General features: G+C 39.1%; 1 long non-coding RNA gene across 1 annotated transcript; it reads right to left on the bottom strand.

Annotated features, from left to right (window-relative positions):
- Positions 1–16,429: 16,429 nt before the first annotated feature.
- LOC116965696 lies at positions 16,430–102,389 on the bottom strand. Its single transcript, XR_004409570.2, has 4 exons — positions 102,155–102,389; positions 82,460–82,569; positions 26,317–26,443; positions 16,430–16,809 (listed from the first exon to the last, which is right to left on the bottom strand). It is a non-coding gene; the product is annotated as an uncharacterized LOC116965696 (long non-coding RNA).
- Between the last annotated feature and the right edge of the window lie 8,565 nt (positions 102,390–110,954).

The raw sequence follows: 110,954 nt of genomic DNA, 5'->3' as shown, positions 1-110,954 counted from the left end.
ATTTGGGTGATCCAGATTAACAGTTCAACGTAGAAGCACCAGCACACTAAAGTTACATTAAGGTTAAGGCATTTTCCTTCTGTATGAGGTTTGAGTTATAAATGGAGCTAAAATCACAGAGAAAATAAGCCCTGGGCCATTTTCCTATGGAACAATGAAAAATGTGAAAAACAATTTCAAATAATGGTAATTTTAATCTAGCACCTGTGTAGCTATGCTATGCACTGGATTTTGCTGATTAATTAATGAAGTCCATCTGATGATGTCTCCCTGTGAAGGACATACAATCTATATTTCAAATTACTTTTGAAAATTTAATCATCAGAAACTAGAATTCACTCATTAGCTGCTAATAATATAGCAAGTTCCTCTGTCTGTCCCCAAATAGGATGGCTAAAGACTAATTAATTAAAGGCATGCAGCTGAATATGTGGAGTCCCACTGGTGGCATAAGGAAGCTATAAATCCTGAATATGTTAGATGTGCAGCAATGTATTATTGATGGACAGCCCATCACTAACACAGATACTTTATACAGAATAATAAGAAATTGCTTCAAAATATACAGTCTAAATACAGATGTTCCTCATTCTAGCTCCAACATAAAATTTATTTTTGACATGTTTTTTCTAGAACAATATAGCAGTTGAGTCTTTAAAACCTCTGAAAGAGATATTTCTGTTCTCACCCTGCAACAAGTTACGGCAATTTTTACTGGGTAATAGAAATATCTCATGAAAAGTACAACATATTTTGCATTGCTCACAAACATCTGTGGAAATATCCTAACTGGAATCATCACTCTAACTGTAGCAGTCACCATCTGCCGGGCAAATGTGCAGAGCCCTTTTTCAGGAATGTACTGTGCTATTTAGCCACAAACTACAATAAGCATCATAGTCAGTGTCCTGCAGGAGGGAGTAGAAGCGCTCTTCCGTCTCACCTGACTTCCCAGTCGTCCTGGAGGTGATGTCTATGTCCTTGACTCTTGAAGGAGGAGGAAGTCAAGGCTGCCCTGTACAAATTCCCATCTTGTTGAAAACAGGGCGCTGCCATCTCAGTGACTTGCTGCTAGGAAGGTGCAAAGCCCTTGCAACCCTGAGCATAAGGACTGTCCCATCACAGAACATATGAGTCTCTGATCCACTCTGCAGAAGGATAAAGCCTAACTATCATCCAAATTAACCTTAATTAACCTATACTGAGCACTGATGCTTTATGTAATTCATTTATGACATCATAAACGACATTTACATATATTTGCTTAAAGTTCCTCAACATAAATCCAGTTAGAAGCACAGAAAAAATATAATTTCTAACATTTCTACTTTTTGAGATATTTGAAAGCCCTCAAACTCAGCTTGACTTTACAGCTATTCATATTTGGCAAATTTACAGGGCACCATAATAAATTCAAATCACCATAGGAAATATATCTAAATTCTAATAAGAACCAAAAGCATTTATGTGAATAGTTACAGTACATAGACCAGAAAATTAAAAGGTAATTTTTTTCCACTGTGACTTATTCTGTCACTTGAATACTGATATCTATAGAATATAATGAGGCTACAGATACTTTATACTAAACTTATTTTATTCACAGACCTATCTCATGTATCTCAGTCCAAAGGCAACAATTTTTACATTTTTCTTTTTATATTCATACCATGCCTCATTCCTCTTCAAAAAACACAGCATACACATTTCTTCTTCATTTGTGCTCTTTACACATTTTCTGTCAGCCATACCTATTATAGAGAGCAGAATACCTCTCCTTCCCAGCCATAGCATGGGAGTTTTAATCATCATTGATTTTCATTGTCATTCTTCTCTCCTGACACTAAACACGTGTACCTTAATTCGCATATTAAAATCAACGTCACAGTCAATCATTAGGTGTTTAATAAACTCACAATAGTTGACATGGGTATTTTTCTGTCTCCTGACTGCTGTGTAACACAAATGATCTTATAAACTTCCCATTTGCTCCTCATAGCATATGCCCTTCCTGCGGAGCAATTTAACTGCATTTTAAGGAAGTAGACCCCCATAAAGATTGATTTCCAAAGGAAGACAGAATGTGCATCTAAAACGCATCTACAAGAGTAGGTGGATGTCAGTCAAGTCATGATAGAGTTCTCCCTGACTCCCACACAGTCCTGCATCTCCTCTGCATTTCAAGGTCAAAGACAGATGCATGCTGACTAATCTTCTCCCAGAGTTCAGTAATGAGTAGTCATTTCTGATTCTCCATAATAATAATCTTTAACAAACAGGTTTTTCCCCCAGCCCTTGGCTCTGAATGCCAAAATAGATTTTCTGAACACAGCAAGACTACAATGAAGTCCAGAAGCAGGTTTAAATCCACAGGTCTCAAAAATCTTCAGCCACAGTCATGCTCACTTCACTATTGTGCTCCTTCATTAAAATTCCTCTTTTGGGAAATACACTGCGATTTTGAAACATCTCTCTTTGACTGAGTTCTGTTACGGTAATTTTCTATTTTTTTGTGAAAATTCATGTCCGTTTTTTTTATTTTTCATCACTAAATAATTGTCAGTTTTTTATTTATGTGAGCGTACATCCTCACATTAGTATTTCTTTCTAAAATCCTTATAAAACCTGTTATGATAAAAATGTTGATATCCAAAATTATGAGACATCAATTTTGACCTTTTTTAGTGATTAGCCTAATATACTGTCAGGTAAGGGGCATACAGCTTCAATCTCATGCTCAGAACTGCCTACATAAAAATCTTTTTAAGAACCACACACATTTTCTATTAAGGTGCATTGATTTTAAATATAAGATAAAGATGATACCTGCAGGTATTCATTAGCTGACACTGTCTGATTCATCACTTTGGTACTGCTACTTACAGTGCCGACATTTTCTAATGGACTAGTGCTTACTAACCAAGTGCCTGCTTTTCTCTCCAATACCCAGTGCCCCAAAAAGTTACTTCTCTCTTTTGTGATTTTGTTGTTTCAATCTCAAATGATGTCTCTTTTTCACTTTCTAGTTGATTAACAGAGATGGTCCTAAGTAACACTACGTTCCTTCTAATAAATGTTTTGTTGTCACTTCTTTTGCTGATTTTCTGGGCTGGAAAACCTGGTATTTTAAGCTGCCCTTGTAACAGGACTGCTGCACACACCTTTCCTGACTCCTTTATGAACTCATCGGTGTACTGCTAGGCCAAATACAGCAGGTGTCAACTCACCCTCTAACAACATGCATGCACTACTTCAAATGGAAAGACTTTTTACTCGCAAAACTGGGCTGTGCGAGAACAGGTTCCACTTGCCAGGATAAGCTCTGTAGCTTGGCTTGATCCCCTCTGTAAGTACTGCTTCCAGTGAACGAGCTTTCCTCCTCTCACTTCTACCATAGCATGATCTACTTCCACTCTCTAGCCTGCCCATTAAAAACAGAAAGGTAAATAATTGCTTTGACAAAAAGAGGAATATGCCACACAACAGAAAATTAATTATGAGATAAAATTCTTTTAATAAAATTACTCTCAAAAACACTTACCACAATCACCCCATCTTATCTAGCATGACCTATTGTCAGTATCCATACTGTTACTGGTCTAATTTAAATAGTAAATTTTGTAGAGCAGAAATTTTTCCTCTTGTGCATCTATGTGAATAAATATCACATACCTCTGCTGCTCCTACAAACAACTGAAGAGAGGGGGATAAAAGACCAGTCTGCTATCATGCATCTCCAAATTCTGTGTGAAATGCTTTGCTTTGGAGTTTTCCTGACATAGTAAAAGCTCCTAAGTAAAAGAAGAGACCTGGCCAGTTATCATATGGCTGAGGGGAATCCTTGATGCCACATAATGAGATATCACAGTTTCTAGTGTTTCTTCGTGTAATCTAATGATTTTGTGAGGCATCAGCTGAAGTGATGCTACCACAGAATCTGACTAAGTATAAGTTCCTTCATTCTCACAAAGACCAAACTATTTTTCAGCATTTTCAAAATGCTAACGATCACAAAACTATTATATTTGCACAATGTTTTCATAAAAATAAGAACTAAATAAAGAATACAGCCACCATTTAAAATAACAAAATGAAACTGCAGAGAAACTGGTTTATCTCACATGCAACATGGGCCATATGCTTATCAGTGCATGTTATCTTACTGCTTTCACTGTAAATGTGCTGACTATTGTGCTGGGGATTTGGTGTGAGCAGGCTAACTCGTAAGGGTTTTATCAAGCAGCCACAGAGTCATGCTTGGCTGCACAGAAGACACAGATATTGAAGATTCCAAAAGGTACTTAAATCCCCATTTCCCAAGATTGAGTAGAAGAATTGTCTCACCTATCTCAGAGGTCACAGTCCCAGTCTCAGGTGGCAGACTGAAGAGCTTGGCTGACCAAGCAGGTATGACACCATTCCTGCTGGCCTCAGCATTTTGATGGGTACCTGACTCTCCAAGGCCCTGGAAGGCAGGAAATACAGGAAAACAGCCTTCTACAACTTCTCTGTCAATTCTTCCTATGCAGAGGTGTCAAGAATTTGCCTTGCAATGAACAATGTCAATCTTCTGGAAGTAGCATGGGAGAGGGTTGTGAGTTTTCAGTTTGGGTTTTTTTTTCAGTCTTCTTGATGTTTTCCAAGGTAAACAATCAATCAATACTTCTCTTGGAACTGAAAATCCTTTTTCAGTCAGTTCTATTTTTAAATTTTTATATGACTTTCAAAAATGTGGTGTATCTTCCTACGGCAGTAATTTGCTTTTGAAAACTACCTGAAATCAAGAGAATCCAACCAGCTAGCCACTTCTCTGATACTGACAAATTAAAATACCAGAACACATGAAAGAAGAAAACGTGGTAGAGCAATACTAATTTCCTCCCATTTCTGTGCTTGCTAAAGCACTTGAAGTAAAACATCTATTAATCTTTAAAAAACATTGAATTTAATTATCCTGACTAATGTTAGCTTGTACCAAATGTTACAGATATGTTTTCCTTCACACAGTACAGAATGTTCTTCTAGTTTTAAGTTTGTGTAACTAAACTGCAGTCCTTTGAGCAATTTCCTAGTTCATTTCCACTGTCAACTGGCATGAAAGGAGTTTTTCTGCAGCCATCTGATCACCTGGCTCACTTTTCTTCACCCAAACAAGTGTATGAAATGCAGTAGTTTGATGTTTCTCTTTTAAAGTCCAACAAAAGTCCAGAGTAATTTCTGTCAGCTTCCATGAGATTACATTTTTTACTAGAAACTTGACAAAATGTGCTCTTCCTTACTAACAATCCTAGATCTGACTTGCCTTATATTTTCAGGTGATCTAGATCAGCTGGGGATGGGCTGCAGAATACAATACTTGTATTCTGATAAGGTGTTGCAGGGTTGAGCCATAGGCTACTTGAGATCTCACATAGAGTAACAGGTTGCAGAAGGTGAAAATGGATCATCATTGGTCCTATGTTGCCTCCAACAGAGCTCCAGAAAGCCAGACTGACTGCTGCTTCTGCCACCAAGTGTTGACTGGTAAATACTGGGTGGCAACTAGTCCTGAAGAGGTGCTTCGTGCAAGGACATCATCATTTAGAAACAGCGGTCTCCATTCTGACCCTTCCTATTCCTCTGTCAGCAGTGGCAAAATGAGCCTAGTCACCCAGGCCTCTCCTGGGACTCCTCCATTCCCTCAAGTCCCCACTGCACACCAGTGTAAATCAGGCTGGACTGCAAAACAAAAACAACAGCTGTTTCCTGACAGAAGTAGAACAAAATGTTTTCTACTATTTAAGCTCTCAAGCAAAAAGAAAAGGACACACATACACACAGATATATATATCCACACACATATGTATGTGTATATATATACACACATACCTATAACCCTTTAATATTATTATTGTAATGGTGTAAGAGAAAGAAAATTCAAAGCACATTCAGACTCAGCAGTTATAGAGTACAGGGGGAAAAAGGGGGATAAAAACATAAATCAGTTTGCACAGCTAAGCACGAATATGTGACTCATTAAACTTTTTTGAAGTGGAGATGCAGGCAACATGGAAGGGATAAAGATCGTTGTTGCTTTGTATAAACTTGGCCCTATGGTACCAAGTCCAGCTGGGATTTTGAAGCTGTCCTATTGAGGGCCGACACATTTTCTTCTTAAAGAACATGAAAGTCCTTTTAATCCAGTGGTGAAATATGGAATGCAAAATGTTAATGAAGTCCCTGGTTCATTAGACTTATCTTTGATCCAGTCAGAATTATGATTATTCTGTAACAACCATTGCAAAACACAAAACAGAAACGAAGACAAAAATTTCTGCTAGCTCCCTCTCCATACTAAGAAGTGATCACTACCACTCATTACAAAGAAAATCCACATTGCCAAGTCTAAAATTCCTTATTCATTATCTCCTGGGCACTTACTTGTTTGCTAATGTACCTCTGTTAGCTTTTTTCAGCAATAAGATTCCTTGCCCGTTCAGTGAAGCAATGTAATTTTATAGTATTTCTATCTTCCATTTTGCATTTGTTTCTTTTTAATGGACTCAATGGATCATTCTTAATTGCAGCTCAAAATTGTTGATTATGATTCACACACACTCTGAAAGTAATACTAAACTCTACCTCAACATTGGTGGATTCAGACACACAAACAGCTTGAAAAAGACTCACAGGAAAGGAGAAGAATCCCTTTCTCAGAAATGCCACGTTAATCTGCCAAGAACTATTATAGGTACAAATAAATCCAATAGAAATAAAAACAGTTATAAATGGTAGGAAAGATTAAGATTCAAACTTATTCAAGCAAAATGCAAGACAGCCACAAAGCAGGATGGAAAAGCACTCATTAGAATGAAGAGGAATCACTTCATTTATGAATGAGAAATCTTTCTTCAAACAGCAATCACTCATCAAAACTATATGCTGTTTCTAGGAGGATAAAGTAGAACCAAGTACATTGAAAGATTTAAAGAAGAGCAACATCACTCAAGGCAGAAACAACATCTGGACAAGAAGACTATATAGACCAGAAGTCTTCAGCCTGGAAGGACAAAATCAAAGAAGAACATGATAGAAGTCTACAAAATCACAGTTTAAAAAGCATGAGGATCAAATAAAAGGTCCAGAGGACAGGTCCAAGAAAAAGGAGGAAGTTTTTTGAATGATATATCATTCAACTTCAGAACTCATTGTGTCTCGGTATTGTGTACAGGAAAGTTTACATGAATTCAATAAACTTTTAGACACATTTTTGGATGGAAAAAAATCCACAGAGGGTTGCTAGGCATGAAAAGACACTCTTGCTCACGAAGTGTCTAAGCCATGGGTGTCTGGAAGCTCAGCAGGCATACCCAGGAGAATATGCATGGGTTTTGCTCTGTCTCTGTTTTCTATCGGCTGCTATTAAAGACAGAGTACTTGGCTAGGTGGACCTCTGGTCTGAATCAGTAAGGTCATTCTCACACTCAAATTACTTCATTCACTTCATGCTTCAAAGAACTAAATGCTTACCTTCTTGCTTGTTGTTCAGATATGAATACTCAGTTGTTATTTTCTACAAGTTTTATCATTGTATAACTGTCAAAATATTGGATTAACACTATTTCCACACTATATTGATAAAAAATTAATATTCAGTATTGTGTTTTATGAAGAGGAAGACCTATTTGCACAATTCAATATAGACATCAGCTAGCTTTTAAAAATTTAAATCCACTGGTGGAACAAGTAAGATTCTGGAATTTCTAAAAATACACTTAGCTTCTTTGGTGGATTAGCAACTGAAGGATTTTCACATGTTGAGGAGACAGATTTCAGGGATGAATTAATTGGCATGCAAGAAAGAGAGAAGATGGTAAGTGCCAACCATAGTTAGGATATGGGACACATAGACACGAGTCAGAAATGCTACACCATTACCACAGCGATGGTAAGGATTTTGGAGGTAACAAGCACACTTCCATGTAGAGGCATCCCCCAACCACACAGCAGGAAACTCTATCGAAAAAAAGGCTTCACATCCCTTGTTCAGTGAGAGAAGCCAGTCAGATACATGGCAATGTCACAGAAAAACACTGCACAACAGTAAACCAACTGTGCAGGTATGATACCTTAACGTAATCAGTGTTTTTCCAACATTCAGGCAGCCTGAGCAGCTCAGCATCCAAGCAGTAGATGATCAAAGTTGGGCTTGGGGGGAAAAAATGTGATGTTCCATACACTTTCCACATAGGAAAATGTCATATAATGGTCATACTGCATATGACATTTGGCAATGCTTTCACTGGATGTTACTGGGGGTACTCTCAACCTGGAGGACTGAAGCCCCTGCCTTAAGAGTGTAGTACTGTATACCCACATCCATACACACACAAGCACAATGTACTATCAGTACAATGTCTCTGACAACATACTGTCAAGTGACTGTGATGGAAAGTCCAATTGCAGACTGCACAAATAATCAAGGAGGAAAATAATGTAAAAAACCTTCTGACCCTGCACATGGACCTGTTAGCTTATGAAAGTTCAGTTCTCTTCTGAAAGTATTAGCAGAGGAGGAAAAAGAAGATAAAATCTAAAATAACTAGAAGAATCTGAAGTAACAGAGCAGGATTAGAGAAAATCTGAAATCTAGCACTTACGTAAGTTAGAAGAATGAATAATAACAACATAATATGGAAAAATAAAATTAAAAATGGAGAGCAAAGTGGGTGGGTGTTAAAAATATGCAACAGAAAAGAAGAATGAAGACGATCCATCACTCCTTCCTGGCCCAAAAGACAGCACAAAAATATTATACCAGACATCTTGAAATATTTAGCTTCTCACTGTTACATCTTTGCTTCTTTTCACATTTACATGGAAATATAAATATATTTCAGCATAAAGTCATGGCTTAAATAACCACAGTAACTTGCTTGCCATTAACATTTTCCACTGCTGGTATCAATTGGTTACAGATCGCCTGTTACTAGCTGCTTAGATGAAATGTAATGCCTCAGTACTGCCAGGTACACATTGTGCTATAGGATAATAACTGATTAGACCTTAAAATGTACATTAGAAAGGCCCAGCACAATTTTCAGAAGAAACTATCAGTCTCTAATGTGTGAAAGGACCCAGTTAACAACTTGAGAGATACACTCCGATGTAACATTTTCTGTCTCTCTAGGAAGTTCTTTTGATAATTTTGCTAGGGGCATTTTCTAAACTGCCGAAACCTTGCTGAGATTTTACTTCCCATTACTTGCCACAAACTAGCCAAACTTTTTTTCCTGTCAATGAAAATGAGGTTGGAGATGACCACATTCCCATTTCTTGGGCAAATTCCTGATGGTAGCAAATGTGCCATAAGGGGTCACTGGGTTTCATCTCATGGCTTTGTCCCAAACCTCAGGCATCCTTAGGCTGCCGCCACGCTGCGGGACCAGTGTGAGCTCTGGGGAGACCCTGCCCGCACCTCACCGCGAGCCTTGCCTGAGCTCACGCCTGCCCTTCCCCGTGTGTCAGATGGATGCTCCTGCCTCCGAGCTCAGGGACCCTGGCAGGCATGTGTGTGCACAGCCGCACGCATCCCCGCACACACACACAGGCAGCATCACTGTTATAGGACCTGACAGCATCACACAGGTAGCTTGCAACAATTATGTGGACAGCATGCAAAGTGGCCTTTTCAGATAGGGGAATAAGCTGAAGCCAACAGGCAACTGGTTTATTCAGTGATTAAATTAACTAAATAAAAGCAAGTCCCATGTTGTGATAAGGATAATCCCAGAGACAGTGAGCTAAAAACCACTGATGACAGCTTGTTGTTAACCAACTCACCTGACCTCTCCCACATTGTCTGTAAAAATTTCCTTTGTTCTCCAGTTTAGGCTTCACACTATGGGCTTCATCATGACAATGTGTTTCTTATTTTTCAAACAAAACATTGAAGCTGAAAGAAAAACCCAAGAAAGCTTTTAAAGAACTTAGAAGCATTCAGCAGTGCTGTCTTTATTCTTAAAGTGCCTACACTGAACAAAAATAATGTGCTTTAAATTATCACATGAATGAAAGAAGTGCCTCCACTTACAAAAATAAATAGCTCTTGCAATACTTTTGGCTTTTAAGCTTGGGGAAATCAGATGGTTTTTATTTTTAAAGAAATCAACCTTTCTCTTCATTGCTAGGCACAATCATCCAAACTTATGCCCACAGCACAGGGCCAACATAAAATAAGACCTCACTCTAATTTATTAATGCAGCCTGTCAAGCTGTTGGGGTGGGGTACACTGTCCAAAACAAATCTTTCCAGTAGTCGCGTACAAACAAAAGTTGGTTATGGTATGGACATGCTCCTTTTCTCATAGGAACATCCCTGACATGTAAACTGGCAATAGGGTCATATAAAACCGCTCGATTACTTTTGACACCAAGAGACTACTCTTTGGAAAGGGAATCACTGGTGGTCAGTTGAAGGTGGTCATGTAGGTGCTTTGCACGACTGGGATGGTCACTGTAGAAAGAGTATTAAGGAAACCCAGTCACTAAAAGCTAACAGGGCTTTAAATTGCTGCAGGACATCAACCTGCTCTGGCCTAACTGTGACTCCGCCTTGTCCAGGTACAACTTAACTAGGTGGGCTGAAGGGGCTGTAGCCCTCTCCCTGTGAGCATGGTTTAGAGAAAATGATAAAAAGCTGTCATTGCCCACAACTGCTCCCCTTCATCCCAACTGTAGCTCTCCACATCCATCCTCCTCCCATCCACCCAGCTGCTGACAGTAATGCAATTTCAGTTATTGATAGCAGTTGCTCTTGGAAGTCTATGATCCAAGGGTGAAGTTTAATGCAGGCAAGGATTAGCAATCTTACAACCTCCCACAAGCAAATAATGAGTCCCTGCACTAATTTTTATATTTTGCAAAATGAGGGGGGTGTTGTTTAACATACCAAAGGATCTGTGTTCCCATTTCTTCTGTAGGAAAGAATTTGACTAGCATGCAATGGAACAGACAGGGAACTCGAGGTATGTCATGCAAATTTATTCAGAGGCAACTTAAAAGAATAGAAACAGAATTTCTATATATATGCATGCCAATTACACTGTATGATTCCATTTTTATTTCCTCTTCTGTGTCGCTCTCCCTTCAGTTGCCTGCTTATCATTTCACACAAGCACATATGGGGAACCACACCTTCCACTTGCACAACCAAAACAAAAAGAAATTATCTATTTTTAAGAATCCACCAGCAACTATTCATTCAAAAACTGTTCAGAGCAATCATCTGAGGTTGTTAAGTGACAAACTAGGTATTCACCTATCTCCTTATTAGCAAAAGCAGAGAATTTAGCAAGCAGTTAGAGTAAAGCACATTACTGATTTAAGTACTGTCCACACAAAACATGTCAAGGCTGCAGGAACACAGGCTGTTAACTTGCTCATACTTATGTGAAACTTTATCCTTCTCAGCTGCTGGGAAGTACAAGTGTCAATTAGACAGAAGCTCCATCACACTTCTGAAAATGTTTTTTCATTATCCTGATTTAGAGTCTAAATATTTGGTTGTAAGTGACACTGCTTAAATGAGAAGTGTCAGTTAATAACTTGCAGTTGCAAATGCTTTTTTTCTTTCTTTTTTTTTTTTTTTTTTTCCTTCTTTCTTTCAGCAAAATCATTGTTGTTGCCAATATCCTGATCATGAAAACATGAATGAATGTGAATGACTGTATGACTGGTAACCTGCAGCAGGGCTGCGTGTCATGGATCTATACATAATGCACTCAGATCACTGCTAGGGAGACCCATTAAAAGAGCATACCACTATATAACAGATCTTATAGACACAGTCACCTTAAATTCTGTGATAGGTGTCCTACACATTTCATGGCCCTGTAGTAGCCACACAGTTTGGTGTTTAATGTCCTAAAATACCTTGATAGCTAGCAAACAACCACAGGTGCTCTATTACGCTTTTATGAGGCTCACATTCAAGGCTGCAAGGTGTTGCTACAAAAACACAGATGAAGTGATGGCTTACTAAATAAGTAGAAAGCAGAGGTGAGATAATGAGTAAAAGGCAATGGATTTGTACAGCAGAACAGTCATCAGTCATCCAAAACTCTCATTGTGTCCAGTGCAGAGTGAAATCACACAGTTAACTCCTCAGCATTGACCCTATCACCTGAGCTGCTTTCCTTTTTCACAGGGAAACATGCACCAAGGTGTTCTATAAAGTACATTGTTGTATTCATGTACCTTTCTTTCTTCTAGGCCTGTGAGATGTTAACATTTTTACTGAAATACAAGAGAACACAATGTGCAGTACATGATACTGTACTCAGGCAAGCTGGGTACACTCAGATGACAGACATTTGTTGCTGGAATAAAAAGAGCTTGAAAAAGAACAACCCACATACCACCCAAGCCATTGATTTCCATGTGAGGGTCCTGCAAAGATCACACAAATTCAAGGACAGATTTGATGTGTTTGTTTCCAAACAACTGCAGGTCAGATGATGTGGGTGACCAGGCAGGAAAGGAGAAAAGAGCGAACAGATAGTTTAGTGCTCTCTGAACTGTGGGTAATGGTTGCCTCTACTTTTGGGGTTAACTGGCAATGTAAGGACAGTGGGAAGAAGAAGATATTGGCTTCCATCCCATTTGCCCAGCAGGGCCCCACTACATCAACACTGGGTTGTAATTAAGTGTGTGCTTCCATGCACCTCAGGGGTACATTTAGAGACTTTCTTCAAGTGTAGGTATTGGAAAGTGACTCATCAGAATCAACATATAAGATTAAAATCTAAGTATTGTTCACCCTTTTCTCTTACCTCACCCCCTTCCTAAAAGTAGGATTTTAAAACCATGTACACAGTTACTCTATGGATTGTGCTTCCACGCCTTCCACCCACTCTATGTAGTTTTATTTGAGTTCTTTTACAAGCTCTGGTTTAATAAATATATTCATAAAATAATTCATCTTACTCCCGGCTCTGCTCCTCCTCTTCCATGCAGATTTCTGTGATGGCACTCCTTCATTTCTCTGGGTTTGGTTCGGTTTGATTTGCTTGTTTTGTTTCCAGAAACCTTCCAGATTCCATGTCTCCTAGTAGAGAATATTATTGGTCTCAGTGCATAGCCTGGCTGAATCAGAAAACTCAGCACAGAAAACCAAGGAAGTAAGATGTCAAAATGCTTAGCCTGAAAGAAAAACAGCAGCATCAACCATCGATTTTCATGTGTCACTTCTTCCTGCTCACTGACATATTCTGATTAAAGGCTTACGAGTATAAACCCAGAAAGACATCATCGACTCTGACAGAATGGCTCAAAACTTACAGAGTAGAAATCAAGACCTCAGTCCAATCTTCATTTGTAGAAAATAGCTCAATATATAGCTTTCCCTAGATAGAAGTAGAATTTATGAGCATATCAAAAAAAAAACAAACAAAAATAACCCCAGGAAGTAATACACTTTGGGGCCTGTATCTACCCCTGTACAGTTCTTTTTCACAGCATCAGGGATGAATTTGTCCCTTCATGTTGGCTGCAATAACTCACAGTATTATTTTATATCATTACTTTTTTTTTTGTTGTTTTCGTTCATGCCAACAAGACCATGAGTGGGTGTCATATAAGATAAATCTCACTAATTTTAAAAAAGAAAAGCTAGTGAACAGGAGGTGATAAATGCTGTGCTGCCTACTCAGGTTCTGTCACATAAGATGTCACTTCTTTATTTTAATTATATTTTCTGCCAACTCACAAAAGCAAGCAATTTGTACTGCATGTGATCCTACCTTTGCTATGGAATGTTTCTGCTTAGCCAATCGCAAAATGCATCTACTTGTTTCTGTCCCAGTTTTTTCCCATATTCATTTTCATGGCTGCTTCCTGATGTTCTATAGAAAGTGTCTCTTCAGGAAATGTTAATACATAAATAACAGCTTGCTCATTGCAAAATGACTCAGACTATTTGCACACGGAATTCATTTTTTTTCAAGGATTAATAAAATACATAGGGAACATAAAAAATCATCTACACTTTAGATACAGTTTAATGCACAATCACAGCTAGCTAGTTTTGATAAAAACTTCTACCAGATTAAAAAATTCAAAGCTAAAAAACTCTGGGATTTAGAACACACTAACAGCAAATCCTTGTCTATTTGCATGGCACACAAGAGTTCTTGTCATCCTAGAGGGTGAACTAAAATGATCTTCTAGCAACACCAGATGTTTGATCAACTGCTAACATCACTGGCAGACAGTCTGAGCACAAGGGCTACCTGTAGCAGAACTGGGCCAATCGACGCATGTCACTGAAACAGCATCATCTGTAAACAGGCCACAGACACAGTGATAAAATCCCACATTTCACCAAAATAAAATTCACTTTGTAAATGGGAAGGTTTAAAAAACAAAACAAAACAAAACTTGCTAATATTAATGAAACCAAAACCTGAGGAACATGAACCAGAACTCAAGCATAACAACTACATGCTGGAAGAGTTTTTAACACAAGGTTCACACCAAATTTAGTGTTCCTGTGAGTGAGGGAGAAGAAACAGTGGCTTTGATCGATTTTATTTGAAGTAACACATCTCAATAATTATTTTCAGTTACAGAATGAGAAGCAATGAAAGAAAATGTTATTATTACCCTACTAAACTGGAAATCATAAACATGAATGAGAGAATGAATTGTAGGATGGAACCTATTCTGATTTAGTGTAGAAAAAGAAGGAACACCACAAGAAGATTGGGTAGCTTAACCACACACACGGAGGGCAATCAGATAGCTGAATTATGCTGCAGACAACTTCAGATGCAAGCTTGGGTAGTTCAACTAAATCAAAACAAGTCAGATCACAGTCTGAATGCAAAATTACATCTCTAAAGTTGTCAGTGTTGTGATTTTTTACTATAACTGTCCAGTCATATTCATAGTATTTCTGATCATGTTCAGCCTTGAACAAAGGAAGAACATACTGCCTTTTCATTTAACCATTTATTTTTCATTAATCACAATAGCCTTATTATGCAAAAAAAATAGATTGAATTAGAGATTGAACATTAAATTGAATTACGTCTCAAGTAAAAATATAGATTCCCTAATAGTTTATCCTTGTCAAATGAAACAACCACCAATTCAGTGATCTCTTCTCTGTGATGGGCTTTCTAGGGACCCTCTGCTCAAGGATAAGTGAAGTTCTCCACTTCTTAAGTGCCTGGAGCATTCCTCTGTAGAAAGAGAAATTTCTGCAATGGCACTCCATTTATCTGTTAAAGTCATGTCATTCAGAATTCCAAAGTTCAACTCAAACTTGACCTCTGCATAGCAGGGAAGCTTAGCGTTTTCAAAACCACAGCTTGACTTGTTTTCCTGGATCCATCTCTGCTGCCAGATCCAGCAGATTACTACTTGTACACCTGCTGAGACAAGTCTAATTTAGGAAAGAATTACTAAGGAACCTCAGCATTTGCTTTCTTGACACCTTAAGGCTCTTCATGGGGAGGGAGCATCTACTTCACATGACTATAAAGCCAGCCCTTTCTCCTTCCATTAGAAAATTTGAATGTCACTTACTTCACAGAACTCTTTAAATACAGTTTACATATATTTATATCAGTCATTCTTATGTCCTTGTTTACATTTACACAATTAAAAATAATGAATATATCACCCATATTAGCTATGTAAAATCTACATTTGCTGTTTACAGTATAGCGTGTAAGCACTAAGTTAACAATATTTTCACATATCATTTGTATTTCCCTGAAGAAAACTTACTTTTTACTGTGGAGTTATTCTCAGTCTTTTCTAAGTATAAATAAATCTTCTTGGGCTGTAAATTCTCTGTTTGCATGAGGCAAACATTGGGACTATGCATAACTGTGAGCTGCTTTGCAGATATACCTTCTCACCAGAGGGGATGTGGTTTCTTTGTCTCCCAAGAATATTGCGTTTAGTAACATACAGAGCTTTTATTTTCCCCTTCTCTGTTTGGATTTGGAGGCCCTTTCTTGCCATTTGGCTCACAGTGTGGCAAGCAGGGGGTTTTCTGGGGGGATTTTTCTGACTTTACAGCTCTTTTGATCACACTTCTATACTATTATTCTTCACTTTAAATAGCCTTCATGCAGTTCACACAGCCACAATATTCTGCAAAGCTGTATATCACAGAGAATATTCTGTATTAACATCTTACCCAACATGCAACCTCCATTTCCTTTTGGATCTCTGTAGGAATTCCTCTTGAAGCAATGCCATGGATGACAGGCTTGCTATCAGAAACCTTTGAGTACCCTTCATCAGTGTAAGAGGTTTATACATAGCTTAATTGTACATAGCTCTCTGCTGCAGTAAGTACTTGTTACATGAACATGTCGGCATTGTGTGCAACGTGAAGGTGATCTTTATTTCAGGATCTGTAGAAGCTTCAGGAAGTCAGTGTGAAGTAGAAACATATTTACTTTTATGTGCGAGGAAAACACCCCAATGTTTGTCATGAACCAAGAGTTTCATGGTATGTCAGAAAGTCTCTATGAAGTACATATTCTCCAGGCTTCTACCAGTTACTCAGTACATGACTCTGAAATGGCTCACTCCTCCCAGAAGCATTTGTAGGGTATAAAAACTAATTATCTATACTTTCTGTGAGTTAGAGTCTTCATCAGGGCAAGTCCTTTCAGACAGAAGTAGTAATTTATTTTCACCTTGGAAAGCCGGTGAAAGGCCTCGTGAAACAGCTCTTCTGCAAGTCAGATACCGGTTACGTTGTGGCTCACACAAGTCAAACACGGGAGGTCGGGCACTTCCAGCAGCCTGTTGACAGTAACATAGAGTGCAGTGCAGTTAGGAACCCTTCCTGAGCATGTACTCCAGCTCCTGTCTTGGTCTGGGCTCCAAGCTTCCTCAGCTCCACTGCTAATGAGACACCAGCCAAGTTAACAGATCTGATTTGACAGCCGGAAAGACTTCGAGCTCATAAACTGTCTGTAATGCCATTACTGCATGATCAGAAATTACAGCCTAGTATATTACAGAGCACCAAAATGGTGCCTTTTACCTCAGGCTCTCAATAGCAGCAATTCAGCAAGTGATTAATGAGCATCTCAATCATCTCACCAGAGACCTCTGGGGGGAAGGTAGTGAAGGAAAGCACGCAGTTGGACTAGGTAGTATTATTGCTTTCTAAAGACAAACCTGTTCTACTCATTAATTAGAAACCTGGGGTTCCTTCAACTCCTCGTCTACATGCATGGAACCATACACAGGATTAAAACGGTCTCACATATTGAGGTGATGCGAGTCTCTCTCTGTTTTTGGTTTGTTTGGGTTTTTTTTAAGTTCTCAATCAAACAAATGATGACAGTCATATTATATGTTCTGAAGAGAGGTGCCCCAGAAAAAGGGAAAACAGTCAAAGTTCAGAACCTGGAACAACCATGCCCTTCCTCTTCAATGGCAAAAATACCAAAATGAAAGGAGGCAAAGGAAAGATCTGACCCAGCACCCAAAATGAAAACATATTTTTGCCACGTATACAACTACATGCATACTATAGGCCAGATCTTTTCCTAAACAGAGCTGTGATGGGAATGAGACAGACGGCCTCATGACACTTTCTGTGAAATCCATTCTAGCACAGATGAAGCCTAGTAGAGAAGCCACCACACTTCATGGTATGGAGGATTTTACTGTCACCATGAGGAGAATGTCCATTTCCTGCTCAGCAGTAGTCAGGAGGACCACTGTAAGATATACAGTGTGTACCCTGAGGAAACACAGCTTGGGGCCAGTGTATTATCCTAGTTTATTCTCTTCTACAGTCCTACAGGTCAATGAGGACTCTAACTGGGCAAGTGAAAAAAAAATTCTCACATAGAATAAATATTCCCCCACCTTTGTATATGAAGACTTCGTTATCATTCTTCTCTGCTACCTGCCTATCTTGTTTGTCTGAACTAAAATTAGAGGAGCAAATGGAAGTGGGGTTCTGCGGAACTGTAGCATCTTCAGGACAGAATAGGCAAGGCAGTAAAGTGCCTAGCACAAGAACTGGTCAGAGGCCAGCACTGCTATATGGTAGGAAATTATCTAATTTTTACATCCTGAATAAGAAAAATTAAATCAAAATGTTAATATTGCCCCAGAAAGACATATATTTTCAAGCAACCCATTTCATTTCAAAGGCATGGTCCTATTTTTTCAAAAGATATACATTTATTTGTGATTTCGCTTTCTCTGTTCTGTAAAGTAAACATTCTTACCACACAACTTCTAAAATGAATTTTCAATAATATAGCAATATTGAATGAGAACAAGAATATTGAATAAAAACATTGAATATGTTGATATCCTAACTGGTAATCATTACAGAAAGGGGTCATTCTCAGTGATGTGGCAACTGCTACTTGGACTACTTATTCAGTTGATATAGCAGCCAGTGGAATACATTTTTAGAACTCAAAACCCATAGCTGGCCGTTTTCTGTTAAATTTTCTTAGACTTGTATTGATAAAAATACAATATAATTCTAAAAAAAAAAAAAAAAAAGCAGCTGGTAAGGCCTTTTAGTTTTAGTTTAAATTACTTAGGCAATCAACACACTCCAGTGAAGCATTCTGAGCCTGTAAGATTCATTTTTTTCAACAGAAATTATGTACAACATGATTACATATCATATCTATCTTACATAATGTATAAGCTACATGTAAAGTATGAGGAACAATGGATTTACTCAAATCCAACAGAATTTCTCTAAAATTTAGTGGTCTAAACCAGGGCCCAATGTCTGTACCAGAATATCTCAAAAAGGCACTACCTGCAAATGAGTCAAATACCTGCTCTTTTTTAAGATAACAAGCAGGTCCTTTGAGCTGTTTCTTGAGGCAGGCTTCCCAGCTGTTCTGGAAGACCTAGTTAGGGAACAAATCAGATGACTGGGAATGTATATAGATATTTGGACATTCATTCACACCAGAGCTTGGAGTCAATAAAGACTTACTTGAGACTCATTCACATTGTTCACCATTTCACTGTTCTCATTCATCTGTCTGTTCTCTTCGCTGTCTTGTCTATTTAACATCATTACAAGCTGTGAACTTGTAGCACATACCTAAAAGAGTTTTACAAGACTGCTTCTTGTGTTTCTTTCTCTTTCTGTTTTACCAATCTTCTAATAATTTCTCATATTGATAAGGGAAGTTAACAGAGTGAAATTTTCTATATGGGGTCAGATGCTCTTTGAGGTAAATTAATGCATTTCCCAGCCCAACTGAAAACACTGTTTCTAATAAAAATACTGATATTTTATTAAAAAAAAAGTCACTGAGAGTGCAAATTTTAACTATACCTTATTTAGGAGCAGGGTATCAGTCTAAAGCTGGGTTTGTTAAGTTAGCTAAACGTAGGGAAAGGACGGGGAACTTCCACCGAATCTTCTGATAAATGAGAGAAAGTCAGTAAAAGTGGTCCAAGCCCTATTTCCAAGCAGTTTCAGGGAAATTTATACCTAATCCTTCTTCAAATTTTATGATTTCTCAGGTTCCTTTTCTATCTGGCATTTCTAAAGGTCCTTTAGCAATAAAATTTCCAAAAATCACATTTTCTAATGAGAATCTTCCTTTAAAAAGAAACATCTGTCAATAGTTTTGCAGGGGAATTGGGATTTGGAGACTATGGTCCTATTTCTGCTCCTTCCTGCTGCTCACTGGATGACTTTACATAAGTCACAGCACGTCTATTACCTCAGATACCCCTTTTTGTCTTCCCATACTAAACTGTGCTGTCATTGTGGCAAGGACTGTGACATACAACCCATTTCTATGGTGCCTCACACAATGAGAACTTGATCACAGCTGGGGTCCACAGAGACAACGTGGCAACACACAGAACAAAAGAGACCCTAAGTATGGGGGAAGAGCAGCAGAGCGAACTGTGCCTATGTTCTTGGGTATCTTATTCTAATTTTCCACTAGAAATACAATAGAAACAGACTTAGAAAAGTGTCAGTGTCTTTATCTCAACTCCAAGCAGTACTTTCTAAGCACAAGTCTCTGCCAGATGTACTAAGACATTTCTGGCTGGATCTGCAATGAGTTCACTGTGAAGGAAAATAAGAGCAAGCTCTTAATTTGCATGAAAGAATCAGGTTCCTCAAGATCACTGTTTCACTTATGCCAAGGACACAAGGAGGGATATCTGAAAAAAAACCTCTTAGAGATGGAAAATATTTCACCCGACTCGCCAAAGTCACCTGCTAACAGGAACAGACTTATTGACAGATGTTAGTGGGGCCTCATCCACAGGGCTTCAGCTGTCTAAGTGATCTCAAGAAGAGGAGATGTACAAAAACACACATGCAACAAGTTGGCAGCAAGGCAAATGGAACCATAGAACCATGCTATCAGTAGCAGGAAGGAAGGAACTTCCCATGATTACTGCTTTTCTAAGAAATATTAGATAATACCAATTAGATCATGTGAAACATTGCAAGATACAGGAGGTGTCTTTGCGTACATCTAGTCCTGTTTATGGAACAAAGTCTCATGGCCTCATTTCTAGCTCCCAGCATACCTGAAATATCATGAATGCAAAGTGTTTTCCTTCTAACTTGTATTTAAACAATTGTATAAACACATCAGAATTTGTTCAGTCTTCTCAGATAAAAAGGTCAGCTTTGACTGACGTGAGATGCCTGATGTGACAAGTAGAGCCCATGGTTATAACACCACCAATAATATGCACCTTTATATTACTTGAATTGTCTTTTGACAGACTTAGTTAATTTATATACTAGATGTCACATACCTCAACTAAGTGACCCCTCTATTGCAATTATCTTGCTCCAGCACATTAAAAAATACCTTTAGGAGCAGTGCAATGAAACAGATTTGGAGATAATACTTCTCTTGTGTCACTATTTCCATTATTAGAAACACTTAAAGTCCCATATGGGTTGTTTTCTGCCAGTGAATCACCTCAGCCATCTTCAAGTGCTGTCAAGTATCAGGAGAGGAATAACAATACCACAATACAGACACGTGTTACAAAAAAAGTTAACCAGCTTTTCTGACATGAACCCAAGATTCACATGCAGAAATGTACATGTGCTTAAGTACTTTTATTTCTGGCCAAAACTACCACAGTTCTGCACCCACAAGTATTTTAGTTTCATGAACCACAGGAGGCTTACTTTTTTAATTATAGATTCACATGTCCTAACATGAATGCGTTTTCCACCAAAGCCAGATCTATTTCTTTATAATTTGACTGCATAAACCACAATAACATTTTTCCGAGATAAAAGTAAAGGCATTTCTCAGAAATCCACAGTTGTTTCTCAAAATTTCCTACATTATACACTGGTATATTGTATAAAGTAATTGCTAAAAAGCATAGAACAATGCATCGGTGTTTCACATACCAGTGTTTCCTAGCTGAAAGAATTACTTACAAAAAAAACATAAACATCTTTGCCTAGAGATAAGACTTCTAATTTTATTGGCCATATATATAGAAAAGCAGCCCAGCAACCTTGATAGTCATTGAATGTAAGGCCTTGATTGAGAAGCAGTGAGCACAGGCAACTTTATTTCACACCTATAGTTAATTGCAGCATACTTAAAATATTTTTAAAACACTTCCGTATGTGTAACTGTTGGTAAACATATTTTTATTGAGAAGTCCCCCTTAAATTACAAAGTAACAGCAATTTGTTTTCATTTAATTGACAGCAAGATATCAGAGGCTTAAAATACACAATGGAAGATGTCCAATAATGAGACCTTTGAAAATAAGCTTTAGCAATCTGGAAAGAACAAGCTGGATCTGTCAGTGTGCAAGCCTGTATTGTTCCAGCCACATGAAATCCTACCTTACCATTCAGCTAGAACTAGGATTCCAAAGAGGGGATGTACATCCCATCTGTGGAAAAAAAAAAAAAAAAAAAAAAAAAAACAACAACAAACCACAAAACAAAACAAAACCAACAAACTTCCCAGATACTTTGCCTTTCTTCTTCACCCCATGGTGGAAAGGAAGACTCATCTATTTGCATTGAGGCCTGCATGCAGTTCAGCAGAGGAACTGCATTTCCTCATGAGAAGATATAAGGGTTGGAAGACCATTTCTTCCCGAGGTCAAGCACACCACAGCTTCCTCACAGGAGGTCTCTCTGTGATCCAGTGTAATTCTCTCTCTGGAGATGGTGCCTAAGTAAGTGAAGCTAATCTTGAGGTCTTTTTCTATAGAGAAAAAATATATCCTTTTTTAATGGTGGAGATAATTTTAATGGTTCTCCAGACAGGAGAATGGCGTTCAGCCTACCAATGCCAAAGATCAGAGCTTCCACCTCTTGCACACCTCTTTCCCTCACCACTTCTATAAAATACACACCCATTACCACAAAGAAGGTGAGAGACAATTAAGAGGAAAAGACCAAACAGGCACCTGCTTCTCCCCAGAGATGGTTCTGGCTGTTTGTCAACCAAGGAGTCCTTCCGTTTCACAAAGCTTGGAGTTGTTTCCTGACCACAGCCCTACTGCATCTTGGGGCAAAGCCCCCGAGCACATCAGCTTCTCCTCCTCTGACCCGCGCTTCCACACAACCCTCCTGCTCAGGTTTCCCTGCCAAAGAGAAACAAGGACCCAGCTCACCCAGACAGGCTGCTGGCTGAGGACAGCAGAAACCCCAGCACTGCACACCTCATACCAGCACAGGCCCCACTGACCCACTGCTGCCTGCTGTTGTCCTCTGCGCTGTGCTATGTTCCCCTTTTCCTCTTCAACATAATTTGGTTTTAAGATTATCTGTTCTATGCTAGCCATTGAATCCTGATGGGATAAGCTGCAAACCAGTTAGAACAGCTGGTTTGACTTGCAGGGACTACTTACAAGGAGTGAAAATTACGCAGTCTTATGCACAACAGGTAAAGGCACAAGAATTATAATCTAAAAAGAGGTACTGGAGGAGACCTGAAAGGGAACAGAGATATCCATAGGTAGCAATCTCAGTTAGGATATTCCAATTTTGCATTTTTGACAGATTAAATAAATTTGGCAGTTCCTTGCTGAAATCAGAAGAAACTAATTAAAATGTAATGGGAGCAATGACAGGAAGTTAGTTAATATATATCTGAGTATCTGCTTTGGAAACGCGATCTTTGAATACATCACCTAAAATATCTCTCATGAATTCGAGTAACTGTGCAAAAACAGCTAAAAAACAAAGCCTAACTTAGTCATCAAACCACAGCTTTTCAGCAGCCAGGAAAAAGCTTCTCTAAATTGGTATTTTGTGTATATTTCAATGAAAGTTAGACACCCACGTGCCAGTATATGTGCAAGATGAGATGACAGTTTTAAAGGTAACATCAAATCATCAATACTGTGAATCTTCCTAAACCTTACTAGTAGTTCTGTCACTATCGTACCAGGTGGAATAGGACTAATCCAGCCTCTGTCTGAATAATACTGGGGGTCCTGCAGGTAACAGAATGAAGAAGTACTCCCAGACATGCAGAGGCAGAGGTGAATGTGGAGGTGAGAGCTGTTCGTCTGTGAGGGGCACTGTGGTGGTTGATAAATTCAGCTGACCCAGAGACATTCACCCAGGCAGACCCCAAACCATTCTGTTCCTTTCCTTCTTTGACACTGGGAAGACAGGTGGCCCCATTCACTTTTAGGACATTTTTCCAGCAATGTTCAATGTCAAGGTGGCAATGACTTGACTTTACTCAGGTACGTGACTCCTTCCTAAAATATCAACATCAGAAAGAGGGGATAGAAAGCAGAGACAGCAACAGGGTTGCAGGTGAGCACACAGATATGCAGCTTTAAAAAAGCTCAGGAAAAAAAAAAAAAAGACCAGCTTTATCTCCCTAGAACAACATTACACACATACAAGCATTGCTTTAAACTCCTTCTGTCTCTACTTACTGTCTCTCACACCACTAGTGCTATCCAGTATCTTGCACCTGAAATAAATTGTGGTAGTTTTACACCTCAAGAAAGAAGCTAAGAAAGGGAATTCCATATGTACACCATGTTGTTATAGAAACAAACTTTCCTTACAGTGCCCCTTCCACTCTCCAGATCCAACTGCTTTTTCGATCAACAGAATAAAAATAATAACAAAAATCCCCAAAAGTTTACTGATCAACAGCCAACTCATTATCACATCTTGTTTTTACCATTTCCATCAGACCGTGAGGTGAAAGCACTAAGCACTGGAGTTTTAAAATATCCTTAAGTTGTTTCTGTACCAGTAACAAAGGTTTGCTATTGATTCAATTTTGTTATGGATTGCTAATTTACAGGCTAGTTTAATAGAAACAATAGAACGTAATACACAGTGGTGACAGGACCTTGTTTGTCCAAGATAGCTTGCACTGCTGCAACCTTAAGTGGTGTATTATGGTGTTATTTATGTTCTCTTAAGTGGAAATTAGTCTGCCTAGAAATGTGGAACATTCACACTAGCATGTTACCAATGCTTCCTCTCAGAGAGGTGATAAAGGCAATCTACAAGATAATGAAGATGCTATACTAAAACATGGGATGGTCAGATCTGAGAAGTTGTTCAGTAAGTTCAAATGTCAGCAGGGAAAGATAAGAGGTTGCAACAAAGCAAGATGGGTAAATGAGATGTGTAATTTGGACAGTAATAAAGGGACAACAGGGACTGTAGCGCTATGAACAGAGCTTCAGCACCAATATTAAAGAAACACTCTCTGGGCCACAGGAAACAAAAATGAGATGAAATTGAAGACAGCAGAAGCAGCAGAGCATGGGACATCATATAATTGCAAGATCTTCTAGGTGTCTTTCTCCTTCAAAGAAAAGGTAATTTTATTCTGCTGCCCTGTGTTCGGAACTTCTATACTGTGTAATAGCGATTTTGTCATGGTGACCAATTAAATGCATCAAATTGGATCTCAATTACCCATTCATTCCCTTACTCTCCTGATGCAAGATGAATACATCAGGTACAGAGAAAATGGCTACCCCAAAAAATGGGCTCACTGAGGAAGCTCTTCACCAGGCAACATTCACTACTGGGATGCCAAACAATACATCTTCCACTGATTCAGATCCTCCTTACCCACTATCACTGATGGCAGATGAAAGAGCAAGTAGGGAGGAAGCTCTACTGCTAGCCAAAGACACAAAGTTGCAGCAAAACATACTAAAAAGTATACCAAAGACCCTTCAAGCAAACAATCAAACAAAACCACCCTGATGATATCACCAGATTAGATTACATCAGTGCTGTAGTCCCTTTTGGTATCTCACTTGTTTAGGTTATGAACAGATGTCTGCCATCCCACATCTACATACACATCTAAGACCTGATTCTTTCTGTGGGGCTGCCCCTCTCTCTTCCCACAGTAATTACAGAGGGAGATTGAAGCATCTCAGCTCTGAATGGAAGTGTCTCAGTCAAGTTTCATGGTTTAGGAGGGATGAACTGTATATTCTTTGGGCTATAAACTTCCCCCCCACACACACACACACACACAGGCACAATCCTCACACAATCAATGGCTGACTTTTAGGGTCTACCACAGTATGAACAAAAGGTGACACAATTAGAATCAGCTCTCATATAGCTGGAACACAATTGACAATGTAGATTATATGATACCTGGGCAGAGATTATGGAAATTGGTGCTATTTTGTTATGATTTTTCTGGACTCAAGCCAACATTAAAGAAATCAAGACATGCACATAAACCAAGAAGCTTAGTCCCAGTTGCCATTCTCTGCATGAATTTAATCCACTACCACATGATAAAACAGTGTCCACAGTAATCCCACATAGAAACAAAATCTCATTTCAAAATTTTAAAAAACCACAACTTTTTCATAACTCTTCTAAATGTAAAATCTTTTTGTTATTTCTTTCAAAATTCAATCTCAGTATTGGATCTTTACATTTTTTGAGGTTCTAATGTTTTATTGACAGGTCATATCAGTCAGGAAAATTTTTACCCTGGGAATACGTCCACCAGTTCTCTGAGTCATTGCAGTTTTCCTCATACACTGTAGTGGTATGTAACCATTTCCAATCACCAGTGTTCTTCTGAACTGACATATTATCTGAAGAACATATTCTTGTCATCATCTATGTATGTGTGCATTGGCCTGGGAATAATAATGCAGATGCAAAAGCAGTTGTACATGTATTCCCACTAATCCATGACTTGACATTACAGTATTAATTCTGCTTTTAGTAAAGGGGAAGTTCCTAAATCCTGACCCTGAATGGGAGGAATCTCATATGAGGAAAATAGAATTATTTGCAGGAAACGCATATTTACTTACCAATACCAATAAATGTGCTTTCTTGCACTATCCTATATTGTGCCTTCCCATTAGAATCAAGGAAACACATATGTAGAATATCCACTATATTCAAGAATCAGTAGTCAGTTGGTATCTTTATCCAAACCTAAAGAAAAACAAAAGGATTTGATAGCATCCATGGAAATAATTGAAATGCTTCTAAAAAGGCAAGATCTACTGCTGTTCTACTGAATGCATTCATGCACCTTAAAATACATATGACAGTTTTAGTTGGTGTCCGTATCTCCCAGTCATTAGATAGTGCTGTGAGAAGTCTGCATTATTTGTAGATATAGGGAGAGTTTCAAATGCCAGTCCTAAAAGATCACAGAGGATGTGAGAATATGAACAGAAGCAACAAGAGATATCATCAAGTCTCCTTATGTCCTCTTTCTACCAGGCATTTGGCAAACAATGGCAAGACATTCACAAGGAGAGGTCATTAGATTGTGTTTGTCCTATAGCAGTATCCTGTAGTGAGTTGAGACAACTGCTGACATCATTCATATGACATGCAAATCCCTCACTGGACATTGATTTTTCCCCTATTCTGATTCTCTACCAAATACAGAATTAATTTCTAATATTTTACATAGGAAGAAAAGAGAGAATGAAAGAGAAAAAGATATGCTCAGCTGAGTGGTAGATGCAATATATTGAAGCTTTGCCAAAATCAGGGCATGCTAGCACAAAACATTTGGCATAGCCAATAAAACTGAGTGCAGGGATCCCAGGAAAGTAAAACTTCAAATTTCGTATTTTATTAAGGGAAGCCTTTATTGAAAAAAATAAAAACTACTTACAGAGGTAGTCCAAAACATTATTAGTTACAGCTTATAGAATGTTCTCTTTACTGATAAACATCTGCAAGAGCAGAATTACCCTGAGCTATACAACAGAGCACACAGGCATGGTGTGTCCACCTAGTGTTCTAATACATCTGGGGGCTGATTAATCTCACCAGGTACAAAAAGGTTGTGAAGTTGCATCTATATTGTTCACAATTCTCTAGGTGCTGCCAGGGCCCTCATCACAGCAGTTTCCCATGGCCGAAACATGTTTTCCCAACCAATCAAACTAGAGGAACAGACACAGCACTTCTGGTTTTCAGTATTAACATACAAAATAAACAATGTTGGTTTGTTCACTATTTGCACAGATGGTGAACCTGTTCCTTTGAACTCAGTAGCAGTTTTACTATAATCCTGAGAAGAAGCAAATACAGAACAAAGAAGAAACAGGCCAGTATGAATATTTGCTGGTCTCATCACTTGTTAGGAAAAGAAGAAACATATTTAAAGAAGAAAAAAAAAAGAGTTTGTGAATGTGGAGCATAAAAAATGCAAGATGTTTTGCTCATTGATACTGCATTCTGTCTTTAGAGTTAGCTACCACAGCTAGTTGACTCTATTTGTTATCAACAGTTAGTTTTTTAGAACTTAGCAAAATCCTAAGGAAAAAAGCAAAAAACAATCAGACATCATGATATGTCTAATGATAGGAAGCCAGATGGAAAAGAGTTATGATAACAAGCATCTTATAATTTCATTACAAAGAACAAACTCTCTGTTGAATGCTCGTTCTCCTTAATCAAACAGACTCTCATGAATCAAACAGGCTCAGGAACAGCAATTGAATGTCATCAAACCTTTCCTTTCTAATTCTCATAGACAGTCAGATCATTTTTCAAAGTCTCTTAAAATAAAGCTTTTGGTTCTCAGGAAAGTTCTTGGCAGTAATTTGGGCTGATGATAAACAAGCCTCCACTAACTACATTTAAAGACAGAAGAAAAGTCTTCACATCCTAAATTAGATGTGCTTAAATGGGATGAAGGAACATAGTAATAAAAACACAACCACTACGCTATTTCTTTCTTACAAATGGGTTCCCAACACAGTTTCTTTGTATGCAGAAGCTTGTTGACCTTCTACGTAGAAACTAGTAGGTGAGTCAGTTTTTAATTATCTATGAAAGTCTCATCAACAGTTTTGTTTCATTCCAGAAAAAGCTATGCTTGAACTGAATACATCCAACTTGAGAAGAAACACCACAAAAACTTACTTTTTGCATTGACATCTCATTACACTCACATCCAGAATAAGAATAACCAGCACTCTGACTTCTCATTCCACCTGGAAAGAATTAATTTATCTGCTCTCTGTGGAGTTATGACTGGCAAAAGAAACACCACTGACAAAACAGTCTTTAAGAGCCCTTCAATACACAAGGGCCTCCTGTAGCAGAAGGAAAATAGTAATGGACCATATGAAGAAATTCAGTTCACCTTTGGGCTTGTCTGAAATCTTACCAGTGTGAAGTATTCATAGTCATAAAAATAGATTTTACTGAGACATTTGACTTTCTGTGATCTTCCTAAATATCTAAAAAGAAGGGAAGCTGACACTACATATGGCAAATTAAACTGTCAGTGCAGTATAGTCTTGTTTTCATAGCTAAAGAAAACAAAAAGCTAATCTTTTTTACACCTGAGCAAACCACTATGAGAACAAGACAGGCAAGTTTTATGATAAGGTAAATCAACAAAGGGTAGCCCCAGGTAGAATACAAGTTGTGAGACCTATTTGCTTCCTGTGCACAGGAATTTGGAGAAGGTGAAAGAACAGTCAGAGGGGACTCAGTGAAAGCACTATTGCCCCCTTCAGACCAATAGCATATAAATTTATACCATGTTTTATTTTAGTCCTGTCAAAATCCATAAACTAACAAAGTTCAGTCAGCTTTGGCTTCTAGGCTTTAAAGCCTATCACAAATCAAGCCTAGATGAAATCTTGCAGCCAGGTTTCAAATGCTGCATTCCATGAGGCAACACATTACCCAGCCCCTGGAGACAAAGCCATCATGGCCATATATTGGCAGAATTGATCAGTCTCAGCCTCATGTATAACAAACTTCAGTATCATTCTAGGAAACATGATGATACAGCTTAGCTTACAGCCCATACTAATGTTGGCAAAATTTTAATGGAAAAGGAAGAATTAATTAGCACTAGCTTCTGCCTCACAGTTATACATGGTTATACAAATGCCTCACAGTTATACATGGTTATACAAAGTCCACCTGTATTCTATAACATGACTAGGATAACATAATGATGTAGGAGTCTCATTCCCAACTTAACCTAGGACAGTCATGCAAGGCCTTTGTTTATTTAGCAAATGCCCAGGCTAAGATGAAAATGTATAACCAGAAAGAGGAAACTTTTTCTACAGGATTCAGAGGATGATATTTAGAGGATAAATAGGTAGGGACATCTACTTATCTACTTAACTGTCAGTTTTAACACAGACTGAACATGAACAATGACCAAGACCCTCAGAGAAGCCATGGGAGGTAAAAGAAGTCATGCTCATCTCTTGGTCAGTATACTTCTTTTTCACATTTACTGTTGACCTATTCTGCAGCAACTACCTTGCACTTGCACCAGTGCTCTGATAACTAAGTTGACACAGCAAAGCAAAAAGTTCACAGATTTCTGACATTTATTTTGTACCTGCTCTTTGAATACAGTAGCTGAAATTCTGCATGCCTGAAACTAAGATTCAAATATCCCATGCAGTTTATAGGTACACAAAATCCAAGTCATAATCTGGCCCTCAAAAAGCATTAAGTAGTCTCCAAAGCAGAACTCCTTTATATAACCCATTTAAATTGAATGAGACATATTACTGGAGAACATAACATAGAACAAACTTGTGTCCTGACTGGGTTGGGGAGGAAGGAAGGAAGAAAAGCGAATGTCCCAGTTAGCAAGAATGCAAAATGTTTTGCAGTTACAAATAAATTTGGCATTTTGTGAACAAAAATAAGAAATGCCCAGGGGAATGAAGGGGAGGCACAGATTCAAACAGTGCCCCAGTAGAGAGAAGGCAGTGGCTGTCACACAACTTGCATGAAGGGCACACCATACCCCAGTGAATTACAGCATAATGTGTTTTGTTTCTGCTCAGCACACTTCACTTGCCCTTCATGAAAACAAAAAAAGCACTGCTCAGTCCATCACTGGAAGCCAATGAAAACAGGCAAAAGTTGAATCCTGTCATCCGTGTGAAGATGCATTACATGACAAACATCCACAAGTAATAAATTTGTAATGCAAAAAGGAATCATAATTCAAGGCCTGCCCCAGCATATTTCAGGTTAGAGTTTGAAACTGTCAGAAAGCCAATGGTTCAAAATTTTTCAATGCAGACAAAACCAATTTTGAAATGGGGTCATATGTATAGACAAGGCTGAGATGATGTGCTGCTCAGCTGTAAGTAGCACCTTTCACCTTTGTTTCAGAGATTTAATGGGAGTGGAAGATGAAGAGCAAATGCATGAAGAGGGATCTGTGAATGAAACTAGAAAGAATGAATAAAGGTTAGCTGTGACATTCTTCTCAGGTTAAGACCTTATTCAAAGGCAAAGTAGTGTGGTGTCGAACAAAATGTTCTGGGCTGAAAGACAGGCAAAATACTGGCTGTGGCTTGCTGTGCAAGCATCATGCACTAACCTGCAGCGTCTTTTGATCAACAGAGGGATCATCTCAAGTGAAATGACTTTCAAAAGAAAATCACAAAACATACAGAACACTTCCATAATTGCCCTTCTTATCCATATGAAAACACTATGATCAGGAAGAGCATAAAGCACAAAATAAAAAGTTTTTCAGCATTTTGCAAAACCATTAATATTTATTCTGATCAGAAATTAGTACAAGAAAAACTAGAAGGTGTAATGGCAACTTATATAAAAAGGATAGATGCAAGCTCCTCTAATCTCCCATTAAACACTGCCCTAACAGCAAGGTCGCTGAGACATCTCCAATTGAATTGAAATTGGAGATTCATAAAAAGTGCCTTCTCTAGAGTGATTACTAGTTTTAGAAAGTTTTCTATTTTTAGTGCAGATAATATTTCATAATATTGATTATATTTTATTATGCATTATTATATAGTATATATTATATAATATTGTATATATTCAGAATATAATGATTCTGTAAAGAGTTCTTGAAGAGAACCCAATGATCTGATGACTTTTACTCTTCATGACTAGAAAATGTTCATTGCTTACAGATCTTTTGAGCAACAGAAAAAGGAGATAAACACATAGGACTGCAGTGAAGCTGTGATCCCTAAAGTTCTGTTTTTCTGAAGAAGAGATTCTAAGAACATATTTGTGGGTTTCTGATCCTGATTTAGGACCCTGCTGACTACACCAATTTGCCACAGATGGGCAATTTAGACCACTTAAAAAATGACTGCCAAAGGTATTGGCAGAAGTGGTTTTACGGAAATACAATGTTTTAAAAGTTTGACTTAATAAGGTTCGATGGCAAGGTTCACTCTATTACTGTACTTCACAAAGGATATAACAGTGATTCAAAACTACCAAGACCAAAATCAAAGTTACCAAGGCAAAATCTTAGTTCACTATAATACAAGGTTATGCATGAGTTCATTCACCAAAGATCTACAGTTAGTAAGAGGTGTCTCTGCCTCAATGATCGACCTTGAAGAGCATCCCAGCTCAAGGGGAGATCATCACCATGCAGCTAGGCTGCTTAGCAGAGAGAGATCAAAGAAGGCTCACTTAGGCTGTCATATTTATGGAATAAAGCGCTTGGCCTGTAGTCCAACTACATGCAATGGGAAAGGTATGCTTGAGATCTTTGTACCCACAACTTTCTTTGTTCCTTGATAAATGAGTCTTGGAAAAGCCACCTGCTATTCATGTGTTAACTGCGTGGTCAGTGTTTCAAGTTCATGTGCATTGATGCTCAACGTGTCACTGTGCTCCTTTATGGGTTTTCAGAGAACAGGTTGGAACTAGAGAGATTTCTTGGCCCGGTTATGGCTTAGGCCTCTACCTCTTTTGGAGACTGAACCAAACTACCACTAGTTCAGTTAAAGGGGCCGAGTGCATCCATCACAGTTTCTATTCTTCCAATACATTTCAGACCATGTACAAGTCTCTCCCTACTGAAGTCATTAGAAGTTTCATTACTAAATTCAGTCATGCAAGAACTTTAATGAAATTATATAGGAAGTAACATTTCCTAATTTTTGCATTTGATTTCTCGATTATTCAACCTGTCATCTGAAGTAAGTTATTCCTCACATTTAATAAAAAGGAAGGTTCTATAAGACATATTTCATCACCATTCTGCTAACAATGGAAGAAACAAAAAAGAGCCCAGTTAATTCTCACAGAGACTGGAGTGCTACAGAGTATAAAGTACTAAAAACCTGGGAGTGTGTGTGTGTGGGCAGGCAAGAGTGGGTCACGCTAGGGAGGTTCAATTTTGAATGCCCATAAAAGTAATTTTGGGGGGTAAAAAAAGCAGCTGAATTTTCACAAATACCTTTTCTAGTAGATTATAAAACAACTTTTATTCCCAGAACTCATGTAAAGTACATCTGTATCTGAGCATGGAAAAATATATTACATCTGTTAATAACAATTCTAATAGCTACATTCAGAAAGAATAATGCTCCTGTCCACTGGTATAAGAGGATGCTCTGATGTTAGCTCCAGAGCTACTGGTGAACATGTAATTACTGAAGCACTGTATATTTTAATATATATATTAATAACTCCCTACTACAAATCTTTTTACCCACAGCTAGCAAAGTGTTTTGTCCATGCTAGGTAAGACCACCTTACATTCCCTTTGCCCCAACCCACTGTTTCCTTATCTGTAGAGAGCAGTGACAGAGTGCTGTACTGGCACAAGAATCCTCTCCTTTCTTTTCTGATTTTCCTTTCACTAGCCTCCTTTCTCCCTAGTGCCTCTCTCCTTTGTTTTGTTTTCTAAGGGTTCACAGATCTTAAGGAAGATCCAAGAGTGTAGCTGGTGATATACAAATGTGAAACAACCCTCTGTCCCTTTCCCTGATCCCAGAGAGCTCGCAATACAGCAGAGGAGGGACAGCCATCACAAAGGAGTAAGTCTGCTGCCTCCTGCCTAGAGGAGAAGATTGAGACCAAGCAGGAAATGACATGGCAAAGCCACAAACCTGAGAGGGGACAAGAAACTGTGATCCTACACCATGTTCCTGGCCAAGGGAGCTCCAGCCCTCTTGACCCTGGTAAAACTGTACCCACAGGATGATAGCAGCATATACAGTTGTTCAGCCAGTGGTACTGAGAAACCAAAATAGCAATGCAAGACAGCTGGGAAGGTTGTCTCCTTCCAAAAATGACTCCTTTTAAAGGATATTCTTGGGTGGTGAAGAATGTTTTCCCCTACAGATTTCTGGCAGCCTTCAAAGCAGGACTATATAAGTAGGGCATGGACTGAAGCCCTCCTGAGTCCCAGTAATTCTCAACTGCTAGAAAAGGCCCATCGACAATGGGCAGCTGGACCTAACTTTCAACTTTCAGATTGAGCCTTTACTCTTCCCTCATACTCACAAGAAACTAAACCACCATTATCCTTTCATCCATTAGACTATCTATTATTGTCCCCATAAAGGCATATCCCTTTTTTCCTTTAAAATTCCGGCTTATGCCACAATTTGCCCTGCTTTTTTGGACAATTTTCTTCAACCAAAATCCAAAGAAATAAATTTTATTAAATCAGTGCTATCTCAGAAAAATATTGACAAAACTTCCCTGGAAAAAGCCCATTTAACCAATAATAACAATATGAAAGTACATGCCTTATAAGCTATTAATGCACACTGTGAATTGACTGAAGCCTCCAAGCTAAAATATGAATGTGCTTAACTGCTGGAGGTAGGTATCAGCTGCATTATAAAGCAAGGCAAAATGTCTCATATAAATTTTATTATCTTGTTTTAAACCTTAATTTGTTTAAGCCTTTTGAAAAACATAATTTCTGCTTCACTGAATCTTTCTATTTCTTTACCTTGTCATGGGAGAAAATATCAGGAAGAGCTGTGTCTTATTTAAATCAACATGGACCAGCTCCTCTTCAAGGTGGAAATTACCCAACTTACAAATCTTTAAAGTCCCTGAGGTTCCCTTTCCACTTTGGCACAGGTGGCAAATTTGCCCTCTTTCTTTTCCCCTGAGATATGTATCATACCAAATACCTGAGGTTTCCAAGGCAAGGTCATACAGAGGGAACAGCAGACTTCCTGGTGTGTCCTGGATTCACTGTACCTCTGAAACTGCCTTGGGGTGCCCTACGAAGAAAAAGCATTGCCACTGTTACCACCTTGAATCATTCCCACTTTGAGAATCCTTCCTTCTTATGAAACATTCCTTAGAGAAATGGTGACAATTTACAATGAAACAGACCCTACAGCCACCTAGATGCAAAGCTGCTGGAGTAAAAGAGGCCTTCCAGAAGAATAAACTCTAGAACTTGCACTGAGTCAGTGATACATCACCTGTCCATCAGCCAAAAATGTAAAAGCAAATTGTCGAGGGAAGTCTTCTGCAAACTGCCATCCTCTGCTCCTCCTGCAGAGACTTTTCCCTGCTGTGCTGTCTTCCTGTGGCATGGGTTTTTTTGGTAGCGGAAGAAGGGGCTACAGCCTTGGCCCCTGTAAGGAGCTTCTCAAAGCTCCCCCAGCAACAAGTCAGACCCATCTCTGGCCAGGGCCAAGACAATCAGCGATGGTGGTTGCGCCTCTGCAATAACATATTTATGAAGGGGAACCTGAGAGGGGCTGGGGAGACTTGTGAGGAGGACTTGGGAGGAGGACAAACACTGAGGTCAGCAGAAGGAAGGAGAAGGATGTGGGGGAGGTGTGCCAGAGCAGAGACCCCTGTATCCTGTGGTGAGATGGCAGGGCTGCCCCCCCTGCCACCCATGGGGGTCCTCGGTGGAGTAGAGGCCCACTTGAAGTCTGAGGAAAAAGCCACACCAGGACAGGCATCTGCGCTTAAAGTAAGCCGAGACTCTGAGGGGAGAAGCAACCACTGGTGTTGTGGTTCTGCACTGGGAGGACTGCAACACATGGGGGTGACCCACGCCAGAGCAGCCTGGGAATGGCTGCATCCTGGGGGGGGAGTCACACTGGAGAAGGTTCGTGGAGGACTGTCTGCAGTGAGAGGGGAGCCGCATGGCGCAGGGGAGGAGTGTGCAGTGTTCACCCCACCTCCTGAGAAGGAAGGAGCAGAGAACTGACTGCACCCCCTCATCCCCTGCACCGCTGGGGGAGGTGGTAGGGAGATCAGGAGCAGAGCTGAGCCCAGGAAGAAGGGAGGGGTGAGGTGAGGTGTTTTTGGATGTGGTGGCACTTCTCACTGTCCAACCTTGTCTGTAAAGTGTTGTCTTTGTTAGCATTTGAAATAAAGCGATGTTTTCTTTTCTTCCCCTAACCAGTCTGTCTTTTGCCCCTGACCGTAATGGGTGAGCCACTCCTCCCTGTCCCTAGATGGATTCCTTGGGTCATTTCTGCCTCACATTCTCCTTTCCATTCCTGATGAGGGAAGGGGGTGAGTGAACGACTGCGTAGTGCTCAGTTGCCCTCTAGGCCTAAACCACAACACCCCAAGAATGGGAAACATGATATGGTGGCATCACAGGCCTTCATGCAGTACCTCAGGTCAGCCAGATGAATGAAACCACTTTCTTCTCTGATCTTGAAGACAAACTTATGCTATGCCTATGGAACTAAAAGTGTGCAAGAACACTAAAATACAATGAGGTCACTGTTAATGTTACACAAATAAATTCAAATATTCCTGCTCTGTTATAGTATAAAGCACAAATCATTACATTACATGAAACAGAAAATCAGTTGTAAACAGATAAGGAACACAGTAGTAAGAGAAGGAAAACCATTCAACAACAATTAAGCCACACGTATGGATAAATTTGGTTTGCATCAGTGATCCAGCTGGCTAAGATCTTTAACGTTTGAGAATTTGACCCAGGACTTGTGACCTAGTCTAGGACATAAAGAGAGTTCCATGAGGCTCCATAAGGTTCCTGAGGGCTCCATCTGGTCCATAACATGCTACTGTTCACATTTAAGTTGCTTTAGAAAGGCAGAGTGTCTTTTAAATACGTGAACATAATTTACCACAGGTTGATCTTTGTAAATAGTTAATTGTTCTGCTGCATAAACTGAGTTGTAATTTCTTCCCATTCACATATCTTTGGTTGAATGGATACAGTGTCACTCTCACAGAGCAAGGGAGTTATAGACCCTCTCTCTGCCTCACTGAATGTTTACTCACGTATTTCACGCAAAATGCAATGAAGCAAACTCTAGAGAGGGAGTGGGATCCATGTCAATATATCTTATACCATGATAATTATGGAGAGGAAGAACATTGCTTTCCACGTCAGTTTTGACAAAAACAGCACCTTAAGACTAGATCTAAGAAGCAGGGAAGGGAAGAGAAGGGGCAAAGGCGGGGAGCAAAAAGAGAAAGATAGGAGGGTGTATGAGGATGGAGTAAAACAAAGAATTCAGTGAAATCTGTATTTGATGTTATGATACTGCAATTGAAGCTTGGAACACAGAAGAGTCAAGAAGTTAGTGAACCATTATTAAAAAAACTGTTTGGGTTTCCAAAAGTGCTTAGACCTAACTGGCTTTTCCATACCTATTTTTCCCTTCTCCAGTTACCAACTGAAAAGTTACACTGTGAAGGACAACAAGGTTCTTGCTATAGTAATGTTCAAACCAGGTTTCTTAAAAATACAAATAACACAGCTACCTAAAGGAACTCAGAAACACTATAATGACCCTAAGCTGGGACTGCTTCACACTTCTGCTGGCAGTCTTGTACTTGGCTAAAAAAGGATGAGGAGAAAGAAATACATTCAAACGCACATCTCTATTTTTAGCATGTATTTTCACTATCTGCTTGCAATATCCATGTGTTGTCTCCCATTTTGTACTTTGATTATAAGTTCTCCATGGCAGGAGCTATTTTCATTCCCTGCCTAGCACAATGGAGTACTCTACAGATTCAAGGGCTACAGTATATGTAAATATAAAACAGGTATTTAGGATTGGTCATTGTAATCACATTCATGCTCAGAACTGTCATTATGTGTTTGCAGATACTACTTCCTCCGTGCTACTTGATATAAAGCCTTCACTGCAGAGTTTCATGCAAGCCCTGGTATTGCATAGCAAGACACCACTTCTGAGAAAGACTTATGAGGCAAATGAAAGAACAAAGAGGTGATTAACTTTCCAGCAGGTAGACATTAACCCACAGAGAGCCTACTCCCACCAATACTTCTGCACATGGCAGCCTGGAAATGCTAAAGAGCTTCGAGTCTCAGCCTAGTCTTAGGTTGCAACTTGGCAGCTCCAGAGGGAAATCAGGACATGGCCAGATGGGAAGAGAAGTGAGACAGGGCCAAGAGTCCAGAAAGAGGGGAGCTGGCAGTCAGGAAACAAAACCCTGGTTTAACTAAATAAAAAGCATCCTGTAATGATTCCATCTGTCTTCCTCACTATTTTGTAATTTTTTCACATTAATCATTTCACCCAGAACAGGGCAACACTGTACCTCAGAGCTGAAGTCTGGTGTTCAGTGTTCCAGTGGAGAACCAAATGAAAAGAGCCAGGGGGGTTGGTGACTTGGGCATGTCTTAGCAACAGTAGAAAGAGCACAGCTTAATTCTGTTGTTATCCTCTGGAGAAAAACAAAACAAAACAAAACAAAACAAAACAAAACAAAACAAACACAAAACCAAACAAACACAAAACCAAACAAACAAACAAAAAATCCACTTCTGGTGTTTACCTCTGCACCCTTCTTTTCCTTCTTATTTCATGTATTTCAGTATTTCGGTTTGCTCCCAGGTTTGCTCTGGAGTGAGCTTACTAGACCTCTCCAAGTTGCAGTCCAGTGTTAGTTCACTCTAGCTAGGGGCCACTCTGTCTGGACGGTATGCACAATATTTTATAATACTTTGGTTCACCACTAAACATTCATTAAATGCTACATGCTCATGATAGCACCAGTATGGGAGTCAGTCACAGCCTATCAGAGTACTTAAGGCAATTTGACCTGGGGGGGGAAATTCTTATGTCTTAAGACTATCTAGCCATTGTATGCTGGCCAGAAGAAAATCCACCCATGCCCAGTGGTATGAAAAGAGGCCTAGTTGGTCCTAGAAAAAGTCTGCCATAAGCAATGTGGGTGCAATCTATTCTACCTCCCCCTTTTTATCAGTACAGATAAAGCTACAGACACATTAATTAAGCTCCTGATATCAACTGTCATCTGGAGGAACCTCCCACTCCACCAATTGATTATACAGGGAGTTTAAGGAGACCAGTCTCCTAACTTAATCATCTGAATGAATTGCCTGAAGAAGAACACTGTGAATACTTCCTCTGTGTGACTAAACTCGTGGCATTTATTCTAATTGAAATGAACACGAGAAATCCAGATAGGATTTTGCACTGGGATGAAACCAGGACATTACCCTCAAGAACAGCTGAAAAAAACATGATATATAATTACAGTATCTTTTCTTTATGATGGACATCAGTAACCATAAGATTCATGCAGGACCTTCCACTGTAGAATCTACAAGTGTTTAGAAAACAAACCGTTGAACACTTGATGGCTGAAGACAGTATTATTGTTGTACCTAGTGCATGGCAAGCCAAAGACCACAAAGCACATTTCAGGCTACACTGAGAGTGAGCCTTAATTCTCCCAGTTTCTAAACATGCTGTTGGGGTATGAAACCTAGTTTCTCTCTGACAGGCAAAACTAATGTGAAATGTGAAACAGATAATATATGCTTTTCTCTCTATCAAACAATTCACAGGTAAATGAAGAGCCTTTAACAGATGACTTTTAGCATGAAAAACATACTTCATGGTAAATTAAAATTTTTTAAGCACCATATCTTGACTTAATCAAGGTTATATTAGGAGAATATGTCTAGCAAACTTCAACAGTCACTTAGGCAGTCCTGAAAATATTTCTGAAAAACAGATTTTTTTTTATTTTTTTTTTTCAGAAGGCCTCTGCATCCTGTAGAATGGCATTAATTCTTTTAGTAGTGATTAGACAAAGATGTATTTAGTTTAAGATAAGAAAGCTGGAAAAAAGAAACAAAACAACACTGTAGTTCACTGAATATAGCAGCAAATATAGTTTATGCTTTACACTGGGGAGATCCGTCAGCATACAGACTTTAAAAGTGTCACTGTTAGACCAAAACATTGTGATCAGTTATCACAAGAACAGTGTTGAACAGAGTTTCTGGAAGCAGAGAGAGTAAGAAAGACTAAGCAGAGGCAAGGCACTGAAAGAGAATTAAGGCACAATAGAACCATGAGAACATGATGCTTTGGAAAGATCCAAATCTGGTAGACAACCATCAGAACCGGAATAACATATAGCTTTAAAGAGCCTGATGGAAAGACAGGAATAAAACTCTGATACAAAAACTAAAAGGAAAAGGGCCATTTCAGAAGAGTGCAAGTATTCTGAAACAGATGGTCCTTGGAAAGAGAGACAAGACTAGGAAAAAAGAGGATGAGCAGATGTTATCAATGCTTCATCTGAATGATTGCTAGTACTAAATTCTACACCAAAACTAGGACTGATGGGAAAAATTACATCACCAGGGAAAGGTATGCGTCATTACCGGAGCACATTCAAATGTCTAGACATGCGCGTGGATAGTCACAGCCACAGACAAAATTGGAAGTCAGAAGGAATGCAGAGGAGTCAAAATAAATGAAGCAGAACCAGCCATATGAAAGCAGATGGTTTGAGATGCTGCTGGACAGACCTGACTCCTCCCTCAATGTCATTGCAAGAGTAGTGCTGTGAGGATGCAGAAAGTGACTAATTAGAATACTTCTCTGCAAGCAGATTTTTTGACCTTCCCTGATGCTTCATTTCCAGTGAGAACTAACGGTAAGTCTTAAGCACATGGTTGGGATTCACTGTAAGGAGTTTTCAAGAAAAGGAGCCATTTTAGTTCTCTTTGTTTCAGACGGTCACACACACATGGAAATTTTAATTCTGCCAGGGACTAGACACTGAGAATTCCCTCCTCCTTTATTTTATTGTTCAGTGTCCTTCTCTCTTCAGCCTCTTCATTTTCAAAGGCCCAACTGCTCTGAAAGCTTTAGTGACCAATTCAGCACCAAATTATCTACTATTGAAAGTTCAACTGCAAACACACCCAGTGCTCTTGAAGTGACAAACACAAGTGGGACTGTCAGAAACTGTCATGCCTGGAACTCCCCTACTCTTTTTAAGTTTAATGAGTTGTGTTATCCCAAAGGAATTACTGACTGAACATTCTGATATCCATCCACCACCCTCCTTCTGGCCATGAAGAACAGCATGTGAAGCATACTCAGAGTTTCAGTCCAACAAAATTCCATAAGAAGAAAACCCATATTAGTAGAATCAGCCTCCTTTGTCTGGTTTGAGTTCCAGTTACAGCTATAAGCATGGCAACATGCATGCCCTTTAATTCCAGTTCTCTGCAACAAGCCTGCTACTCTGCACCGAGTATTCAGTTGGTTAAAGCAGAAAGTATATTTCATTCTTTCAGAAAATCTCTCAACTAGTTAGACCCTGAAACCAACACACTTCTCATATTAATCTTTTGTTAATTAAGGAAATATGTCAATATGACTCCAAAAGGTACACAACAATAGTTTCCAGCGACACTAGAATTTTTTCACAACCTGTGTTCATTCTTTTTTAATTTGAATCCTGCTCACAGAGGGATAGAATTGCGAGGGCCCTTGGGAAATAACAGCTACAGAGGCACTGGCTGCATTTTTTAGGCTCTAACATGATGCACAGTAAGGTAGAGAGCAGCAAAATCCCTATTTTAAATTCCTGCCAATCACTTCTTTTTTTCCCAGAACCTGATCTCAAGGATCTGTCACCCACAGCAGCTATCTTTACTTGCCAAGAATCTTTGCTGCAGGACCAGGACATCACCTTGTGACTGCACACTAGTCAGACCTTCCCTCCAAGTCCCCACTGCTCTACAGCAAAAGGATCTTCAAAGAACAAGGCAGTAGCCCTGTTACAAAAGAAAACTATATGAAACCTCAAGTCACATCACATGACTGGTCCTAATCTCATCATCTTGTGACAGAGGAAAGCAGATACAAATGACTGGTGGTTAGAGCAGATGAGTATAGCAGAGGACCACATACACCTCTGTGTGTGTTGTCAGCAGTCATATCACAGTTTCAATTGAACTAACATTTTTTTACGAGACAAATTACCATTTGATTAGCTATTACTCACAACAGGCTGAAAGGTTGGCCAGTGCTCAACACTCACCGTGTGTAAAAGTGGGTTAAAACACCCTCATAGACTCTGCCTGTAGTAGGGCTGGAACATCAACACTTAACCTCTCCAGGATCAAATTGGTACCAGACCATTTCCTAGTCTTGTGGTGCATTTTTAAGGACTGTTATGTTTTCCTGCTTGAAAACGTCAGAAAAAGAGTAAATGATTAAAAATTCTTGGAGAGGTATCTTAGCATAGCTAAAGGCAATGGGAGCTTCACAGCGGCCTTCAAATAAGGGCAGGATTTCATCTTGGAAATCTTTTAATTCTTTATTTTGACTAGGGGAAGAGGAAAATAACAGTTAGCTGAGAAACCTGCAATATCCAAATGTATGAAGGTATGAAGTTGTCTGTGCCATAGGGAATCTTGGCTCTTGTAGTCTGCTTACAGGGATACTTTTACTGCTTTAAATGAAAGTCAGGGAACAGAAAAAAGAAACCAGCCTCTCAATCAAATACAGAGGCTTTCGGGGTTGGTTTCCTCAGGTGTGTTATCTAAGCTGCAGGAGAGTAGAAATTATGTTAAACTTCTAAACAATTCTTCAGGACCTTTACTTTAGAAAAAAATGATTTGGATGAAATTTACTTTGGATGATAAACACACAGTAAGAAAGAGCAGCCCGAGCAAACAGTTTTAAGAAAAAGAAATGCAGAAATGGAGAGAAAACAAGTTATGCATCCTCCCAGATGATCTCCCTTCCTTTCCACACATGCACAGAGAGAGAACATAACTCACAAAAATGTAGCACTTCCATGACAGTACAAATCACAGTCTCTTCAAAAAAAGTAGGAGGGTGTAGTAGGAGGCAGACAATAATTATTTAGACTTTCTGAATCCAGCAGTGAAAAGAAAAGAAAAGAAAAGAAAAGAAAAGAAAAGAAAAGAAAAGAAAAGAAAAGAAAAGAAAAGAAAAGAAAAGAAAAGAAAAGAAAAGAAAAGAAAAGAAAAGAAAAGAAAAGAAAAGAAAAGAAAAGAAAAGAAAAGAAAAGAAAAGAAAAGAAAAGAAAAGAAAAGAAAAGAAAAGAAAAGAAAAGAAAAGAAAAGAAAAGAAAAGAAAAGAAAAGAAAAGAAAAGAAAAGAAAAGAAAAGAAAAGAAAAGAAAAGAAGACTTAAAGCTGGGCTTTTCAGAAGAGCTTAAAAAAATTGGTGCTGTCAGTTCACAGTGAATTTCAGTGAGAGGTGGCTCCTTAACTCTCTTACACTCTACTGCAAGTCCAATCGGAGAAAAAGAAACTCCCAAACACTACCTAGTGGTTTCTACTTTTATCTAAGTCTAAGAATGAGTCTTTAAATTCTGTAAGGGCAGGCACAGGACTCTTCTCTCTTCCTCATCTCTCCCCAGCTGTGTCACTCTGACAATTTGCATATTAATGTTTACAAGACTGTTTCACTCACAGTTTGAGAAGGTAGCATGAAAAATAGCAGTATGTCTATTTTAAAACAGTTTCTTAATGTTGAAATGTTAAGATTTTGAAAAATTGTAATGTTTGGGAAGACCTTTATCTGTTATATCAGATCAAGACAGCCTTCTTCTGTGTTATCCTGTAGATCAGCAGCACTATCCGAGAACAAACTAAACAGCTCTTCCAAAAAAAATATTAGTTTTTAAGTGTCTTTGTACGACTGTAAATTAAATCCCTCAATTATGTCTAGCCTTCTCTGAATTCAGAGCCACAATAAAGGTTTATAGTCCTGATAGCAGAGTAGTCAGTACAAGGACCTTTGTAAACAAATGAGCACGCTAGACAACAAATAAAATGGCATTTTGCTCTGATGTGTAAAACTCTTCCATCTCTGGTCTTATATGGGAAGCATTAAAATTGTATTGGTTTGAGGCACCAGACCTAAAGACCTGACATAACTACAGCTCTGGAAACTCTCCCTGGAAGGCCACAAAGGGATAAAAGGCAAAACAAAATTTTAAACTGGATGAGAAAAGTCTGAGTACAGGCACAAATCTAGAGATTTAAAAATATATAGATATTATATGGCACACTGCCTGAATGACAAACATATTTATCATAACACTGCCAGAAGTACATGCATTAAAGCAGTTGAATTTTATAAAGTAAATGGTATTAAGGTGGCATGACTTGTAGTATGGAGTGGCATAAATTCAAAAAAAAAGGTTTAACCTTTCAGCATAGATCACTTCATGTGTAAAAAAAACATGGGGAGAGACAACTCTAACTGAAGAATTATCAGTTGAAGAGTCTGATGACTCATTAAGGAGCTAGCTACATAGACCTTCATCAGGAAAGAGGAATAAATTTCATTAGGGTTTTTTTGTTTGGCTTTTATTAAATGAGAGAAGAAAGTCATGCAAGGACAGGACTTTGGTTATGAGTTTCAGCTTGCTTAATATGTACTGGGAAAGCTTTCAAGGATGAAGCAGAAATAATCCCAAGTGTCAGAATACTGAGTAGGAGGCAAGTGGCAATTTGGAGCTAAAATAACCCATTTCTTTAGACACAGTAGGAATATTTCATTGTGGTCTGAAAAAGAGCTATTGTTGAATACTGACTTTTACTGAGTTGAAAGAAGTCTTGCTCTTTATCTGAAAGTACAGCATTTGAATGCCATACTGGAGGCCACTGAGTCTCCCTGGCTTAGGCAAAATTGACTTAAAATGAGTGGGACTTGTAAGTTTCTGAGAAGAGACAAAGAATACAGACATCTTTTTCCTTTACAACTGAAAAGTAAGCATTTCAGAAATACAACGACATACGAAATCATGGTAAAAACTGAAGTGGTTTTCCACCTAAGTTTTTACAGAAGCTGTTAACATCCCATGTAAGTATGGGCATATTTACTTGTACTTAGAGTCTCCAAGGTGGCCAGACCCAGATCATTTTGCATTTCTACCAGATCTGAATGGCAGATTTCCGATTGTCAAATTTTATCACAATAAATGTCAGACACAGTCCAAGTTTTTGGCCAGTTAGACCTGTTCTCCCTGTCTGTCAGGAAAGCTGGGTAAGCAGATAGAAAGGAAATGGTGTTGTATCAACATTTATTAAACAACAGAATTGACCATCATGATTGAGGGGCAGACTGTAAACAGGGGCTTATTAAGGTGTCTTGAAATTATAGTATTACAGCATTGAATGTCTAAGACTTAGACGCTGGTTCACAATTCAGGTATCTTGACCTGTTAAAAGTTAGAAAAGGTTGATCATTATTGTTATCTGGACTGGAAAAGCGTCTGAACCAGAAAAACAGACATGAACACAGGACACAGGTTAGGAATTCAGACCCTGCCTCAGAGCCCGATCCTTTGCAAATCCAATTGTTAGCACCCTTCAGTAACACCCCACTCAGAACCACTGACATCCCCCTTCTTCCTCCTCAGTGCCTTTCCTTGACAGTTGTTCCAGAATCTGACACCACTATTTATTAGAACCCTTTTCCATTTCAATTTGTTCAGAGCCAGTTTTGCACCCATTTGTTATTGTGCCAATCCATCCTCTAGATTAAATCTTCTATTATCTTTGGCGCTATGACATTGCCAGCTGCAGCCATAAGTATAACCATCTTGCAGGAAATCTCAGCTGCCAACCTCCAACTCAATCACCTCAGCAAGAAAGCAGTAGATACAAATCCAGCATCTGCTGTGAACTTCCTATTTCCTACAACATTCGATGCTGCCTGCCCTGAGCATCACTAGACTGCAATACCACTTCTCCATGCTATGCAATTTTTGGTGTTCTTTCAAACACTGGACTTTTGGGCTGGCTTGCTTACTTCCTTTTCAGTAAGTACAGAAATACAATGCTGTCATGCCATTGGATCCATCACCTCCTCCAGTGTCCATTTATTTTTTGCTATCTCTTTATTCCAAACTGACATTCTGTCCTGGGTATCAGAGGACATGGGAATTCAGGGCAAAGTAGGGTAAGAGGAGCTTTTGAGTCAAGGCACAGAATCTTATGGGATTCATTAAGCTGAAATTATGTAGCATAGGCTCCTCAGTTTAAGGCAGGAAAATTGGCAATGTTAATTGATTAGGAAATGATTGGACAGTTTTGCACAGTACACTAAAAATTTTACATATGAACTAAAAAGTGATGCAAGTAGTAATAAATTGTATCGATTTTGCAAAAACAACACAGTACTCTCCTAGGGTTAGGAGACCACTAGGGACTTCATGGGGATGGAGCAGCTGTTTCAAGCATGTAATAGCAGTAAAGAGCTTAAAAGATGGAAAGTGAAGCTTATACAAAGAGGTAGCTGCTCTGCTGAGGTCCTGTGCCCTGCAGAACCTCTTCTGTCACTTATCCTTCCCATCACTCATCCACAGTCATGTCTACCCCTCCAGTGAAAACCGTGAACACAGTACTGCTGGCCACTCGTGACTTTTTCATTGCCGTGATCTTTCTCAGGGCCTCTCACTCTGGACTTCTAAAGCTAACAAGATTGTGTGGAGGAAACCCACTGAACCTCCTCTTGAGGAATATGCAGAAAAAGGAAGACAAAAGAAAACAGGAATAACCCCATACCTGTGGTTTTACATGGTCCAGACGCTACATACTGCAATCAGGTTGTGCAGGACTTTTCAGACAGCTCCTTCCTATTGCTGGTACACCAGGGAGAGAATGGAAAGCCTGAACACAGCAAGGGCAGAGACCATTCACCAGAACTATAACATATGGGCTGCATTAACCCTATCTTCACATCATAAAAGGATACATGCCAGTTATCAGGTACCATGTGTTGCGAGTGGCTTAGTTGTGTGCTATATGTAGGAGTCTTCAAGCCTAGCGCCATTTATGTGCTTTCACTTTCTCATAACCTCTACCTAAACACATAGACAATAACATTACACCAATACATCCAGAGTAACAGTAAGATTAATGGCATGGATGGGGATGAAGGGGAAAGTTTTTATATATCTGAATTTTACAGAATGAAAAGAAAAATCATATTATCTTTAAAAGTTATTATTATTATAATATCTGGAAGCTCCAGGCATGAGCCAAGATTGCTTTGTATAGATCACCATAAAGTTACTTCAAGAAGTTACTATAAAATAAGTCATGTTTTCTCTTTTCTAGTTTACCTTTCTGCTACTGGTCACTGACAGTCTTATGATACTACAGACAATGGCAAAACAGTCTGATCCACCATGGAAAATCTTAGGTTTCAGTCTTCCAGAGTTCATTACTTAAAGTTTACATTTAGAGGAAAAGCTCTCTGTCTTTAAAATTTGACAATGGATAAACAACAAATAGAAATGCCATTTGCTGTCTCAAAATTAAACACTAAGCTTCTTAGACCTCTTATCCTTTTGCAGGATCTGCGCAAGTGTGCCTAAATATCACTGTGTTCTGGATTTAATGTGTGACATATTCTGCAGTGGGCTGCACTAACCCACATGATACGGCACCAGAAGACATATTCAGGTTAAAGCTGAGAGAAGGTGCAAAGAGAGAGTAATACAACAAAAAGCCTTGCAAGTAACCTCCTCAACAGGCAAATTTCCATAATGCTGTCAGTGAATCAGGAAGCTAGATCTTTCATTTTCACCTGTGCAACCTTTGCACTGGCAATGCTGTAAACTTGCTTCAGTTTTCTCTTGACTAATCGCAGGGAAAAATCTAAAATCATAAAGACCTGAGGGAGGTAAATAATATTAGTTTAGTTTACTAGATGAGCAAAGGGAAACAGACAAGCAGAAAATTCTAAAGGAGGATTAATGGCAGAAGAAATGCAAGCCACTCAGAAAAGCCTGCTGTTTCACCAAGGGCAGTGCCAGAGCCTTGGGGATTCCTGGTATTCAGCAGAGACAATGCAATCTGTAAATGTAAGTCAACTTTGTTTCTCTTCTAATCACACACACCATTAAAAAACAGCTAGGGAAAAAAGCCCTGGCAGCAAAGTAAATTGATGTAGACAGCGATTTTATGTGGTCCTTTCTGAGCTGTTGGCGAAAATCCTACTCTTCTTCAAAGGAATGGCTACCCTTCCACCAAATCAGAAATCCTGGATATGATATTTCAATGCTGCAGGAGCTGACAGCTCAGTGGAGAATGATAAGAAGGCTAAGGACAGCCAGAAATGACTCACAAAGTGTCACTGTTCCCACTCCAACCTGCCATTCTGCATTTAGATTTCTATGGTCCTTAACACAAAAGTAAAGCCTCTGAAAAGTTTTCTGCGTAGTGCTCTTCCTTGTTATAAACTGTACAAAGAGGTCTTTTCTATTATCCAGTCACTCCTCTCTCACAGCTAGGTTTAAAAATACATTTTCTTTCTGGGAGGATATATGATACAAGCCATTTGCAAGAGCATGGAGCTGAACAGTGTCTCTCATCCTCTTTTAACCTGAGAAATCACTGTCCATTTTGTGCCACAGCAACTCACTGTATCATTGCAATTGTTCCTTTACAAGCAAGGAAAAATTAGAGCAAAACATGAGTGTTCATTTATTCCTTTTATTTTCTCTCACTGCTCTATAGAGAAATGCAAATTTATGTTAAGAGAAGAAAAAAAATATCAATTCCAGTCATCTCATGGACCACAGTCTATGTCTCAAGGAGCATCTTTGGATCACAAGGTAGGAAGCATTGGTGGAGCAAAGCATAAAAGCTATTTCTAAACCAGCAGGACGGCCTGATGGAAGCACTAGTCCCACAAACACATGGAGGAGTTTCTTTATGACCACAGCTAGACTGCTTTTGCTGCTCTATCTTAATTACAGCTAGCTTGGATGTCTCTCCAGTGCAAACACACTGACATACCATTAGCAGTGCTTCTTCCCACTAACACGAGCAGGAAATGCCCAATCATAAAGTCAGGTCAGGTAAAGGTCAGAGCACACAAACCATCTAGCATGCTAGCTGAAAGGAAAATGTTATGCTTGAGTTGGAACTGTTACCTGTAAAAATCAGAGACTATCTCTGCCCATCTTCAACTACACACACATACACATTTACATATTTATTGAGAGGGGACTTTCCTCATCAATACACTTGCTCAGCCTGGCTTCAATAACTCTGACTGAAGTCATAAGTAACACTTTGTCATCTCAGCTCACACATACTCAGTTCAGATGAAATACCCTCTTGAATCAAGCCTTAAACACAGCTCTACTCCATCAGTTTATTTGAAAACTAAATATATTTGACACTGTCTTTACTCATTCCTGCATAAAATCAAGATAAGGAATGAAAACTCATTGTAAGTAAGGATATGGCTAACTTTGCTACAGTTTGCTCTATGATGCTTAACACTTCAGAACTTTGGATCATCTTTGGATGGAAGGAAGCTGTCTAGTTCATAGGTCTGTTTTGCATGGAGATACAAAGGATATTTTCTGTGAGGAATTTTTTAGCATGGAAAAGAAATATCAGAGATTAGTTTAATATTTTCAGGTATAACAGTAGGTTGCTGCAGAAAAACTACTGGGCTGGAAGTCTCACCAGAACATGGTCAGATTCTGTTCAAACTAGAAAACACTGGATAGCTCATCTTCAAACAATACTAGAAAGAAACATTGATCCCTTCTCTACCTAGTTTTTGAGTTAAAAAAATCTGCACTAACTACTTGGGGACTAATCTGAGTTTAAAAGTCTGCATTTATTTGGGAACTATGTAAAGCTACTAGAATATGAAGAAGGTTATTCTTGGAGTTATTGAAAAAAAACTTGAGAGACAACACAGTCATTGGTCATAGCCAGCATGGGTTCATGAAGGAAAAGTCCTGTTCAACAAACTTAATTTCCTTTTATGACAAGGTCACCAATCTAGTCAACCAAGGGAAGCCAGTAGATGTGGTGGTTTTGGATCTTAGCAAAGTTTTGATACCGTCTCTCACAGTATCCTTCTGAATAAAATGTGCAGCACACAGCTAGACAAGTTCATAATATGTTGGGTAAGCAATCAGCTGACATGTTGGGCTCAAAGTGTAAATGAGGTTACATCAGGCTGGTGGCCAGTCCCCAGTGAGGTTCCCCAGGGCTCAATTTCAGGGCCAGTCCTCAATTTCAGGGTCAGTCCTCTTCAATGTTTTTATAGATGATCTGGATGGAGGAATCAAATGTACATTAAGTTTGCTGACAATACTAAACTAGGAGGAGCTATGGACTCCCTCAAGGGTAGAGGCCTTACAGAGAGATCTGGGTAGACTAGAGAGCTGGGCAATCACCAACCATGATTTGCTGTTAACCGAAATTTAACAAGAGCAAGTGCCAGATTCTCCACCTGGGACAAGGCAATCCTGGTTATACATACAAACTGGGAGATGTAAGGCTGGAGAGCAGCTCCACGGAAAGAGATCCTGTGGGTTGGGTTGATGGCAAGTTGAATATGAGTCAACAGTGTGCTCTGGCAGACAAAAGGGCCAACTGTGTCCTGGGATGCATCAAGCACAGCATAGCTAGCTGGTCAAGGGAGGTGATTGCCTCATTCTACACTGCACTGGTGTGGCCCCACCTTGAGTACTGTGCGCAGTTTTGGGCACCTCAATATAAGGAAGACATCAAACTATTCCTGTGTCCAGAGGAGGATGGCAACCAAGATGGTGAAAGGTCTCAAGGGCAAGACTTCCAAGAAGCAACTGAGGTCACTTGGTTTATTCAGTCTGGAGAAGAGAAGGCTGGGGGGTGATCCCATCACAGTCTACAGTTTCCTCAAGGGGGGCAGCAGAGGGGGACATGCTGATCTTCTCTCTGCTCACCAGTTATAGGACACGAGGAAATGCAATGAAGCTGTGTCAGGGGAAGTTCAGATTGGACATTAGGAAAATGTTCTTCACTAAGAGGGTGGTCAGCCACTGGAACAGGCTCCCCAGGGAAGAGGTAATGGCACCAAGGCTGTCAGAGCTCAAGGAGTGTCTGAATGATGTTCTTAGTAATATGGTTTAGTAGTAACAGCCAAACACTTGCAATCATGACAACAGTTGCTAAATGACATTGAATTTTAGATATATTGTTAATGTAACATCTTCTGCATTTTGCCTTGCTCACAAAGCTCTGCCTAAGACAGTCAATACTGGGGCTGGTGTACCACATGTTACACAAGAAAGCAGCTCTCTGAAGGCATCCATTACACTCAGCAGCTCACCCGATGAAAGATAATAAATCATATCTATTCTTCCAAGCTAGAAATAAGTCTGACAACACCTTAAGATGTTGCATGTGAAACCAAGTTGTAGTTTGCCTTGCTAACATTGTTTTTGATACAGTGGTCTTTGGAGTTTCATACTTGTGGGCATGGCAAGACACAGAATTACATTTTGTGTGAACGCCTGCTTTCCAGGCACTACATTCTGGTCAGAAATGTCCTGCTTCCCCCATGTCGGAACAGAACCCTTTCATACACCAGGCAAAAGTGTTGCATGGAATACAGTATTTCTATCTCCTCTCAATGCATCATGTTAGGCATGATGACCATACCCATCTGTCTGACCCTGAACATGTCTTATCAAATACTTGGGCTTAATTTCTCACTTGAGCTGCACTGGTATTAATGCTAAAAAGATTGTTCATTTAGAGAGAGCTCCAGCAGCTCCTATTGTTTTCCTCTTCATCCTCTTAGCTAAATTAGAAAAAATAAATGAATGTGAATATAGTTGAACATTCAACATAAAAAGACGGTAGACAAACCCAAATTCACTCTGCCCACAGACCATGTTGTCTACAGGCCAGTCAACATTTGTTTGAGCACATCCTATGCTCATAAAAATATGTAGGTCCTGGTCCACAGCAGTAAGAAAATGCTTAAGCTTGTTTCCCTCTGCACACGGAGATATGTCACTGGTGATGAAGAGGGGTCAGGATGCAGCCTATTCCCAGAGTTCTGAATGCATCTGTAAATTCCTTTCTGCAAGGCGGCTTACTATGACAGGCTAGGCAATAAAGCTGTGAGTGCAAGAGAGGCCTTGTAGCCTGTATTTGTTTCTTGACAAAAGGATGAAGCTGTAGTCATGGCAAGAGGTCCCTCTACCTCAGGAGGAGGGTTTCTTCACCACAGTGGAGAACCACTGCAAAAGCACCTTCTGCTGCCTTCACTACCACAGCCATCTGCCTCCTCCCTACTTCATGGCTCTTGCAGCTTTCTCCAACCACTTATAACCCCTATCACCAACATCCAGCAGCCAGAGGAGTCTGCAAGGAAGGGAAAAGGGAGGTCATGACTGAAGCAACTGGAAGAGAAGGGTAGAGGTAAAGGGCAGAAAAGAAAGACACTACCTTCATTGAGTAATAAAGGCTGTAGAGAGGCAACGGAGAAGAGTGGGGTAAAGAAGAACTGGTGATGGGGGTATACCCTCCTCACCCAAGTCTATCACAGCAGTTCTGGAAGCAAACATTTAAAATCTTTTAAAGCCATCAATGTCAAACAGCAAATGTAACATTTTGACAGTTTCACCACCACCTGCAAAAACTAAGAATGTGATAACGGAGTAAATAAGCAGTTGCCACACGTGTATGGGATCTTCAGCCCCTGTATTCTCCTGCCACATGAACTACTCCCAGTCACAGAGCTGGGAAACTCCAGTTCTCCAGTTCTTTAAGATCCAGGCAGATCCACCAAGAACCTCAGAGCTGTCTAGAATTCCCCTCTATATTCAGGAAAAGTTCACTAAACTGAAGTTGCTCTGAAACATATTCTTCTTTGTAAAGAAAGAATTTTTATTTTTGATTCAACTTCTCCATCTTTAGTAATTTTCTTACATGGTACTGTCCTTAGACAAACAATTGAGAGCAGCAAGCAGTAGTCTTTCTCTGAGAAACACGTGTTGTAGTCCATGCTCATTTCTGTTCTCTTCCACATCCCTGATGAGGTTTTTTCTCAAGAATTGCTTTAAAACTGTTAACACAGATGACAGGTCCTGAAGTTGCCTGAGTGACCTCTTCTGTTGTGTAATAAACAAGGGCAAGGTAGCAGAAAATCAGCTGTGCATTTTTTTACTTCCCTAACTGTGAATCAGCTGGGGATATTGCTATCTGTATTGTAATTTCAGCATTAAAGGCTAATCCTCTATAAGAGAAATAAGTCTCGTTGGTAGTAGTTTTCCTGACAATTTTTATTTTAGACATTATTAAAGCTTAAGGCAACGCAATTACTATTTAATAATTACGGTTAGTACTAACTTCACATCTGTTTCATTTGAAAATGTTGGCTCTGCTTCAGAAAGGCTAGACAGCCATTTTATAAACATCTTTGACACCACATAAAACATCAGATGACTAAAAAAGAAACCATAATGTTGTGTGTTCACAGTTTAGCAGTATCCCAGCTCACTCTTTATGGCTACCAGGAAGAATGTATGAAACATCAACCAAGCGTGCAGGGTGTAAAACACTTCAAAAAAATAAGAAAACTAGGTAATATTTCTCATTTACAATTGCTTTGATTTTTCCAATTCACCGAACAGATTAATGAAGGGTAAGTTTACCACTTTAGTGATTTTCCTCCTGTGTATCCAATAAGGACTTTCTGTTTTTAAGGCATTGGCAAAGCAGTTTAGGAATCCTCTGGGTTTTTGATGTCAGATCCTCCTCTGACATAAAGAGGAGCTAATGGTTGCAATCACCTTGCCTGCAGCACCATCAATGATTTTAAAATACAAGCCTCTGGATTTTCTAAGGATCACTGAGATTTTATTCAGAAGGAAGCAACTTATTAACAAGGATGGGGGCCTCCGGAGTGGATTGATCTTTCCTATAGCTGAAACATTCTTTGCAGTACATTTCATTTCAAATTCATATTAGGAAAAACAATTACTGACACTCACATGCTAGAATTGATTAATTTCCTGTCCCCTCTGGCTAAAACCTTACATCACAAAAGATTGCAGAGCAGCACACCACCAGCAAGTTCGAATAGTATTTATTTATTTAGTCACTGGAAAATACAATTTATATGCAATTTCAATGAAGACTGCATCTGTTTCCCTTTTTCCCTTCTGTTCAAAAACTAATGACTGAACCATTCCTCCTAATTTTCACGTATGATGAGATCTTTCCCAGGATCTAGGCTTTCTGCATAACTTTAAGTCTTCAGACTCCTGAAAACGTCAAAGGACAGAGGACTTGTTCAAGCCCTACTGAAGGACTTTCTGGATTTAGATCATCCTACCTAACTTTGGTAGCTACAATGAGAGTTCAGTTGTCCAAACTCCTTTTAAGTCCAGTGAAAGAGATGGGAACCTCCAAAAGAGTAGTTCAGATGAGCTCCTCAAACCTGCCTATTTCTCAACATTAATTACAAAGGAAACCAAAGGAGTCTGTAGCTATGTTCTATACCACTAACCTAGTCTATATTACTAGACAGAGGTCTGCTTCACAGTTTTCAGGAGCAAGTCATATGCCTTGGTTGTCTCATGGTGGGACTAGGGTAGACCACACAGTGGCCCAATTCTGTTCTTCATCTCATAATTTATTTTCCATACAAAGGGAGGCCAGGCAAAAGTGGGAAGTAGTGGGCCACTGTGCTATATTACAGGAGATCCTCAGAACAATCTTTGGGGACCACTTGCCTCATTAAAAGAAAAGCCTTTGGTGCCATCCACACAACAGATTCACTCAGCTCCTTCTTTTAATTTTCTTTCTGTTGTGGCATGACATATTCCTGTTACAGTTTGCTTCTGTACTGGAATAGGGAGAATGGACTGGCTGTATTCACCTGCTTGAAGATACAAGCAGTGCAGGTTTCAGCAAGGGTTGAAGACAGCTTTGGACCTACATCCTGAAGCTTCATTTAAACCCACAACACAAAGTGTGAATGGCATCTTGTGTGGTCACAGCTGTGACAGCAGCTCCTGGGGACAATCTGGAGTTCTACCCCAGAGAGCTCAGTGAGATGTGGGCACTATATCATGGAGGTCAGCACAGTATTAACTCTCAGCCTCCCCCTCTTGGGAATTTGCAGCCAACACTCAATGGTATTCTGGCAGCATTGGGGCTGCTTAGGATAATGTTAGCTCAGGTGTGTCTTCACAAACTGTGTAGACGGTGAAGACTCCAGTGCACACAGTTCCTAAGCACAACAGCCTTCATTCTCTTTGCTCGGAGGACACAAAACCAGCTAGCTCCTTGAAGCAGACTGTGATTTAATTCTGCTCCAGTCTGAAGAAAACAAACCAGAGTATTACTCAACTTGTTCATTATAAGTGTTGAGATGCTTTTAACAAAATGAGCTCCTTAAAACTGTATAAAAAGTAGGGGGGGGGAAATGCCCTGGAAAATGGTTAAAGATCATGTTATCTTCCCATAGGCAGAGGTTTAGGAACAACAAACTGATCTTTTCAAGCATGGAATCCTTTCCAAGATACTCTGAGGACATTTCTGAAAAACAATTTTCAAGACAACATATTTAAGTTTAAATGGAGCTCAATTAAACTAAATGGGACTTATATAGATAACGATCTGCACACACTATTCCAGGGGCTCCAAAGCTAATTTCTAGACTGTTCCCATAAGGAAAAAAAGAATGCATATTCACAGCTATTGAGAAGCGTAATTGCAAATAACACAGAGGGAGAAAAAAATGGCACTTGGCAGAAATTTTTTATCCAGAAGTCAAAAATATTTCTCAGTTAACAGGACTGGGCCAGGGGAAGAAGCAAAGGCTGTATAGAATGTGCAGGGGCAGAGATATTCAATGACCCTATAACCTATCTGGCATTTTCAGCAAACATCAGGTTTTTGGGGTCTTTACACCATTTTATCCTCCATCTTATTTTCAAATCTTTGTTCACTTTCAATACTGGATTTTAATGGGTTTGGAAAGATGTATAATTTATAAATTCCATGGTGGGCAAAACCACAAACATAACTTCATTTCTAAATACAGCCACATAAAACACTTCTCAAATAATTAAGCCCAAACTATACATCAAATCAGTCAATCAATATTCTGCAGCAGAGCCTGCATAATTACTTTTTTCTCTGCTGCAATAGGGCCACATTGTGCTTTCTGGCCATCATTAATTATTAAAATAGTTTCCTGCACTATCATGCATCCATACATAGCACCTGCTATCAGTCTTCTGAGGCCAGAGTCTGTCCCCCTGACCTGTGTCTGTCTTGTGGCTATCCACCTAGGCCCTCCAGCATTCCCTTGATAGTGCAGTCAAATACTGTGCAGTGTTTCTCTAGCTCATTGTTCAACTTATCTCCAAATCATTGAGTCTTTTGCAATCAAAAACAACCTATGTACACTTTATTATAAATAAATACCAGGGATTTTTAGCCCTGTTTATGAATGGATACAGCTTTGCGTTCCTTCAGTTATACAAGGATAGCTGCTGGCACAGAAGTATTAATACAACAAAAGGACAAGATACACACAAGTTATCACCAGTGGGACCCCAAAACAGTCTGTAGCAGTCAGTGCTTCACAAACATGTATTTGTAAGCATGTTTTAGCTGGTTAGCAGGAATATTGTTGAGTAGTTGAGACCACTAGTTTCTTGAGTTCTTAACACCCAAGACACACAAAAATCAAATTGGAAAACTCACCCAAGATGAGCAATCAGTGCTTATAAGTTATCAATTCATTTTCCAAAATATAGTAGAAGTATTTTGGTGTATGGTTTTGCTTAATTTTTTAAAGATAAATTCACATCTATCATTCTCGTTTCTTGTAACTGTTATACAAATTACCTTTCTGTTTGATTTTCTCCTTTTAAGTGTTTTTTTCTCTTTTCAGCTACAGTCTGGCCTCCTCTTATCTACAATAAGAGGAACAGTCTCCATCTTTAACATCTGGTTTTTTATCTTATCTAGCTGGCTACTTCTTATTCATATTAACTTGGTTATGATTCTTTGTATCAGTAAATGCAAGAGGTGATCTACAGCATTTTTTGTATGGTTAATAAACAGCATCCAGATAGTGACTTGTATACAGAAGTTGCAGACACACATATGAAGCATTTAATTTTGTACTTATGATTTTCTCAGTGCTTAATGCTACCTATCTTTAAGTGTCAAACTCGTGTGAGAATTTCTGAAGATTCTGCAATAATTAAAAAAAAAAAAAAAGACACTTTTACTTTTAGCAGGTATTATTTTTGTTATTTCACATTATTATTGCCAGGGGCATCTGTCCACATTAGATCCTAACTCTCCTCCTCTGCAGCTGTGCACCTCATTCCAGCTAAAGAAAAAAGACAGGCAGGATATCCTGGTAAGACACAAACTAGGGAGAGAATAACTTCTTTTGTAGGTGACATCACTTGAACATACTCAGTATCTAAGCCTCCATCACTTGTCCCTGTCCGTTTCTGACTCAATATTTTTTTTATCCCAAGAGAAGAATTTCTGAAAAAGTAATAAGCTAGCAAAAGCAGGGCTCATTTTAGAATCACAGTTTTATTAGCCATCACCACTGTTCTGCAGTTACCACTTCCACAGTTCCCTACAGGGGTGAAACATAACAAGCACTTAAGAGAACCTAGCAACAGAATACAACAGGTTAGGACAGAGAGTGAAGAACAACTGCAAGAGGCATTAAAGTAGGTGGTAAATAATTATCTCATTGATATTTGGGTACAATGCAGGGTTTAGCACTTCCATTCCTATGCACAGCTCCACAATCTTTCAGCACCCTAATAAGCCTGTCGTTAGGTTTTACACCCTGTCATCTCTGACTGCCACATTGCTCAGGATGAACCCACTAATCCACTCACGGTTGACAGGTTTACTTGAGGTCTCTCATCACGAAGAAGTTAGTCACAATTCTGCTTCACAAGATCCTAGTTAGATCTCACTGTGAAGACCATGAAGCAGACTGACCACTGTTGAAAAAATTACATTAATTCTTTCACTAGGCCTGTCAAAAAGAAAAATCAAAGTTCCTTTTTCAGTCTAAAACCCATATGGATTTAAAGTTCAGTTGCACTGTGACACTGCAGGACACAAACTGATTCTTCACTGCATCACCCCTCATGTGAAGTGGTTCACAGCTGCTCAAAAGTGAGTGAAGAATGTCTGTGCATATTGGTCACTGTGCTCTGGGCACATTTTGTACTCCCTAATGGACATCCTGAACTTTGTGAGAGCTGAAACCACTCCAAACAAGGAGCAAGATGACATAACAACATATTCTCTCTCTCTCTTCTTTATTTTTTTTTTTTTTTGGTGTTTTAATTTAATTAGACCTTGTGATTTCTAGGCTTCCACTTAGGTTACAACAGCTTCAGCAATCTAAACTCCCCAAAGCCCCAGTAAATGTGCTGCCTGAAATAGTTACGGGAAAGACCTCCTAAATATTACCCCTTTCCTCTGGGCATGCTAAAGGCTCGGAGATATTTGCATGGAGAAAATTCCTATATATAGCCAGGTAATTAAAGACCAAACATTGGAAAAGATGAACCACTTGTGTAACAATTTAAATAAGGGTGTAGTATGAACCACAGCCTGCAGTAAAGCACAGTGTATCAACTGCCTTCATGTGTTGTTTTGTAAGACAACTCACCTTGACTTTCCTATTACCTAACAGGCACTAAGAAAAATAATACCTAGTTTACTATAATCGTCAGAGATTTTTAAAAATCTACTTATTATTCTAATTATCCTGTTGATACTAATCAGTTTAGACTTTCCAACAAACTTTTAATAAAATAACATAAAGATACATAAAAAACTCTGTGGAATATATTTCTTAAATAATTTGTAGTCCCTGCTCAGGAAAAGTCACCACCTAAAAATTCAGTCTAGGTCTGTGGTTTTCAGTGGTCAGGAGTGTGCATATTTCAAAAGCTCAGAACAGTCAGAGTCTATGAAATTAAGGGCTGTAATACAAAACTGATCAGCTCAAATCCCATCATGCTGCAATCAAAGGGAGGAAGTATTTATAGGGTCAAATCTGCAAAACAGCCTTCAGGTTAGCATACCTAACTTACAGTGACAAAATTCCGCAAGTAAATGCATTTAGGATATGGCAAAGATACTGCATGCTTGATTTTTTTTTTTTTTTCAGTTGCCATTAATTTGCTTTGTATAGCAAACTCAACATATCAGTTTAAAGCTACAGGAAGTGCTATTTTATACAGAGATTCATACCAGGAAAGTTTCTTCCATTCTAAAACACGCTACAGTTTGCAAAATACTCCCCATACTGAAAACAGGGTATATAAACTTCTCAAGCACAGCCACTTATTTTTGTATATGAGCATATTGTGACACTAATTTCTGTTTCCAACCAGCAGCTGCTACACTCTCAGCATGTGAAAGGATAAGAAAATGGCTGGCTTTTTCGTCTGCAAACTTGCTGGTTATGTTATCAGAGTAATGCAACTGTTTCTCTGGGTCTCAGGTTCTGTTTCCTTGCTGGGTGCCACAGTCTCTCTGTGAAGAGCAATACAACAGCATGTGCGAAATCAAAGGACACCAGAATTGAATTATTCAGACTGAAATACTGGCCACAATTCAGAAGGGAAAAATGAGATTCTGGGAAACGCTCCTATTTGTACTCTTTCATTACTGAGTGAGCAGAGTAGTGATGGCAAAAAGTTAGAGCTTTTGACTTTGCCTACAGAAACTCAGCAGTATTGTAGGTGCCCAAAGATGATCTATGCACAGACTGTGTAATTTGGTGATTAGAGTGCATTGGGAAACATTACATTGCAAAACAATAATTATTTCCTCTTTTGCAAAATAAAAGCTTCTGACAAAACCTGCAAACTTCTTCCAATCATTCCCAGAGTACTAGAGTGTATGACACTGGTACAGAGTGGTCATGAAGCTCAAAACATTTTCAGGTATACTAATCCTACCTAATAGACCACATTCCCATCGTATTCCCAGGTTCCTCACAATGTTCAGTGTACTGATCATGACAGTGTCTCTGGGAAAAGGGGAAGAATGAGTAACCCTTGTGCACATACATGTGCAACTTCAACCCAACAAGGCAAGGTCACATTTTCCTTAACTGATTATCAGTTTTGAATTCCTTGAGTTTTTTGTTTACCCACTTGAGAGATCAAAAAATATTCCAGCTTTGAGAGCGTGCCAAGCACCATCCTCTTGAAAGCTGGTATAGCCCAAATCAGCTCATGACTTCAGAAAAAATCTGGCATAAGTGAAATTATCCAAAATAACACAAGTCTGTGGGAAAGCAAATCTCCTATATCTCAGGCAAGACATCCACCTACCATATTCTCATTGCCCTCTACCCTGCCTTATGATTTCCTTTGAGTGGCTACACTGCCTGGAACTCAAGAATACACCTCAGTTTATAGATAAGTGAAAACATGGATTCTGAAGATGTTTACAGTGTATGTAGCTGTAAATCATATTTGGACATAGTTTCCATAGTCCTCCCTCTCTCTCTTCCTTTCAATCATTTTTACTACCATTTTACTAGCATAAGTCAAGGTCATACTGAAATTACAGCTGGTTGTCTAACATTTTGTCTGTGTATAATCCTTATAAATTCCAAATATGCCAACACACAATAGCACAACAGGAATTTATTAATAAATAAAATTAGTCAGAGAAAGGGCATCACCTGTTTTCTTTGTTATAAAATGCCATCAGCTGTATATGTTAAGCCCCTTGTATAAGATAATTTCTTCAGACATTTAAAGGCCATGTATTACTTACTTTACACAGTTACTGCACCGTCCTCACATATTTGGACTTTTTTTAGTAAGAGGCTAAGGAAAAAAAAATCTTTCTTCAGTCAGCATCATTTTTTTTAAAGATGCTGAAGTTAGCTGTGTTTTTTCTGCTCTTATCAAATGAATAGTTATGAGCTACACAGGAGGTAACAAAAGCCAGGTGGCTTATCTAAAGTGCAGCTCTCTGGAGGTGAACTATCACCTCGACTGTGGCTTGAGGAACTTGAAACTTCTAGAAGGGGATATTTAGAAGTTCAGTATTCCCTCCTGATCACTGTATCATCCATGAAATCTCTTGAATGTAACCTCCTGAGACTGACGATGCTAAATATCATTCTGACCTAAAAACAGTACCACGTAACTACAGGGAAATGTGGATTTGTCATAATTTGACTTAAAGTTGGAAAAAGTATTAAATATAATTCGTCTGACTTGTCGTGCCACTGATGAATGCTGATGCTTTGAATTAAGTCAGTCATTTTCTTCATGTTTTTCAGAGTCTTCTTTCTGGTGAAAAATCACAAAGACAGTACTCTGTGAAGCTCTAACTTTTGCCATCTAAACTCTGTTTGCATGGTTCAAAGTATGTCTGGAAAGAGTTTGGTTAAAAACTACAGTTTTTACATCAATAAAAATATTTTGCTTTGGCTCAGCTAAGAACACCTTCACTATATATTTCCTTCTACGGGTCTTACCAGGACAGCAACACAGCAATCTGTGTTAACAATCCCCACTCCCTGAAACCAACTTCAAATGGATTTCTCAAAGGTCACAGATTACTAGTGTGAAACTCTTATCTGCCTTCTCTCTGGCTGCCACAAACAACTGTGCCATATAATCTCAGCTGTAAATTAATCAAGTTCCATTTTAAGACAGGGCAAGTCACTGCTACCCTAGCATCAGTGGCACCTGTTCCTCTGGTCTTTAAAAGGAGATTTCAAAGTACAGACAGATTCTTAAGTGTACAGCTATATAGTCCACTGTACTGGCCTAAGATACCTGTTGCATTACTGGAAGAGATTGCATCTGAATTGTGAAGGAAAGAGATGAAAAGGTGTTCAGCTGGTGTGGCAGAAAATGTTGAAAAATGTTGAGTTTCCTGTTGAGATTTTTCTCCTTTTTTTAGTGCTATAGTAGAAGGAATCTGCCTCATTCTCCTTGTTCTGCACCACCTTGGACATTAGATGTTACCTAAATTTAGTAGGACAGCTCCAAGGCAAGGGACTATTTGCATTGGCCCTCAAAGAAAGCATCTCAGAAGCAAGATTACTGAACAGTTGTTGATGTGTTGACTATAAGAAGTAAGGACTTAAACCTGGAGAGAATGTACAACATGCTCCCTTCTTCCCCTGCAATTTTTCACGTCTCCAGCTTGACAACCACAATCCCATTAACAATTTAATTTAATTAATGTAGTTTACCATCTTTTAGAGAAGAATGTGCTTTTAGAGAAGAGTGGGATTGCTTTCTAAAATACAGTAGGAGGTTTCTGAAAAACAGTTTATAAGATAAATACTTGTGGTTGTCTTTAAAAGGTATGTTTGCAACTTATAGACAAGGCCAGCAATTTTGCAAGAGGACTGTGGTGATTGACACCCATTAGGAAAATTAGTTCTTTTTAACACAAATTACCTTTAAAAATAGGATAAAGCACACTGTTTTCAATAATGGCAAAGAGCAGAGCACATAGCACCCATGACTCTCCTTCTTATTTCAAAACTCAGGACTGTGTAAGATTTATTCAGGTCTTCTGAAAAAAGGCTGTGACCTGCTGAGATAAAAAGTCTTCTTTGTAAAACTACAGATATTTGAAAGATGGTCCTCTCATTTTTGCAGCACAAATAAACTCACTCTCTTCCCTACCCAGCATTGTTAAAATGAAAAATGCGCTTGACTAAATCAGTTAAGGTGTCATGAGAAGATGAAACTGACTATGTCAAAGTGCTTCTATAAAAGTCAGACCATTTTTACTTATATGTATCTTCACGTATATTAAGAATAAAACCATGCCTCTCTAAACTATAACATTTAAACTCTGACACTGAAAACTAATTGGAGAAAATATTTGCTTTTCAAAGATGGATTTTTGAAGCTGAATGTATTCTCTGAAATTCATCAAATGTAAATGTAGGACAGTGGTAAACATTGCTTATCATAGATTCCTAACGCTGTAATCCAACAATACACAGAGTTACATTATTTAGATAAATTTTGGTACTATTTGAAAAGTATAAATCTAAAAGTTAATACTGGAATTGAGTGAAATACAACTATGTTTGAAAAGGAACATTAGATTAATAAACTTGATTGTAGTTTCAGTCTGTAACATCGTGAAGACAACTGATTCACCTCTAATAAATACAGAAATTTGGAACTATTAACTCTTGCCATTAGACTCCACCACTTCGCTTATCCCAGTGAAAATGCACTGTCATCATTCCATCTAACACAACACCTCCTGGGGTTCTTAGCTCAGCTTCACTTTTTAAACTTCATTTAAAAGACCATGGACTATTGGAACACTGGTGGAGGGCAGTTCAGAACTCAGGATATTAAACAAATTGTCATTAAAGCACAGGCTTTTTTTTTTTAGAAATTTTTTTTCTCATTAAGTGTGACACTCTCCCTTCTCTAGCCTTCTGTTGCATATTCCAGTGGGGTTTTAGGACTTCATCTACCCATGGCAAACAAAATTTTGCTACTTGAAGTTACAGCAGGACACTACTCTGCCAATCACAAATGATAAACTGCAGGGATCTGGGGAAGAACCAACCATGGTCAGTGGGACTGAGCACACCCTCAGCAAGTTTGCCAACGACACCCAGCTGTGTGGTGTGATCGACACGCTGGAGGGCAGGGATGCCATCCAGAGGGACCTGGACAGGCTTGAGAGGTGGGCCCGGGCAAACCTCAGGAAGTTCAACACGGCGAAGTGCAAGGTCCTGCACATGGGTCAGGGCAATCCCAATCGCAAATACAGGCTGGGCGATGAGTGGATTGAGAGCAGCCCTGTGGAGAAGGACTTGGAAGTAGTAGTAGTTGATAAACTGACTGTGAGCCAGAAATGTGCACTCGCAGCCCAGAAAGCCAACCGTATTCTGTGCTGCATCAAGAAAAGTGTGGCCGTTCTCGTGAGATCCCACCTGGGGTGCTGTGTCCAGCTTTGGGTCCCCCAACATAAGAAGGACAGGGACCTCCTCAAGGGCCATGAAGATGATCGAGAGGCTGGAGCACCTCACCTATGAGGACAGGCTGAAAGAGTTGGGGTTGTTCAGCCTGGAGAAGAGGAGGCGCCGGAGAGACCTGATAGAGGCCTTCCAGTACTTAAAGGGGGCTACAGGAAAGGTGGGGAGGGACTCTTTACCAGGGAGTGGAGTGATAGGACGAAGGGTAACAGTTTTAAACTGAAAAAGGATGGATTTAGATTAGATATAAGGAAGAAATTATTTGCTGTGGGGGTGGTGATGCACTGGCACAGGTTGCCCAGAGAAGCTGTGGCTGCCCCCTCCCTGGAAGTGCTCAAGGCCAGGCTGGACGGGGCTTTGGGCAACCTGGTCTAGTGGAAGGTGTCCCTGCCCGTGGCAGGGGGGTTGGAACTAGATGATTTTTAAGGTCCCTTCCAACCCAAACTGTTCTATGTTTGTCATTCAAGCAACAGAGTACATTCTCTGTAGTTCACAATCTACATATTTTGTTTACATTCCCCCACCTAAATATCAAGTCAGATCTATGAATAATCATAGTAACTACCTAGACAATGCTTAAAAAAATATTCTAGTAGAACATGAGAACATGAACAAGACATGTCCCAGGGCTTCTGGTAAATGAGAGACTGATGAAACCAAGGGTCACCATTAAGGAATTCCTTCAGTGACCTACATTGCTACTAAGTACCACTGTCAGTCCAGCAATACAAAAACCACTGAGTGTCACAAATGGAAGAATACAGGACAGTCCTGGTGGGCCTTCGAGTATGGGACCCTTTATATTTTAAAGATGAAAAGCATGGAACAAATCAGTCCTATGATCATGTCACCTTACAGTCTCTGTCCCGTAAGAAAAATGTTGCAAAGAATGTAAAAAGCATGATGTAGCAATTCTCACACATTCTAACTTAAGCCTACAATGCTTCCTCTCCCCTTAGCTGCTACATAGTGTGGAAGGACAGCTCCCCCAAAATTTTAGTAGGATTCGTGCACATTCCACCAGTGCACAAAACCCCCACTGCAGAAATTGTCTTTTTAATACAGATGCAAATTAGTTTCAGTCTGTTTCTGAAGATGCTGAAAAAGGTCTTTAAACGAAAGTAAATCTATCAAAATTCACAGACAATCACAAGCAGCATTTAGCCTTCTGCCTTTTCACCAAAGAGGTTATGCTATTCCTTCTCCAGCTTGACACCTACAAAATTCCATGTTGTACGTAACATAGTTTTAAGGCTAAATTTGATCTGGTCTCTTAGAAATCAGAGCTTTCCTAGGCAACTTCAGCATACTTGCCAGAGTCTGTATAAATGAATGGAACAAAACTGATATAACCATCAGCATACTAGTGAATCCAAATCACCAGGAGACTTGAGCAACTCTAGATAGTGACTGGGGGGCTGGCTATAGACAACAGCGAATAAGACAAAATTGAACTCATTAAGACTGAGTCAAGACCCAAGTTACTTTCTCCTCCGTCTTGCAATTTTATCAATACCATAAAATATAATTTTAAATTGGGACTTCAGCAATCCAGACCTCAGCTGTAATTCAATTTTAATTGTTTTGTTTAAAGCTTTAAAGGAAGAAAATTAACTCTATCCCAGTCAAAACCAGGACACCTTCCATGAGCTGTTAGTGTCTTGTGCTAAAGAATAAAAACATACTCTGAACAAAGTTTTAAGAAATTGTTGATTCATTGCAAAAAAAAGCTATTCCTCTTCAAGATTCAACTTCCAATAAATGAAGACTTCTTTAAATTCTGTGCAACTGATTTTCAAAGACAGGGCAAAAACTGATGACATAAGGAGCATACTGAATGCTTCCTTTTAATATGGAGGGGTTTGATCAGGCTTATAAATATACACCGATCTGTAGCAATGCTTACTGTAAGAGGAGTAGATCAGAGCTATGGCTAAAGAAATATGCAGAACAAGTTGGTACATTGCATTAGCTGCAATCTGTCATTTATTATTATGCCATTTTTAATTACTTCCTTATCAGGTATGAACTCTTTTCCATATATTTCTCAATCTGGATGGGAAATAATATGTCCGGCTAGTCTTGCTTTATATTTATCACAGAAAAATCTATTATCTAGAAAATTATCAGTTTGAAGAGCTATTGTGGTTTTTAAATCTTTACATACATTTAGTCACGTTTAAATATGGACCATCCAAACTTTTAATTAAAAATGTACCTGAAGTAAGGTGTATCGATTTACTTAGGTGCAGGCTGTACATTATTAAGGTGTAAGTAAAAAGATGACGAAATGGCTCAATAGGTTCTCTCCCACTTGGAGACAGGAGAAACCCAGAAAATGTTTCTATCTCTTTTCTGCTGACTTCTGTAGTTTACTATTCAGAAAGCATTAACTAAGGCAGTAGTTTTTGTGCTAGTTATGGCACACAGAAAAGTTCTGATTTTATGTAAAATTAGCTTTCGTAATAATAGTAAATTTAAGTTAATATAGCCTATATGCGAAGAATTATTGACAGCCACTAGGCAGCCAGCATGTAGTACTTTGAAGCTCTCTGGTGGAAATTTTTTATAAATATGACAGACTTTAAACAATTCCTTATCCATTTGAAGTCTCATTTTAAGTTTCATTTCTTATTAAGAGCCAGATGGTGTACAATCTTAATGCCAGTATACAAATAGAAGCAAAAAGCTTGGTGCAAATCTGAGAAAAGAACCTAATATGTGTTATATGAAGCAGTGGGAGAACTCAACACTGATTTGAACTGTTCTGATAACCCTCAAAGCTTTTTGTACGTGCAACATCAAAACAAATACTTCAGCTCATACCTCTCCCAATCTCTGTCAACTCATTGTCCTCCACCACCATCATTCTCAGATGGTATTAGTATCAAGAAAGACAAGCAGAATTGCCAGACTACCACTGGAAACTCCACGGCATCTCCTGTAACTTTGCCTCCTTTGAAGAACATAAACTAAGACAAGAGTCCCAAGAAAGGGACATGGCTTTGCATGCCTATCCATGCAGACAAAACAGTCTCTGTGTCTATGGGGTCAAGAAGGAAAATGACTCCTGGAGTTACCTGTTGATCCTTTCCATGCAAAGCATTTCTCACCCTTTTTTGACCTCCTATCACACAATATAGCTCTGATTATCCATAGGAAATTAGCTCTTTGGCACCTGCCCTCCAGATACTTTAACTTACTAGGCCACCTGCTACTCCAGCTCAACAGCATCTTTTCCCAATACAAAAAATTGCTTTTTGATCATTACCAAGGATGTCTGGTTGTGAAGGTGCTGTTAATGAATTCTTATTGAGCAGTGACATCTATTAGTTATATCACCAAAACTGATGTGGGCTCTACAGCAGGAACTGACCTCAGCAGTCAGATCATATTCATCTCTGATTCCTGAAAATGCAATAGAAAATTCCTTTTGCTCTTCCTCTTATCTGTTGGGGGTTTGCGGTGGTGCATTTTTTTTTATATTTCTTTTCTTGGTTTTTGGCTGGGCTTATTGTGTTCTTAATTTAAAAACTGTTATTGGTTTTATTACAGCACGTATGCTAATAGATTTGCTTTTGCATTACACTACTTTTTGCACACAAACTAAGCACAGCAGTTGTATCATGGCATGTTACACATACACAACAGTTAAAGTATGTTGCTTTTGTTATACTTTGCTATCTGGTATAAATTCTTACAGGTATTTTCATATAGCCAGTAGACAGTATCAATATGGATGGAATAAGAGCTAATGTATCTTGGGTTTATGTGGCAAAGTTCTGGTAGTGGAGGGGCTTCTACTATGAGAAGAAACCAGAACCTGTCCCCATGTCAAAAAGAACCTGTTCCAGGTATCTCTGAGACAGACCCACCACTGGCCAAAGCTGACACAGTCAGCGATGTTGATAGAGCCTCTGTGATAATATATTTAAGAAAGGGTAAAAATGCTGCGCAACAGCAGCTGGGAGAGAGGATTGAGAATATGCGAGAGAAACAACTCTACAGACACCAAGGTCACTGAAGAATGAGGGGCAGGAGATGCTCCAGGTGCCAGAGCAGAGGTTCCCCTGAAGCCCTTGGAGAAGACCATGGTGAAACAGGCTGTCCCCCTGCGGCCTGTGGAGAACCATGCTGGAGCAGATATCTACCTGCAGCCCATGGATGACCCCACACCAGAGTAGGTGGGTGCCTGAAGGAGGCTGTGGCCTTGGGGAGAGCCTGTGCTGGCACAGGTTTTCCGGCAGGACCTGTGACCCTGTGGGTGACCTATGCTGGAGCAGTCTGTTCCTGAAGGACTGCATCCTGTGGAAAGGATCCATGCTGGAGCAGTTCATGAAGGACGGTATCCCATGGGTGGGACCCCGTGCCAAAGCAGGGGAAGAGCATGAGGAGGAAGGAGCAGAAGAGACAAAGTATTATGAACTGACTGCAACTTCCATTCCCCATGCCCCTGAGCTGCTCAGGGGGGAGGAGATAGAAGAGTCAGCAATAAAGTGGAGCCTGGGAAGAGGGCAAGAGTGGGGGGAAAGTGTTTTTATATTTGTTCTTCTTTCTCATTATCCTACTCTGTTATTAATTGGCAATAAATTAAATTAATTTCTCCAAGTCAAGTCTGTTTTGCTCATGATGGTAACTGTTGAGTGATCTCCCTGTCCTTATCTTGACCCATGAGCTTTCCATAATTTCTGTCCCTGTCCTGTTGAGGAAGGGGAGTGATAGAGTGGCTTGGTGGGCACCTGGCAGCCAGTGAAGGTCTACCCACCACATAAGGTTAACCATGACAAAAAAAATAATTTTCTAGAGTGTTCCTATGTCCTGGGTTGTTCAGGTAGATGACTGGTACAGACATATGATCAAATATCAGATATATAAGATAACAACCACTGGTCAGTGGCTCTTTGAAGGTGAACTTCTCAACCAGTTGCTCTGTTCTTCAGGTCAGATGAAGAGAACTGTAGGTATGATATGTGTATTCTATTTCATGTTAATTGAAATGAAGAAAAGGGAAATCTTTATATTCAGCTCGACCTCGAGCAGTTCAAGAAAATTTCAGCCAGTTGACAAAAAAAATAAAGGAAATGCAGCATGAAGTTTTTCATTTTCCAAAAACAAATATACTGGGCATGTAATCTCCAATAATCTCCCACCCCCATTCACATGCACTCCAAGTTAAGGTTTGTTTTTTTTTTCTCTGGATGACATTTTAAGGACAGGCTGCCAAGCCCATCTGTCCCCTCATTTGCAGTTAATTCTTGTTTGCATGAGCTTTCCACATGCTGTTCAATTTTCTGGTAGAGAACAGTTCGTTTTCTTTGTGCAGTGGGTTTCCTTGCTGAGAATATGTTGCCCTCCCACCACCTGGGGAGCTGCAAACTTCATGTAAAATTATGGGTGATCAGTATTTCTGAAAAATAAATGAAATGAGTACTCAATACACTCAAACACTCAACATCTCAAAAAGTCATGTCTAGCATAATCCAAGTAGACATCTTAAAATAGAAGCACCCAAACTCAGAGGGCAGTTTTGGCCTATAATCTTCCATGACATTAACAGAGTTTTGTCAATTGCCTAATGAATTCCACCACCACATTTGCTAACACCTCCACTATCTATGATCTGAAAACAATGCTTCAATCTCTAAATAGCTATGTAACAGATATGGCCGCTCAAATAGTTCTGGTGACACTACCAACCACAAGAGCTGGAGACCTCAGCCCTCCAAATACTGTCTTGAGTCATGCTGCTGCATAATTGCAACTTTAATAACTTTGTTTTTAAGATCTACTACTACAACAAAATTGGGATTTTTTTTAACTGCACAAAAATTTAAAAAAAAAAAAAATGGAGACTAATTTTGCTGTTCCGCTATCAGAAGAGCTAAGCCATAACTTTTTAAGGAAACCGCAGGAGCAAAAAATCAGACATTAGCATATTAGAAAGCCACTCTAACTCCCATAGAGGAAAATGAATCACTCTCTCTTAGAAATAGCAACAGCTTAAAAACATCCTTTAGAATAACAACTAGAATTAATCTTTGACATCAGATTTTGTAATATCTTCTAATTGTCTTCAGTGCAGTGGAATATGCTGCTGTCTTCTTAGTACATGAAATATCATCTAATCATTATAGATTCTCACAATGCATTTCCTTTAATCAGATTTATTAATAACGTATTCTGTATGTGGGACAACTCATTGACAGAATTTTAGGCAATAATTCAGGTTTATTATTTTCTGTCCTTCCCCTTCTCTCCTTTTCTTATGATTTTTTTCTTCATTTTTTTTTCCCATTTATCTATTTGTATTACACAATAGAAGACAAAGTAGAGTTTTATTATATGTAGATTGCGTATGTCAAGTTTCAACCCAGAAGGAATTCCTATAGGCAAGCTATCTGCATATTCAAGCTTTTAATCTCTAGCATGCTTACAGTAGAGTTTTTGGAGGCAGAGAAGGGTGACTGAGTAACAAGAATATTTATTGATATAAAAGGGAATTAGTTTTGGAAACCAATAAAGTGCATTACGTAGATTTTACCATAGTAGAATCTGAAGATACTTCATGTTCATGTACTAACATTGACTAATGCACTTGTGGATTAGAGTGTAATTTTCTCCATTATCAGATACATTTCTACTTCACTAATTACCAAAGAATGCACAGTACTCTACCCACTTAATGGCATTCTTTGTATAGCACACTAAAGATACGTCTTTACAACCTATGCATTTGTGTCTGTTTTACAGAGTACCCAATGCACTTTGTCCATCTTCAAACTGATAGTTTCTTGGCAGAACCTTCCACATCTCTCTTTCTCTGTCCCCCTCTCATCCAGCTGTTAATGATGTTGTTTCCTTGTCGGTATACACAAAAGGACAAATTATATTGGCTGTTGTTTAAGGTTTGCTTGATACTCTAAAAGTTAGGTTATTATCTGTCAGAGCTGAAACATCTGCCTTTTGGGAAACAGTTACTTTCAAGTTTGCAGCCTTCAGCCTTTTACACTAAGCACCATAATACCTGAAATAAATGTCATTTTCTTAACTAGAAACTATTTTCTTTTGTCTTCTTAAAAGATGCAAATGACACCCGCTTTCCCATATCCCAACCACTGAACACATGGAGAGGACTAAGAGGATTAAATTACGTCAAACGAGATTTAGGTTAGACCTCTAGAAGAAAGCTTTTCTGATTCTACAAAGTGTGAAACACTGGAAGACACCACTGAGAGAAAATGAAGTTGTTGGCACTAGGTGGTAACAAGCACATTTAATGGAAGATTTTCAGGGAGAGGTTATGTTTCTTTAGTAGACTAAGTGATACAATTGCAAAAAAATTGTCATCTCTTGGGGTTCATTAAACCCTTCTTTAGACACAATAACAGCACAAAAAACATCAAAATAAGCGCAGGCTGAGACTAAACTAATTGATTAGATAAATTGTGGGAGTAGATTGCATCAACAAAGGAGTGAAGGTGTAGCAAAGATAGTATATGATAAAAATTATACATGATCATGAAAACAATATCTTGATTGAGTTTTCAATTATATTAATACATATTACAAATTTTAGTCTTCATTTTTAAGGTTATATTCTGCAAATCTTCATCAAGGATCAGGATAGAGCCGTCAGAAATGGAGAGGCTGTGTGTCAAAAACATGCATGTTTATAGTTACTCATTTCTGTTCTTTATCAGCTGCCCCTGTGAATGTATTTTGCCGCAGAAAGGTTGTTCATTTTCACTCACACTTTCCAAGAATGTGGTGAGAGAAATACACCACAAAAAAACACTCTTGTACATGACTCGTACAAGTGTCCTTACAACAGAAATTTCACTGCAATTGAAATGTGTTTGTCACTCTTACATGGTCTGGTTTCATTTAATGTTTGTTTCATCTACAGGAAGTTCATTTCTGGTGATGTGTTTGGCCAGGTCAGGAGGCTGGAAGGTGGGAGATGGAACCCAGGAAAATGTATTTTTTTCAGTCTCATTTTCTTCTACGTGAATTGCTGATAACTTCCTAAAAGAGATTTCAGTATCAAACACCATGCAACTCTTGCTTATATAAGACTTTTTTCCTTGCACCCTAGTGACATATTCAAAAATATGAATATTTGCCCAGAGGAATGGCTTTGATGCAAGTCCTTTTTGAGTTTCTAAGATGGGTGATAAGATCATTTGTTCATGGGCAGGTATGATAAATGTTCAGTCTGTCATATACAATCAGGTCTTTGGGGTGTTTTATAGGGTTTCTGATTTTGTAAAGAAAGGTGTTCGAGTCAAGAGGTTTTCTGCATATATTAGATTCTAAGTTGCAATTTTTATGATGCTTATGTAACTGAAGAAGTTGATGTTGTGCACTGGTACTCCCGAGGCAGTTTCATATCAGTTGTTATTAATGAGATACTACGAAAACACTTAAAGTTCCCTATCCAGGTAAGCAAGGTGGTGGAGGTGACCTGTGTTAGGTACATTAGTGGTTTAGTGATTCAAGAATCTAGAAAAACCTTCTTAGAATTATTCCCAAAGCATGCCAATTAGTTCAAGAACTATCTTGATACCCCTAACTATGACTTGAACTAAAGAAAATGGTGACTTTAAACTGGACTTAACAGACAAGATGATCTGCAAGGTCCCCTCCCTGAATCATGCTTCATAGTTCATTGTTTCATACGTATAGTAAGAATGTAAAGAGAAATTCTCCAGTGTTGAGAAATAACTGAATTCACAAGGGGGGATAAATAATCCAGCAATTCATGTGGCAAGCATACAAAAAGAGATGATACTCTTCACTACTGAGGGGAGTACAGGATGGCTTCTTTCTGAAACTGGGAAAGTGTTTACCCAAATACATCTTTCAAAGTGCAATAAAATGACCAGTACAATGAGGATACAGTGATAAATAAGGTGGTCAAAACCAGAACTTGTTTGCATTGTTATTTAAATTTTGTTCTGGAAGAGGTATGAATTATTCTTTCTAAATAGAGGGTTATTTATATTTGACTTAATTAGAAGAGGAGCTGAGTATCTTCAGGTGCTTCAGACTTCAACTAAAGATGAAAATATTCACTATTTTCAGTATCTATAAACAGCAGCTGTACCAATGTTCTAGCAAATTTACTGAAAATAAAACAACTTTAATCAAATTCTGCTTCCTTATAGCACCACCTTTTTCAATGGAAAGTGGATGAGACTGTAAAAACAAGACTGAAAATCACATACCTTGAGGAACAAGCAATCTGAAGCTTATATGATTAGAACTTTTAACAAGATTTTAAAATAGTAAATATCATTAATTGTGTTTTCCAAACTAGCAAAGCTAACATGGAAAAAGAAATAAGTGTTGACACTGCACAGTATTTAACCTTAGACTCCAGGTAACAATAAAGTTTGTCTATCTCTAAAATAGTTTTTTACTTAGTCATCTTTCCCCCTTCAGGTTCTGGAGTTTGAATTTAGAGATTATCCTTACTATCTCCAAATGAAAACTATTTATCCTTCATTGCAAAAAAGGGGACACTTTGTGCTGATGAGGATCTGTGCTTCCTTGACAGATTTTATTTAGAAATCAAAACCTTTTTTAAGCCTTTTTTTTTTTTTTCTTTTAAAGACATCATTTAACTTGCTCACTATTTAATGACAAAAATGCATGCTAAAGGTCTTGTCTAGTTTTAGGATAAAAGCTCTCTGTTCATCCTACAAGATCTGGCTGCTTGGAAAGAAGGAGCACAGCAACTCTCACTAAAAAAACAACAGTGCCACTCCACACAGAGCAATCAAGGAGTGTGGAGGAGGAGCAGTACACTGTACAGCAGTGAGGGGAAATTATTCAGGTTTTAGCTATGAAGCTTTACAGCTGTTGTCATATGGTTTGTCTGTGTGCTGTAAGGATATTGTACAGCATGAGGTTCAGGGTACATTCATCCTCATTCTAGGGCACAACTGGCATCTGTGGAAATGTCTCCTCATCTTGAAAGCACATAATAATCTTCAGCTAAATAAACATGGAAAACACCAAGTGAATTTAAGTTCTACTGTGTGAGGTGGACTGCTATCTCAGACAATGTTACTGGGCCAAACTTACTGTTCACAAGTTAGCTAAATATATCTTCAACCCATAACATGGGCATAAATCCAGTATCAGACACAAAACTAGCTATTGGCAAATTAGTAGACATTTACAGGAAAGGTGTGGGTCCACAGAGACCATGTGACCAGAATTAAATGTCTGAGGGAGTAACCTAATCTCCTTTGGTCCTATAAAGAGAGGAATTTCTGGAACACAATTCACATCAGCCCAAGATGGATATCTAATGTACATCAACATGAACCCTGCCTTGTTCATTTGCACTGACCATGAAGAGAGCTCAGAGTGATCTCGCTCAGGGTAAAAGTTTAATGTTATAGATGTCTAAGGTTAGGTGAAATTAATCCCACACCACATGACTTCTGGAAGACGATCTAAAACATGAACGTGTCTTCGTTTATTTATAAAAATACAAAGTGAAAGAAGAAATTCAAGCGCAAACCTCACGCTTAGGAGAATTTTATCCACCTTAATGAACTCAGATTACATTCCATTTATGGTAGTACTTAAGTACATAAGTACTTATGATACTAAATATTCATAACTTAGTAGAAAACATGTGCATGGATCACACTGGCACTTTCTGTGGTAATATGATATAACTGTAATTGCATACAAGGCTGATGTCAGTAGAGAAGAGCTGTTCAAACATAATTTGAAGAGACACCATTCAACAAAATTTTTAAAAGCTTTGTATGGAACTTTCTGACACACATCTTAGGCTAAATCTGAGGACCTGTGGCACGGTTTAACTCCAGCCAGTAACTAAGGACCACACAGTGGCTCTGACAAATAGAGCTACCATTTCAACTTTACCTTTAGCAATACTACAATGCTGTTGGGTTTTTTTCTTCACAGTAGGGTGCAAAGCAAAGACATCTATCAGGAGCCAGGGATCTTCAGCTAAGCTCTCTCATTAGCATGAATGCCGAGCTCTTCAGGGAGCAGCTAACTGATACCTGCTGATTCATTCTGACAGATGCTATCAATTCACTGCACATTTTCAAGGAAAGTGATGCAGGAGTAGCTTTAGGCAAGCAGGAGTCATAAAGAGTCCTATGTTCAATGGGAGCCAGGATGAGTTGCTTTCTCTTAAGTAACCCACTCTCGAATACTCCCCTCTCGTAGTTCCCTAGCTTATGTATGTATACATCCATCTCACCAGACTGTCCTGACAAATACTACTCTGCTCTTCATGTGACCCAGTGACCCCATCCCAGTATGTGCTGTAGAAAGTCAGTCATGCTCTTTGATAATAGATCAAGTATTAAGTAAATAAAACAATATTACTTCTGTCTAAAGGCTGCAGCACGGGGAATGTCCCTCCAGAGATAGAACTAAGACTCCAAGGAAAGCCTAGGGGAACTTGAAGCTTTAAGAACAAAACTGGATATAGCTATTAGATTTTAGAAGAAAGCTGTAGCTTTCTTGAATATTAAGAATAGACAGACATTTTCTTCAGACCAGCACAGAAAGAGAACACAACTCCTCTGCCAATGACTGTGGAATGATATAGGAAGCAACAACTTAACAGTTGCATTCCATACTTTGTGAATTAAGCAAAAATTATAAAAATATTATTAAAATAAACATAAATATATAGCTCTGGTTAGTGATGTGTAATGAGTTTTAGCCACCACATCTGATTTTCCTCTAATTTCCTCATGGCACACATTTCCTCCTTCTCTTTCCTTGACTATGGAAGAAAAATGTCTGTACCCATACTCAGGACTGATTCAGAGGTCCTGCTCAATCCCCTGCTTCACAGACAATAATCTTGCAAAAAAACCTCACCACAGTTTCTCATGTACTTGAAGAATACACTGAATTCCCAAGAGCTGGGCACAACATGGATAAAACTGGTGTGTTCAAAGGATTGCAGTGTATGGAAGAAGGATAATGTAAATGATTCAGTCTAGTTTAGTCAAAGCTTAGTCCAAAACATCAGTTCATAAACCATAGGAATAAACTGTAGTCCCTGCTGTGACAGCCAAGAAATGTAGACAGACCCGGGTAGCTACTATATCTTGTACTTAGCACTGAAGTAGCTCTACAGTAGCTTTCCAGCTGTGGCAACACAAGGCACAGCCTGGCTCACCTAGCAGCTCTCTGGCACATATCCTGCTCTAAACTAAAGTTAGACAGCCACCAGTGCCTGAGCCACTGTGTTCAAACCTAGCACAAGTGTGTTTATACTAGATTTCCACTCACAGCTCTGCCTGCAATACATCTGTAGGATTAAAGCTTTGTCACACCAAAGGAGTGGGGGAATCCTATGACATTTAAAAGCTGAGCAAAACCATGAAGAATATATAGTAAGTAATAATCCTACACCAGCTGGGGAGATGCTCTCAGGTACACATTATGATACAACATCATTGATTATGGTCCAATGATTTTTATGGCTGATTCATATATATTTGTTCATATATTCACGAACAAATAATAATTCTGTGATACCCTTGTCCATAACTGAATTACCACTACATGGGTATTCTGTGAAATATGGAAACATACTTTAAACTTTTTTTTTTAATACTTATAAAACTACTAAAATACTGTAGTTTCCAGTCCAAATATCTTATTCTGTAATTCAGCCCTGGACCTGCATAGCAGAACACTGAAGTATTTTCTTGCTAATCTGACAGGTAATATATTTTAACTAAATGATCTACCTATACATATTACAAATTATTAGTTGTCAATTAGATATACTGGCAATACAGATAATTATATGTTTCAAGTAACAGACCTGTACTTTGACATGCATTTACAGACTAATTAACACTTCTAGCAAGCTTCTAGAAATAGAGCATTCAAAGTAGCAGTTAAAAAGTAGTTTTGATACAGTTCTTTCTCTCACTCTCCTCCTACCCCATGACTTTTTTATTCTCCACACATATGTTTCACCTTAATGGGGAGTATTTAGCGTCTCATAAATACATATATTGTTCCTTATGGAGATTTCTGCACATAGTTTCCTTTGCATCTTAAGAATAAAGCAAAACAATCCAAAATTTTCTCATCACCATGAATTTGTTTTTAAAACTTAACAATTCATCCTGTTCCAAGGGCCTGGACCGTAACTAGCAGAACTATTTGGTGGGCTTGTTGAAGATTAAATGTTTCATAGACATATGGAAGTGTCATCAGGAAAGGGTTCTGAAGCCAGTGCTGACCAAGAGAAATCAACCAGCAGAATATAAGAAACCCTCCTCCATTAAGTGGTCCTGGATGCAAACCAAAATGCAAAATCATAATTCTGTTTCCAAACAGTACTTGGAAGGTTTTGATCATGCACTAATAACAACATGCATTGGAAAGAAAACAAAATCTAAAACCTTGAAAGTCACTAAGAATGAATTCTTGCCCTCTGAACAGCTCTATGATTAAGATCAGCTTTTTTCTATGAGGCCAGTGACAAAGGACAGAACTTTTACCCATGATTGAGCACATATAAGAAAACATTTTTCTGCCTGTTTCCATAAATTCTAGAGAAAGTCTTTTAGAGGTGCCCATGGAGAGATGAGCAGAAGGAATGCTGTTCTCTGAAATCCTAAATGAAAGAGTTTGTTATGGCTTTTGCTAGTGAAGAAAACTAACACTCAATGGTCTCTTAAGACTTACAACCACAGAGAGAACAGAGGAACTGGGGTTGATGATGCATGGGAATTTATGGATGTCTGTGGTGTCTGATTTTTTGTATAATGTGTAAGGGGGTGGGAATGATCGGATTTCTAAAAAATTAGAAAATCATTAATATGAAATCACTTCTTACCGTTTTCAGCCTTGACCCCAATAATGCAGTCTTCACCAACAGCTTCTGGTTTTGAGGTTTATGAATGAAGTTACCTGCACAAATCTTAATTTAATAATTTATGGTTTCCATATTTAATTTGACATCATCTATCTACTTGACAGACTATTAAATCAGTGTTGGAATGAAACACAAACCTTTCAAAAACTTCAAAGCTTACTAGCAGAACTCCCTTCAACAATGTAAGGCATTGTAACTGCTTAATATTCTATGTTCTTTATTAAGACCATACAGAGTTTTATAGTGAAATACAAGATAGATAAAGACTCATAATATACACCCAAGTCATATAAGAGAGGGGTGGTTTTTTTCCCTCAGAGGACTTTTCTAGCTGGGATGTATAGAACTTAAAAAAGACTAGCTGTTTTGTGCTCCTTTCTACAATGGATGCCCTCCTTCTGCACTGAAATGCCCTTCAGTGGGATAACAAATCTAACCAAAACATGCAATTTGATTTAAATAACATGTTTGTCACAAAGGCATGCCCAGTGTCCAATAAGGGCACCCCAGCATGGGTTAGCCCAGAGAATCAATCTGATTCCTTATCATTCACCCTTATCTTACTATGTCCTGAGTCAATATTCTCTGAAGACAAGCCAATAATTTTGCTGACCAGAAATTGCAAAGGAAATCATAGCATTGTGCAAGTTAAAATTTCCATAGAAATATCAGTGTTTGCTAAGTTTTTGTGTAGTTTTTGCGATGCCTTTTAGAGGGCTGATAAGGGAGAAAACGGGAAAAAGATATGTTGGAATCCACTATGCTTCATACAAAACTCCTTTAGGAATTCAGCTGACTGTTCAAGAACACACTGTGACAGAAAGAGTGAGCAGAAATTCCAACTTAAGTTCACTCTTAGGTTTCTGCTGTCATTATCAGCAGCATCACTGTTACTGCAGCGGTGCCTATGATCAAGACATTTGCTGTGCTGTGCACCACTTCAATAGAAGGTAATAAAAAGAGTCCCACAAAGCTTCCAACTGTAACTTCAAAGTGTCCTTTTACTGTCAGTTCCCAGAAGATATTTTCTCTTCTGTTATCAGAATGGTATTGTGGAACATTTCTCACTTAGAGCATACCCTGCATATTTCACATGAAGCTGCAGTTTCACAAGATTACAGACAAAAGCTATCCAATGGTACTCAAAAATCAGGAGCTGCCAGAGCACCCAGGTGAACACCTTCTATCCTTTCCTTCACACTCACTGAGAGACAGCACTCTGGACTCTGATGAGGAGAAAGAATTACATGTCTTCAGCTCAAATAAGAGCAAGCTTCATGTCTAAAATACAGTCAACACAGCAACCTCTCTATGTCAAAAGCTGCTATGCATTTTGATACTATGTTAGATTCCTTTACATGATATTAAATGGGGATTTTGTGATCCCTTATCTAATATAATGAAACTTCCATTTAAGACCATCCCAAAACAAACTATGACTCCCCATTATATTTATCACCCTTCCCAACACAATTCAGTTCTCAATTACCCTTCCTATAGTCTCTAATCCCCTAAATAAGAACGCTCCCAGAGGGAAACCTGCACAATGGATAAGTGAATTCTACAAAATTATTCACTTTACACATATTTTAATTAATAAACTTGTTAGTCCAGCAAATAATCTGTTACTAATTATCACAGAAGTGCATACATCACTAACTAAAAACAGGAAAACTGCACTCCTTTGCAAGTTCATCACTTCATATTACTTTTGTAGCATATCATTATCTCTTGTATTTTAATTTGGGAATTCAGGTCTGCCTTTTGTGACCACAGCACATACAATGCAAGTCTTAACATTATTTTTTTTTGCAAGGCACTGTAAATATATATGTTCCAAGAAGCTTAAAGTTGTTGAACTGCAAAACAGTGTTATTTTATACAATTAAAAAACAAATGCTGTCCCATGGGTCGACCCGTTCTCAGTGCACAGTTTGATGCATCATAAATATGGCATTTCCTAACTGTCTACTGCTAGAGTTTGCAAACTTGATATTCCTTTAGCAGTATGTGTTTGTGTGTGTATTTGTTAGTTTATCATCTTCATGGTGTTTGTTGTATACTATTTATGCTGCAATATTCATGTATTTTCTCTAGCTACTAATCTTTTCTGAGAGAAGCAAAAAACCAATGAGTTTTAAAACAAAAAATGTCTCTGATGATCATCAAAGATGAACTATAAACAGCCATCTTTGAGACCTCTCAAATAAAAGATTGCTTTTATAGTGGAAAGCACAAGCTGACCTAAATACAAGGGAGACCATAGAATTTCCCTATAACTTACATTGGTAACACATAAGCATTAAGACACGCTCACAAGGGAGTTCTGAAAATCTTGCATAAATGTTCCCCAGAATAGAAGTCCATATGTTTTCAGCCATAGTCCCTTCTTTTCACCTACTGCTAGGATACACAACTGTGCATGCTAGCTGAGCATGCTGGTCAGGATCTGGGTTACAAAAGCTAAGAATCACTGAAATTGCTTAAAAGACAGTTACAGAATTGTTCATATGTCCATTCCAAGTCTTGGTCTGCTGCTAGTAGCAGGCTGTACCTTAAAGATATAGTCAAACGTTAAGATTCTCATTTTAACATCTATTACAAATAGAATGGTTAGGAAAATAAAAGTACAATAATACTACACTTAAGGTTTCTCCAACCAACAGCACAGCAGCACTCTACTTCTAATCCAATCCTGTTGATTTTAGCAAAGATTTAGTCAAGTCACAAAGGAGCAAAATTTTTGCAAAATCAGGCCCTGACATGTTTTATAATTTTGAATAGAATCATGACATTGTATAAATTTGCATTTGTCAAGAGGTGCTAGCAGCAGGACTTACTGGAAAATTGGAAAGCTAGAACCCCAGTGCCCGAGGGAAAAAAAAGTTTATTAGTTATGGAAAGGACAGGTTGAGGATACACAGAACAAGAATTGACAGGCATAATCTTAACTTCAGTAAAGGGTCTTGACTAATTCTACCTGACTACCTACTTCCATTCATTTACTTAAAACTTCCCCTGGCACCTGATCCAGTCTCTAACCATCTCACATCCTGAAATTCACATTTAAAATCTTCAATAATTCAGCTGTTCAATTAGGCAGCCAATCAATTATTCAGCTATTGATCTGCCCCACAAGGAAAATAAAACTTTAATGGATGGACAGTTTACCTTTCACAAACAGAAGAACCTGAGTTACTGATTACACCTTAGATTTGGCCTCTGCCCAGGCACATTTCTTTGGAAAAAAAAAAAAATGTCAGGTTTTTTTTCTTTTTGTGGCTCTCAGATTAGCCCTGTTATAGTTCCAGAAAATGAGAAATATCTGAAAGTTTCCAACTCTTTGCCACCACTAATAACATTACAGGTGATGCTTATCTACCTCATTTGCTTCTTGCTTAGGAACTGATTAGGACTGAAATGCTGCTTTGTGCTGGAGATAATTAAACACTGTCCTCTAAAAGCTATAATGGAATTTTTTAAACTCAGTTGCATTATTTTGCTTCTTGCTTTTTCTGTGCTATATGTAATTTCTTCATAAGGGAACCTCCCAAAAGCTTTTTCTTTCCTCTTATAGGCTCCTTACTTCTGATTTACACCTTTCTTTTTAAACCTGCTACCCACCAGTTCCTCCTACTGCCTTTCTCAGTGACCATTAGGCTGAAAGATCATCTCTTTCAATCTCCTCTCACAAGACCAATGCTAAAGCCTGTAGATTTCTACAGGGACCATGCTTGTTTCGTAACAGCTCCTACAGTTAGACACTGTTAAACAACTTGGCCAGCTAAGTTCGTCCTAGAGCACAGAACTTATTCCTGCAGATATGCCAACTGCTGTGCTGCTTAAACGCTACCACCACCAGTTTCATATCCTCCTGTCAGCTCAAAAAGGGAAAGCAGAGCCAGCCAGTTACTGACACACCAGCATAGTCCTACATGGTATTTTTTAAATCAAACCTGTTTTCTACTGTCACAGTCTCTAGCTTTTTATTCTATTCCATTTCTGGAAGGCAGGAAGAAGTAGAAACCAGAAGTTAAAACAAACAAGAATACCTAACATGCTTTCCAGAAATGAAGAAAGCTATTTTCAAAATATTTTCTGATGAACCACGGGTATCACAGGGTTGGTATTTTTATGAGAGTAAGACTAGCGGAGAAAAGTGAGAGGAAAGTGAGTCACAGACTGCCCTCAACAAGCCCTTTCCCTGCACAGGGATAGTCACCAGGTGTTAAGCTAACCCAAAAGAAAAGTGACATAATCTCCTAGAGCTCTCAGCAAAGTTATGTGGTTCTTACCATACTTAGGAATGTCCATCAGTTGAGCCCACACAACTTCGACCATTAATAGTTTTGTCATAGGCTGATGAAAGGCCTGAGAAAGACCTACTTCAGGGAAGGAGGAGGAGGGAAGAGCTCATGCAACACATGTAATGTACAGTACACAAACACATACACCTGTAAGGGATTTCAGCTTCATCATAAGGTATTTTTCTCAACTGCAGTTATATGAAACATCGCACCAGTTGCTTTGCATGATTGTAGCAAAGTACTACTTCCTCAACAATACAGACATGCCATTAAATGTATCCATCTTGAAAATGAGCTTTCAATGCAGTGAAACATTTCTACTCAATAATTTGTAGCTTGTGATCATTTTAAATTGCAATAGTGCCTAGCCCTACCACAAGAATCCAAACAATGGCAGTTAAAAGAAAAAAGCACAACTTGCTTGATTTTTGGTTTACTGTATACCAAATTTATGTAAGCTTGTGAAGATAAATATTGTTTTCAAGTCAAGTACAAATATACAAATAACAAACCAACTTCATAATGAAAAAATTGTTTTGATTTATTTCATCAAATTATTAGGAAATATTCACTGAAGAGGAAAAAAATCAGCAGCTTTACATTAATGCTGATAGAACCTGAATCACAAAACTGTCAAAGATAGCATATTAGTTACTTTAAATAGGCATTCAATAATTGAAGGACCATGAGGGATAATTACAGGTTATAAGATGACAGGAGTTTAAATTCACAAAGCTAAGAGTGTATGCCATAATGTGCCAGACACATTGAATGAGTCCCAATTTCCTTTGCATCTATTCCTACCTCTACATTTCTCCTCCCTCTTATCTATGTACAAAGAATGATTAAGTACTTTCAATTTAAATCAGATTTTTTTCTAATCTTTGAAAAAATGCAAACACACATACCTGACCTGAGAAAGAAGAATCAGTGAAGCCTCCCTGAGAAACACAATACACTTGTACCAAGCATCAACTGGAAAGTGCCTTCATCCAAGTGAAACTGCTCAGAAATGCACCTGTGTGGCAAACAGAAAACACAAACGGAAGAAAATGCTCCTTACACAGTTTATCCTTACATGTCAGTCATACCATACTATTCATGCTACATTTCTGGAATGCTAGGGTTTCCTACAGCCCATAAAGTTTTGAGCACCATCTCTGAAAAATAGGTATCCCATCAGCAGACCACCTCACTTGAAGACAGGCAGTTGTCTTCTCCTTCCTTGCCAACAGCTTAAACAAGGAAAAGGCATCAAAAGACATCAAAATCTCTTTAGAATAATGGAAAAGAACCACACACAACACAGAGTGCTTGTTCTTTTCTCTCTGCAGTGAAACAGCCCGAATTGTACAGCAGTTACAATTGAAGTATATAATAGCAAGTGGAGAATATAATGGGGAAAAAAGCACACAAGAACATAGAAATTACTTTAATTTACATAAAAACTACCTACCACTTTACATGGATAAACATTAGCACTAACACAAATGAAAATAATATTATGTCAGCAGAGGCTACTCTTCCTGTATTTAGTGTTCTAAATAAGTAGCTTGAATTCCACAAGGGAGGAGAGTCTTTAAGTCCGCATAACCTTTATGCTAATTTCAGGTGAATCTGAAAATCAGATTACTTCTATTTAGGATCTCACATGCATATTTTTAGGCAGAAATGCAAGCCACCCACACTGAACGTTTTGGTCTATGGATAAATTTGCCAGTAAAATGCACCTAAAAAGGATCCACAGGACAGGGGAATAGCAGTGTTTTCCAGATCAATGTGACTGTAGTTGCTTTGATTTATCTGGCTTGAAAGAAGGCAGTGCATCTTTTCAGAGTTACGTATCTTCTTTTCTCTGGCATTCTTTATTTTATTCTCTCCAAAGATCCATGTTCCAGCTTATGCTGGAAGTTATGTTTTCAGTCTAATAATTAGTTGTTGTATTGGGTTTGCATGGCAAGGTTTTGGTAGTGGGAGGGCTACTGGGTTGGCTTCTGTGAGAAGCTGCCAGCAGCTTCCCCCATGTCTGACAGAGCCAGTGCCAGCCGGCACCAAGTCGGATCTGCCCCTGGCCAAGGCCAAGCCCATCGGTGACAGTGGTAGTGCCTCTGGGATAACATAGTTAAGAAAGGGGGAAGTTTCTGCACAAGAGCAGCCAGGAGAGAGGGGTGAGAATATGTGAGAGCAACAACTCTGCAGACACCAAGGTCAGTGAAGAAGTAGGGGAAGGAGGTGCTCCAGGTGTCGGAGCAGAGGTTCCCCTGCAGCCCCTGGTGAAGGCCATGGTGAGGCAGGCTGTGCCCTTGCAGCCCGTGGAGGTTAACGGTGGAGCAGATACCTACCTGCAGCCCGTGGAGGACCCCACACCAGAGCAGGTGGGTGCCCAAAGGAGGCTGTGACCCCAAGGGAAGCCCATGCTGGAGCAGGCTCCTGGCAGGAGCTGTGGCCCCATGGAGAGAGGAGCCCACACTGGAGCAGGCTTGCTGGCAGGACTTGTGACCCCATGGGGGACCCACGCTGCAGCCCATGGGAAGGACTCATGTTGGAGAAGTTCATGGTGGACTTTCTCCCATGAGAGCTACCCCATACTGGAGCAGGAGAAGAGTGTGAGGAGTCCTCCCGCTGAGGAGGAAGCAGTGGCAGAGACAACGTGTGATGAACTGATGACAACCCTCATTCCCCATCTCCTTGTGCAGCTCTAGGAGAGGAGGTAGAGAAATCAGGAGTAAAGTTAAGTCCAGGAGGAAGGGCAGTGTAGTGGGAAGGTGTTTTAAGATTTGGTTTTATGTTCTCATTACCCTACTTTGATTTGATTGGTAATAAATTAAATTAAATTTTCCTCAAGTTGAGTCTGTTTAGCCCATGACAGTAACTAATGAGTGATCTCTCCCTGTCCTTATCTTGACCCATAAGCTTTTTGTTGTATTTTCTCTCCCTTGTCCAGCTGAGGAGGGAGTGGTAGAGCAGCTTTGGTGGGCACCTGGTGTCCAGCCAGGGTCAGCTCACCACAATTGTATTAAATAGTTTAAGTTAGTTCCCACTAAAGAGAAACTTCTTGTTTACATGCTATTTTCCATTTGAGATAGAAAAGACAAAGTGTAAGTACAGCATTATTTAAGTAACTACGGGAAAATATATTTTATCTGATGTGAAATTTACTTCTTTTTTTAGCTTTTTCTTCTTTCCTTGTCCTTTTGAGGAAGACCAAGGTATGCATTTAAAATCAAACATTCCAATCAGTTCTAAGTACTGTAGTACAATACTGTACTCAGAGTACACTACATAGCTCAGCAACTACTTGAAATACTAGACATTTTCATCTCTATAAGTGGGACTGACACATACCTTTATTCAGCCTTACACTTTAGAGACATACTTAGCCTTGAAATATATTGATCTGCAAATAAAGCAAGATTTTTTTCCTCAGAAGTTCAACAGACTGATTATATTGTAACCATACTGTGATTATACTTTTAATAATCACAATTTGTCATGCTATGGGATACAACTGTAGTTTGCAAACACTGTTACTGTTTCAGGGTAGGAAATACTTCAACCAAAAGCTAGTATGATTGGATTATTTTTCCCACTACTGAAAAACTAAAATCTTTGTATACAGATTTCTGTATACAGAGTTCTCTACAAATGATGATTTCTGTAATTTCACATCACTGGGATCCCTGAGCTACTTTGACTAATATACATCAGAAAACAGCCTGAATGGAGAGTGCTTTGGGTCAGAGAAGCTCTCCTTATGGCAACTTTGGCTTCTGAGAAGTTTGAAACAAGGAAGTTATTTCCTCAAGCCTCCTCAAGTGAACCAGACATCAGAGATAGTAGCCCTCCCGGGAAGCTGCTAGTAAGCTCAGACGTTAGTACATCTGTAATTACTAAATTCAAAGAGCAATGTTCTACATGTTATCTTTGACATTCATCTCAAGGCCCGGTGGTTATAAAGATAAGCAATCCTTATAACTTCTCCCCCCAAAATTCCACCATAATTACCCCAGGCAACCAACATTTGTGCACACAGGGACTCTCAAAATATCTTATTCATGTCTAAGTATACATGTAAACTGTAAGAAGTGTGTACATGCAAACTTTAAAAAGTATACACTGACAAGCAAAGAAAGAGATAACCCTGCAGACCTTGGAAGGGAAAAAAGGCTGTTTTCTTTGGATGGAGACTTAAGCCACTACTTCCTCAGTGAGTTTAATATTTTCCTCCCACACTAGGTTTATTTTTATTTTAATTCTTTCCTGTGGCACACTCTGAAGTGCCTTCTACTGTGTGCTTGGCAGCCACTCTTTCACTGTCCAGCTGCTTTCTCTTGCCATTGATGCTGGGTTGCCTTTTCTATCAATGCATAAAATTTACAAGCACATTACAAGCAAAATTACAGGCAGCCTTCCTGTTTGACAGGAACCGTATTGAATAATGACTTCCAGAGGAGTATCTTCCACAAACAATATATGCAGTTTCTCATTTCCTCTTGGCAAGAATGGTATATCCAATTTCTGCTAATTGCTTCCTTTAGACACACCAAAAAAAAAAAAAAAAAAAAATACGCTGATTATTTTAGGCAAATCCTTCTAAGTTTAAACTATCCACAGGGAAATAACCTGAGATGCAGCACAGCAGCAGAACCTTAATGTTATCTTCCATTGCATGCAGCTGAATTTTGCAGGTGTTTCATTCATCTCTCTATGATGCCAGGCATAGGTAAAAGGGCTCAGAACAATTTCTTGTTAGATCAACTTTGAAAATTACACCTAAGCTCTCTTTCAAAAACAATTGATTTCTTGACTTTTAAGTAAGTTAAATGTCCTGACAAGACTTAGAGCTGTCCCATGTCAGCAGTACTAATATGAGAGACTTTTCTCAAGTACATATTTCACCAATATCGAACTTGGTCTCAAGCTGCAAAATTCAGACTCAGAGTAAACATGAGTAGATGTGCCAGACACTAAAGGACCACAGAAAAAGCTGATAAATCAGTCCATATTACATGTGTCCATATTACCTAAGTATCTAGTGGATTAGGTACCTGATAAAAGTCAGGATACTTAAGATCTATTACTGGCTCTGGCTATAACCTGTTAGATGATACCTAGAGAGTATTGCCTTCTCATGTTTCCTGTTCCTCCATTTATATCCCCCAGACTTTCTAGAGTGCTTCCAGCTTGAGGTTCTGTTTTAAAATATCACATTTTCACATGCATATCCCACAAGCTACCTGTGAAAAACTAAAAATTTACCAGCATGGATTGTAAGTGCATATAATTGACATAAAGGTTACTCAAGAGACCACCTTTTCTCCTATCTTCTCACTCCTAAGTCCCCATAGCCTTCTTTCTCTTCCCAATACATCCACTGTCTCTCATTATCTGAGGGAGCATTTCCAATCACTACTTCTTTGTAAGGGTGCAAACTGAACACATGAAATTACGTGTGATTAACCAAACACTTCCCTGCTGCCGTTGTATTTCTGTTTGTCATGAAGACATGAAGAATGCAACATGTGCAGCCAACAGGGATCTATTCTGTTTTAAGTGCAGTAACATATGAAATATGGTCCAAGTGACTAATGCTTCTCAATACACAGTGAGACAAAGAGGTTATCCCAGTGGTGCATTCCTGCACAGGGTCTGTACACTGCAACATGCCTTCCAGGGCTGCTTCAGCTTAAACCAGTGGTGACACCACACTGACTTCCAGCTGTTTTACAGCTAAGATATGTATCTTCCATATTTGCCACCTGATTCCCGTGACACAAAGTAAAAGAGGAGTGAATTTAGTCCAAGAAAAAAATCTTCTTTTTAGTGACTGATCTGTATACAAATGACAAGACTTTGCCAATGTGTGAGCTTGGGCAGTTTTGCCTCTACAAATGGACACAGAGTATTAGGCCCAAGTTTAATATTAAATTAATATTACATTGGTTGTATAACTAGAAGCTGATGGCATGAGTCAGAAAAATTACTTTTTGATGGGAGGGGTTCTCTTACAAAAAAGATCACTGCAGAAACCTATGTGGTGACAGGTGTCAGAAACAAGATTAAAAAATTAGAGAAGATGAAGACAAAAAGGCCAGATACAAAGAGAGAGCTTTTTTTACACCTGAAAGGCACTTAAACTGAAATATTGTCAATTTAGAGACAACCTCTGGGAGGTTAACTTCTTTAATTCAATTATGCTTTAGGATTATGAGCCCCAGATAAATGCATGGCTGACTATGTTGACTGTATAGTGAATTTCACCTCTTGCTTTCTGAGTGCCACTCAGTTAGCTCTGATTTTGATTCCTTAGTTTGCTGTTTCTGTGGTGGCAGGAATTTTTTAGTTATTGTTGTTTGCTTGAATTCTTTATTCCTCTATCACTTGACAACAGCTATACATTCCATTTTTTTCAGTGGAAAACACCAGAGATGTTTAAGACCTCATTTTTGACAGGCATCTTTTTGAAAACTAGTATTCATGAATAAGTGGGTTGTTACATACCAATTACTTACTTTTATGACAATAATTTGCACTTGCTTTTTGTAAGAGGAAAAAAAAAATCACAGTTCATTTAATACTTGCAAATCCAATAAATTTGTGTATTTCTATTAACTCTAGACCCAGTGTATTTTAAACAACACTTTCACCTCCAAACTCTTGCAGATGTTTCATATGGGCCTTCTAGAACAACATACATCAAGAGTTAAACAAATATTACATATAATAATAGCCAAAAATTTCACAGAAGTATTATTAAATGGCAAAATCCCAAATCTCCTACTTACTTAGCAATAACTTTCTATATTGTTTAACAATGGCCGAGGACAATAAATGTCTGATCTTACTCCTATCAGACACTAAAGGAACCTTGGCACTTATTTTAGTGAAATTACAAGCAAGCCTTTAATTCTTTCTATATTTAGATTCTCATGTTGTAAGCCAGCGGATATAACACAATGCCATGTTCAGTGACTTCAGCTCCATTTGGCGTCCATATACTTGAAATCATGTCTTTTTTTTTTCTTTACGGACTCATTCAAATGCAGCGATCACTAAGACACTGGATGGACAGACCACATACTACACATTAATCAAGGTGCTGTAAACAGAAGCAACCCTCATTCCAGAAGATCTATGGTTAATACCATCTAAAGCACTCTAAACACTCAGTTTTATGAATTAATTTAATAGGAGTGTCACTACAATACACAGAGTGGCTACCTCTGATTCATTGTAACCATATGAAAGTCACGCACTTTGCTCTCACATGTGGTTAGCAGCCTACAGTAATTGTTCCAACCATCAGTGATGAGTTTATTTTATACTTTATTTTGCATATGAACACATAAATCCATTAGAACAATTCCAGACCACCAAATTTTGGGATATTATAAAACCACACTGCTGATGACCGGAGGCAGGATGTGATCAAGTCAACACAGCAAACATTCAAAAATTGACAATTAGGGAAACAGTCCCCTGGAAGAGTAATACCATTTTGTCTTGCCTTTTTCTGCTTTGCATTCCCAGTCTTCTTAGTGTCCAACTATCTTCAAACACCAACATAACAACATGAACTCTCATCCTGCACGGCCTTTCAGAGTTGGTACATACCAACAAGTTTTGCAGACAGGGAAATCTATTACAGAGGTTTGTACCTCCAGTTTTAGGAAAAGACAGACTTAGATTATTATCTGCATAGGCTTCTAGCTGACTGGCTTTTATTAAAAAGCAGAATTATTTAATCCAAGAAGAAGTGGTTTCTTCTTGGGAAGAAGCAGAGTGGTGTTTTCTAGTTTTACATTGATGCAAGCATCTCCTGACTGTTCCAAGTTACCGAAGATATTAGCATCTAAAATAATTAACATTTTTAAAGTCAGTGAGATTAGATACATGGCAGTTAAAAATTTTGAGGAAAAAATGGCTGGGACACTGTCTCATAGAAGATTCTCCAATAGAACAAACCACAAACTAAGAGGGAGCCAGTACAGAGCACGTCTTTGGGTTCCAGAGTTCACAAAATGACAGACCAGCTGAGGCTGGAGGGCACCTCTGGAAACCATCCAGTGCAACATCTTGCTCAAAGCAGGGTCAGCTACAGAAGGTTGTTCAGGGCTGTCTTCAGTCAGGTTTTGAGTACCTTCAAGAATGGAGACTCTACAACCTCTCAGGACAATCTATGCCAGTGTTCAACCACTCTCACAGTAAAAATGTTTTTTCTTATGTTTACAAGCAATTCCGTATATTTCAATTTGTGCCTATTGCCTCTCACTCTGCTGCTGGGAAGAGTCTGGCTCCACCTTCTTTACTCACCCCCACCAGGTATGAAGACACATTGGTGATGTTTTCCCCAAACCTTCTCTTCTCAAGGCTGAAGAGTCTTACAACTTGTAATAAAAACAGTTCAAGGTGGTTCAAATTACTTGGGAGAAAGCTAGAGGTGGGCTAGCAATATAAAAATTATAATGACAATGACCTGGCTGACTCTTTGTCAATTAGTGCATTATCATCACAGGCAAAAGCAGTAAAGAGACTGATTCAGAATACAGCTACAATATGATGATAATCAGTGTTTTATGGAAAATAGGTCTTAAATTTTGATGAGATGATGTATTTAGTTAATTTGTGTTCCAGTTAATGATGTGTTAATAGAACTTCTTAGAAACATTGTGATAAACTATTTAGTTGTGTCACATGATAAAGGAATAATAGCACAATTACAATAACTGTACTAAACAGAGTGAGGATTGGTTGATGGATGGGTCTCAACAATAACTATAAATGTCAGACCATTGTTCTATGAGAATCTTTTTGTCAAGACTGCCAGGAACTGACCATGAGTCCTTATGTGAACCCAGGTCTTTATAAATAACCCAGGAAAAAAGGTCCAACATTTGCAGATGACAAAAAGGCAACAGAGTGCAAATGAATTGTGGCGACAGATCAGATTGATCTGAACAGCTTTGGTGAAATAGGTTCATTTAAATAACATTAATTTTAATACAGCCAAATACAAATCAGTTAAAAAGAACATATGCCAAAGCACATAATAGATGGAGAATTCTAATCTCAAATTTAGAAGGATGCTGGAGATCATGGTAGATTACTGGCTGAACTGAAACTCCAAATGCAATGCTGTGACAAATGTAGGTGTCCACACTACAAGTGAAGAATTGGAAGTGACTTAGGAAAAACTGCAAGAAAGACACAAGTTCAGAAAATATGCTACTATGACTAAGAGACTTAATCTACCCAAAAGAATGCTGAATGAGCCCCCTTCATCAGAGTAGAAAAGCAACACCAACAGGAAGACACTTCTGATAGAAATCTCAGCATAATGAATATCAGAGAGAAATATGGACTAGAAACAAGGCATGCTATTGCACCTGTAAGGGCAGGTAACTTCTGAGGAGAGCTTACTAGAAATGTGTACTACTATCCACTCTGTGTAGATCAAGACAAGTATTTTTCTATACGTCATGGCAAAAAAAAAAAAAAATATTACAGGCTTGATGCAGGATTTGAGTGAGGTTTTGCATCCTGGATCATAGAGGAGGCCAAGGTATATCATCCTTTCTGCCCTTAAAAATCTGTGAATCTAAAGTCACATGAGGTCTCTGGCAGAATGAGCATTTTACCACAGTCCAAAAATTTATCCTCAGACCAATCTTTCTTCTGAGTCAAGAAGCTGTGTGATGTCTTCTGTTCACAGGAGGTGAACCATTTTGACAGAGGTCATGTTTTCACGTTTGTTTTCTTCTATTTAATATTTAGCCAACACTGAAACATCCAGCACAGTCATTAACCTCACATGTACCCTGATTTTGCCTGGCTGTTGTAAGCAGTTCAGATCAGTCACACTCAGGTGTGACTGGCATTAGTATAATTGCCTTTAGACTCAAAACTTGATACTATATTTATCTCAGCTCTTGGTCTATTTTACTTTTTTCTAAAGTGACACCTAACTGTGAAACATTAACAGCCCATAAAGTATTAATCAGTCAATTGACATTTCTAGTTCTAGCTCTCTTTACCCTTACTACTGAAAACAGATTCTAATACACTATGTTCTGGGCCAATACTCCACCCAGCTTCTTCTTTATAACTGGCAATGCCAGGTACCCATAACAATTCTATGGGTACTGATACAAATCACTTGTTATATACATATTACTTCTTATATATCCTTTCAGCATTCAAGTTTATGCAATTATTTTCCTTTTGCATCCATAAGTATCATGAATATATTGCATCCATAAGTATCATGAGTATCATGACATGCCAGGCAGTCGTTTCTCATGTGCTCTGTGGAAATTGTGGAATTTTGCATTCCACAATGCATAACCATTATTCTGATATAAAAGTAACAGCTCCTTGGGATTCCTGGTTAATACTTTCTGTATGAAGACAGAGAGGTTGCACAGCCATCAGTCTGAAAGAGTCTTCATAATGACAAGTGTAGCATCTACCTCCTTGCTTTATTCTCTAGCCTGCCCACTGGTAGATTAGAACAGCTGAGATTGACTAGCAACCATCATCATTCACTTGTAAAATTACTTGAAGTAAAATGGCATGGCTTGTGGAACTGGCAAATACTGACCATCCAGCAGGGCTGAACATTGAAACTGCTTGTCTAGTGAGCATTTTTTCCCACTATGTGTGGGTAATTTTTGTTCAAACAATTTTTTAAGTCTTACATAGGAAACTGCAGGTTATGAAGTGCAATTGGAACCACTAGGCTGTATCCTTCTACTTTATCCTGATGTTTTCTTCCTGTCTCAATGCACATGTACTGTACTACCTACCTTACCCTAATACCCTAACATCATGTCTTAGTATTTGTTGTTCTCCCTGTGTTCTGTGCCAAGGGTTGGAATTGGAATCAACGTTGGAAGCTGCATGTAACAGCATTAAGTTCTCCGAACACAGATAATTAGGAAATTATTGTCCAATAGCACTTTGCATCCAGAAAGTGATCTGGAGTCTCATTTATTATCATGATAAATAGACTTTCAGCTGCAGGGCTGAGTACTGTCTCTTACTGTTTGTTTCAGTCATTTAATAGGGGATAGAGTGTTTTTAGTTGATCATCCAACAAGAAATCAAGACAGCATAGGCTTCATGTAGCGTATGACCAGTCATTTAAGATCCTACTATATGCTCCGTTCTATACCAATGGAGGACAAATCCTTGTCTCTGGTATAAGAAATTGTGAGCAGTTGGGGAAGAGTGTAATTCCAGCCATAAGAAATAAATAGTTCTTAAACTGTCTGAATCTGGATAATTCCAGGCAAATAACCGGACAGAACTCTGATGAACATGTCATCTCACGTTAAGACTCCATGTACCACTAATGTAAAAATAATCATTATAGACTTACTTGTCACACCAAGACTATTTTAGGCAGCTCTACGAAAAGTCCGCTACCACCAAAATTCCTCCCAGTAAGTCCAGTTTCACTGCAACCTGGGTAAACTCTGAGCAACCAGATTTGCTTCCTTAGCAGAAATTTTATATATCCATAGCATGAGTAAGTGCAAACTTCTATCGAAATGCATGCCCATCATCCACGATTATGTCCTTGAGTCAGAGAACTGCAAGTACAGTACATTCTGCTGTTTCTTTTGCTGCATCCATGCTGCTGATTCTCCCACCAGAAAAGTTTTCAAGAGCACCAAGCTGTTGTTATGACTCATAGTAAACACCAACGCAAATCAAGCAGCCCAATGTTCTTCTTCCTTCATTTCACTCACACACATTCAGTTAGCAAGGGAAAAGAAAAAAAAAAAAAAAAAAAAAAAAAGAGAGAAAGGAGAAAATAACAAAGATTCAGTTCTTATAAGCTTGTAAGTCCATGGTGAGAAAAGAGAAGGCTGGAGAGGACTAGACAAGAGACGAACAAAAATACCACAGCAATTCAACACATGGTGAGGAGGTGGAGTGGGATAACACTACAGAAACGAATGCTTATGACTCTCGCATCATCGCCCCCAAAATAATCAGCCAGTGGAGATAATTACCAGGTTTAGCTTAAGTATATATACATGTATTTGTAGAAAGGAATGGAATGAAAGGACCTGATCAAAACCTCCATCTCAAATGAGAGATGGATTCAATCTATTAATTAGTAGTCAAACATAAGCTCTAGGTGAGATCAAACTCTAAATTTGAGTCACAAGATTTCTGACAGCAGTGTCTGTCTTAACAACATGAATTGAGTGGGTTATGGCACAGTGCTAAGATCAAAGCCCACAACTCTAAAACGGTTTATAAAAATCCTCAAATAGCACTTCTGAATGTAAAGGTTCAAGAAGTTAATCAAAACCCAAACTTCACCCAATTTATGAGCTTGGTAAGAGAAAGCCACAACCCTGGTACCAAGGGGTTTAGTTGGAGAACGCTGATGGCTTCAACCTGAGAATTGAGGACAAAGACCCAGGGCTCTCTGTAAGGCTAATCCATATCTGCTACTGCAGCTACTCCTTCATGGTTCTTAAACCATATGGATAACAAAATCTGTGGCAATAGCAGGTGCTCATCACCTTTGACAGTCAAGACCACCTTTTTTTCTGAAACCGTATTTAGGAACATACTTTGAGATTCCTGTATTTGGCTTAAACTTTGAACCATTTTGTGAAACTGAACACTTTTGCATTTTCAACGTGCAAGCAGGTGAAAAATAAAATTCAAAATAAATTAAATAGCCTTCCTACATATAAAAAATAGTTTGTTTTATGATTTAATATCATAAACTATTTTGAAAAAAAGACAGAGATGTAAGTAAAGGAAAGCTGGTTAGTGTGCTCTATGAACAAAACAAAACAAAAAAATTCTCTTAAAAGGTTTATCTGTTTCAGAGTGATCTTTGCTAATTTTAAATAAAGCAATGAGAGGATACAGCTACCCAAACATTACGTTTTGTTATATGTGAAACAATATCTAAATCATTATTCTCTCTATTGTTCAGTTAAAGATCAACATTCAGGTAATGCTGTAATATTCATCATCACATTTGTCCTTAAGCAAATTCAACTTGGAGATTATTTTTAGAATTAAAGTTCCCTTAAAAAATATGAAGAAAATGTGGGTCATTTTTGGTTTTTTTTTTAATTAAATGCAGAAGTCTATATCATGGTCTGCTTTTATAAGTTTGCATTTGGGCATTTTTTTTTTTAAAAAAAAAAAAAAGGAGAGTCATTCAAATTAACACTTGCTGTTAAATCTCCAAGTTGACATGATGATTCACTCCATAAGTGGGCCACCACCCTTTACAAAGCCAACAAGATCCCCAAGTGTACATCAATTCCATGATAGCTTTTAGACAGGTCAGCCACCTCTTCTCTATAAGGAATGGGAAAATAAGAAGCAATCTTGTCTATACTGCCACAAAAGTGCTGAGGTGCTGAATAAAGAATTCACCTGCTAGTCCAGTCAGGTAATTACTGATCAGCTGGTAAATTTCCATTCTGGTTTTCTAGTGCTCAAATTCAACCTCAATATTCCCTTTCTAGAATCGAAATTTAAATCTGGGAGAATACAGAAACCATATTTATCAATGCAAATTATTCCTCCAAAGGACAAGATACAAGTCTGAATTTACTGCCCCAGAAAAGCATTTGAAAATTTCTGTGTTCAGAATATCCAGATTAAATAATAAATTATATTTAATTGTGTTTACAATTACATATTTGAAATGCATCCCCTTTCTGTAAAGAATTTTGGTTTTACCATTTTCTTCTCTGGCAAAACCCATTAAAAAAAAATCCCCACTGCAAATGTTCCCATCAGCAATAAGTTCCTCCTCAGTATAGCTGCAATCAATATCAAGGCTTTTCTGCACACTCAGCAACAGATTTAGGGACTCAAAACAGCAGTAGGAGGGCCACATGCAACTACTAAAAATGTCACTCTGTTAGTTAATGTTTGATAGCAAGCATTGAACTACGCAGCAGGAGTAACTATAACCACAGAGGACAATGGAAAAATGATTGACAACTTCCTCTAGTTTAAGGAAAGCATCAGAAGTTTCACACAGAGAGGAAATGAGAATAGAAGAATCAAAAAAAAAACTACTCATAAAATAGTCCTACTCAGAAAAACTAATGTTAAAAAAAACTTGCCATGGGGCTTAGGGGAGCCATCTACAACAGATTCTGGGATCATGGCCTGGAAAAATGCTAAGAGTTTCTACATAGAATGAAGAAGATTTAATGTAGACATGGGAGTTATCACCAGTCAAGAATGATCTCACTTCATTCCAAAGTGGGTGTTCTTGTAGGATTTAGACAATTCTGATCCAGGATTAATCAGTTTTATGGAAAAGTTTTAAGCAAATATACCTCAAAGTTCTGGAGAACTGGTCAACTTACCAGTTACACGAGACATGGCATTACCAAAAGTCTAGAAGAATTTTAGTTCCTTCACTAGCACTGGCTGTTGTTCTGCACAACCACATGGGTGTATCAGCAGCTCCACCAGCCATTTCGCTTAAATGGAGCCTGGTTATATCAGTCAGGAAATACGAGTGGGAGGACAAAGCTTAAACTGTATAGGATTTCTATTAGGGCAAAATGTGCTAGGCAGATATTCTTTCCTGTCATATCACTCCAACTACAAAAAAAAACACTATTTCTGTCACTTTCACAGTAAGCAATGCTGAGTAGCTGTAGCAGCATCTTCTGGAAGGAAGGAAATTAGATAAAAGGGAGCCAGCAAGAAGAAAATTTTAGAATCATACAGTAGTTAACTTGATTTAATCGATGGCCTTACCAGGCTAAGAAAGAGATCTGGCGTATGGCCTGCGCTGCAGACACTGCAGTGGCATGCATCCAATTATATATATCTGGCATCTAAGTTTTTCTCCTCTCTGTTCCTCATCATGCAGCTAAATTTGTAATAGAGGATCATCCCTTTCCTTCTCATCTCATATACAAGCACAAGTGAGGGATGGGGTCTAACACACAGCTGAATGAGCTGGTAATGCTTTGAGAGTACAGGATGGCATGCCTTTTGAAAATACTTGGCCATTAGTCAAAGGTTAACAGTCAGTGGCATTTCAGAGAAGAAAACCTAAATAAACATCTCCAAATACTCTTTTAACAAGTAAATTATGACTGAAGAAAAAGAAAAATCAATCAAACAAAGAAAAAACGCATACAAACCCCAAACAAACAAAAAAATGTAAGGAATCTGGAAAGAAAACAGGTGTAACTAGTGCTAACTATGAAAATTAACTCCTGTGACTGTAAAATAGGTAGAAACCAAACAGGCTGACGGTCTTGCATACCCTCAGTTTTTCTCAATGCCTTCTTCTGTTACTGTTTCAGCAGCTTTTGACATACACACATATTAGCCGCTTAACTAAAAGAAGGCACAGAAGGGCTTTATTCTCTAATTTCTGACACCTTAGATGGCTGTGTCATTTGCTCTTCACACAAGAAACAGTTTGACAAAATCCCACATGCAGTCAAGTCCCACGTACTTCTTTACTCAGTGTCACAAATGTGCAGGCCTAGCATCAGCTCTGGCTGGCTCCTGGTGGCATCTAAACAAAGCAGCACATTAATGCTATTAAAAGACACATGTATTATTCAGTGGGACACTGCCCAAACTTCATCCACTAAACTGAGCAAAAGGAGTGCAAAAAACGCACAGGTCAGGCAAGAGCAGTCTTATGGGTGTTCATATACAGAGAGAACCAAGCACCACAGTTTATCGTTTAAATAACCTTGCACATAAAGTGAAAAAGAGACCATGTAACATACCATGCATTTATGACACTTTTGTAATCAGTGGCCCACTTAAAAAGGCTCCTGTGAACTGTCTGATCTTTCATCCTCATTTCTTTCCTCTCGAACAGTTATTTTTTACTTTCTTTCTCTGAGCCTTAGAGTCACAGACACCATTAAGAGAAACAACAGGAAGTTCAAACAAATCAGCCAGCTGAGATCTGATGGGAAGCTAAAGGGTCTCGATATCCATTTTTAGTAAATGGCCCTGCAAATACCAGCTGGGGGCTTTCAGTGTCCTCTTACAGCACAGTACATAACCATGTCAAGAGAAAAAGAACACTGTTCTCTGCCCATAGGCTTCCACATGTACAACTCCAAGGGGGCCCTCTGAGCAGGCTCTCACCATGCTTTGCACTGTAGAACTGAGTAGAGCTGAGCACCTTTGCACAGACTATCGTCTACACTGGCAACTGTGCAGGCCACAACACGGAGCAAGCAAACTGCAGGAAGATCTAGCTGCACTCTCCTCCTCAGCCTCAGTTTTAGTATTTGTGGGAAAATAAGGGAAGATTGGTGAGGAGATTTGTAAACACGCTCAAGTGACTTGCAGCTGGGGGTGTCAAAAAGCACATATACCATAGTAATTGTTGTTTGGCCTTGTGTTTTGGACAAGTAGAATACCTGTGTTTAGATAATACAGGCCTATGATAAGACTTAAAGGCACCCTATTGAACATGCCTGAGATTCCTGCCCTGCCATGGGCAAGATCAAAGCACAGTGGTAAACTATGCCTGCACAAATATCTGAAATACAGGTGAAAACAGTGGGTTCAGTGATCCTCTAGCATGGACCAAGCTTTGCAGTGCCTGCATCCCTACCTGCGTGCCTCTGCCCAGCTGCTGCTTCAGAGATCCCCTGTATGGTGAGGTAAAAAAAATAAATTTACTCTTTGCATTTCATCCATGGTTTTGTGGTTGTTCCTGTGCCCGCTCACAGAGTATTTCAATTTGCCGTGGGTTTGAGCAGTTTCACAAGTTTTGAAGCTAACACATCCTTCACAAGTCAGATGTTGGGGACTGCTACTCTACAGGCCCCCTACAAGGGAACTGGAAAGGAAAAGGGCACAGAAACTAGCCAGTGCTGTGTCTGAAGAAGGAACTGCAAACCTCATCTTGGCACTCCATCTCACTCAGCAAATAATTAACCCATACTGCTTTCCAAGAAAATCAGTGCTTGTGCACAGCCACTTCCAAAAATTTGTTGAATATACAGCATATATTTTTAAACTACCAAAATATATGCAAAGTGATTCATCTTTTTACTGAAAGCCAGACTACTCAAAAATACATTTGGTTAAAAGTGGCTTGCAAGATGATTTTCAAAGCATAGGTCTGTGCAGTTCTCCATAGTTCTTTGATCCATGACTTCTCCAGTGTCAATCAGTTGAACTCAGAATCAGCATTCATAAACATTGCTCTCAATTATCCAGGTTTCAGCTGGGATAGAGATAATTTTCTTCCTAGTAGCTGGTATAGTGCTGTGTTTTAGATTTAGGATGAGAATAACATTGATAATACACTGATGTTTTAGTTGTCAGTGAGCAGGGTTTACACTAAGTCAAGGCCTTTTCAGCTTCTCATGTTGCCCTGCCAGCAGAGACTGGGGGTGCACAAGGAGCTGGGAGGGGACACAGCCAGGACAGCTGACCCCAACAGGCCAAAGGGATACCTCATACCATACGACATCATCCTGAACAACAAAACTGGGGGGAGTTGGCCAGGGGGCGATGGCACACTGCTGGGGGACAGGCTGGGTATCAGTCAGCGGGTGGTGAGCAATTGCATTGTGCATCGCTTGTTTTGTATATTATCTTATTATTTTCCCTTCCTTTTCTGTCCTATTAAACTGTCTTTATCTCAACCCACAAGTTTTACCTTTTTTCTAATTCTCTCTCTCATCCCACTGGGGGAGTGTGAGCAAACAGCTGTGTGGTGTTTAGCTACCCGATGGGTTAAACCACAACACCACTCTATATATTTTCCTCATTTATTTGCTTTCTATGACGCTGCTGAGTGTTGGCTATCAGCCACATATTATAATCTTACTGTGTTCAGAACAAAACTGGTAAGATGGTTTCATTATTGCATTTCCTGAAGCAGTTGCTTTTGCTTCTGGTGTTCCACACACTTAGTTATATTAACACTGTGTTATGAAAGACACCAGATGGACAGTGCTGGAAAAACCACATCCTTGTTTTCAACAATACATGCCTTGGGTCATCACCTTTCTTCCTCCCTGCATCTGGAAACATTATTACATTTCTTATAAAAAGTCTAAGGGGTGTAGTATGTGAAATTTTCCCCATATTTTATAAGCAGACAATTACATTGGACCACAAATGGGTTTCCAAAATAAAGGTGTTTCATACTGCAGGCTAATACCAGTGGGATGAAGAAGTCTGCTGTAAATATGTCAAAGCTCTAGGTTTCTTCAAACTTGTACCAAGCAGCTCTCATTCCACAGCTGTTTAGACAGACCTCTTGTGTTTATGATTTGTCGTAAGTTGAATGTTGTTTTTTTCCATAGGAACGGCATAAGTTTCAAGATGAAACTGTGAAAGCCTCTTGCTAATTTTCACTGGATCTTGAAATGAAGGATAACTAGGGACTGAAGCAAGAGATTAGTAACATTCACAAATAAGAGAGTCATCTCCGTATTTGTGGAAGAGATTCCCTTTGCCCAGTATTCTGTCCACTCTATGCCTTTTGGCATCACCGCCTTTTTTCAAGCTGACGTGCTATAGTTTAAATGCATGAAACAGTGAAATAGGTCTAATATTTAGCTGACATGATTCCAGTGGGCTTTCCCAGTGGAGAAGAGTAAGGGCGGTAAAGTGACAGTACAGGTTAGAAGAAGAAAAAAAAAATGTCGAGTTAAAATCAGTTGCTTAAAGCTGAATTTCTCTCAGAACTTCTTGCAACTGAAAGCACCGGATGTCACTTTTCTCATCTGCGAGCTAAAATACAGTATTTTCTGTTTAATAGTGCCCTCTAGTGAAAGAAAAATAATTCTCAAATAGAAGAGGTGAACATTTTTCAACAGGTTAAAGAGGTGGAAGAATGCCTTGAAACGATTTGAGTCGATTTGTTAATAATCTTATTGCCACCAAGGGACATTAGTGTTAATGTATGCCTCTGCTACGTTGCAGTTAAAAAGCAGCCTTATTATGACAGCTGTTCTTGAAATACTAGCTGAAAATCGCAATTTGAGGCTAGGACATAGCATTGCAAGGCAGATTCACCTGAATGAGATGACAGGAGCACCCTGCACCTGCATGCACTTGTTGAAATCTAAAACTATTATCTCTACCATGGTAACAAAGTATTTCTGATTCTGTCAGAGAAGGTAAGGACTGATACTGCATTGTACCCTAAGTTCCTGCGTCTTTTTTCTGGCAGCCTTTAGGCCTACAGAAAGGTGGGCATCCTCTATACTCCATGGTCAGTACTGGAACTTACAATAAACAGTCAGCTGACAAGTCTACAGTAATCTTATAAAATCTATTTTTAAGCAACCACAGTAATAATTTTATAATGTAGGCATAACAGCTACCTTTTTTTTTTTGTTAATGTTCTATTTTTTGAACTGTCATGAGAGGAATAAACTAAAACACCAAAAAGTAATTAAGATTATCATGTGGAGTTTTATATATACAGCTGAAAACATAATTCGTTAATCTGGCTTTGCTGAAGTCTATTGATAAATCTGGCCATCATTTTTCATCTCGTGTCCTTTTACACGTATAGTTCAAGCACGTGGAATAGTGCATAGAACTGAAACACAAGACTCGTTTTAAAACAGCTACTTTCTAGACAGTTTTATACAAAACAGAAGACACTAGAAATTAGAGCTAATTAATATATGACCCTTATTTAAATTCCCTCCTTCCTAATAACTTTGGGCTGCTCTGAAATACACATTTCTTACTGCTAATTCACTTCCAGCTGTGGCATCAAAAAAAAACCTTTATTTTGAAGTTTACTCCTTAAAGTTAGAAGTCTCACCTTCTTTACCAAGGTGGTTGACATTTTCAAGATTTTTAATACTAAACCAGTAAAAGATAATTCCCATTTCTCCCCCTAACCCAGTTACCCATTTTCAGGTCTGCTGATAAACTATGGAAAACCAGTAGAAATGTCAACAGTGCTCTTACAAAAAACCCAGTGTTCTTTGACAAGTACAACCTGACTGCACTCCACCCCTCAGAAGACAGATAGATGGAGAGACATCAGCAGGATGCCTGCTGCAAAGCCTCAAGGTGGTGGTATGTCCTTGCCAGTTTCTCCAGTCAGAGACGGTGGCATCCTGACTGCAATATCGTCGGTGGCAGAATTAATCTCCCTTGGACCAGCTTCTACCTGAGGTCTCGAAATGACAATGCAAACACATACCGTCCCATTTGGCACACAGCTAATGCCAACCAGAAAGATTAGCATCAGGCACTTGCAAGCCCAGTCTCAGCAAAACTTACATTAAAAATCTCCAGCTGAATCAAATCCCTATTGAGGCAAACAGCTCTGCCAGAGATCCTTCCACAGGCTTGTCCCCATATTGAATCTACTACGATTTTATGTGAGTACCCAGGCCAATGTGCGTGAACTGGTTTCCACTTAGTCAGCATTATCAACGCATATCCCCAACTGAAACCAGTTTTGACAAGCAGAAATACCCAAAGATGACAAGAAGTCGGCAGGGGGGAAGGGCAGCACAAGGACAAGAGGATTTTAATGCTGTCATCATTTCCACCCTGCATACTGAACATGAATTTCCTCAAACTTGTGCAGAGGCTGTTTTCTCCACTTTTTGACTCACCTTTGCAGGTTGTGAGGAATGAAAACGGGTGGTTCACTTTTAGTTTACAGAAAATAACAAAAGTCGGTGCTTAATATCTGTATTAAAAAAAACACTGGATTTTTAACTCAGCACTGATCATCATCCCTCTACAAGCGCGAGCAGCTCAGGTGTCAGTTTCTTGAAAAGTTCCCTGCTTCAAAGCCAGAAAATAAATTTTTCGCGTTTCGCCGGATTTGCTATCGGCAGCCTGAAAGCTTTCCCGGCCGAAGAGACAGCGGCGCCCGCCCTCCGCTCTGCACCTCATCGCACCGCGCCGCGCTCCCGGCCCCCAGCAAATGGCGGCCGCGACCGCGACCGTTACCCGGGCCGCCGGCGCGAGCCGCGGCAGCGCCACCTGCCGCCGGCCCCCGGCGCCGCCGCCGCCCAACCGCCGCGGCGCGGCGCTGAGGAGAGAGGGCGGTCCCCCCGCCCCCCCCCCCCCTACCCCACACACCCACCCACCCACTCACACACACGCACCCCGGTAAACGGGCTCTGTCCCTGAGGAAAAGTGCCCCCGCGGGGGATAGCCTCAGGCGCGGGTGACACCGGAAAGCGCCCCACGGGGGATATCTGTGGTGGCGCTCGCCCGGGTCTGGCAGCCGCCGCCTCTCCAGCACCAGCAGGCAGCAGGGCGCCGTCCTTCTGCGTCGCCGCTGCCACCGCAGCAGGAGGCAGCCCTCATCTCCAGGGCCAGCTTTACTTTTTTTTTTTTTTTTTTTTTTTTTTTTTTTTGTCGCTGTTTGTTTTCCTCCCCTGTCGGTGATCTGAACGTGCAGGAAGATGAGCAGGGAATGATGTGGAGAGTGATGGGGGTAAAATCGAGCGGCTGCAGGGACACCTGGGATCGGGAGGTCACAAGAGACCGTGTGTGCAAGTGCAGCGTGACAGCAGGAGGCAGAGATTGTCAACCCCACAGAGAAGATTGAGAGGAAAGAGAAAACCCCAGTCAGGCCTCTTCTACGTCCTGTTTCCTTCCATAGCTGAAATCCAAACCTTCACCAATCTCAGTCTGAAACCCTCCTAAACCCCGTAGTTCATCTCTACCATTTTAATCCCTATTTTATCTGAGGCAGACTGATCCTATGGGGTAATTCTAAATCTCTCGAGTCTCTGTCCCTTCATGACTTCAGCGTTGTTACCAAGTAATAGAGGATCTAGGATTGAAGTGGCCCTGTCCAGGTCATGGTGGGTTGTTTTTGGTTGGTTTTTTTTTTTCAGCAGCTGTATTTGCAACAACAGACAGGAGACAATGGAAGAATTGCTTTTAAAAAAAAAGTGAAACTGAAGTTATAAAAGAAAACTAAATTCACCATTTGGTACTGACATACCATGTTTTGTTACCTATGGATTTGCTAAATTCCCGAGCAGGCTGTTGGTGCTATGTGCATCACAGTACTCAGTTTTCCCGCATTCCTCCTTGATGAACACGTTTCATAGTTTCATACAGCCAGGCTGAATTTTTACCATAATTCTTCTAACTTGTATTTATGCGCTAACCATAGCCTCCCATCCAAATGAGGATCATTTGAATAACAGAATAGATAAAGTCAGAGGATCTGGAAGAAGTCAAATAGAAGTCCCCTTCATCTCCAAGAAGGAAATCCAGCAATTGCCACACACAGCAGATTGTTAACAGCATGATGTCTCCCTGCACTGCTAGGTAGGCATGCGCTCAGCATTCTGTACGGAAGGAGACGCCATTCCCTGTTCCACCCACCTGCATCCACTCAATGCAAGTGAGCACTAGGCGCTCATTCTTGCTTGGTTTTTACTTTGCATTAATAACACTGGCTACATACGGTGCAAAGATGAGATTCAGAGCGTCTAGGATTTGCTACTATTTCCATCTGAAATGTAGTTACACAATAAAGGATTCAAGATTAATCTGCTTGAAATGCTAGAGATGTTAAGTGACAAGAAGCTGGGAACAATGATTTAGAAATGGCAGCTCAATTATGCAGCTTGGAGAAAAACGAACAGACACTGAAATTGAAACTGAAATGCTTGTAATTCATCCTATTTTGAACCAAAATTTGGATAACATTCACTTACTGGTGAACAGCCAGACTCAGCTGCAAATAGTGCTGTCTAAAGATTAGTCTGAAGGCGGATAACAAAGGAGATGAGTACAGACTCACTGTGCTTCAGAGACTTTGAGGCAGTTGCAGGAGGGAGACAGGAAAGGAAGAATACTCTCCTTGAGAGGTTCTCCCCATAGCTTTGGCTAAATGAGCAAGTGCAAAGGCTCCCATGAAGCAGGGGCTAACCAAGACATTCGTTCTTTCTGTCTGCACAGGAAAGAGGCCAGTTAACAGCCACAGACCATGAATAGTCATGATGAACAACCATGTCAGATTAGCTCCCTGTACACACTTGAGAGGACCAGGCTGAGTTCATAGGGTATTTTCTGAGTTTGTTTGCTCAGCCTTCAAGGGTAAGCCTGAACAGCATCAACTTTTTGAGTTTTGCCAAGGCTGCCCTCAAGACCAGACTCATAGTCCAAACGGGCAGCAAGCACTTGAGTGCAGGCCACCTATGTAACCCGCCCATGGGACAGCATGCTACACGTTCCCGTAAGGAGCGGGCACCCATGCACCGACGGGATTGTGCCACCTCCCACCCCATGTCTTACCACCACTACCACCTAAACTGTGAGTAGAGGTTGCCTCAAGCTTCTAAATATGTTCTAAAATGTTCTTTGTAAACAAGAAAGCATAATATTACTGACTTGGTTTATTTGTAGTTGCAGTTATTGACAGCAAGTATTTAAAAATCTTGGAGGCTGTTGAGATTCTTTTCCTCCTGTCTCAGTTGAACCATATGCTTTCCAATCTATGATGTGGCTGACTGGGGGGAGAATTGCTTAGTGGGAAAAAGGAAGTTGAGATTTTAAAATCCACACCAGAGGTTTCAGTTAGCAGGGGCTACAACCTTTTTGAAATTTTCATTAATGGAATTTCTTGTACACTGATGTGACCATAAGAGACACACTTCCATTCATCTATAATATTTATTGTTTTGGAAGATGGCTACAGCTAACACCTGTTAGGCCTGAAGGATGGAGTGGCTGAGAGATTTCACCTCCAACCAGCAATTTCTTGCAACAATTAAGGTGGAAATGGGATGGTCCAGGGAGTTTCCCTGACAGGTCAGGAATATGTGAAGCCACAACTGCGCTCCTGTCTCTGATGGCTAATGGTATCCGGTCCTGGGCTGCATTAGGAGGAGTGTTGCCAGCAGGTCGAGGGAGGTGATCCATCCCCTCTACTCAGCAGTGGTGAGGCCACACCTGGAGTGCTGGGTCCAGGTCTGGGCTCCCCAGTACAAAAGAAGCACAGACATACTGGAGTGAGTCCAGCAAAGCACCACTGATATGATTAAGAGCCTGGAACATCCTTCCCTGTGAGGACAGGCTGAGAGAGCTGGGACTGTTCAGTTTGGAGAAGAGAAGGCTCAAGGGGGAAATCTCATCCAGGTGTATAAATACCTAAGGGAAGGGTGCAAAGAGGACGGAGCACAGCTCTTCTCAGTGGTGCCCAGTGACAGGACCAGAGGCAACAGGCACAAACTGAAACTCAGGAGGTTCCCTCTGAACATCGGGAAACACTTTTTTACTGTTTTCACTATAACAGTGACTGAGCCCTGGCACAGGTTGCCCGGGGAGGTTGTGGAGTCTTCATCCTTGGAGATGTTCAAAAGGTGCATGGACACAGTTCTGGGCAAGCAGCTGTAGGTGGCCCTGCTTGAGCAAGGGGGTTGGACCAGGTGACCTCCTGAGGTCCCTTCCAACCTCAACCAGTCTGTGATTCTGTGATTCTGTAAAGGACTGTCTTAATCTATACCTCATGGGCGAATCCAGTGGCCTATTTCTCCATTGCTTCTATAATTCTCATAAGTTACTGAAAGCAGTACCAAGAGTGTACACACACACACAAAGAGAAACCACAACAACCATCAATTTCCAATATTGTATCATTTTACATCTGCTCTTTCTGATATAAAACAGTAGCCCAAGATATTCTAAATTTTTCATATTTTACCCCATTTACAAGCAACCCAGACACCTTCTGCCCAGGAAATGTTTACCTCTCTAAAAGTTAGATAAGAATGTATTTTCCCCTTCTTTCAGGATAGTCCAGAATAGCAGCAGTATTTGAACACACCAAATTACAGTGCCTCAGAACATGGTGAAGTAGTACCTCAGTGGTTTGATTTAAGGAGCTGCCTACAAATGGGAACACAGCAACAACGAGCTGATGTATTTCTAATACATCTATTACCTTCACACAACAGCAAATATAGATGTTCCTCATTTCACAGATGGAGAAACTGAAGCACAGAAAAACCCATTAGTGATGTGTAATCAGTGAGTCAGAGTAAAGAAAAGATATCAGAAAAATCTTTACGGCTGAGAAGAGTGAGAGAACAAAGAGCTGTGAGAAGTTTGGCTGAAAGGCTTACAGTGATCTTAATGTGTACTTACCTACCCATTTAAATGCACAGAAATGACACACATAGAACTGAAAAGTTTGGTACCTGCATTTTTAACTGACCAGAGACAAGTGATTCGGTTTTCCTTAAGTCACCCACAAATTACTCTGTCTGGATATAAGGAACAAAAAGAAGAAGAAATAGCTCCAAACCACACAGAATATAAGTATCTTGATATAGCATAGCATCTACAAAAACAGTTGTGCATGGTTCTCAGCTAAATTCATTGAGAATGGTCCTGATTTTTGTTCCAGTTTTTTCTGTTCCTTCCTACATAATTTAACTTGCTATAACTGCAATCAGATTTTAACCCCTGGAGTTCTACACATGCTCCAACAGTTACACAGATCTAGGACCTCTGTTTCTGATAAAGTACGCAAAATAATTATCAGATCAGAATCCCCCATCTGCAGGTACTGGTAGCAATATCTAGCCATCATTTTGCACAGAACGAAATGAACCATAGAAAGTCATAGTGACATATACCACACTCAACAAGAAACAAATCGAAAGCATGAACCAGAAGGCCAAGAATAGGGAGGAAACTGAACTGATACCTCTTGGAGTCTTTTTTGAAATGAGGAAGGTATAGAACTTACAGCACAGGAGCACAGAAATAAAATATTTTTGCACATATATGAGGTAGACTGGAGCTAAAAAAGAAGCAGTCAAGGGAGAGACACAATCAGTAAAGCTGCATGAAAACCAGTATTCCCATTCTGTGAAAATTCTTAAGATTTTGCCGTTTCCCTTGCAATAGACAAAATCTCAAAAGTATCCACAAATGAAGCACATGCAAAAAACCATGACTAGACAGAGAGGTCACACTATACCTCTTCTGTTTCAATCATTTTGAGGGTCATGTTTTTAGAAGTGGCTTAATTTTCTAAGAGAAAAATTAGTTGGCAAAAATAAACTGGATTTGTTTATTTTTCAGAAGGCTAAAGCAAGATGTTGAAATTCACATATAAAAAATGAGACTAAACCTTTCCCACAAACAGATTTCTTCTGAAAAAAACAGATTTTTGAATGAGAAAAACAGCGACTGAAAATTCTGAAGTGGCCATAGTAATCTAATAACCTCTTCCACACCTCAGCCTCTATAGTAAGGAGATGTTTTGAAACAGTAGAGATATCTTTTTTCCATGAGTGATCTCTCTTCCCTTTTAACCACAACACATTTATTGTATGGTAAGTGGCATGAAGGCATTCAAGGACGCTCACGCACATGAAAGAGAGGAAAGAAGAGGTGGAATTTACTCTTTTTTTTTCCTTCCAAATCTGTCATCAACGAAACAATGTCTAATAAAAAGCCATTGTAACTCCAGTAACAACTACAACTCAGATTGCTATAGACTAGTGATTATGGTGACAAGAAAAGCTGGAAACAAAGTGTAGTGTCAAAAGATCAACCAGCACCATCTAGTACTTAAGAGACACAGACCCTTTAACTGCCAGTTATCTCTATCCTTGCAATTTTCGACAGGTGAACCCTGAACCCCTGGCATTACCCTACAGCTTGAATTTATTCCATATGTGGATAATAGTCTTGTAAAACAGTTCCATCAACATCATGATGTCTTTTTTTTTGGTGTACCCAGAATGAATAGTATTTAGAAGAAAACATTGGACTACTCATTAAATATCTCTCTATCTTGTGCTGTAATAATGCAATTCCTACAAGAAAAACATATTTATTTTCATTGAAAGTGTGCATCAGTGAGAAGCAGAAAGTAGCTGAAATGCAATTTACAATAAAAGAATCAAAGTGGTTAATCACAGCATACATCAACCCTTTAGTGGAATTAATAAAAAACATACAGAGCAATCTAATAACCAATTTGTAGGTTGATGCATATAACTCCTCATTAAATTTTAAAGCTATACAAGAAAGATGGGGAACTGTAATCAAAATTGTATTAGCAATTCAAACTCCAGTTACAAACTATAGCCCAGCTGTCTACAAGGGGCAGGAAGGATTTCAATTTGCATTTGTCTCATTTTATGCAGAGGATAGAAGAGCATGAAGCGTGACCTTTCTTGGGACCATCAGAAATGTTCAACAATTTAACAGATTGGTTATTCTGATCCCTGTGAGCAGCAGGCAATCTGAGAATGTAGTAGCAAGATGGCAATTCAAAGCCAGCAGGGTAGGGAATAAATTACTCAGGATGACAGAAATGGAATAAAACATCTCATCTGTATCTTGCCTATTTATGGTCTAAAGCTAAATTGGTGATTCATTTAACTTGTAACTTCCTTAGCATTTCTAACTCATGAATTTAGGAACAAGGACTAATAAAATATTACTCTATAGGATCGTATGACCAAAAGTACACTGTTTAGGTATTTTAGCCCAGAGCCCTTCAACTGTGGTGCATGGTGTAACAAGCGTTTACTGAAGGCAGCCCACAGACCTACCTGTTTTGTGCCACATCTCACAAGCTGAAGGCGGTAGCAGAAGATCAAAAGTCAGCTGCAACATGTCACAAGAAGAAAAGAGGCAAGCACTTTCCGATGAAATTCCCAGGTTGCCTTAGAATGTAAGTAACACCCTCCTGTTACCCAAGAAAACATAAATCATATTCAACAATTCCCGACCTTCTGACCTGAGCAAAACTTCCTCCTGCCTTCAGATCTAGTGATTAATTTATTCCTGACTCTGTAAATGCAATACGTCAGCCAGACACTTCCCAACATCCTGCCTTGCAACCACATCAGAAAGCTGAGTTATGTTTCCAGGGGAAAGGAGGGGAACCATCTCCATGCCCTGTCAGCAGTGCCCTGGGTGTACCAGATCGCTGCAGCACAAGTGGAATGCAAACAAACAGCAACACCGCATCCTTCCAAAACATCTGAAAAATGCACTTCACCTGCTGCATCCTATAATTATGTCTTTTTTGCAGCTACCTCATACCGGTGACTCAGTGCTATTGTATGCCCAGGCAAGACATTCAGGTGTACTTTTGCCACCTCTTACAATTACAGTCTTTAGTTTACTGCAGAAGTTCACATTATAAGTCCCTAAGAGCACAAATTTGAGCATTGCACTATCCCATTTCTAACCCTCTTCATAACATTATGCTGTCTCTATTTTTATTATTCCAAGAGAAGAGGGCATCTGTTTCTTTCTCACTACTGATGGAGCTATGTTTTGACTGGCAAGAGCTATCAACTTTAGTCTTTGTGACATTCACAGGTACAGACCTGTCCCTTACTGCAGAGGTGCCAATGGATATTGGGTCCCCTAGCACTTTCACTCACTCAAACCAATAGCTCCCTGCACAGGATGAACAGCAGTAGCTGGAGAGAAACCACAGAAAAGTGAAAAGAAATGAGAAACAATACATTTATAGCAGCAGTGTGATTAGTTATTTTTTCTTAAAGTGATTACTTTGTGTCTATTCCTCATTAAGTTTCCCAAAGCTAAAAAGGCAGCACATTTCAGTCAAGTATCGAGGGCTTAAAATCAGTCAAAATGTAGTAATTTTCTTTCACAGCATGGTGTATTGCCATCTTGTGGCTGTTTTGCCTATACTGTGTAGAAAATGGGGATAAAATAAGTGCACATTTTTTTTTTAATCTTCTGTAAGCATAACCAGTTAATAAATATGATAGAGGTCAATCACAAGTGGATGGTGTTTATCTGAGCTTTTCTGAAACTTTACTTTGACATAGTACCATCCCATCAATCTATTTCTCCTTTATGTGTGCAGGCTGTTCTTCTGAACTGTAACCTCTATATTGATTGCCTCACTGATGTCATTCTTTCTTATTTATTTCTTTTATGTTTAGTGAAATGCAATTCGGTGACATTTTTTCTTACAGCATCTTAGGTTTACTTTTTAATGTATTTTGTATTTGATTCTGAAAGAAATTACAGATTCCTCTAACCAGAACTGTAAAATTGTTGAAGTACATTTAGCAGGAACTTTGATGTGACCAACAAATAAAATAATTAGCTAAAAACGCATTGAGAAAATGTGAAGATAAAAGCTATATTGCAGCAGAGGTGACTTAGTTATATGTTTATGTCACCTGCTCAATAGAACAAATTTTAGCTTAGGTATATCTCCAGAGTACACACACATAATAAACCTCTGCACAGAAAATTAATTACAATGGTGTGTTCTTTGGATTACCATTAATGCCACTTAGTCTCCTATAGTATCATCCATATAGAACTAAATTTATTTGGGATCACCTTAATTCAGGAAGGGATATCTACTCAGTAATATACATGAGCCCAAGATGTTTTCCTGAATAGGAGTAGTCTTGGGCTGGC

Source organism: Tyto alba, unplaced genomic scaffold (genome assembly GCF_018691265.1).
Source record: "Tyto alba isolate M040663 unplaced genomic scaffold, T.alba_DEE_v4.0 Super-Scaffold_14, whole genome shotgun sequence".
NCBI lineage: Eukaryota > Metazoa > Chordata > Aves > Strigiformes > Tytonidae > Tyto > Tyto alba.
The sequence above is the reverse complement of the archived record's forward strand: the minus strand, read 5'-3'. Positions and strand labels throughout refer to the sequence as shown.